Below are 144,179 nucleotides of genomic sequence, written 5' to 3'. Positions count from 1 at the left end.
TAAATCTCCGCCTACGGCACCAGCCATCCCATATGGGCACCAGTTCTAGTCCCAGTTGCTCCTCTTCCAGTCCAGCTCTCTGCTGTGGCCCGGGAAAGCAGTGGAGGATGGCCCAAGTGCTTGGGCCCTGCACCCGCATGGGAGACCAGGAGGAAGCACTTCAGGTCGGCACAGTGCCAGCTGTAGCGGCCATTTAGGGAGTGAACCAACGGAAGGAAGACCTTTCTCTCTGTCTCTCTCACTGTCTATAACTCTGTCTGTCAAAATAAATAAATAAATAAATAAATAAATAAATAAATAAAGCAGGTGCTGCACTCAGCTCAGAGCAGTGGAAAAGCCAATCCACTTGGAAGCCACGTTAAGCTCTTTCCTGCTGGAGACCCTGGTGGGTGACCATGATGACCTGAAGACACCACATAGGCAGGAGTTGCAAGACACCCCCTATCCACTCGGGGAACTTTGTGTTCACAGTCTCTGGGGGGAAACACGTCCAGTGCCTGGGAGACTCCTACAGAGCGAGGGTCAAGGAGCTGACCAAAGCAAGCTCAGCTGGTTAAGAATCAAATCTGTGGGCTCAGACCCGCACCCACTGAAGTACAAGGGTGCACAGCATTCGTGGGAGAGGGAATTAAGAGATAAGTTGGTTTTGATGCAAAATTTTTGAACTCCACTTATATGAAGGGCCTTCTGAATGCTCATGGCAAATGTGTACCATTTTAACAAGCTAAGCATGGATTTTTATTTTTGTACCAAGACAAACTTATCTTTTAATTTCATTTTCCATGCCTTTTTTTTTAAATACTCTCATATAAAGATATAATGGCAAAGGAGGGAGAAAGTTCCCAGGATTGTCACTGTACCCAGTAATGAGGTGATGAGGAAATAAGAGTTGTCACCTCCCTAGGGCCACTCTGCCACCTTCCAGCGACTATAGTTCACCTCCAGAGACAGAGGGGCCTGCATGGGGTTGGTGCTACCTTACTTGTGGCAACTAAACCCCTCTGTTCTCCACTTGGAATTTATTCTTACTTAGAAATACTTTTAAAGTGCATTTGCACTTTAATAATGAATTTGGTAATTTTGCACTCTTTCATTCAGTGCTTAGAGAAAAGTTAATTGTTTTTAATGCTTTGTGTGTAACTACAGATGAATCTCCAATTCTCAAAAAACCTACAAGGAAATAAAAGGATATACATAGGGGCTGGTGCCATGGCACACTAGGTTAATCCTCCGCCTGCAGCTCCGGCATCCCATATGGGCACCGGGTTCTAGTCCCGGTTGCTCCTCTTCCAGTCCAGCTCTCTGCTGTGGCCTGGGAGTGCAGTGGAGGATGGCCCATGTGTTTGGGCCCTGCACCCACATGGGAGACTAGGAAGAAGCACCTGGCTTCTGGCTTTGGATCGGTGCAGCACCGGCCGTAGTGGCCATTTGGGGAGTGAACCAAGGGAAGGAAGGCCTTTCTCTCTGTCTCTCTCTCTCACTGTCTTTAATTCTACCTGTTAAATAAATAAAATCTTTTTTTTTAAAGGATCTACATCAAACACATTGGAATGGTTATTGGCAGGGGAGAATTGGGAAAAGGTCTAAATAAAACCAGAGATGACCTTGTGCAGACCAATGATTTCAGCACATCCTGAGAAGAAGATGATTCCCTTAACTCTACAATGGTTTTAAAAATTATCGGGATTGGCATTGTGAAATAGCATGGAAAGCTGCTGCCTGTGATGCCGGCATCCCATATGGGCACAAGTTCGAGTCCTGGCTGCTCTACTTCTGATCCAGCTCCCTGCTAATGGCCTGGGAAAAGCAGCAGAGGATGGCCCAAGTGCTTGGTCCCCTGTTACCCATGTGGGAGACTCAGAAGAAACTCCAGGCTCCTTGCTTCTTCCTGGCTGTTGCGGCTATCTGGGGAATGAACCAGATGATGGAAGATCTCTCCCTCTCTGTAACTCTGGCTTCCACATAAATAAATAAATAAATCTTTAAAACCAAACAAGTGCAAGTAACAGAAAACTGTTCAAACTAGCCTAAATTGTCAGAAAATTCATAATTTTTTAAAAGATTTATTTATTTATTTTAGAGGCAAAATTACAGAGAGAGAGAGAGAGAGAGAGAGAGAGAGAATCTTCTACCTGCTGGTTCATTCCCCCAGATGGCTACAATGGCCAGGACTAGGCCAGATCAAATCCAGGAGCCAGGAGCTTCATTTGGTGGGAAACCTATCTTGAGTTCCTGCCTCCAACCTTGTCCTTGTGGGCTTTTTGTGTGTGACCCAGTAGATGGGTGCTCTCCTCTCCACCTGTCTGTCTCTTTGCTCTCAAGAAAAAGCTCTGGTCATTCTTCCAGCCCTAGCTCAAATGTCTCTTACTTTGTGGAGGTTTTTCCAGTCAAGCCAAATTTTAATTTATTTGATACTATTTTATTGTTTGTCAAGTTTAATTGTTTACATGACTTTCTCCTCTCTAAATGGTAAGGAAAAGCAAAGACTATATTATATTAATTTTTACCCCCATTTAACACCTTGGATATGTTGGTATTTAGCAAGTATTTTTTTTATTAGACAGGCAGAGTTAGACAGTGAGAGAGAGAGATAGATAGAGAGAAAGGTCTTCCTTCCATTGGTTCACCCCCCAAATGGCCACTACAGCCGGCGCGGTGCACTGATCTGAAGCCAGGAGACAGGTGCTTCTCCTGGTCTCCCATGCAGGTGCAGGGCCTAAGCACTTGGGCCATCCTCTACTGCACTCCCGGGCCACAGCAGAGAGCTGGACTGGAAGAGGAGCAGCCAGGACTTAGAACCCGGCTCCCAGTATTTAGCAAGTATTTATCCAGTTAAATCTATTGTCATCTCTTTGCATAAAGGCACGGTGATGGAATCTGTGCGAGAATTTGCTTAACATTTCAAAATTATTTAGAAATGAGGAACAAAGAAAGAACTTGCAGTTCATCCATGAGATCTAGTCTCATTAGATAGTGAACGCCGGCCTGATGTTGCTAAACTGCAGGATGTGGGAATGAGTGTGAGCAGACGGGACCAACAGCAGACTTGCAATGGGGATTGAACGATGCATCTGGCCGAAGAGTTCCAAGCCACAATTTCCAACATGGGGACATGATTCAGGAACCCATTTGGATTATTTACTGAAGGTTTTTAAAAAAATATGTTTATTTATTTGAAAGGCAGTTACAGGGGCTGGCACTGTGGCATAGTAGGTTAAGCCTCCTCCTGTGGCACTGGCATCCCATATTGGGCACTGGTTTAAGTCCTGACTCCTCCACTTCTGATCCAGCTCTCTGCTATGGCCTGGGAAAGCAGTAGAAGATGGCCCAAGTGCTTGGGCCCCTGCACCCACGTGGGAGACCTGGAAGAAGCTCCTGGCTCCTGGCTTCAGATTGGCCCAGCTCCGGCTGTTGTGGCCATCTGGGGAGTGAACCAGTGGATGGAAGACCTCTCTCTCTGTCTCTCCCTCTCTGTAATTCTGCCTCTAAAATAAATAAATAACTCCTTTTGTAAAATAAAAAGAGATTAGAGCTGGGCCAATCCAAAGCCTGCTTTCCCAGGCCATAGCGGAGAGCTGGATGGGAAGTGGAGCAGCTGGGACTCAAACTGGCACCCATATGGGATGCCGGCATGCAGACCAGGCTTCATCCCTCTGTACTACAGCACTGGTCCCAATAAATAAATCTTAAAAAAAGAAAGGCAGAGAGGCGGGGGCGGGGGGAACCATCCATCTGTGGGACTTGAATCAGCACTCTGATATGTGATGCTGGTGTTGCAAGTGGTAAAATTAATTTGCTCCCAGAAATATATTTCATTTAATCCAATATACCCAAAGTATTATAATTTCAGCATTTATTTAATATAAACAATTATTGAGTTATTTTAATTTTTTCTTTAGTACTAAAGTCTACCAAATCTAGTGTTGCTTCATTTTATTATTTCTATTATCTTTTATTTATTTGAGAGGCAGAGAGACAGAGAGAACTTCAGTCTGCTGGTTCACTCCCCAGATTTCCTCAAATGCTGGACCTGGGAAGCCAGGAGCTAGGAATTCCATCCTGGTCTCCCACATGGAAGGCAGGAACGCAATCAGCTGAGCCATCATGGCTACCTCTCCTGGCCTACATGAGTGGGATGTTAGAGTCATGAGTTAGAGCCAGTGATTGAACCCAGGTGCTCTGATCTGGGATGTGGGTATCTGAATCTCTGGCCAAATACTCAATTCCTAGTATATATTTTATTTTATTTATTTTTAAAATATTTATTTATTTATTTGAAAGAAAGAGTTAAACGGGGGGGGGGTGTGTCTTCCATCTGCTGGTTCACTCCCCGAATGGCTGCCAACAACTGGATCCGAAGCCAGGAGCTTCCTCTGGGTCTCCCACGCGGGTTCAGGGGCTCAAGGACTTGGGCCATCTTCTATTGCTTTCCCAGGCCATAGCAGAGAGCTGGATCAGAAGAGGAGCAGCTGGGACTTGAACCAATGCCCATATGGGATGCCGGCACTGCAGGTGGCGTCTTCATCCATGAGCTCATATGAGATGCCACTGACACAAGTGATGGCTTAACCTGCTGCACCACAATGTTGGCCCCCTCCTTTTGGCACATTGATGAACATATTTGTGATTTTTTTCTTATGAATTTGAGTGTGCTTCTCATTTCAGTATAATAAAATTCCATTGTCCCTAGGAAGTGGGAAAATGTAGTGTAATGGGACTGGTGCTGTGGCGTAGCAGGTTAAGTGGCAGTCCGCAGTGCCAGCATCCCATATGGGCGCCCATTTGAGTCCTGGCTGCTCTAATTCCGATCCAGCTCCCTGCTAATGTGCCTGGGAAAGCAGTGGAAGATGGCCCACATGCTTGGGCCCCTACACCTACATGGGAGACTAGGAAGAAGCTCCAGGCTCCCAACTTCGGCCTGATCCAGCCCAGGCAGTAGTGTTCATCTGGGGAGTGAATCAGTGGATGAAAGATTCATTCTCTCTCTCTCTCTCTCTCTCCCCCACCCTCTGGAATTCTGCCTTTCAAATAAATAAAAACACATATTTTAAAAATATGTAGTGTGGGAGAATTTCCTGGCATTTCCCCCAATAGCAGTTATGAAAAAAAAAAAAGAATAAAAAAACCACTGTGGTAGATGGGCCATTGGTCTGACCCAGACTGTTTGCTTATTATTTTTATTTTTATAATAAGTAAGACACAGTTGTGAGACATAAGAAAGGGACTTCCATGACCATGAAATGTAGGGCTGTTCCGCTTTACATAAATCCGTTATGCTGAACGATCTGCTCTCTCCTGAGCTTGCTATACCAGTGTGGTTTGGAAGTGTTTCTGAAAGGGGTCTTTTCCCCTAACGTTAGTCTAATCCCAGTGTTACAGAGAAGTGGTTATTTTTAAACAAAGTGAAAAAGAGCTTCAGCACTTATAATGGCCATATTCCTTCAAGATGGAAAAAAAAAACCAATGATTTTAGGTTATCTCCTGTATGTTTCATTGTACATATGTTTGTTGTCTCCCAGTTCCAAGGATAAGTGGATAAATGTGATGGTTTGCATTTGCCCTATAACTAGCTAGAATTGGCTCTGCAAAGCAAACACTTCCATCCTTTGCCTTAGCGTTACCAAATGATCTGAACCGAAGCAATCTTTTAAAATGGTTCTGATGCACTCAGTGTTTTCGAAAGCAAAGCATTGTAACCATTTAGATCTTTCTTCATTATCAGCACACAGGGGCTCTTCTTGTAGAATTAATGCATGGAGCTTCCATTAGGGGTCTCAGAATCCTCTCATAAATAGGACAATCTATTGTCTGCTCTAAGTGTTCATGTATAAGACTTTAGAAATATTCAGAAACATCACCAGTCAGGGAGGAAACCCCACCCATCAGCTTGGATGAGAGAGACATTCTGAAGTGGGTTCTTAGGAGCTTGGGGAGTGGCCTACAGGGGGATAGAATAGACTATTAGGAAACACAGCCAGGGGGTTGGAGACCTGATTGTAGCACTCCCAAACCCCCAAATGGTTGACCATTTAGAAAATCTAGTTGGGGCGGGGCAGAGGGGAGAACAGCGCTTTGGCATAGTGGGCTAAGCAGCAGTCTTAGACGCTGGGATCCCACATGGGCACCAGTTCGAAACCTGGTTGCTCCAGTTCCCGTGCAGCTGCCGGCTAATGCACCTGGGAAAGCAGCAGAGGGTGGCCCAAGTGCCTGGGTCCCTGCCACTCCCATGGGAGACCCGGATGAAGCTCTTGGCTCCTTGCATGGTCATGTTGGAGTCCCACCCTTGAAGGGTGTGACCTCCCCATACCGGCCCAAGCTGTCCAGTTCTCCAGTCATCTTTGCAGGTGTTCAGGACAGGTACAGCACAGGCAGTGACACTGTGCGCTCTCCCTACACCACCCCACGCACGTGCCTCCACTCAGACCTAGAGGGGCTTCCTCTAGGAAAGAACATAGACCATATTGGGATCTAAAGAAGAAATCCGTTTATGCATTTGCCTAGAGAATAATGCAAATAACTAGAAATGTAGATTTATTTTAAAAAGTCAGAGTTTTCTATGCTAAAAAATTATTAGAGAGTAAGGGGGCTGGCACTGCATTATGGTGCATCAGGTTGAGCCACCACCTACAACACCAGCATCCCATTTGAGTGCCTGTTCAAGTCCCAGGTGCTCTGCTTCTGATCGGGCTCCCTGCTAATACACCTGGGAAAGTGGAAGATGGCTCAAGTATTTGGGACTCTGCCACCCACGTGGGAGACCCGGATGGAGTTTCAGGCTCCTGGCTTTGGCCTGGCCCAGCCCCAGCTGTTGTGGCCATTTGGGGAGTGAACCAACAGTTGGAAAATCTCTCTCTCTCTCTCTCTCTCTCTCTCTCTCTCTCTCTCTGTAGCTCTGCCTTTCAAATAAATAAGTTAAAAAAAAAATTGTGGGGCCAGCACCGTGGCTCACTTGGTTAATCCTCTGCCTGCGGCGCTGGCATCCCATATGGGCACCGGGTTCTAGTCCCGGTTGCTCCTCTTCCAGTCCAGCTCTCTGCTGTGGCCCGGGAAGGCAGTGGGGGATGGCCCAGGTGCTTGGGCCCCTGCACCTGCATGGGAGACCAGGAAGAAGCACCTGGCTCCTGGCTTCAGATCGGCACAGCACCGGCAGTGGCGGCCATTTGGGGAGTGAACCAAAGGAAGGAAGACCTTTCTGTCTCTCTCACTCTCACTGTCTATAACTCTACCTGTCAAATTAAAAAAGCCAGCACTGTGGCACAGCAGGTTAAAGCCCCAGCCTGCAGTGCCGGTTCAAGTACCGGCTGCTCCACTTCCGATCCAGTTCTCTGCTATGGCTTGGTAAAGCAGTAGAAGATGGCCCAAGTCCTTGGGCCCCTGCAACCACATGGGAAACCCAGAAGAAGCTCCTGGCTTCGGATTGTTGTACCTGAGCGAGTGTAAACAAAGGAGCACCACACATTGATAAAATTTGATGGTCCCTTATTGCTGGCGGTGGAGAGTGGGCTCATGCCCTTAAGAACTCTTGACCCTGAGGCCCAAAGCCATGGGGTTTATAAAGGCAAAAACTGCAAAATCAGAAGGGGAATACATGGTTGCTAGGATCGGGGAGGGCATACATGGTTACTGGGGTTAAGCTGACCCAAAACCTATGCGAAACTAGTATCTTTTTTTTTTTTTTTGACAGGCAGAGTGGACAGTGAGAGAGAGAGAGACAGAGAGAAAGGTCTTCCTTTTCCGTTGGTTCACCCCCCAATGGCCGCTGTGGCCAGCGCATCGCGCTGATCCGAAGCCAGGAGCCAGGTGCTTCTCCTGGTCTCCCATGGGGTGCAGGGCCCAAGCACTTGGGCCATCCTCCACTGCCCTCCTGGGCCACAGCAGAGAGTTGGACTGGAAGAGGAGCAACCGGGACAGAATCCGGCGCCCTGACCGGGACTAGAACCCTAGGGTGCTGGCGCCGCAGGCAGAGGATTAGCCTATTGAGCCACAGCGCCGGCTTCTACAATCTTAATCATTTTAATTATAATGTTGACATTAATCCAGGTATTGGTTTTAATCATATGTAGGACATAGACAAATTACATTTTTATCATTAACCCAGGTGCAGCCTATCCACTTCCAAGCTTGAGCAATCATGCTAGGGAGTTTCTATGCTCTGCCAAGTGTGGTGTAGTGGACTGCTATTGTCCAACTGTTTTAGATCATAGTTTCAGACCAGAGTCTCACGGTGTAGGGGGGTACCTTCCCAGAATGGAGTCTCAGGTTCTCCAAAATGGAGTCCTTACTGTCAAGGTGCTACTTCAGGATCAGCTCAGCTCTGGCTGTTGCAGTCATTTGAGGAGTGAACCAGCAGATGAAAGACGCCCCCCCACCCCCTCTGGCTCTACTTCTACTGTAACTCTTTCAAATAAATAAAATAAATCTTTAGAAAAATAAAAATTAAAATTTATAGAGCAAGGGTCTATTCTAACATATAGAAAAGCAGAAGGACTTTAAACTTCAAGGGTGCCTGTTTCTCCTCTCGCTCTGCCTTCAACTGTCTGCCATTGCTCTTCCTGCACGCCTTTCTCCCCAGTCAGTACCTGGGGGCGGCCAAGCAAATTCCCTTGGGAAGCATTTGGGGTTTGCTCTGAGATGGGGAGTGTTCCCCACCCTCTCAAGTTCTAATTCCACAGGAAGAGCCATCAGGAATAGTCTTGAGGCCACATTTCTCTTGAGAGAGAAAATGCCCGTGGGCCTTCCATTTCCTTGGGACGACTGCTAACCCCCTATGGGAGGGGGAGAGCCGAGGGCAAGAGGGGTTACAGAAGTCTGAGAAGTGATCCAAAGGCAACTGCATGCGATGCCTTGGGATGAAAGCCAAGGTTAAGAAACAGCACCTTTTAAAGGACTCTCACAAGCACTGATTACTCAATGCCACATTAACAAGAAGATGCAAATTAAAAAACAGTGACTCCTGGTGACTCAGCTAAGACCATTTGGTCTTAAGATGGGATGAGCTTTGTTGTCTTCGGTAGTTGATTTTGTGGTAGGGTCACGGGGAAGGTGGGAGAGGGGAAACCAGTTTCATATTTTCCATTTAGATGAATTCAAATGATGTGAAATCACCTTTCTTGGTTTTTGCAGTTTGATTTTACAGGTGAATAAGCAAGCATGGAAACAATCACTTTCACCTGGAAGCACAAACATGCTCCTCCCTGCCCAGAAGAATGTAATGTTTGGCTTCAGAAGAGGTGGTAATATATTCTCTTTATTTATTTATTTTATTTGAAAGGCAGAGTAACAGAGAGGCAGAGGGAGAGAGAGAGAGAGAAAGTCTTCCATCCACTGGTTCAGTCCCCAGATGGAGCAATGGCCGGAGCTGTGCCGATCGGAAGCCAGGATCCAGGAGCTTCTTCCAGGTCTCCCACATGGGTGCAGGGGCCCAAGGTCTTAGTCCATCTTCTATGGCTTTCCCAGGCCACAGCAGAGAGCTGGATGAGAAGTGGAGCAGCCAGGACTCAAATCGGCACCCATGTGGGATGCCAGCACTGCAGGCAGTAGCTTTACTCACTACACCATAGTGCTGGCCCCAATATATTCTTTATTTTAAAAAGCAATTTGTATTTGATTATTTGAAGGGCAATGAGAGAGGGAGAGAGAGAGAGAGAGAATCTTCCATCTGCAGGTTCACTTGCCAAATGTCTGCAATTACTGGGGTTGGGCCAAGATGAAGCCAGGATTCAGCAACTCAATCAGGTCACCCACTTGCGTGGCAGGAACCCAATTTCTTTAGCCATCACAGCTGTCTCCAAGGGTCAGCACTGGTGGGAGATGGAGCTGGGACTGGAATGCAATCTTTCCACTGTTGGATGGGGTGTCTTAATCGCTAGGCTAAAGGCCTGCTCCCTCATTTATTTGGTTGTGTTTCTTTAGTTCCCTTCAATCTGTGATAGTCTTTGGTCTTTGCTTGTCTTTTATTTATTTATTTATTTATTTTTTATTTTTTTTTTTATTTTTGACAGGCAGAGTGGACAGTGAGAGAGAGACAGAGAGAAAGGTCCTCCTTTTGCCGTTGGTTCACCCTCCAATGGCCGCCGCGGTAGCGCGCTGCGGCCGGCGCACCGCGCTGTTCCGATGGCAGGAGCCAGGTGCTTCTCCTGGTCTCCCATGGGGTGCAGGACCCAAACACTTGGGCCATCCTCCACTGCACTCCCTGGCCACAGCAGAGAGCTGGCCTGGAAGAGGGGCAACCGGGACAGGATCGGTGCCCTGACCGGGACTAGAACCCGGTGTGCCGGCGCCGCAAGGCGGAGGATTAGCCTGTTGAGCCACGGCGCCGGCCTTTGCTTGTCTTTTGTACCTTAACACTTTGAGAGAATGCTGGTTAGTTTGCAGAATGTCTCTCGGTTTGGGTTTGTCTAGTGTTTTCCCTTGATGGGATTGTGCAATGTTGGCCTGAGTACTGTGAAGTCATCTGGTGTTCTTCTCAGAACATCACAGATATACGGGGATATACGAGGTCCTATGTCCTGATAAATGCTGATGGCAACCTTGGGTACTGGGTTAAGTCGGTTGTTCTGGGTTTCTTCACTGTAAAGTTACAGTTTTCCCCTTTGTAATTGATAACCATCTTGGGATACTTTGAGAGAATGCTAATATCCTGTATTTTCTCAGACTTTTGCCCACTGGTTTTTGCATCATCTACAGGATCTTGCTTGCAACAACTCAATTCTGTAGAATTTGCCTAATGTTGTTATTCTTCTCTCTGTATTCTCTCCACATATCATGTAGAATTATTTTATAGAAAAATGCTACCTTCTCTTTTCCATTTACTGATTTATTCTACCTATATTCATACGGACTCATGAATATTTCTTTTATTTTATGGTTGTAATCCAATAATGATGTAATTTAGTTGCTAAATTATTCCAAATCTGGCCATGGGGGCCCCCTTCGGTTGGTTCCTGTGTCCTTTTGTCTGGCTCTCATCCTCTCTGAGGATCTTGTACTGCAAACTTAGCCAGGTGCAGGTGGCTCCAGCCCTGGAATAAACTGCTTCTCTAAAGAGCCCTAATTTTTAAAACTGGTTTTGCCCTGAAGTCTTGTTCTGCTGTCTGCCCCAGTGGGCAGCCTTCTGAGTGTAATGTGTTTCTATACTTGGCTTCTTTCTCTGACTTTGAACTTGGAAGGACAACCTCCCTCCCACAAACCACTCTTTTAGCTTTCTAAAAAAAGATTTATTTATTTATGTTTTTGAGGGAGGGGGGAGGAAGGAGGAGAGAGAGAGAGAGAGAGAGAGAGATCTTCCATCCACTGGTCCCCTCTCCCAAATGGTCACAACAGCCAGGGCTGGGCCAGGAACTCCATCCTTGTCCCTGACATGGATGGTGGAACCCAAGTACTCAGACTATCGCCTACTGCCTTCCCAATCAGAAGCAAAGTAGCTAGGGCTTTTGAACTGGCACTTTGATAGGGGATGCCGGCATCACACGTGGCAGCTTAACCCTGTGCACCACAGTGTAGACCTCACAAACTTCGCTGAGCAATAGCTAACGCACTTCTAGTGCCATGCTGTGCCTACAAGTTTCCTCTAAACTATGAATCATTTTCCTTTGACATTTGTTGTCCCCTAGACACAGTTTGCTACTCTCCTATCTGATTTAGGGCACTTGGATCCCACTATTAAAAGCTTCTCTTTTGTTTACTGTGCCAACTGATCCCACAGCTTCAGGCTCAGTCTCTGCCCAGCCCAAACCTCCCCTAGGTGGCATCATGGAATATCACGGAGGAATAAACTTAACAGTTAACTTTAACTGTGCTGATAAGACCTCAAGTCAGTTATACTTCTCTCCCTCTCCCTCTCCCTCTCTCTGCCTTAGTGTAAGGCTGCCACAAAACACACCAAACATTGAGGGGCCACTTTGATTAATTATTAAGCTTATACATGGGCCATACCTGATTACAAGGAAAGACAAGCTCTGGATCCAATTTGAGAGGGACCATATTACTTAGAAGACAACAGAGAGGAGAATCCGACAACCAAGGGGAGAAGCTCCCATGGCGACCTGTAGAGTACCATCGGTGGATATCAGGCGTCGGCGAGATCACGGTCGTCCAATGGGATGATATGGGAACAGAGGGCGGGGGCCGTCACCCATGCACCCACTGGAGCCCAGGGTTTAGCCCATAGAAGGGAAACAGGGGGTTGAGTCATCACCCACACCCACTGCTGCCCGGAGACAGAGTCCGTAGTGGTGCTTGGTACCAGGACTTGGAGGTGAAGCCGAGGGGAGCCACAACCCGTAGTGGCAGTCGCCCTGAGAATTTCCCATCCCACATCTTACCTCAGCATTGAAAGGCCGGTGTGTGGATGGAGACCACGGAGCATTCAGTGGTGTAGAAGGGGTTCCGTGGAAGGAATTCTGGGCCTGTGTTTTGTGACTGGCAGAAATCTGGGACCCCAGGACAGCTCAGAGATCCCCGAGGGGAGAGCAAAGTCACTGGGGGAGCCTGGATCCGAGTCCCGGCACCAATGTGAGGCACCACAAAACACACCGCACACTGGAGTTAGAGGAGAGGTTTATTGTAGGGTGGGGGAAGCCCGATGGGACGGGGAGAGGGGGAGAGGGTGAGAGAGAGGATTGCATAAGAGAGAACACACGTGTTCCTGTTTAACGGAACGGCTCCTGTTAAACCTTTGCTGGGCGGGCAGCAAAGTAGGAGCAGCGATTCCCATTAGGGTGGGGGTGGAGCTGACACCCGTGGTTGGGCTGTGGGGCTTAGGACCCAAACCCGAGGGCCAAGGCCTACGGTGGCGAGTGAGGCCAGATGGTGCCACATAGACTGTGCCATTTTACTAGCACTCAGGGAGAGTTTGGTGGAGCTGTCCGAGCACCCCCAGTGACTGATGGTCTTGGGAGGTAGAACCAGGCCAGGAGCCCCCTGCAAAGGTCCCTGTGCAAGAGCCTGTTTTGTGCACTCTCCTAGGCATCACATTTAGTAGCAACTGGATTACCTGTTTGATATTTCCTTTCTGTGACCTTTTAACCTTAAGTCAATTCCACTTCTGATTCAGCTCCCTGCTGACATTCCTGGGAAAGCAGCAGAAGGGGCTGGTGCTGTGGTGTGGGGGGTAAGGCTGCCACCTGCAGTGCCAGCATCCCATATGCAGGGAGAGAGAGAGAGAGAGAGACAGACAGACAGACAGGGAGGGAGAGAGGGAAGGAGAGAGAGAGAGAGAGGTCTACACTGGTTCACTCCCCAGTTGGCCGCAATGGCCGGAGCTGTGCCAATCTGAAGCCAGGAGCCAGGAGCCTCTTCTGGGTCTTCCACACGGGTGCAGGGGCCCAAGGACTTGAGTCATCTTCCACTGCTTTCCCAGGCCACAGCAGAGAGCTGGATCAGAAGTGGAGCAGCTGGTTCTCAAACCAGCGCCGAGATGGGATGCCGGCACTGCAGGCAGCAGCTTTGCCCACTGTGCCACAGCGCCAGCCCCTGACTTTATATTCTTGCTGCTCTCACACAAGAGTGCAGAAAGAACTGCTCCCCTGCATATAAATCTGACATTTCTGGAGAGGACTGGCTCCATCTGATGTCTACACCCCACTGTGGGTCGGGAGTCTAAGTACGCTGTTTGGCAGCCACACCGGAAACACACCACACACCGTGTCGGGGAGGAGCATTTCCCTAAGGGTATTGTGACCAGGCACAGGTAGGAGAGAATGCAGGACAGACACAAACCTTGGAGGTGCCTTTACACCTGCACCGTGAGCCAAGGCACAAAGGCAGCACATCGCAGGCCGTGTTCTCACTCACTCACCGGTCAGTAGACAGTGTGGAAGAGACTAAGGCAAGCAAGACAGCTAGGGTGCAGCATTTCAGGAGGCACACACTGCCAGATGCCAAGCCTGAATTTGCAAGACCTCGAGAATGAGTGTCTCCTTAAATGTTGTACCTCAGGCCCCAAGCTTCCCTCAACCTCATTTGGCCCGGTTTAGAAAGACGGGATGCTCCACAGGGTGGAAGGTCAACAGGTTGAGTGGTTTGTACAGGAACTCTGGAAGGAAGGGCTTCAGGGGCAAGCTGCCAGTCAAAGCCTTTGCACACGGTTAAGGTAACTACAGAGAAGAAATGGAGGCAGAAGATGCACGCCACTTGCTCGTGAGACTTGGTGTGAAGGGAATGGTAGAGAAGGAATCGCATCGTGAGAGCAAAACTTGAGGGGCCCAACAGGTTTTTTGCTTTTAGTTTTCATACTGATGGTATCTGACCCAGAAAGCACCCATTTACTTCACTGGAATGACTTGACGGGTATTTGGCTCCTCTCCAACCAAAAATAATTTCCTGAGAGGCTGCTAGTGATGTCTGAACTGCCACCATTAGTGATTTGGGGTTATTGAATTAAAGGATTATCTCCTAGCAGTTAGTAAGTTTCCTGGAAGCCCCATCTGTAGGTAATTCATTAAGCTTTTAGCAGCTATTTGTATGTTGATGTGAATTGGTTTATCTGTTTTTTTAATGACAACTGAGACTACACTTTGATAAAGTGAGGGTAAAGAACAAGAAAGGGCCTTTGATGGTTTGGGAAGGGGCACCAAAAGGACCCAAGGTGAAGAGGACCTCTAAAGAAATTGTAACCGGATGCCAGGAATAACCTGCCCATCTCACAGTCCTACCCAGGGCACCTCTCCATTTGCCAGCTTGAACTCTGCCTCCCTACATCAATGGATCATTAAAAAACAAACAAAACAAAACAAAACAAAACAAAACAAAAAAACAGCTGGTCAGTAGAACCTTGTCAAAACTCTCTGGGAAGATATTTTGTGCCTCAGGTAACAGAAACAAGTGATGGACTTGAAGCCCCAAAACCTATTCTTTTATGTGTGTGTTTTTTTTTAATATTTATTTGAAAGTCCATTACAGAGAGGGTGGGACAGTTATAGAGAGATCTTCCATCCGTTGGTTCATTCCACAGACGGTCACGACAGCTGGGACTGGGCCAGGCTGAAGCCAGGAGCTTTGCCTGCCACAGCACCAGCTCCCTGAATTACCTTTCTGAGGTACCATAAAATTCTTGCCACATAAAGAAGCAATCAATAAACATTCAGCAAAAAAGTGGGGAAAAATTATTCTAGTGGTAAGACAGTTAATAAAATGACTTTGTCTGAATTTTGTAATTTGATGTATTCCTCATGTTTGAAAACACTTGTAATTGTGAATTTCTTTTTCTTTCTTTCTTCTTCTTCTTTTTTTTTTTGACAGGCAGAGTGGACAGTGAGAGACAGAGACAGAGAGAAAGGTCTTCCTTTGCCATGGCCAGCACGCTGAGGCTAGCACACCGCGCTGATCCGAAGCCAGGAGCCAGGTGCTTCTCCTGGTCTCCCATGCGGGTGCAGGGCCCAAGCACTTGGGCCATCCTCCACTGCAAGTGAATTTCTTTTCTCATGCCAAATTTCATACTGATAATTTTCCATCTGTTTTCACAAAGGGTACCCTCTCCCTCCAAACTGTATAAGCTTCCAGGCCTCTAAAGTCTGCATCCTTCTCTGGCCTGTGACTTTAAGTCACGTGAGCTCCAGTTTCCCCATCTGAAAGGCGGGAAGCACTCTATTTGCCAACTTCCCCCACAGGGATCTTGTGAGGGTGTGAAGGGTGCAGGTGAAAGGATTTTATTATTAGCAGTAAAGAGCCATGCAGGGGTCGGCGCTGTGGCACAGCGGGTAAAGCCACGGCCTGCAGTTCCAGCATCCCATAGGGGTGCCAGTTCTAGTCCCGGCTGCTCCGCTTCCAATCCTGCTCTCTGCTATGGCCTGGGAAGGCAGTAGAAGATGGCCCAGGTCCTTGGGCCCCTGCACCTGCATGAAAGACCCAGAAGAAAACTCTTGACTCCTGGCTTCGGATTGGCGCAGCTCTGGCTGTTGCAGCCATCTGAGGAGTGAACCAACAGATGGAAAACCTCTCTCTCTCTCTGCTTCTCCTTCTTTCTCTGTGTAGCTCTGACCTTCAAATAAATAAATAAATCTTTTTAAAAAAAGACATCCTGTAAAAAAAAAACATACAAATGTAAGTAAAATGGGATCACTGCTTTCCCCTCAAAGAAATGAACCTTGTATTTCCCCCCAAGAGGTTATATTACCTTCTCAGAGTGCTATGGGAAAGCTTTGTGTTGATGACAAACAGCCCAGGCAGAGTAAAGAGACTGGGGAAGACGACAGGCTGTCAGCACAAGTCCGCCCACGGCTTCTCCTTACTGGGAGTGTCGAGCAGACATTGCTTCTGATACTAAGGACAGCATTTACAATTTAAACAGTTTTCAAAGGGATTTGTTTATTTCTTTGTCTCAGCATTTAACCAGGAAAATGGGGAAAAGGAAGACCCGTTCATTCAACCCCTATTATATATGATGGTCTGTGATAGGTGCATACATGCCTTATTCCAATGATACTCCTAATAGGCCTAAATATTGTCACCCCCACCTTACAGAAGCAGAAATCTAAGGCTCGGAGAGTCGAGTGGCCCAAATTCACGGGGATTAGGAATTTCCAGCCAGGTTTGTTTGATCCCGCCCTGTCAGAGGCCAGTCCCTTGCAACAGGCTCTGTACAACACAGTTTCCTTCTTCCAATTTTCTTTTCTATTTTAAATTGATGAACCCAACTCATATAGTCTCAATTACCTGCAAAAGTAGTTTTGTAGATAAGGTGTCTAGGATATGCCACAGATTTTTTTAGTTCAAATACGTTATTTACCATGATTTATAGAAACTCAGGAGTATATTCAATGCAATGAAATACGCCTTAAATGGTGCTTAACTTAAATGTACAGATCTTCAAAAGGAACCATCAATATCTAAAAATGTTCAAAATGCATAATAAATTCTCACTAGACTATTCGTGCACCAAATTCTGAGTTCATGATAGAACTCATGAACTCATGATAGTTCATGATAGAAAACCTAAGTCTAATCTTTCCAGCAAGAAAAAAAAATAGCAAATCAGTATTCTTAAGCTGCAGGCTGACAGCACCAGGCTAAAAGGACTATCTAGGAGGCAGCCTTATATATATTTTATCAGAATTTGAAATTATACACAGTTCACTTGCTTCTGCACATTAAATTTTAAAACTGATGATGAGTTAGGTATACAGTAGATTTTTACAGGGCTTTCATGATTCAAGATTTTAATGAATACAACTTTCCCCCAATAGGTTGGCCTGAACACGGGGCTATGATGCCAACCCAAAGTGGACACCTGATCTGAGCTTGGGATACTTTGTTGTAGTATACCTTTTTTTTTTTTTTTTTTTTTTTTTGTAGGTCGAGAGGGAATAGGAGAGTGGGATATGGAGGAGAGAGAGAGGGAAAGGGAGAAACAGACAGGAAGGATTATCGTCAGTCTGTTCCTGTTGTTATAACAGAAATACCTTAGGCTGGGTAATAGAAAAATAATGGAAATGTGTTTCTCACAGTCCTGTAAGTTGTGAAGTCCGAGATCAAGGCACTGGCAGGCTCTGTGGGAAGTTCTGGGAGCTTCTAAGAGGGTACCTGCTTGGGGCCAGCACTGTGGCCTCTGCTTGGGGCATCGCCATCCCATGTGGATGCCGGTTCATGTCCCAGCTGTTCCTCTTCTGATTCAGCTCTCTGCCACGGCCTGGGAAAGTAGCAGAAGATGGCCCAAGTGCTTGGTCCCCAGCACCTACGTGGGAGACCTGGAAGAAGCTCCTGACTCCTGGCTTCAGATCAGCCCAGCTCTGACCGTTGCAGCCATTTGGGGAGTGAACCTGCAGATGGAAGACCTGTCTCTCCCTCTCTCTCTGTAACTCTGCCTCTCAGAGAAATAAATCTTTGAAAAAAAAAAAAAGAGGATGCCTTCTTGCTGTATCCTCACATGACAGAAGGGCTCGGTGTCCTGTTCTCACATGGCAGAAAGACAGAAGGGCAAAAGGGACCCAGACTCCCTCCACCCTTTTATAAGAGCACGGGTCCCACTGACTAAGGCAGAGCCCCAAGTGTCACCACCTCCTAAAGGCCCCACGCCCCAGTGCTACTGCTGGGTTAAGTTGCACCATGAGTTTGGAGGGTCACATTCAAACTCTAGCAGTCGGCTTGGAAGTGGAAACCTCCCTCACTCAGGTAGTAGTACTAGGAATTCTATTTTACAGTGTTCAGAGGAAAACCGGATGAACTTCGGAGACTCATCCCGGAGAACCTGACAAGCAAGAGCCAGTCAATTTCAGCCAATCACTAGTCATCTTTGCCGATCAAATAAATTCAAAACTAGCAGAAGTCCCCCGACTAAGATGGGAGCAGACAGCCTTCAAGGAAGAGCCATTCATTCATTCGGTTTTGAAATATTTATTGAGTACTACTAGTTAGGCTAGGTACTGGGAATACAACGGTGGGCAGGGCTCCACCTGTGCCCCTGAACAGCTTACACGCTAGCGAAGGGAGTCAAACAAGGAAGCAAATACACGAATGTGGTACAGGGAGAAAACTGGCTTAGTCTACACAAAGGGCAGTGAGGGCATTCCCAAGGAAATGGAAGATTCTCGGGGGGCAGCCCACGGGCTCCAGAGAGGCTCCCGCAGGTGCGGAAGGCTGGTGGGTCGCCCGCCGGCAGCCAGGCAGGGGACGGCTTCGGGACACAGTAAAACCCCAGCGCGGGCAGAAACGGCGCGAGCTGGGGCCCGGGGCTGCCAGTTCTGCCTCGCGGCCGCCCTCACGCCCCTTTGTCTGCAGACAAGGAGGTGCGCCAGGGAAGAAAGCCGGCTCCTTCCCTCGCGGGAGGCTGTGTCTTGTTTAAAATTTGGGAATAGGAATGCTACCAAACAGGGCTGCCACAGGACCTAGCCTGAGGAGATTTGTAAGCGCTTAGGTGGGAAGTGGGGGTGGTGGGGGGAGGGCACCAGGTCCCCAAAGAAAGGGACCCGGGGGGGCCGCCGGGCTCGGAGATGCTGTCGCGCACACTGGGTCCGCGAAGAGCCGGGCTGCCGCTGCCCTCCCCTCGGCTGCTGGGTCTGGACCCTCCCGGCTCGGCCACCCGCTGGCCGTGGCCGGGGGTCGGCGCTGCTCCGCGGGCGGGCCCCAGGCCCACGCTCGGCGGCCCGCGTGCCCTGGCTCCGAGGCCCCAGGGCGAGCGCGCACTCGCAGGTGCACCCGCCCGCCTAGGTTTGGTGCAGGCCCCAAGGCTTTGGGCAGGCGTCTCCCGGAGCTCCTGGAATCTGGGCCGTTTAACCAGAGGAGCGGCTCGAGGCCTGCGCGTCGGCGACTCTCTCGGGGCCGCAGAGGTGCGGGCGCCGCGGCGGCTCCCCTCAGGGTCCGGGCCTCTCCTGGGGCCGCGAGTTCGGGCCCGACCGCCTCGCCCCGCGCCGCCGCCCCAGCGCCCGCCGCTCCAGCGCCGCAGCCCCGCAGGCCTCCAGGAGGCCTCCCCGCCCGGGCTTCGCTCAGGACGCGCCTCGGCGCCCCGGGCCAGCGCGCGGACAATGACCCTTTCTCCCCTCGCCGCCGCCGCCCCCTCGCAGTCCGCAGGCAAGACCTATTAGCCATTCAGGCCGGCAGAACCCCGCGGCCCCGCGCATTGTCCCGCCGAGCGCCGGGCCGCCGTCATTAGCCCTGATTACGCTGAGCCGCCTGACAGCGCCGCGGGCCGCCCGGCGGACCCCCCGCTCGCCGCCGCCCCCGGCCCGGCCTCACAATGGGAGCGGAAGCCGCCCGCGCTCCCGCGGCCCCGCCGCACCGAGCGCACCGAGCGCCGAGCGCGGCCCGTCGCCTCCCGCCCCGTGCGCGTCCTCTGTGGACACACTATTTTTTCCCCTTTTTGTTAAAATTAGGGAGAGAGAACGAGGTCAAGGAAGACTTCGCTGGAGCTCTTTGCCTGTCATTTGTTGAACATAAACAAAGACAAGTCTCTCCCCCCGACCGCAGCCCCAGCCTCTCGTCCCCTCCCGCCCAGATTTTATAAATAAACTGGGGAAGGGGCTGGGGTAGGGGCTGGGAGAGCGGCGGGCGGAGGCCAGAGGGAAGCCGGGGCCGTGGCTCTTTCGGTGGAATCCGAGGCTGATTGAAGTATGTATGGGCTGTCAGAGAACCTGTGCTGCGGCGAGAGGTACTATCCTCACCTCCGCCAATTCCATCGAATTGCAAAAAAATACTGCTTTCTACTCTGCTGCTGGAACTGCTTTTGGGAAATCGTGACAGAATTACAGAAAAAGAAGCCCATCATATTGAGAATTCAGCCTTTCTACTACCTCGATTAAACAAACAAACCAAGAAGCCAACAAAAATCATCAAACAACACCCTCTCTAGGTCAGCGTAAAACTGAGATAATTTTAAAAAAAAACCAAAAAAACAAACAAACAAACAAAAAAAAACAAAAAACTCTACAATACATGTCCATGGGAACATTAGGATAAATTAGAATAAAATAAATCTCAGTGCGAAGAAATTCAGGTTAATTTCCACATGGGGTCCGTGGCTAAAGAACTGATTATTCACAAGGCAGTAAGGGGCAATCAGATTTTAGATAAACATTACAAAAATATTTTAAATGACATATTGCCCCCTTAAGATTGTAAAGTGAAACTAGAGAAATCAATCCCCAGATTGATGAAACAGAATAGCTACTTTACAACATAATCCAGAGGCAGCATGTTAATTTAAGGGTAGATTTAAAGACTTTCACCAAAGCAGGAAGAAAAATTCTTCCCTGTTTGGCGCTCTCCCTCCCCCACCCCTACCCCCCAAGCAATTAAGTGTCATTTCAAAGTTATTTTGCAAAGAGAGTGCTTTGTTCCTAGCAGTGCTACCCCTGCTTTCGTGAGATAGCAGAGGGACAGTCTCCACTGCTTTTAGGTGTGGTTTGCACTGCGAGGGGGTGTGATTTTTAGAATATCAAATTCCTCCCTGCCATTCCACTCCCTAGTCTTTTCTCTTCCCTCTTGGATCTGGAATCATCGATGTAAGAGATAAAATTTGCCCACAAACTTTTCCAAATGCTGCTGGACAACTGCTTAGCTGGCGAAGAATCCAGGGACTACCTGGTTTTTTGTTGGAGGGCAATAGTGCCCGGGCTGGGGTGACGCGGGAGGCCCCAGGGATGCAGCATGTGAGAAGGCACTCCGTCCCAGTCTTGTACTTGCTGCACGGGCACAGCCTGGAGAATGCGTGCCTCCTTCAATGTGATCTTCTCCCTTCCTTGAGCCCTGACCTGCTGCTCGGCTTCTAAGAACTAGTGGGGGCTCTAGGAAAACTCTATAGCTCAATAGTCCTAGCTTTTCAGGACCCACAGAAGTGTATTTGCTTGCTTTCGGGAAGAACACCAGATTGGTTACGAAGATTTCCCCTGCCCTTCCATCCACAGATCTTGTGCAAAAAAAGAGAGTTTTGATTTTCAGGTATTCTTTGCATAAAAGCCATGGCACAAAATGACAGTCATTTATAAAAGTGACTGAGAAACCAAAATCATACCCGTGCCCTGGGCTTCCACTATGTATCTTGCCATCTGACTGCTTTTTTGTCGTCCACGATTTCGCTTATTTTTATTTGGTTTGCACTTCAGCACTTCTGTCTGAAGAAGTTAGTAGGCTTCTGACTCAAAGAACATCTTCTAATGACAGAGGCAAAGCGAAAGGACACTGATGGGGTGCGGGGTGGGAGGATGGGGGGGGGGGGTCCAGCTCCAGGGATTTAAAGATCAGTGTCAAATTTTATAATATGCAATCCGTTCCACTAGGAAGAAAGCTTAGACTCTGGGTAGCATTTACTTTTCTTGGTACAAGAATGATAGGTGGTTTTTGTGGTATATGTGTATGTAGCTTGCAAACAAAACAAAAGAATTAAATACTAAGAATATTTTAAAGGTTTGAGGCCATTACCAGAATGGTGAGACTCTTGACTTATTTCAAGTTTACTATAGAGATTAAGACTTTTAGAATAGCAATCATTTCTCTGTAGCCTGTTTCATCCTCAGTATGTGACACATTTACTCCCATTCCCCTTTTTGTTGAAAACCACACATTTGATTAAAACTGGCTTCAGCAGCAAGAAAAAGCTCATCTAGTTATTTACAGGCTCTCCTATATCTTTTGCCTTGTCTAACCGGGCTCACTACTTGAGTCCTAGAGTGTGGCTTCCTAAATATACAACTGTGAGAGCTGCGAACATTTCACAAAAACAAGTGTCAGGTGCACAGCCCACAGGTCCCTGTGCTGGCGAGGCGGAGAGCTGCCTTCCGGGGCAATGTTCATGTTGCCAATTGCTAGGTCTAAGCATATCATAATGCATGCGAGGTGGCTATGGGCCTGCCGAAGACTGTTTTAAAATTATACTAGATGATCTCAGAGAAGGCAAAAAAAATGTAGAGCAGGCCTTCGGTGAGACCATTTGCACAGGGGTCCCTGCCTGGTGCAGGGGATGTTGGGGGGTTCTGTTTTGTAGGAATCTGAGAGCAGCGCCCATGATTAAGAAAGGTTGCCCACCAAGTTGTTTTATTGTTTGGCTTCTCCACACAGAACACACCAGCCTGCGAGTTTTGGAAACAGCAAGTTCCCCAAGCAACAGAGAAACCTACCACGGCAGTCTCTTAAATAACAATTAAACAGCATATATATGTTTTGTTTTCTTAAAAAAAAAAAAGCTTTAAAGCAAAAGTTATACACATATGACAGCGTCCTTTCGGCATGAAATACCCACGGGAGACTCAGGGCAGGCGCTCGGCGTGCAGCTCGCGTTTCGAAGGCTTCTTTGCAGCAAAACCCTCCGGAAGAAACAAGGCTAGGAGAACGTGGCGCTGGGTCAGGCCTCACCGCGGGCCCCGGTGGTTGTGGCTGTGGGGCGCCGGTGAGGCCAGGCCGGTCGCAGGGCGGACACGGCAGCCTGCGCCCGCGGATCCCTGGCCACCTGGCTCCTCCGGCGCCGGATTTGCTGGTCTCATCCTCTCTCCTTCCTTCATTGTGTTTATCTCGCTGTTAGATTTTTTTTTTTTTTTAACACTGGATTCTGTTTCTGTGCGTGCGGGGCGGGCAGCTCAGATGTCGCACTCGCTGTCGCTGGACGTGATGGAGATGGCCGAAGTGGCTGCCTTGCTGGATAGACTGGCGGCTGGGCTGGCGGCGACGCCCAGCACCTCGGGCACGCCTTCGCCCTCGGCTCGAAGCGCCCGCCCGGAGCCCTGCGACAGAACCTGCTGCTGGAGTCTACCGGGGAAGGAAGGGGACAGGGGTCACAATGCGTTAGCATAGCCGCCCGTCGTCCCCTCCCTCGGTGGCAGCCGAGGGCTCTCCCCAGACCCTGGCACCCACGGCCGCTCTCCTCTAGCCCTTTCTCGGCCCCAGCTTCCCAGTCTTTGAGATTCTGGGCGCTCAGGGTTTTGCCCATCCTCCAGGACTGTTGGGGGACAATCAGAGGTGTGGATGACAAGAACTGGTCAGGCTGCGGGACCTGAGGCTCCCCTCCCGGTGGGACTCTGCCTGGGGCGCACGCCTGAATTTGCGAAGTCAGGGCTCCGTCCGCTAGAGGCAAAAAGGGCTGCCTCTGGGTTGCACAGAGAGTTCGGGTCTGGGGACCGAGGCTGGGCTCTGGGCCAAAGTGTTTGACTGATAGAGATCCACACTCTGGCAATGGAAAGCTTCGGCGACCAGTTTGCAGTTTGGAGGCCAGTCTGGCCGTACTTGGGAAGAGAAGATTGGACTTCCCACTTCTTAGAAACAGGAATCCAACGAAAACTGTTTTTTGGAAAGCAGTAGGGAGCAATGCACGTGGCCTTTAAAGACATAGATAATTAGCACGAAACCAACACACTGCTAATAAGCCAGACTGCACTTACTTCGCAGCCTGGGCCCAGACTGACAATTTGCTGTGGGCCTTGGGCTCCCTAATTTATGGGATTTTAAATTTTACTTCTATGCGTTAACTCTCCCCATCCTGCCCCAATGAAGACTTGGTTTGGTGTCCGGGCGCAGCTAGTTCCAGCGACCCCATCCGAGGCCTCAAGAACCAGAGAGGAGGTAGGAAACCAGGATCCTGAAAGAGAGGCCCCTACCCAGGATCCCAGAACGCAGCGGCTTATAACCGAAAACTGACTGCGCCCCCAACTCTTGCTGTCTCGGAATCGCCAGGCACCAGGTAGGGGCACCCCTGGTACCTACCTCCCGCCCCCTCCCCGGTGCGCGCAAAGCGCGGAGGCCTCCAGGTACCAACCTGTTCTTGGCTGCAGCCGCCCGGTCCCTTTGTCGGCGATTTTTGAACCAGTTGCCCACCTGCGTGGGGGTCAGTCCTGTTGCCTGGGCGAGCTCACGCTTTTTGCTGGGGTTGGGGTATGGGTCCTGCAGGTACCACTCCCGTAGCAGGTGCCGCGTGCGCTCCTTGAAGCAGTGTGTCTTCTGTTCGCCGTCCCAAATGGTGCGCGGCAGCGGGAACTTCTTCCGGACGCGGTACTTGTCCACCGGCCCTAGGGGCCGGCCGCGCAGCTTCTCTGCCTCCTGGTAGTGCGCCTCCAGCCACAGCGCCTGCAGCTTGGCGTGCGACTCCTTGGTGAACTTGTGGTTTTCCAGGATGTGGTAGAGCTCGCGGTAGTTGCCTCCGTGAAAGGCCACGATGGCTCGCGCGCGGAGCACCGACTCATTTTTGTTGAGGGCCTCGCAGGCCGCAGGGGCCACGGGCAGCGACCAGAGGAAGCGACCCAATCGCTCCACGTCGCCGCTCTCCTCCAGGGTCTCGCATACCCCGGCCACTTGCTGGGGGCTGAAATTCAAGATGGGCAGCTGGAACATCGAGGCAGTGCCGGCGGCGGCGGCTGCAAAGACACGGAGCCTGGAGGCGGACGCGCGCGCAGCGGATGCCGGAGGGCCCGGCCCGGTGCGCCAGGCTCTTTTCGGCGAGACGGCGTGGGGCAGCGGGGACACACGGCCCCGGGCGGCGGCGGTGGCGATGCAAACGAGCGGGAGCGAGCGATCCCGGCTGCAGGAGGTGCGGGTTTCGCGGCTCGGGTTCGGCTCGGCTCCGCTCCGGCACGCAGGCAGGCGAGCCGCCGCAGCTATTGGGGTGGGCGGATTGGTCGCGCGGGCGCCATGGAGACCCCCTGTCAGTCACCGGCCGGCTCTGCCAATCAAGGCTGCGACCAGCGCGCCTGGGCTATTTCAGCACCTCCCCGCGCTCGACAGCGCCAGCCGTTCGCTCGTGGACTTCCTCTCAGTAGCCTGCAGAACCTGGAGGATGAGGAGACATGCGAGTGGCTGGGGGAAAGACAGAGGCGAGAGCGAGGGCGTTTCGCTGCCCCAGCGCTCCCTCCGCCCCCAGCCCTCCTCGTCTCCCCACCCAAGAGCCCGTGATGCTGCGGGGAATTCACTTCGGGGCGATGCGCGGCCTCGGGCGACAAGTCTGCAGAGGACAAAGAGGACCGGGCCGAGTCGAAATCCCCCGAGAATTCCCACGTTTAGTTGTAAGGAAACAGCAAATCTTTCGGGGAGCGCAGGAAAGGGAGAGGGCGGGGTGGGGTGGGGGTGCTGTCTGCCAGCCGCCCCTGCTCCTTCTCCAGCTGCCAAAGCAAACCCGGAGCGGAAAGAGCAGGACCCGGGATTGGTCGAGGGCGCCTCCCCCACTCCTGTGCAGCGATTTTACTGGGGAGCAAGGACAGGCTGGCGCCCGCTAACGCAGGTGTGCTGACCGTGAAGCCGAATGCTTGGGGGGAAAGGGGGCCGTTGGGGGGTCCACCCCTCGCCCCCGGTGCAGTGGATTTGAACAAACGTGCAACACAGTCGCGTCTAGAGTGCGAAGTCACGCGTAGGTCAGGACAGCAACTTAAAAGCTTATTTCCAAGATCGTTCTACAAATATCGATCTGCTCGGCTTCTGGCAGGCGAGATGTTGCGCCCGGCCGAACGTAAAACTCTTGAGCCAAGGATGGAAACTCTAACCTTGGCGTGTTAGCCCAAGAACGAGCCAGCAAAAGTCAAACGGAGAAGGGCGATCGACAGCAAGGTCGCGAGCCTGGAAAGCGCCCCGCGAGCCGCTGGGCCCCGGCCCTCGGTGCAGAGAGAAAGAGCGCTCTTGGCTCAGTAGATTGAATTGGCAACTTTTATTGATTATCAATTGACATCCGCATCATACAGGTTTCGGAGGCCTCCGTCCAAGAAAGCATGGGCTCATCTGGGCCTCAGACAGGGATTTGTTTCGTTCGGAGGAAACAATTGGGGGTGGGGGTGGAGGGGTGGGCAGGGCAGGGGGTCTGTGCCAGGACAGCTCCAGGGATCCGCTCAGCAGGAGCTCCGGAGGGGCGTGCTCCCCTCGGAACTGGACTGGGTCTGGCGCTCTTTTCCTTAGTATCAAGTACAGTTTGTGCGCGGCGCGCACAGATCCGGTGAATCAGAAGGCAGATAGATAGCACAGATGGTTGGAGGTGTCGGGTCAGATCACGCCACGCCTGAGTGCAGGGCCAAGCTCGTTCTGACGGAAAACCCTGATATTATTTTCACAGATCTTCACAGTTCACTCGAAAAAAATAGCAGAGCGGAAGGAAAAAAAAAAAGCCCTGCAGCCATTTACCTCGTTTCTGCGAGATTGCCAGCCGCCTCCACGGAGGGGCTTTCTTCTGCACGAGCTCATTTTTTTCTGGAAATGAGACAGGGCAGGGGCAAAATAAAAGGGCGGTGAGGATAATGACCAAGCATAAATCTTAGCTGGGGGGGGGGGTGGGGTTTGAGTCGGAGGAACGACTTGCGGTGACCAGCAGTGCGTGCGGGGCCCGAGACGTGCAGGCCGTGGAGAACCCGCTGCGCCCCAAACCCCGTGGGCCTCGGCGCGCGGGGAGCGGCAGGGATGAGGCCGGACCCAGGCAGACCTGGGCTCCCCAAACTCGGGCCCCTTGCTGCAGGTCGCGGATGCCTGGCTGTTTTGTCCCCGGAGGTGGCTCGCCCGCCGGCTTCTCCCAAGGTCGCCGAGTCCCTTTGCGCTCACCCCGCACTCCCAGAGGCGGCCGCGGGCCCGCCGGGACCGTCCCGCCCGCTGCGCAAAGCGGACCCGGGTCTCCGCGCTTGACCGCTGGCGGCGGGGAAGGCCGTCGGTGCCCGGCCTGAACCGGCGTCACGCTCTAGCCCCTGTGAGCAGCCTGTGATCCTGCTGTCTAGGCGTCCCATCCAGGAAATGGGAGTATTTCTCCTAGGGCCGGTTTCTTGGACAAAAGTTCTGGCAGGAGCTCTGGCGTCCGCGGCCGGCTAGGGCCGCCCCTATGGCTCGCAGGCTGCGGGGCGCAAGGTCCTGGGGTCCCGGTCGCCTCTATGCGGGGCGCGAGAAGGGCTTGGAGGTTGGGGTCTACCAGGAGACTCTATCTTCGTCATCGAAAGGCACTCGACTTGATTTTATTAACTCAGAGGAAATAAACAGCCCACGGCCGGCCCCTTGGAATCATTCGTTTACCAGCCACAAGGACGCGGGAGGAAACGTGGGGGCCGAGCCCTCGTTTGGGGAACAGAGGCGCTTCGCAGGGTCCTGCAGGGTCCTTTGGAAATAACCCGACTGGGCGGGAGACAGGGACCCCCACCCCCGCCGCCTTTCCTTGCGCTTCTCCCGGGATTGCCACGCCAAAGCTGCACGTTCGCTTTGCTTTCTCAGTGTTACAGAATCATGGAGTTTTTAAAAGCCCGTCATCTGGGGGGCTTTGTGTCAGCACCGCGGGCAACCCGCCACGCCTCAGCCCACACTTGCTTCTTCTTGCGCCCTTGACCCGCGGATGGAGACGGGGCCTGTCTGGGTCGCAGCGGCCGCAGGGGCTCTGGCGGCTTTCTAGGGCGGTTTGCAGCTGGCGACGTGGGGGCTCGGGCGAACGCTGGACTCGAGCAGGGAGCCCGCGGACGTCCGATTCTGCTCTCTCCAAAGTCAGGGAAAAGCGTGCAGAAGACAATGCCCGCGGGCCGCTGCTGGGGGCTGGACTTAGGCAAAGTGCCCCCCGGTTCACGACGGAAACCTTGCGTGTCCCACGCACGTGGGGACCTCACCCCTCGTTCTGCCCCTGCTTTTTTTTCCTCTCTAGAGCAGAGGGACCCTGGTTACCATAGTGTCCTGTCTTTGACCTCCCCCAAGTCACATGCCTGGAGAATGGTGTTGCGTTTTTATTTCCTCTCCCACGCAACTGCCCATGGTCAGGGGTTTCAAGAACGTGGCAACCGAATCTGCCCGAGTTCGCGGAGACAGACATATGTGCTCTCACTGAGGGTCGCAGACTGGCAGACACGGAGGCCGCGTCTTTTGTGCGCGCGCGTTTGGATGGGGCGGAGGGGGGGGGGAGGAGTTTTTCCTTCCCCCTTTCTGTGCCCCAAGCCACTGTCGCTGGTGAGCGCTGGCTTTGATTATTATTTTTAACTCGAATTTATTTCTGAGTGCTGGGAAACGTTAACAAAGGCATTTTACAGTCTTTGAAATGACAGCATTTTGAATTTCACACTCTGAATAATCTGACTTTCAGACGGTATCATACTCCGTAGAGGGATGTTAGTTTATGTGTTTGGCAATCCAGATACTCAGATTACTTAGTGAATTAAATGTCCTACTTAAAAGGCAATCCTAATAAATTCCCAAGGTATATTGCTGGATTTCATGCTCTTCTTCTGCCAGTATGCACCTCTGACAAAGAGCAAGAACGCCGCTTTCTTGGGACTCCTGGTTCCTGGGAACCAGCTCCACTTGACAAATGGTTGGTAGATTTCCTACCACTGTAAAATTAACTGGGAAAAAGGCTTACAGTGAAAATAGTGATCTAATTTTAAGAGATTAGGATATTTTATTGTTATTTTGTGATTATTCACCAGTTATTTTCTAAATGACTTTTGAAAATGATGTCAAATTGCTTATGTTGTTAAGCAGAGGAATTTTAATAAATTTAAATGTGGAAAAAGCCACTATTTGAAAGTAATGATTAATTAGCAGTAGTTTTTTTTTTTTTAATGTTGAGCTGTCTGTACAGCTCTATGGTTAATCCAAGACATTGGAATGACAATTTACCTTTAAGCCAAAGAGCATATTACAAGCTATCCTCTTTACAATATGAACTGTGGTCTTAAAAGCATTTTTCTCTCTCCTGCTCCTTAAGAACTAGACTAACTGTGTACAGGGCTGACTACACTTCAACCTTGTTTGTCTAAAGGATTAATGTTTTAAAATGTAACCAGCCTTTGACTTGTAAATACTAACATCAGTAGCGAAACACTAATTGAACGACTGAAAGAATAATTAGTTCATACTTCTCTACTGGAGAATTACTATTTTCCATCAGGTTATTGTTATTTATTTATTTATTTTTACCACTTTTAAATCCAAGGTCAAAATATCCTTCTAAAATACACATAGAAATCTTAAAATTCAGTGAAGTGGCAAAATGTAAGTTTGCTTAGTATCCTCTTGGATGTGCAAAAGATTATTTCACAATAAATTGTGCCATATATCAGTATTAAATTCCAATTCCAAGTACTGGAAAGTCAAATAGAGGCTCTAATCTTCAGTAAGAACATTCAATTCTCTGAATTGATACAGTTGATTAGCAAAAAGTACTTTTAAAAATTGCATTATAAAACATATACTTACATAACATCTTACCCTTCGAATCAGCAATTCTCCACTGAGACCTCTCTACTTCCTAGGAACATCTGTCATTATCTGGAGACAATTCTGGGTTTCACAACTAGTATCTAGTAGGTGCAGGCCAAAGATGCTGCTAAACCTTTTAAAATGAACAAGACAGCCCTCTATAACAAATGTCAATAACATCACTGTTGGAAAAACCCTGCTTCAGAGGCTCTCAAAACAGATACACAAAACCTGCAGATTCTGTTTCTTCTGGAGTCGAATCAGTGCACTTTGGATTTCAAACTGCACCTGGGCCGTGCCCATCACATTTGTTCCTAAGAACCTACTGTAATATTTTTTTTTTCCAAAAATGACTGTAAATGATACTTACACTGACTGAACACTTATAAATATATAAATATCTGTGGGGAGATGGGGGTTTTGTTTCTGTCATGTTGGGATCTATATTCTTTGAGGAGTTGGGACAGACAATGGCTGAACATTATTGTTCCATTTCTCTTCTTTCTACAAATATACAACATATGAAAACCAAAGAGATGAAATGATTACCCGTATCACACCACTGATTTGTAGCGGAGATAGGTTTTAAACACAGATTCAAACATCTGTCCATTTGCTTTCCGTATCTAGAGAACTCCGTTTGAGTTTGAGGGTGGAAGATTTGAACCACGCACACATAGTGACTGACGCCTGTCTCATGTAAGGTCCTGTGCTGTTTCAGCTTGGTGCATTTTAGCTCAAGGATCTCAGCGAGATGAACTATTCTGGGTCTTGTCAATTGGTGTAACCCTTGCAACTCCTAAAATGCCCCTTCACACAAAATGTGGTTCTGAGACCTCCACTGTCTTCTTTAGGAGTGGAAACTGTTGGAGTCCAGGCTGTTGGTCACCCTGCCCTGACTCAGCACCTGGTACCCTACCAGCAAAGATGTGAGCGAAGGCAGCTCTGAGGGAGAAGAGATTAGACTGGAGGTGTTGGAAGGCTTGGTTTAAGTAAAAAAGAAACAAAAACAACAAACCTCTGACTCTGAACTCTTTTGTCAGGTCTTTCAAAAGAGTACCAGTGACGCTCACCAGCATTTCTATAATTAACAAGCTGTCAACATTTCTATTACGACCACAGAAGTCTATTACAGACCACAGAATTGTGGTGAATGTTTCTTTAGGTCTGAAATGTTAGCCTTCATCTTCTTTTCAGCCCAAGGGCAATTTTTGAAACCAATTTTGTTTCAATCATTTTGGATCAGTTGTGCGGTAATTTTGGAAGTGCAGATGCTCTAGGCCCACCTATTGAAATAAAGATTTTTAAATGGAAACACAGAGAGGAGGCTGCGTAAGCCCCAGTGGAGACCAGCTGCAAAGCTCTGGCAGGGAATTACATAGACAGACACTATGTACACTGTTGTCTCAGATCCTCCGAACGATGAAATTGTACTCCCTTCTTTTTTTCTCTTTGAGTAAAGGTTATCTGCTTTCTCTGTTGTGCTAGGTTTTGGTGAAATTAATGTAAGAGAATTTGTCATGACGGCTATTAATGGGGTTATTATTAGTGGGGTTTAACTGATTTTTTGAAATTTTAATATTTAATATTTACCCATCATTTAGTTAAAATTTCTTTCTGCCTCTCCCATCTCCTTTCTGCCTGTTCACCTCTGTATCCTTAACAGTCCTCTTCTGTGGTCTCTGAGTATAACCTAGTCTCAACGATTGCGTTCAGAATTTGTAAACTGAATGATTTACGCTACGTTCTCTCTTTTCTCTTTGTTCTGACTCCATGACTTTTTCTTTCTGCTTCTGTTGGCCATTGTCCATACCTTCTTCCCAGACAAAGCCTTGTTAAATCTGTGAGGTCGACAGGGGTAGAATGCTCACCCTGAAAGCAGACAGAAGCACCGGGGGTGGGTGTCAGAAGAGAGAGTGTTGTGTCACTGCAGTGCTATTTAGGGCACAGGTGCTTCTCCAGCTATGCTCTACGGAAACAGATAAAGTAGCAGAAACAACAGGATGTTATATATTTTAAGTGTAAATCATTGTATTAAGTATATGATTTTAGGCCAGTTTCCTCATCTGATATGGAGTTATGTTTGTCCTCTTCAGTAATTACAGGCATTATATGAGATTACAAATGACTATTTCTTGCATAGTGCCCAATACATGTAAATTCTCGTGTAGGCAGCCATCTACTTATTCTATCAGTTAGGCTCCTCATGTTGTCTTAGTGTTGTTGCACCTGTCACCTTGTCCTTGGGCTCATAATCCTTTGGTGTTCTGTTTAGGTCTCTTGAAACTTTCTAAGCAATGGATTATTTTGAAGTAGCTCTTCCTATTCTGTGGATCACTTTTTTTTTTTTTAAGATTTATTTATTTGGAAGGCAGAGTTACAGAGAGAGGGAGAGGGAGAGACAGAGAGAGAGGTCTTCCATCTGCTGGTTCACTCTTGGAATGGCCACAACAGCCAGGGCTGGGCCAGGCTGAAGCCAGGAGCCAGGAGCTTCTTCTGGGACTCCCACATGGGTGCAGGGTCCCATGCACTTGGGCCATCTTCCTCTGCTTTTCATTAGCAGAGAGCTGGATTGGAAGTGGAGCAGCTGGGACTTGAATCTATGCCCGTATGGGATGCCCACATTGCAAGCAGAGGCTTAATCTGCTATGCCACAATGCTGGTTCCTGGAAGACTGTTACAGTACATTAGGCTAGGGGCAGGCACTGGGTGCAACAGCCCCTCTTGGTGGGCCGGAGCTGTGGTGTAGCAGGTAAAGATGCTGCTTGTGACATCACTATTCCATATGGGCACAGATTTGAGTCCCGGATGCTCCACTTACCATCCAGGTTCCTGCTAATGCACCTGGCAAAAGCAGAAGATGGTTCAAGTACTTGGGCCCTTGCCACGCACATGGGAGACCCTGAAGAAACTCCTGGTTCCTGGCTTCTGCCTGGCTCAGCCCTGGCCATTGCAGCCACCTGGAGAGTGACCCAGCGAATGCAAGATTCTCTCTCTCTCTCTCTCTCTGTAATTCTGACTTTCAAATAAATAAATAAACCTTAAGAAAAAGAAAGAAAAGAAAACCCACCTCTTGGGACACCTACATTCTATTTTGGAGTGTCTGAGTTCAAGTCCTGGCTCTGCTCCCATCCTACCTACTGATAATGTGCACCCTGGGAGGCAGCAGGTACTGGCTCAAACAGTTGGGTGCCTGACTGCAGGGTCTTAGTCCACCCGTACAAGGATGGACTGGGTCAGAGGAAAGGTAAGTGCGCCACTCTCCCGTTCCCTAGCCTCCTGATCCCGGAGACAATCAGACACAGCGGGGAGTCAAGTCTAGCAAGAACTCGTTTATTTCGTGCGTAACAGAGCCTTTTATAGCACAAAACTGCAGAGTCATTGGGGCAGGGCTAAGGACCAACCAATCACTTAAACGGTCATTTTACGGGGCGATTTTTACAGGACTAGCCATATGTCTATACACTTGTTACTAGTTTTGTTACCTCCCCTGATGTTGTATGACCTATTAGCTTTAGTGGTAAACAACTTTGGATTTCACCCACCTTACTTCCTCTGGGCACCATCTTTGAATTGCTTCTTGTAACTAATTTCCCCACACCTGATGCCTATATGGGAGACCTGGATTGAGTTCCCAGTTCCTAGCTTTGATCCAGCCCAGTCCTGGCTGCTGTGGACATTTGGAAGTGAACCAGCAGAAATATACTCTGTCTCTTAAATAAATAAATAAAATTAAAAGAAAATAAATTAGTCTAAAAGGAGTCAACAAATAGGTTATAGGGGCCAGTGCTGTAGCACAGTGGGTGAAGCCATGGTCTGTGACACCAGCATATCCAGCTTCCTGCTAATGGCCTGGGAAAAGTGTCGGAAGATAGCCCAAGTATTTGGGCCACTGGCACCTACGTGGGAGACCCTGATGAAGTTTCCAGGCTCCTGGGTTCAGCCGGGCCCAGTGCTGCTGGTTGTAGCCAACTGGGGAATGAACCAGCAAGCAGATGGAAGATCTCTTTCTGTCTCTCTCTCCTCCGCCTTCTCTGCCTTTCAAATAAATAAATATATATATATACATATATATGTATATATATATTGACAGGCAGAGTTAGACAGTGAGAGAGAGAGAGAGAGACAGAGAGAAAGGTCTTCCTTCCGTTGGTTCACTCCCCAAATGGCTGCTTCGGCCAGAGCTACACCTATCTGAAGCCAGGAGCCAGGCGCTTCCTCCTGGTCTCCCATGCGGGTGCAGGGCCCAAGCACTTGGGCCATCCTCCACTGCACTCCCGGGCCACAGCAGAGAGCTGGCCTGGAAGAGGAGCAACCGGGCAGAATCCGGTGCCCCAACTGGGACTAGAACCTGGGGTGCTGGAGAATTAGCCAAGTGAGCTGCGGCGCCAGCCAATAAATAAATATTTTAAAAATATAGATAGGGGCTGGTGCTGCGGCTCAACAGGCTAATCCTCCGCCTTGCGGTGCCGGCACACCGGGTTCTAGTCCTGGTCGGGGCACCGGATTCTGTCCCGGTTGCCCCTCTTCCAGGCCAGCTCTCTACTGTGGCCCGGGAGTGCAGTGGAGGATGGCCCAAATGCTTGGGCCCTGCACCCGCATGGGAGACCAGGAGAAGCACCTGGCTCCTGGCTTCGGATCAGTGTGGTGCGCCGGCTGCAGCACACCAGCCGCGGCGGCCATTGGAGGGTGAACCAACGGCAAAAGGAAGACCTTTCTCTCTGTCTCTCTCACTGTCCACTCTGCCTGTAAAAAATATATATATATAGGTTGTATTAAATTACCCACCCACACGGCAGACCCGGAAGAAGGTTTTGGCTTCAGATCGGCCCAGTTCAAGCTGTTGCAGCCATTTGGGGAGTGAGCCAGCGCATGGAAGACCTTTCTCTCTCTCTCTGCCTCTCTGTAATTCTGCCTTTCAAATAAATAAATAAATAAATCTTTAAGAATTTTCTTAAAATCTTTAAAAATCTTCTACTGCTTTCCCAGGCCATAGCAGAGAGTTGGATGGAAGTGGAGCAGCCAGATCTCAAACCAGCACCCATATGGGATGCCAGCACTACAGCCGGTGGCTTTACTGGCTATGCCACAGCGTCGGCCCCATAAATCTTTTTTTTTTTTTTTTAAGACAAAGGGGTCAGAAGAATTTTATGAAAATAATGATTTTACATAAGTGATTTAGTTCAATGTGATATATATGGCAATGAGTTATTTGGATTTAGTACAAATTTTTATCAGTCAAGATTTGATCCTATTACTATTTCTTTCTTACATTTTGTATATTTTTTAATTTATTCCAGATACGGTCTGTAATTATCACTTTTTTGCCCACACTTTGTGTTTTTTTTTTTTTTTTTTTTTTTGTTTTTTTTTTTTCTGATACCACTGCAAGGAGCCCTCAGCTGGGCTCAAACAGGAAGCTGGGAATGAAGATTCCTTACCCCTGCCACCTGTGGAGGGAGTCTACTCTTAGAAAAAAATCAAAAGGTTATTGCATGGGTCTGGATGAATTCCACTCTCAGATTTCCACAGTCCTGGCCGCCTCATTTAACCTCATCACCCCCCACTTTCTTTTTGGCAGGGAGAACCCAGAAGCCGTAGCTCCCCAATTCTCTTCCTTCACCTTGTTAAACCAAGGGGCGAACACCCAGCTGGCTGTACCCCTTGTTTACCCCTGGTTACAACCCTTTGCAGGTTAGGCAGGTGGGAGTTGATGTTTTTTCTCATCTCACTGTTTTAAAGCATCATTATGGGCCGGTGCCATGGCTCAACAGGCTAATCCTCCGCCTTGTGGCACCGGCACCCTGGGTTCTAGTCCCAGTTGGGGCACTGGATTCTGTCCCGGTTGCCCCTCTTCCAGGCCAGCTCTCTGCTATGGCCCAGGAGTGCAGTGGAGGATGGCCCAAGTGCTTGGGCCCTGCACCTGCATGGGAGACCAGGAGAAGCACCTGGCTCCTGCCTTCAGATCAGCGCTGTGCGCCGGCCGCAGCACGCCAACCACGGCGGCCATTGGAGGGTGAACCAACGGCAAAAAGGAAGACCTTTCTCTCTGTCTCTCTCTCTCACTGTCCACTCTGCCTGTCAAAAAAAAAAAAGTATCATTATGAAGTTGGGTGTCTAGCAATAAGAAGACCTTTTATATATATGTCTCATATCTATCAAATATCTAGAAACTGTAAACAAGAGGTAAAAACAATATTTGGTAGGTGGGGAGAGACAGAGATCTTGCTCTTGTTTTTTCCTGTCCTCTCACTTGTGACACCTGACCTTACTCTTGGTTGTAACCCAGATATTCAATATTTCGCAGTTCCCTACTGTGACACGTCTACTTCGCCCATTCTTCTCCCTATCAAACAGGATCATACTGTAAAATATTTTTACTTCACTTTCCTTCTTTTCTGTTACTCCATCTTTAAGGATTTTTGGGATGACATAGACTCTCAACTTTTCCTTCTCCAGTTTCCCTTCTGCCTCTTAACTAAATAAAAGAACACTTGTTTATCAGTCATGTTAGAGCAGGCATTAGAGACGGTGGTATGCCACCATCTGGGACACCTGCATCCCACATCAGAGTGCCTGGTCGAGCCCTGGCTCTGCTTCCAATTCAGCTTCCTGCTAATGTGCACCTTTGGAAGGCAGCAGATGATGGCTCAAGTGCTTGGTCCCTTCCACCCACGTGGGAGACCCAGATTGAGTTCCTGGCTCCTGGCTTTGGCCTGGCCCAGACCTGGTTGTTGCAGATAGAAGTGCTCTCTCTCTTTCTCATTCTCTCTCTCCGCCTTTTGAATAAAATGAAAATAGAGATTTAAAAATAGAAGGTTAACATTAAAGAAAAACCAAAACCAATTATGTTACATGTTTCTAGACAGTCTATTCTTTTTTCTATTTTTACTTTTAATTTACACATAGTAATTGTAAATATTTATGGGGTATAGTGTGATGTTTCTATACATGTATACAGTTTGAATAATTGCCATATCTATCACCTTACACATTATATCATTTCTTTGTGTTGGGAACATTAAAAAATCCTACTAGTATTTTGCAATATTTAATTATTGCCAACCATAGTTATTCTACTGTGCTACAGAAATGTTAGAACCTCCTATCCAATTATACCCCACGCTTTTCCAAGGTTCTGGTAACCTCTATTCTGCTCTATACTTCTATGAGGTCAACTTTGTGTTTTACAATTTTTTTAAAGTTATTTTATTTATTTGAAGGGCAGAGTGACACAGAGAGAGGGATAGACAGAGGGAAAGAGAGCTCTTCATCTGCTGGTTCACTTTCCAAGCGGCCACAATGGCCAGGGCTGGGCCAGGCTGGAGCCAGGTATGCCAGGACCCCGGACCTCAATCAGGTCTCCCCATATGGGCAGCAGGGACCCAAGGACTTGGGCCATCTTCTGCTGCTTTCCAAGGTGCATTAGCAGGGAGCTGGATGGCAAATGGAACAGCTGGGACTAGAAGCAGCACTCATATGGGATGCTAGAGCCGGTTTTTTGTTTTTTTTAAAGGGAGGTGGGTGGAGGAGAGAGAGACAGAGACAGAGAGAGATACTTCCCATCAAATACCTGAGACAGTCAGAGCTGGGCCAGGCCAGGCCAAAGTCAGGAACCTGGAAGTCCAGGAGGGTCTCCCATGGGAGTGGTAAGGTAAAAGTACTTGAGCCATCATCTGCTGTCTCCCAGGGGGTGGGACTTGAATTCAGGCACTCTAATGTGGTATGTGGCAACTCAAGTGGTGGTCTCACTGCTGTACCACAAGGCCTGCCACCGAGATAAACTTTTTAGCGTCCACATATGTTGAATGAGATCATGCAGCATTTGTCTTTCTGTGCCTGACTTATTTCACTTAATATGCTGTCCTCCTCTTTTGTCCACATGACGGTTTACATTCTCTAAAAAGATTTTATTTATTTATTTGAGAGATAGAGTTACAGACAGAGGGAGGGAGAGACAGAGAGGTCTTCCATCTGCTGGTTCACTCCCCAAATGGCACAGCAGCTGGAGCTGCGCTGATCCAAAGCCGAGAGCCAGGAGCATCTTCTAGGTCTCCTGTGTGAGTGCAGAGATCCAAGCACTTGGGCGATTTTCCAGTGCTTTCCCAGGCCTCAGCAGAGAGCTGGATTGAAAGAGGAGTATTCAGGACTAGAACCAGCACCCATATGGGATGCTGGCACTGCAGGCAGAGGCTTAGCTCACTACACTACAGCACCAGCCCCTATCTAATAGCATTTTAGAAGTAACTACATATATTTGAGGACAGCTTGTACCAAAACCAGAATCAATGGCACATGAACCATAAAGCAATGTATGCATTATTAATATTAAGGGGCCCAGTGCTGTGGCATAGTGGGTAAAGCTGCTACCTGCAGTGATGGCATCCCATTTGGGCACAGGTTTGAGTCCTGCCTGCTCCACTTCTGATCTAGCTCTCTGCTATGGCCTGGGAAAGCAGTAGAAGATGACCCAAGTTCTTGGGATCCTACACCCATGTGGGAGACCTGGAGGAAGCTCCTGGCTCCTGGCTTAGGATTGGCGCAGCTCCGGCCATTGCTCCATCTGGGGACTGAACCAGTGGATGGAAGACCTCTCTCTCTCTCTCTCTCTCTCTCTCTCTCTCTCTCTGCCTCTCCTTCTCTCTCTGTGTAACTCTGAGTTTCAAATAAACAAATAAATCTTTAAAAAAAGATTAATATTAAATGAAGTCAAAAGTCTGGTTTATGCAGTTGTCTAATATAGCTTGTATGTGCTCAGGACACCGCCAACTTTGGAGTATTGTCAAGAAAAGAAGGCAGAGTGGTCAAATGATCGCATTTGTCTTATTGACAAGGCAATTCAAGGAGGTACCGAAGGTATAAACCTGATCTGGCCAAGAAAGTCAGCCCCCACTGATCCAGACACAGGGGATCAAGTGAGGAAACAAAGAGGAAGGGGCTTTTGTTTTCCTATTCAAATGTAAACTCAATCATGCATATTTGAAAATCCAGGCACACTGTTAGCCTGTTGTGTTTCCCATTGGCCTAACAGCCATTCATGTAAATTGATTGGTCTTAGCAGTCACATGGCTGTACTTCTTCCTCTTTGACTATTTTCCCTATAATCACTGTTCCGAGGCAGAATGAAGTGGCATTTATTCCCTGGGAAGTGCTTGTGAATTGAATTGGAATTATAGCCATTATGACAAACTACTGCTATAACCTATTTGCTTCTGACTGCCAAGCGGTGTGTGTGTGTGTGTGCGTGTGTGCATGTGTGAGTGCGTGCGTGGGTGTGCGTAGGCAGGATTGGGCTTGTTCTCAGCGAGCCTACAGTATGGTGGATGAGATAGATATTCATATAATGGAGAATTATAAATGCATTAATGGTTATGAAGGATCCACGAACCTTGAGAGTTTGTAATCGATATTGCCAAAGCTGTGATACTGGAGAGTTGAAGAATGAGTAGCAAGTTATGAAATGAAGAAGGTGGAGCACTCCAGACTGAGGATACCAGCGACAGTGTGTACCTCTGACGCACAGGACAGGTGAGGAACTGAAAGTGAGACAGGATTGCAAAGGGGAAGGTAGCATTGGTATAATACGAAGATGCAGAGATAGATGGGGACAGGATCACAACATCCCTGTAGGCCATGATAAGGATTTTGTCCTTTATTCTTTTTTTTGTTTAAGATTTATTTATTTATTTGAAAGTCAGAGTTACACAGAGAGCAGAGAGAGAGAGAGAGAAAGAGAGAGGTCTTCCATCCACTGGTTCACTCCCCAAATTGGCCGCAACGGCCTGAGCTATGTCGATCCGAAGCCAGGAGCCAGGAGCTTCTTCCGGGTCTCCCACATGGGTGCAGGGACCCAAGGACTTGGGCCATCTTCTACTGCTTTCCCAGGCCATAGCAGAGAGCTGGATCAGAAGTGGAGCAGCGGGGTCTTGAACCATCACCCATATGGGATGCTTCAGGCCAGGGAGTTAACCCACTGCGCTACAGTGCCCGCCCCTGTGTTTTATTCTTAGAACAATAGAATGCTATTGATGTTTTTTAAGGTGAGAGTAAGACACACAGAGAAAGAAAGAAAATTAAATTTGCATTTACACAGCAAAACTAGTTTGCAAGCTATTACAGAGAATGATGGTGATTTGGACTAAGGCGGTGGCAACTGAAATGGAGAGATGTGAATGGAACTGAAAGCTATTAAGAGGTAATAGTAGGGGGGGCAGTGCTGTGGCTGTGCTGGGTTAAGTCTCCGTCTGCAGCACTAGCATCCCATATGGTCACCGGTTCGAGTCCTGGCTTCTCCTCTTCCAATCCAGCTCCCTGCTAATGTGCCTGGGGAAGAAGCAGCAGAGGATGGCCTAAGTCCTTGGGCCCCTGCACCCACGTGGGAGACCAGGAAGAAGCTCCTGGTTTCCAATCGGCACAGCTCACACCATTGCAGCCATTTGGGGAGTGAATCAGTGGATGGAAGACCTTTCCTTCTGTCTTTCCCTCTTACTATCTGTAACTCTACCTCTCAAATAAATAAATAAATAAATACATATTAAAAAAGAAAAAGAGGTGGGGCCGGCACCATGGCTCACTTGGTTAATCCTCCGCCTGCGGCGCCGGCATCCCATATGGGTGCCGGGTTCTAGTCCGGGTTGCTCCTCTTCCAGTCCAGCTCTCTGCTGTGGCCCGGGAAGGCAGTGGAGGATGGCCCAAGTGCTTGGGCTCCTGCACCTGCATGGGTGACCAGGAGGAGGAACCTGGCTCCTGGTTTCAGATCACTGTAGCTCCGGCTATAGCTGCCATTTTGGGGGTGAACCAACGGAAGGAAGACCTTTCTCTCTCTGTCTCGCTCTCTCTCACTGTCTATAACTCTACCTGTCAAATAAATAAATAAATAAATAAATAAATAAGAAAAAGAGGTAAAAGTGGGGGCCAGTGCTGTGGCACAGCAGATTAAAGTCCCGGCCTGCACTGGCATCCCATATGGGCACGGTTCGAGCCCTGGCTGCTCCTCTTCCAATGCAGCTCCCTGCTAGTGTGCCTGGGAAAGCAGCCTAAGTCCTTGGACCCCTGCACCCACATAGGACACCAGGAAGAAACTCCTGGCTTCGGATTGGCTCAGCTCCAACCATTGTGACCATTTGGGGAGCGAACCAGTGGATGGAAGACCTCTCTCTCTGTCTCTCCCTTTCTCTGTAATTCAAGTAAATAAAATAAATCTTTAGAAAAAAAAGAAAAAGAAAAAAAAGGTAGAAGTAGTAGGATTTATGACGGATTGCATATGGATGATGACAGAAGACGTTGCCAAAGGTGACACCTAGATTTCAGGAGTGTGCACGTGTAAAGAAAAGAGAATATTAAAAGAGGCTCAGTATTAGTGTGTGTGTGTGTGTGGGGGGGGAGAATGTGAGCTGTTTGGCTTGTACTATGATTTGAATTTGTGTCTCTTCAGATTCATATTGAAACATAATCCCTAATGCAATAATGAATTGGAAGTGGAGCAGCTAGGACTCGAACCTGCACCCCTATGGGATGCCAACACTGCAGACTGCAGCTTAACCTGCTATGCCACAGTGCTGGCTGTTTTGTGTTTTAAGAAGGATGTGTGATGACGCTATTGAATGCTGCAGAGAGGTCAGCTCAGGTAAGCATGAAACATGTTCATTAGAATTAACGACAAGAACAAATTTTATGGCATACTGGGATTGGTAAGCAGATTTGAGTAAACTGAAAAATGAGCCAGGCGGGAGGCAGTATGAGTTTAGACAACTGTTTAGAAAATTGATTCTAAGAGAAACATAATATTGACTGTTAGGACCCTTAGTGTCTAGAGAAGATCCACCTATCCATTCTTTCTCCATCATTCCTTCCCTCCCCTTCCTTCCTCCTCCCTCCCTCCTTCCTCTCTCTCTCCTTCCCTCCTCTTCCTCTTTCTCTCCCCTCCTCTCTCCCCTCCTTCCCTTGTCCATCTGGCCTCCCCCCTCCCTTTTTCCTGGTAGAGGCTTGACCACATTTAAGGCTTTGCAGGGATACAATTGAATGGAAGAGATTTGATTCACACGGAGAAAAGGACACTTGGTATTTTCACATTCCCGAGAAGGCACTGAAGACACAGCGAAGGAACTGACTTTCAGTTAAGAGGAGAGCTAGCTCTGTTGTTACAGGAGAGGACAGAAAGATGAAGAAGTCAATAGGATATGTCTGGTAGCTGGAATTTCAGGAAGTTGTATCTGATGGCTTCTATATTTCCTTTACACTGTATGTTGGGCATTATATTAGAGGTTTTTTTTTTTAAAGATTTATTTATTTATTTGAAAGGCAGAGTTACAGAGAGGCAGAGGCAGAGAGAGAGAGAGAGAGAGAGAGAGAGGTCTTCCATCTGATGGAAGATGGCCGCAACGGCTGGAGCTGCGCCAATCCGAAGCCAGGAGCCAGGAGTTTCTTCCTGGTCTCCCATGTGAGTGCAGGGGCCCAAGGACTTGGGCCATCTTCTACTGCTTTCCCAGGCCATAGCAGAGAGTGGATTGAAAGTGGAGTAGCTAGGACTCAAACCGGAGTCCACATGGGATGCCAGCACTGCAGGTGGAGGCTTTACCTGCTACATCACAGTACCAGCCTCTTCTTTTTTTTTTTAAAAAAAAAAAAACATTTTAAACTTAATCTTTACAACTATTCTGTAATGTTGGGATTGTTAATATGATCACTTTATATTTGAGGAAACTGAAGCTTATGTTGAAAACCTGACCACAGTTTTGACTTAACAAACAATAGAACCAGAAGTTCAATCTGTATCTATCTACAAAGATTATTATAGAGTTGATTGGACACATCCAAAGTATATAGCAAAAAAAAAAAAAAGATTCAATAAGACTCTGTGAATAATTACTTATGAGAAATTATAGGAATCATTTAAGATGTCAAGTTTTCATGTGTTGATTTTTGGGACAATTACTGTGCTACGGAGAGGCAGAGAAAATTTTGGATTTGGACCAGGTTAAACATGAACTGATGGACAAACATGTAAGTTAAGTATCTGGATAACTCTTAGATAGTAGGATAGGGCTGGAAATATAGATTTGGGAGACATAAACACAAAAGTGATATTGAAGCCATTATGGATGAATGACCAAAAAAAAAAAAAAGAGTGTAGGGAGGGGCAGAATTAAAGAAAAGAAAAACCTTCATAAGAGCAATGGTGTTGGTGAGAGGAAAAGAAGTAGAAGAACTGTGGAGCAGCTGGTGGTAGGAGGGGAGTGGGACAGACGTGCAAGAACTGTAAGAGAGTAAGGTAAGACTGAAAAGACCATTAGATTTGGAATACAAATATTCTTTGACCACGGAGAGAGTGGTTGAATTGAAAGGGTTGACTAGGAGAGAAATGGAGAGAAACTGTAGGTAGAAGAAGGCTTTATGATACATTTAGCAGTAAAAGGAAGAAAAGGAATACTGTGCAATTAGAATGGGCAGCAGGTTCAAATAGGGCATTTCTTCAGATTCTGATTGCATATATCGAGTCAAAGGCAAATGTTAGGAGAGGTTTTTTTTTTTTTTCTTTTGTCTTACAGGAATACTTTCCCAGAAAATAGTTTGTTAGGATAAATGTTAATCTGAGTCAAAGTTCTATAATTTTTCAAAGGGCGCTCTGTATTTCATGAGGAGGAGGATAAAGTTTATTTAAGTCTCCAGTAGATGGAGCATCTTCATTGTTTTTCCAGAAGATTTTCTTGGAATAGGATAAGTGGTAGAGGTGTTGGTGGAACTCAGGTATATTACTATTAGAATAATTAATATACATATTGACGTGAGTTGAAATACAAGTAAATGGGTTTTCAGATCTCAGTAAGGTGATGCTTCTACATGTCTGCAAATATTCTGCAAAAAATCTAGTGTTAAGTTAAAGCGGACCAACTCTTGACCATAACATTTTCTGGAGAGTCACAGTAATACAGTGCCAGCCAGAATAAATAACTCTGCCCTTATATTTATTTTCTTATGCTTTCCTAAAGAGGAGTAGTTCATAAATATATTATAAACAAATTTGATAAGAATTAAATTCAGGCCGGCACCGCGGCTCAATAGGCTAATCCTCCGCCTTGCGGCGCCGGCACACCGGGTTCTAGTCCCGGTTGGGGCACCGATCCTGTCCCGGTTGCCCCTCTTCCAGGCCAGCTCTCTGCTGTGGCCAGGGAATGCAGTGGAGGATGGCCCAAGTGCTTGGGCCCTGCACCTCATGGGAGACCAGGAGAAGCACCTGGCTCCTGCCATCGGATCAGCGCGGTGCGCCAGCCGCAGCGGCCATTGGAGGGTGAACCAACGGCAAAAAGGAAGACCTTTCTCTCTGTCTCTCTCTCTCACTGTCACTCTGCCTGTCAAAAAAAAAAAAGAATTAAATTCAGTGAATGTCTAAAACATATATGGAACTCAGACAACTCAGTAGCAAGAAAAGGAATAAGCCGATTTAAAAGGTGAAGAATCTGAATAGATTTTTCTCAAAAGAAAACATACAAATGGCCAACAGGTATATTAAAAATGTTCAACATGGCTTATCATCAGGGAAATGCAAACCCAAACCACAATGAGATATCACATCATGCCTGTTAGAATGGCTGTTCTCGAAAAGGCAAAAGATAAGTTAATGAACATGTAGAGAATAGGGAAAGTTGGACCCTGTTGGTGGAAACGTCACTGGTGTAACCATTACAGAAAACAGCATGGAGGCTCCTCAAAAAGTTACAATTAGAACTACCACATGACTCAGCAGCCCTACATCTGAGTATATATCCAAGAGGTATGAAGTTAGTATGTCAGAGGTATCTGCATTCTCTTGTTTATTACAGCATCCTTCACAGTAGCCAAGACAGGGAAGTAAACCTTAGAGGAATGGATGAAGGACATCTGAAACACACCCACACACACAATGGAATATTATTCAGCTTTAAAAAATAAGGAAATCCTGGGGCTGGCGCTGTGGCATAGCTGGTAAAGCCGATGCTTGCAGTTCTGGCATCCCATAGAGGCGCTGGTTCAAGACCTGGTTGCTCCACTTCTGATCCGGCTCTCTGCTATGGCCTGGGAAAACAGTAGAAGATGGCCCAAGTCCTTGGGCCCCTGCACCCACGTGGGAGACCCAGAAGAAGCTCCTGGCTCCTGGCTTCGGATCAGCTCAGCTCTGGCCATTGCAGCCAATTGGGAAGTGAACCATGGGATGGAAGACCTCTCTCTCTCTCTCTCATTTTCTCTCTCTCTCTGCTTCTCCTTCTCTGTGTAACTCTGACTTTCCAGTAAATAAATAAATAAATAAATAAAAGATCTGAATGCAGAATTAAGTTTTGATTACCGATTCGAGTGTTTACCGTCATGTGATACAGTTACTTCCAATTTTACTGCTGTTCTCCAAATTACTTTTCAGAAACCGCGACTCCATGACGTCACCAGCACCCACCTGCCCCCTGCGAGCCCCTGCCCAGATCAGCTCCGCGAGGCCAGGGGCGGGGCTCGAGCGCGCGGCCGGCCCCGCCCACCACGTGCTCGGCGCGTGCTCCGGGGGCGGCGCCAGGGGGCGGGGCGAGGCCGGGCGGGCGGGCGTCGGCATCTGGCGTCGAGGCCCGGGCGCTGGGGGCCGCAGTGGAACGGGGCGTCCCCGCGACAGAGGCCGGGTTGGGTCAGGAGAGTCTGCGTCGGTGGGCGGGCGGGCGATCTGCGTGTGGCGGTGGCTTCCTGAGCCGGCGGTTCTGAGGGAGAGAGCGAGAGAGATGGAGCCGGAGTGTGAGAGGGAGAGCGAGCGCGCGTGCGGGCGGGCGGGCCGGAGGTGCGGGCGCCCCTGCCCACAGATCCTCCCGGGGTGGCGTTCGCTGAGCCGCCGGCGCGTCGCCTCATCCCGCCTCCCGGCCGCGAGCTGGGCTGAGGCGGCGTGGGGCGGCCGTGGCGCGCGGGCGTGAGGGAGGCGGTGCGGCAGCGCGGCCGGGGTCGCCTCAGGGCGGCGCGCGCAGCCGGAGACGCGGGCCCGCCGCCAGGCGTGCGGGGGAGGCGAGCCGGCCGGCCCGCGCGGTCTAGCCTGGCTGCGGGCTGGGGAAGGGCTGGCGCTGGCCAACGCGGGAGCCAGCCCAGGGCCTTGTCTACGCAGCAAAGCCTTCTGAGAAACCCGGGTGTCTGCGGACCCCAAAGGTTTCCGACTCCGAGCAAAAGCTTCTGGAAGGCGCCGCCTCCGGTTGAGCGCCGAGCGGGGCTGTGGGCTGAGGCCCGGATGCCCCGCGCGTCGCTGCTGACCGGCGCGTGGTCCGTGGCCAATGCTCTGCTAAGCAGGTGGATGGCGCGGGGGGCGAAACTGTCGCGCGTGGGACTTAGGGAACGCTCTCCTTACGCATGTTTCCCTTCCACTCAGTATCCAGGATGAATGACAACCTGTTTGTCAGTTTGGACAGACTTCTGCTAGAATTTGGTAGGTATAAAGTGAAAACATAGAACAAAGGGTTTGTATTGCCACTGGACGTTTTAACAAGTCACAGAATAATTATTTTTCTTAGTTTTCCAGTATGAGCAAGACCTAAGTACCAAAGAAGATGTGATTCAAAGAATTAATAGTAAGTAGTCCTGCATAATAAAGATATCTTAGTCTTAATTTTTTTGTGGCATATAAGATAATATACAATTAGCAGTAGACGTGACAACTTTTATGGCCGTTCACTGTAATGACTACACCTAGGAAAAATAGTTGTGACTTGAGTTTATCAGTAATAAATTTCTGCATTCAGCATTTAATTATTTTGTGAAGGATTTTAAGTGCAAGACAACCTCTTGAAATATATGTTATTTTTTGTCAAATAATAAGTTTTTTCAAATATTTGAAAATTTTTTTGTCTTATAGAAATCCACAGAAATCAGAGGCTCAGATTAATAGATGCCACATTTTCTGGGATAACAGTTGTGAAAAATATTAGTGAAATAGCGAAATTAAATAAATACAATATTTCAAGACCATACACATATACTATCAAAAATAGAACTATTGATTTCTTAATAGTTTTAAAAGGTAGAGTGGTTATCTTCTTTGTAATAAAGAGTGCAGAATATTACAGTCTCTTCAAGAAATATAATTTTATGTAACTACCAGTAACAAGTGAGTTGACGGTGCATTTAATAATAAATTGATGTGGAATTGATGAATAGAATTTCATATTTGTTAGAAATAGTCTAATTCTAGTATTATAAGTAAGTGTTTACATGAATTCACATTATAAGCTATAATTGACCTTATATGTCCCTTAGTCTAGCTCTCTAATGTTAAAAATGAGGAACAAGTCACATTTCTTGTAAATCCCAAACACAAACCCTTTTACCTTCCGATACTAGGATCAAGCCTAGTCCTGGTTCTCTGTTTTTTAAGCCTTTCCCATGTCAAGCCTCAATTCTCCGTTCTCTAGTTCTCCTTTTAGGTGACTTATCATACTTCTTTCCTAGTGTGTTTATTTGGAATTTATGATTTCCACCCTAAAAAGTAAACATTTCCTCTTTCCAGAATGTGTTGAAGATATTAAAGAAAACAGAGCAATTATTTGTAAGATACATGAAACCATAAATACAACAGATGAAGAAATTGACTATTACTGTAAACATAGTAAGGAGATCAAAAACAACTGTAGTGAGTGAGTATTGGAAAGAAATGAACTTTCAGTAATTAGATTTGTTTATCCAAGATTTCTGTGTTTATAGATGAAGATGCTGTTGCTTTAAAATAGTATTCTATATTAGCAAAATAATGAATTAAGTCTTAAATTGTCTTGTTATGTGCCACTGTAGAAAGAGTTCACAGGAGGTTCAAAAAAATGAAATAAGGGCCATAGGATCTCACTAATTCAGGTCCAGTTGGTGTAAATAAGCTCAGTATATAAAATTCCTGTGACAAAATTTAAAGTAATTTTCAGGATTTTTGTTTGTTTAAGAGAAGCCTCAAATTTTTCAGAATGTTTCAATCCTCTGCCCATTTTCAAATTGGATTATTTTCTTGTTTTTGAGTTGTTTGGGTTCTATATCAACCTTTTTTGTATGATAGGAGAACATTCAAAGTAACCAGTGTTCAACATGAAGGAATTGGTTAAGTGAATTTTGGTTTAGCTATATGAATGAACACTAGGTAGCCAATAAAATTATGATATAGATATATATTAACATGGGAAGATACAAATAGTATATTAAAATCAAACAAACCAGATTATAGATCAATATTCATAGGATGCACCTAATTAGTAATTTTTTAAAGATTTATTTATGTATTTGAAAGTCAGACTTCCGGGGGTAGGGAAGAGGGAGGGACAGAGAGAGAGATCTGTCAGTGGTTCACTTCCCAGATGGCTGCAACAGCCAGGGGTGGGCTAGGCTGAAGCCAGGAACCAGGAGCTTTCCCCAGGCCATTACCAGGAAACTGGATTGGAAGTGGAGCAGCCAGGGCATGAACCAGAGCCTATGCTTGCGTTGCAGGTGGAGGCTGTACCGGCTATGCCACAAAGCTGGCCCCCCTAATTATAACTGCATGTTTATATATAAATTAGGAAAAGTCTAGAAGGATATACATCAAAATACTTATATAGAATATCTTCTTAGTGAACATACTTCTTAGTGAACATATTTCTTATTGCGTTTTTGTGTATAACCTTGAATCTTTTATTTTCATTTGGAGAATGTTTTCTAAGGAAATGATCAGAAATTCTGGCAAATATTTGAGCATAAGTTCTGTTCAGTAGCTAGTAAGGGAAGAATTTTGTATAAAAAGAAAGATGATAGTTATTTTCTTATATATAATTTTCTGTGCTTCCAAAGTAGAAATATACTTTTTTTTTTAAATTAGGAAAAAGAATTATTTGATCAATACTTGGAGTGGAAGCTGACATGGCACACACTAATTATAGATTTTTCTTATTGGTAATTTTTTCAAGTTACATAGTAAAAAATTTATAAATGAATATTCAGTTTAATATATCAGATTTTGAAATTCATTTTAGTTTTGTTTCTTTTTTCCCTCAAGGTGTATTACCATGTCCTTTAAAAGTTTCAAAGAAAAAAAAAGTCTCTCTTTAGCTCTTATCCCAGCTCTTTGAAAGATCTTGGAAACATGATAAAAGAAAGGCTGAGCTTAGATAATGAGTAAAAGTAGAAATGTCAAAATGATACAAACTATGGCCATGCCACTTTTGCTCCTTTCCTGGTTTTGGCTCAAAAGCAGGGATTTTGTAAAAATTAATGATTATTAATATTTTAGCATAGGGATAATGAATGGTGATAGTGGTAGTGATAGAAGATGGGTAGGCTTTTTTTTTTTTTTTTTTTTTTTGACAGGCAGAGTGGATAGTGAGAGAGAGAGACAGAGAGAAAGGTCTTCCTTTTTGCCATTGGTTCACCCTCCAATGGCTGCTGTGACCGGCGCATCGCGCTGATCCGAAGCGAGGAGCCAGGTGCTTCTCCTGGTCTCCCATGTGGGTGCAGGGCCCAAGCACTTGGGCCATCCTCCACTGCCTTCCTGGGCCATAGCAGAGAGCTGGCCTGGAAGAGGGGCAACCGGGATAGAATCCAGCACCCCAACCGGGACTAGAACCTGGTGTGCTGGCGCCGCAAGGCGGAGGATTAGCCTGTTGAGCCACGGCGCCGGCCTGGGTAGTTTTTTTTTTTTTTTTTAAGATTTATTTATTTATTTGAAAGTCAGAGTTTACTTATTTATTTGAAAGTCAGGGGTGGTGGGGGGAGAAAGGAAGATAACAATCTTCCATCTCTGATTCACTTCCCAAGTGCCTGAAAACGCCAGAGTGGAGCCAACTGAAGCCAGAAGCTTCTTCTGGTTCCTCCATGTGGGTGCAGGGCCCGAACACTTGGGCCATCTTCTGCTGCTTTCCCAGGCACATTAGCAGGGAGCTGGATTGGAAGTGGAGAAGCCAGGACACTAACCGGCGCCCATATGGGAAGCTGGTTTTGCTGGTGGTGGTTTTATCTGCTGCAGGAATAGTTTTCTTGATGTAAGCTTGTCTTTTCTTTAAATGATTACATTCATTTTTTATTATGTCGATTTGTTTATCATTCTTAGATGCTGATTATGAATACCATGTTTTTTTCATAGCTGGAAGCCAACATGTGATGTTTTTCATAAGCATGAAGATTACATGCAGGACCAATTTACTGTCTGTCAAGAAACTGTTGAGAAAGACAAGTACAGTACAAATATTAATTTAAGCTTATCCATTCTAAACGTTAGTATTAGTAGTATGTCTTGTAAAAATGTTAATTAAAGTGTGGAAGGTTTGTACACTGTGGGAGATTATTTTCTTTTTTAAACTGCATATATTTTGGGCTCTTACCTTTGGAGGTTTACCTATATGTTGTAAAGCTCTCTATATACATTTTTCTTATGACAAATCTCAGTGTAAGCCATTACTATAAAACATCAATGTTAAAAATAATTCTGTGAGAGGCTAAACCAAACCAATCAAACGTGTACCTCTCTGATAGTGTTTATTGTTAATTACTTATCTGAGCTGCAGTCAAAATAGCTAACTTCAGTTAGTTTAGTTCCTTTCTAAACAAGCCACATGGGTTAATTTAATTGATTACTCAGTACCAAGAATTTACACAAGAAAATGAATACATTTGTGGGTATGATATCAGCTGCTTGTTTCTTCTAATCTCTGGTGTTGCTGGCAACGTACAAGATAATAATGGCTCTTCTTGAACCATGACTTATACCTGGCTCTGCCAAAGTTCCTCTATAGATTATGTTAGAAGAATGGGTATAAATATGCAATATAAACAGAATGCATAAAGCATGCTCATCTTATTTGAAACTGATGACCCAAGCTTTGTTTTCTTTTGGTGTTTTTCTGCTTCCTGCTTTGCTTCTCCAAGTATTTGAACTTCTCCAAGCAATTGAACATTTGAAGACTAGAAGCTTGTTTTTGGATCAACTGCTTTATGTTGTTAAATTGGGCAGAGTTTAGTAGTATTAAGAAATTAAAACATTCTTAAGATTCACATACTAGCCATTAAAAGGCTGTGATCCTTATTTTCCCTCTCATTATACGAGCTGTTTGTTTATACTTGTTCTTTTTTCATCTGATAAGTTGAGATAATTATTACAGTATCTTTTAAGAAATTCTTCCATGTAGTATAGCTTGATACAAGAAATAAGAAATATGAGAAATACAAAGTTTACATATTTTCAGAAAATTATTAAGAATATTTTTTTTGAAACTAAGTATTTGATAAAAATTGGGTAAAAAGAAGAGCTAAGAATTTATTTTCTATACAGAGCTGGATTGAAAAACTTCAGTGTTTTTTTATCAGAGTTGACAAACTATTTTTTGTAAAGAACTAGATAGTAAATATTTTAGGCTTTGTGAGCCATACAGTTTCTATTTTAACTACTACACTTTGCTGTTGTGACACAAAGAAACTTTAGACAACATGTAAATAGATGCGCTATCTAATATTGACACTGAAATTTGAATTTTATATAATTTAAATGTTTCATGAACTATGTTTCTTCTGATTTTTTCTAATTACCTAAAAATGTAAAATCCATTCTTTGTTCACAGATCATACAAAAACAGGTGGCAGATCAAATTGGGCTCATATACCAAAATAATTGTCTCTTGTAGATCAAGCACAAGTTGAATAGGAAAGAAGAGTTAATATCCTTTTGCAAGAATTAACTGTCCCACTCAAGACTTGTGCCTTAATTGATGAACAACCATTAATATTTGGGTTGGAGGAGTTCCTCCAGATTGTTTTCTTCATATAATAGTTGTGGGGTGTACATGAGTGGTGTGGAACCCAAAGTTGCAACACATAGAATGTGATTTCATGTGATAGGTTTAGCTAAAGAAAATGGAAGGGTTTTTTTTAAAAAAAAAACAAAAGAAAACAAAACTCATTGCTATAGAAGTAGCTGACCTGAGAAGAGGTGAGACTTAGAACCCAGGCAGAGTAGAGATTCAAGAAGGAGTAAGTAATTGAAACAACCAGATCCTGCAGTGTTAATTAGAATGAGCAGCAACAAGAGATTATTCAGTTGGATAAACTAGATTATTGGTGACCTTGGAGAGAATAGTGCCATTAAGATGGTTGTAATGGAAGTTAAAGAGGAGTAAAGAGTGAGTAGCTTAGTTAGCAAAGAGTAGATTTGAGAAGTATGGTAAGATTTAGGAAAGTTTGAAACAGACAATATTGAGAGAAATAGATAATGAGATTTTGATTTGCCTTGTATGCTTAATTTAGGAGACTTTAACGAGTGATTTTACAAAGCTTTTAGATTACTCGATATATGGACATCATTTCTTTTCATTTTAATAGAGAAATGTATCATGGTTATATATGTCAGTATAAAGATGTTTTGAAGCAATACGAACTAAAATATTCAGAAGCTCCCTATTCACATGAATATTATGAGAAGAAAAGAGAACATGAAGAAATTAAAAGCAGAGTGTTGGCATGTTCTGAACAACTAAAAATCAATGAAAATATTCTCATGGAATTTCTAGGTATTAACATTTTGTGATATATTATTTTAATTTGGTATTTTCATAATAAAAATATAATAAATCAGTCTAAACTATGATTTTGTTTTTCAGTGCCTGCTCCCTTTCCATCACTTAATAAATGGACATTACACATGTATCCACAATAGCATTTCTACTTACATCTTTTACTAGATAAATATTATTTCTGTATTTTAATTGTTACTGTGCTTCCCTTGTAAGAAAAACATGAATTTGGTTTTGTGAGTAATTCATATTTTAGAAGTCACTCTAAAGGTTATTTGGTACTAGTTTCATATACATTCAAGTGATCAGAAGCAAGTAGTTTTAGAGTAAAATGATACATATGGCCAGCATTGTGGCACAGCAGGTTATGCCTCTCTCTGCAGTGCCAACATCCCATATGGCCACAAGTTGGAGTCCCAGCTGCTCCACTTCTAATCCTGCTGTGTGCTAATGGGCTTGGGAAAGAAGCAAAAGATGGCCTAAGTGTTTGGGGCCCTGCCACCCACATGTGAGACCAAGATGGAGTTCTGGCTCCTCTCTTTGGCCTGACCCCAGACCTGGTCGACCTGGTCATTGCCGCCATTTGAGGAGTAAACCAGCAGATGAAAGATCTGTGTGTGTGTGTGTGTCTATGTGTGTTTATGTTTCCTCTGTCTCTGTAACTCTGCCTTTCAAATTAATAAAATCTTTTTAAAAATGATATATGTATCTGGCTTTAAAGTACATACTTTTAGCAACCAGATCAATGAAGATGTCATTTTGCTCTGTTTTATCAAAGAAAGTTCTAGTTAAAACAAGTGATTATTTCTTGTTAGAATGGAAATTGATAAAGTGAGTTATAATTATTCATCTATAAAAATTCATTCAGTACCTAACCCTGTGTCAGGCAGTACTGAAGAAGATATCTGTATCTTTCTTAAAAGAAGCTTATGGCTTGGTAGAAGAGACAGTTATGTAAAGAAATAATTCTAATGCAGTACTACTGTAATAGGTGCTTAAGTCATTGTTAATTCACCTAAGTCTCACCTGTTTGTCAGATCTTCCCTGCTGATGAACTTGAAACTTTAATCCTCTTTCAACCTCCACAATCCTTCATATGCTTTCCTATCAGATTACAACTCCAATGTTTGTACTAAGTCTTCTTTATCCCTCCATTCTAACCTTGCTTTCTGTCTGCTTCATCCTAAACCATCCTTTTAACTCCTCTGTGGCTTGCTCCCTCTGTGTTTTGGTTTTAGCCTATTCTAGTTTTTATTGTTGTTTGCTGCCCATCTGTATGTGAACTTCTCAGTGGGAAAGGGGAAAGAGTGGTAGATCCTGAAGATACTGCAAGAGTAAAGGGAGTTGGATGTGGAATGGAATGAGATTTAACAGTGCATGAAAACATGATGAAACAGGTGGATGTTTGGTGCAGTAGTTAAGACATCACTTGGGGCTGGCGCCGTGGCTCAACAGGCTAATCCTCCACCTAGCGGCGCTGGCACACCGGGTTCTAGTCCCGGTCGGGGCGCCAGATTCTGTCCCGGTTGCCCCTCTTCCAGGCCAGCTCTCTGCTATGGCCCAGGAGTGCAGTGGAGGATGGCCCAAGTGCTTGGGCCCTGCACCCCATGGGAGACCAGGAGAAGCACCTGGCTCCTGCCTTTGGATCAGCGCGCCAGCCGCGGCGGCCATTGGAGGGTGAACCAACGGCAAAGGAAGACCTTTCTCTCTCTCTCTCTCTCTCTCTCTCTCTCACTGTCCACTCTGCCTGTCAAAAATAAAAAATAAATAAATAAATAAAAAAGACATCACTTGGGACATCTGCATCCCATTATCAAGTGTTTGGATTCCAGTGAGAGATGGCAGATGACTCGAGTAATTGGATTCCTGCCACCTACACTGGAGACCCAGTTGGAGTTTCAGGTTTCTGGCTTCAGATTGGCCCTCCCCTGGTGGATGTGGGCATTTGTAGAGCTAACCAGTGGATGGAAGATTTTTTCTGCCTCTGTCTCTCTGCCTTTCAGATAAAATGAAAAGAAAGAAAAAAATGGAGGTATGATGAATTTGAAGATTATGAGTGAAATATATGTGCAAAATATTAAATTGATATTTTGATAGCTATAGCTTTATAAATCATACAAGCATTCACCTAAACTTTTGTATTCTAATATATAAATTGTCTGATTTTGAGGCAGAATAGGAAGATCTGATAAATGTTTTAAGTTTTTTTGAAAGATAGAGTGAGCAGTCCCATCCCATGGTTCATTTCCCAAATGCCCACACATATGAGACTGGGCCATTCAGCAGCCAGAAACCAAAATTCAATCCAAGTGACCAGGATGGGTGTCAGGGACCCAGGTCTTTGCACCACCATGTAGTGCCTTTCAGAGTGCACATTAGTGATGGAAGTTGGAATTGAGGTCAAGGCTGGGACTTCAACTCAAGCACTCCAATAGATGCAGGCATCCAAGTGGCATCTTGGCCAATTGCTTGTCTTTTCTTTGGAGTTCTTATTCACTGTCACTATTCAATTCATTTTTAATTCTCTTTAATAGGTTTTAGAGTAATTTATGAAATTGTTTCAGCTAATAATCATGAGGGATGTTTATTAATAGCTGAAATACTATTTGAAACTGATACAAGTCCAATTCAAGGAGAAAGTACAGATGGAAGATCTACCTGCACAGTTCTGCACTGATGAACATTATAGAGCAAAAAAAAAATTGGGTAGTTTTTTTTCAAGATTTATTTATTTATTTGAAAGTCAGAATTACACGGAGAGAGGAGAGGCAGAGAGAGAGAGGTCTTCCATCTGATGGCTTACTCCCCAATTGGTTGCAACAGACGGAGCTGCGCCAATCCGAAGTTAGGAACCAGGAGCTTCTTCCTGGTCTCCCATGCCTGTGCAGGAGCCCAAGGACTTGGGCCATCCTCCACTGCTTTCCCAGGCCGCATCAGAGAGCTGGATTGGAAGAACTGGTGCCCATATGGGATGCTGGCGCTTCAGGCCAGGATGTTAACCCACTGGGCCCAGGGTATATTTTTAATATTGGCTTTGAAACAAATAGATAATGGACACATGAAGTTAAATTTGGACCTGAATTAATTATGTTTTATTAGTCATGCCAAATGACACAGCTTGGCTAAGAAAAACTGGGGGAAAAAACTACCCTGTGAAAATATTAAACTGAAAGAAAAAATGCTAACAAAATAATTTGGATCAAATATGTTTTAAGTTCAGTATATAACATAAACAATAAATTATCTTTGTTAGTCTGATGAATTATTATTATTATTTTTTTTGACAGGCAGAGTGGATAGAGAGAGAGACAGAGAGAAAGGTCTTCCTTTTTGCCATTAGTTCACCCTCCAATGGCTGCTGCAGCTGGCACATTGCGCTGATCCGAAGCCAGGAGCCAGGTGCTTCTCCTGGTCTCCCATGCGGGTGCAGGGCCCAAGGACTTGGGCCATCCTCCACTGCCTTCCCGGGCCATAGCAGAGAGCTGGCCTGGAAGAGGGGCAACCGGGATAGAATCCAGCTCCCCAACCGGGACTAGAACCCGGTGTGCCGGCGCCGCAAGCAGAGGATTAGCCTGTTAAGCCATGGCACCGGCCGTCTGATGAATTATTAGTCTTACCTCTGTTTTCAGATATTTGTATTGCTCCTATGGAATATACATATAAATAATGTTATATAATATTAACTTTGATATAGTATATATATCATAAATATAAAATTTATGTATATGACATAGTTCCTTAACATAAAAAGAGTTAATTTGAGATGTAAAACACAAGAAATTCTTAAACATGCCAACAGTTTTACCAGAAGTTCATCTGAATTGAAGAAAGAAGCAGAAAAAATGGAAATAGAAATCAATTACTTAAATCAGGTATATATTTTGTCATATGTTTCTAATATATTAATAGGTATAATGGTATGTTGGCTGATAGTCTTACTAGAGATATGCTTGAGAGTCTGAGTATGAGGAAGGGCTTACAATAATTTATTTGCCTCGGATTTTCCTTGAAGCCAATATGATTTCATATACTGAATATATTCGACTATGAATTTTGGGAAATAGTTTAGCCTTCTTTGAAGTTTGAGGAAAGAAGAGGAGAGAACAAGATGTAACTTAGTAACAGAATTGAATTGCGTTAAAATAGCTACAAAGGTATTTTCCGAAGAAAAAAAAGGAACAAAACAGTAAGAATTTAATCTTGAAATTTTTATGAGTGTAGTTTATAATCTTTAGAAATTTAAGCTAGAACTTATAATCTTTGGACATCTAGGCTAGAACTAGATCCAGCCTTTAAGATTTTCTTGAAAATATCTTTAGTGTCATCCACTGAGTTGTAACTTTCAGTCACGTAGATGAGAACCCATCAAAGTCACTTTCTAATTTTGAGAAAAAATTGAATATAACACCTACTTTTTAATTTTTTTTGAAATTCTGTTGAAGGGGATGTATTTATCATCTTTACTTATGAAGTACCAAGTGACAGTAATATAATTTTAGTAATGAGAAGGGACTTTTTTTTTTAAAAGAAGGTATTTCAAAGGAAAATGGTATTAAAAGATTTATTTTGGTGCCCCAAATTTTGAAATCCATGCATATTTTTCCATACTTGTGTTTCATTTTTTTTTTGAAGACCCTTCATAAGCATGAATTTCAAGCATTATCAGCAACAAAATTGTATTTTTTAAAAGATTTATTTATTTGAAAGGCAGAGTTGCAGAGAGGCAGAGAGAGAGAGTGAGAGAGAGGTGTTTTCCATCTGCTGGTTCACTCCCCAAATGGTCACAATGACTGGAGCTGAGCCAATCGGGAGCCAGGAACCAGGAGCTTCTTTCAGGTCTCCCACGTGGGTGCGGGGGCCCAAGGACTTGGGCCATTTTCCACTGCTTTCCCAGATCATAGCAGAGAGCTGGATTGGAAGTGGAATAGCTGGGACTTGAACCAGCACCCACATGTGAAGCCAGCACTGCAGGCAGTGGCTTCACCCTCTGTGCCACAGCACTAGCCCCAATAAATATATCTTTTAATTCCATTTTTTATGAACTGTTTAAAATGGCCGAGTATATGGTAACTATATACTATTTACTATTCAAGGAAGCATCTCTACTTTGCTTTTGACTTCTTTTTAAAAAAATAAACATTTGCTGGTGGAGTTACAAAAAAAAGCTAAAGGGATGTGATTTATTGTTAATTTTGACCCTGTTTTAGCAATTTTTGATAAATATAAATCTTGGGATTATATAGGGAAAATCATACTCATTAGTTAACACATACACTCACTACTGTTTTGCAGGTAGTTGTTTTGCTTACCCATTTTTCTGTTTGCTAGATTGCGAGACTCTATGAAACTAAGAATCTTTCAGAAACTCTGGAAGAAAAGAACAAAAGTACTGAAAAGAGAAAGGAGTTGAAAGAAAGGTATGGTTAAACTTTAACATTGGATTTTATGTGGACAAGTTTTCTGTGTTCAAAAGTTTGAGTATGTTCTAATCTAAGCCACTAATAATTTCACAGTTTCCACATATTTTTTGGTACAGGCTACTTTTTTTTTTTTTTCTTTTTGACAGGCAGAGTGGATAGAGAGAGAGACAGAGAGAAGGGTCTTCCTTTTTGCCGTTGGTTCACCCTCCAATGGCCGCTGCGGCTGGCGCATCGCGCTGATCCGAAGCCAGGAGCCAGGTGCTTCTCCTGGTCTCCCATGCGGGTGCAGGGCCCAAGGACTTGGGTCATCCTCCACTGCCTTCTCGGGCCATACAGAGAGCTGGCCTGGAAGAGGGGCAACCGGGATAGAATCCGGCGCCCCAACCGGGACTAGAACCTGGTGTGCCGGAGGATTAGCCTGTTAAGCCACGGCGCCAGCCTACTTTCTTTTTTTTAAAAAAAAGATTTATTTATTTACTTGGAAGAGTTACAGAGAGAGAGAGAGGAAGAGAGAGAGAGAGAGAGAGAGAGAGAGGTCTTCCATCTGCTGGTTCACTCCCCATATGGCCACAATGGCTGGAGCTGTGCCCATCCAAAGCCAGGAGCCAGGAGCCTCTTCCAGGTCTTCCACGTGAGTGCAGGGGCCAAAGGACTTGGGTCATCTTTTACTGCTTTCCCAAGCCACAGCAGAGAGTTGGATCGGAAGTGGAGCAGCTGAGACTCAAATGGGCGCCCTTGTGGGATGCTGGCACTGCAGGTGATGGCTTTACCCATCACGCCACAGCGCCAGTCCCAATTTCTTATAAAAATAACAAACTTTATGAACTAATACTTCTAATTGTTAGTAAAGCAAGAATAATTTGTAGAGGGAAAGATGACAGCAGAACTTCTGCTATTCTCTGTATAATCTGTTGTTTTGTTGTGATGAGTTAGCAATAGAAGTAAAACAGGGGAAACTAATGGGAACAGCGATGCATTTTCCTTTGTATCGCCCCAGTCACAAGATTGACCAGTTCTTCCTTTGCTACAAAGGGTGAAGATGAGCCACGTATGCTACTAAATTTGTGGCTTGCACAGTTTTTTGGTATTAGTGGTAATGGCATTAGTGGTATAGGCATTACAGATAAAGATTGATTTTTGTCTGTAATTATGTGACAAAAGTACTATTTTTGTTTCTGATTGATTTTTACTTTTTCTTTCTTTTTCATCCTCTTAAATTCCTTTCCTTAGTCTCCATTCATCCTCATCCTGATTTTTCAGCATGCTCCTCTCCCAAGTTAATGTCCCATATCCCATTTCCTTAGATCTGTTTATTTGATTTTCCCACTCCCATGCAGCATATCTTTAATTCCATAATGAAATTGACTGAAAAAAGGTACTGTAAATGTACAGAATTTTGCTTTATGTGTGACATTTTAATTTAAAATTTTGTTTACTTAAAGGAACTTACATAATTATTTAATAATTTTAAAAAGAGACTTATTTGAAAGGCAGAGCAATAGACTGGGAGGGGGAAAGAGAAAAAGTGAGAGAGAGATCTTCCATCTGCTGGTGCATTCCCTCAATAGCACAGTAGCCATGTCTGGGCTAGTCCAAAGCTAGGAACCAGGAACTCCATCTTGGTCTCTCACATGGGTTTCTCAGTTTTACTCAGTGTATAGACTAGTACTGCTTATCCATGATTTTGCTTTCCATAATTTTTGTTTACCGGTGGTCAACTACAGTCCAAAAATATTAAGTGGAAAATTCCAGGAATGAACAATTTTAAAATTTTAAATTGTCAGCTAATCTTAATAGCTTGGTAAACTCTTTCATTGTCCCACTTCTTCCTGCTCAGGATGTGATTCATCACTTTGTCCAGTGTATTCAGGTTGCATTTGGTGCCTGTATACTGCCCCTTCATTCCCATATCCTTCCCCCGTGTTAGTCATATCACAACCTTCTTGGTTATCAGATCAACTGTCACTGTAACACAGTGTTTGTGTTCAGTTAACCCTTATTTTACTTTCTAATGATCCTAAAGTGCAACTTGGCCCCAAGGTGGATATGCCAAAGAAAAGCTGTAAAGTGCTCCCTTTAAGTGAAGAAGGTAAAAGTTATTGACTTAATAAGGAAAGAAAAAAAAAACTATGCTGAGATTGTTAATTTCTATGGCAAGAACAAATCTGTGTGAAATCATGAAGAAAGAAAAAGAAATTCATGCTGATTTTGCTGTTATATCTCAAACTGCAAAAGTTACAGCCATAACACATAAAAACTTAGTTAATATGGAAAAGGGATTAAATTTGTGTATGTGTGTACAGGAAAAAACATGGGATATATATATTTCATTATATATGTATATATATATGTATGTATATATGAAGCTATCCAAGGTTTTAGGCATTCACTGAATCTTGGAACATATCCACCATTGATAAGGGAGTGAAGAGTTAATCTATTTTGCTATTTATTTATTCTATTTCTCTGAATTAGAAAAAATTCAGTGAAATTGTTCTTTAACCAAGAAACTTAAAAGACACATTTATGATTATAATATTTTTTATTGGTTTCTGTATTCACCCTAGTTGATTTGTTTCTGTATAAATCTTTTTCAACGTCCAAGTACTCTGAAATATAAAGTGTGGTTAAAGTTTTGGCTTAAATGATCTTAATGTGTTTGAAAAATCTTCTTAAATGATTTTTCTAAAAAAATTTGTTCATTCTATTTGGAAGGGAGAAAGAGAGAGAGAGAGAGGGGCACATCAAAGATCTCCCCTTTCCTTTGGTTCAACTGGTTCCCACAGTTGCCAGGATTGGGCAGAGTCGAATCCAGGTCTAGGTCTCTCATGGAGTCTAATTTCTTGAGCCATCACTTATTATCTCCCAGGGTACACATTAGTAGGAAGCTGGAATTGAGAGTATACCTGGAACTCAAACCCAGATTTTGATGGGATGCAGGTATTCCAGGTGGGGTCTTAACCACTATGCCAAATGCCTGCCCCCGGTTATGTTTTAAAAATAAGAATGTGGTATACCAGGTCAGGCATTTGGTGCAGAAGTTAAGGAACCACTTGGGGTTGGGGTGCATGAATTCAAGTCTTGATTGTCCCAACTCCAACTTTCTGCTAATGTACACTGTGGGAGGTTGCAGGTGATCAATCAAGTACTTGGATACTTTTCACCCCGTAGGGAAGACCAGGAGCTAGTTCTGAGCTTCTTCCTTTGGCTTGGTCCAGCTCTGGCTGTGTTGGGAATTTGAGGACTGAACCAGCAAATGTAAAGTCTTATTTCTGTCTCTCTGCCTTCAAAATAAATACATAATTTAAAAATAAATAAGTGTGTGTGTGTGTGTGTTTAAAGGGTATAGTATACTGAGAAGAGCAGTGGACTTAATAAGGAGAAAGTTGCTTTGGCTCTGACCATACTAACAAGTAATTTAATGATATTGGGCAAATCTTTAAATTCTGTGGATCTCAGTTTTGATATATCTGCAAAATGAGAGATTTTTAACTACACAGTATTTATTTTTTAGTTTTAAAATACTTAACTAATATTTAATTTAATCCATTCTTCTCTTTAGAATTTTTGAAAAAGATGAGCATGTGCTTGTATTGAATAAAACCCCTCAAAGTACTAAATTATTTCTTCCTTATGAATCTCAGAACTTAGTAAGACCAATAAAGATACATTCTTCAGAACCAAGAGTTACAGGTACAGTATGCTTACTATTCAAAAACTTCATTTTCTTTGCAAACACACAGAAGAAGAAATAGAAAGAAGCAATTTTAGTTATCACTTGGTGTATAAGAACTTATATAGTCAGAAATTGCTGTTTTAAATCTTTCTGAGAGAAAATAAGAAATGTCCTTTTTTTCTCTTTGAGAAAGAAATCACTCACATGTTATATTTTAAAAAAATACTCTGATCGGGTTGCACAGCTATCAGAGGAAAATGAATAGCTTTATCTTTTTCATTTGAGGAATTGTATGTGAACAGTATGTGAGATTTGAGTGAGTAGCAGACTTGATTGAGGTTTTATAAAATGGATCTACAGATTAGATTAACTACATTGGCTGTTTTCCCCCTAGCATTAATATCACCACTCTACCTTTAGTTACCCATTATAAAATGTAGTTTTGTCAGTTGGACATTTTGCCATTACACATTCTGATTGTAGTAACTGTTGCATGGTGAGAAATTAAGAGTTTGTCTATAATTTGATAGTTCTTTATTTTAATTTAAATTAAGTATACATGCAGATTTGATTTTTAAATTACAAGGTTAGGTTAAATGTTGGGGATAGTATTTGATTCTGTCTCCAGAATTGATTTGAGGTAATACTACTTAATAATCTAGATAAAAAAGAAGAAAGTTCTGTGAAGTGGTCAAAGCTTGCCAATATTGACTTCAGACAAAAAGAAAATGATACACAGGTAGGTATTTACTTTTTAATAGTACAAATTAAATATTTATTTGCATTAAATAAGATAATGAATGTACTATACTTATGATATGGAGGGATGTGTGTTTATGTGTGGTAAATATATTAAATCAGCCACTAAACTCAGGGTTAAAAAAATTAAAATTTTCAATATGGTATTCTGAACATAATTTTCTCCCTTACCCCTAAAAATAATACAAAATATATTAAAATACAAAGCTCTGTACTTAGTAGACCAAAACTATGAGAAACCTCTGAAAGAGGAAAATAGGATTAGATTGAGAGAGAAGTTGTAGCCTGGGACATGCATGAGACAATATTGTTCCATTAGATAGAAGTCTGGAGATAATGAATAGGGCAATTGGTTGGGTTATCTTAGTAGGGGTTAGTTTAGTTAACCTCTGTTCATCCCATATTCACTCTGCCTTTGATCAGGATCAGCAATATGAGGACTGCCTCCAGATGAAAGCAGTGACTGTGAGAGGTTGGGTGAGGGGGACAGATGGGTACCCTGGGTGGTTCTTGATGCTAATAAATAATAAGGAGCACACCACCTACAAAGCTATTGGTGTTACCCAGTTTTGTTTCCCCCATCCTCCTGAAAATAGTCTAGAGGAAAATTCTCACTGAAAGATACAACTATTTTTCCATGAATTCATAAATAAAGGGTAACGGTGACCAGTGTATTTAGTGAAACTTAAGCTTAAATGTATGGTAATTATAAAAAAATTTAAAATCTGCTATTAAAATTCCAGATGCTATCAATGTGGAATGAAAGTGGAAAGATAAATGAGAAAAAAAATTACTAAAATTCTTTTGGGAGGGGGTGATGGAGGTAGGTAGAAAAGTGTAAATTTATACATGTAGGTTAAACATTTAAGGGTAACCATCAGAATAGAAATAGAATGTGTAAGTTTTAAGACAATAGGGGCTGGCGCTGTGATGTAGTGGGTAAAGCTGCTGCCTGCGGTGCCAGCATCCCGAATATGGGTGCCAGTTCAAGACCTGGCTGCTCCACTTCCAATCCAGCTCTCTGCTATGGCCTGGGAAAGCAGTAGAAGATGGCCCAAGTGCTTGGGCCCCTGCAACCACGTGGGAGACCCGGAGGAAGCTCCTGGCTCCTGGCTTCAGATTGGCGGAGCTCCAGCCATTGCCGCCAATTGGGGAGTGAACCAGCAGATGGAAGACATCCCCACCTCTCTCTCTCTCTCTCTCTCTCTCTTTTCTCTCTCTCTTTTTTCTCTCTCTCTGCCTCTTCTTCTCTCTGTGTAACTCTTTTAAATAAACAAATGTATCTTTAAAAATTTTTAAGACAATAGAAGAAAAAAGGTAAAGCAAGGAAAACGTAAGCCAACAATAGCAGGAGTAGGAGGGGCATAGAAAAAAATAGCTAGAAAGCATTCTAAGTACAAAACAAATAAGACGCAAGAAATAGTTCTGAGCAAACCAAAACAATGATCATAAAAATGAGACTGGGTTAAATACTCATTGAAAGACAGAGGCACATCTATGCTATATATAAACAAAATATACCTATGTACTCATACTGTTAAAGCACAACACCTGAAACAACTTGACAAGGGGTAAATATAAAAGGGTAGAAAATACATGTCAAGCAAATGCAAAACAAAACAAAGATGATATATAACAAATATCATGCAAATAGAGTTTAAGGTGAAAAACATTAATGGCGTAAATGTAGTTCATACTTCTAAAAGAATAATTCACTAAGAAATCATAAATACCACATTGGATTAAATTATAAAGTTTCAGATTATACAAGTTTAAAACAAATATTGATGGAATGCCAAAGAAATCCACAGTTAGCACAAGAGGCTTGAATATAGCTCTTTCAGAAGTACGGATTTTGAGTTCAGGGTTTAAGTTTGGCTACATGTGAGACAATAGAAAATCAAACCAACAAAATTATAGCCTATTAAACAAAGTGAACATTTGTTTTTCACTGACCTGCCATGAAATTCTAATGTAGGTGATTCAGATTTCAGGCTAAGGGCACCATCCCATTATTTCTCAGGCTTTTATTGTACTACCCTGTGTTTTCTGCTGTCCTTCATGCTCAGCTTTCACTTCCCTATCACCTCATGTAGTCAGACGTTATCTTTTCCCAGACAGGAATGGAAAAGGTAGAAAGGCTGCCTAAGTCCCATTTTTAGGGATCTTTCCTGGAAGTTCCTTAAATGGGTGGTGATGTCATTTTATTGGCAGAACTTAAATGGCTAGCTCTCTCTTCAGGAGAGATTGGAAAATACAGATTGTTGTCACTTAAAGCAGAACACAAGGAAAAAATACACTTTGGGTAGGATAGGCAACTGACAGTTTCTGCCACAGGGAAATCAAATAGATGAAAAATAAGATATAGGGGATATGAATAACGATCAGTGATTAGCAAACTTTGTGCCCAACATACACGGAATGCAATTAAATTTTTGTTTGCAATATTCACCAAAATTTGCCATTTACGAAAATATAAAAGATATCTTGACAATTCTAAAGAATTGCTATCTTCACATCCCATAATATAAAAGATGTCAAACAGAAAGATAATCTCTCCCCCAAGGAACTAGTTTGGAGCTAGCACTGTTTCATAGCAGGTTAAAGCTCCAGTCTGCAGCACCAGTGTCCCATATGGGTGCTGGTTCAAGTCTTCGCTGCTCCACTTCTGATCCAGCTCCCTTCTGAAACCAAGATGGCTCAATTGCTTGGGCCCTTGCACCTACATAGGAGATCTGGAAGAAGCTCCAGGATCCTGGCTTCGGACTGGTACAGCTCGTCATTGCAGCCATTTGGGAAGTGAACCAGCAGATAGAAGACCTCTCTCTCTCTCTGTCTCTGCCTCTCTCTAACTCTGCCTTTCAAATAACTAAATCTTTAAAAACAACAACAACAACAAATTATTTTAGTCTAGACTAGTCTAGCTGTAGCCTGTATGTTTTAAGCTTGAACAGTCATGCTCAGGATTTTCTGTATTCAGCCAAGGAGAATGTAGTGTGTTGCTGTTGTCTTAGTTTTAGACCCATGATCTCACAGTGAGGGATGCTTTTTCAAGATGGAGTCTCATCTGTAAAATGGAGTCCCTGCTATCAGGATGTCACTTCAACTATATTAATAGGTTAGCCAGTATTTTAAATAAGTTAAAATAGAAAATTTTAAATAGAATGATTAAGTTGGGGAGATCTGTACTTCCAGGGGTGAGCTTTGTGGCACAGCAGGTTAAGCTGCTGCTTGGGACACTCATGTCCCATATAAGAGTGCCTGGAATCAAAACTCAAAATGCCAGTAATATCTATGGTTGGTCTAGGCTAAAGCTAGCCACAGTGTTCACCACTAGAAGTCTTCTTAAACGTCCTAAGAGAATATTGTATAAGATTTCATACCAATAAATAAAAAAATTTAAGTGAGATGGACAGTTTTCTAGACAACATAAATTGCTAAATAGGCTGGAAAAAATAAAATATGAATAAATTAACAGTAAAAACTAAATTTTAAGTAAATATTTCTTTTTTCTTTTTTACTCCCCCTTCTATATTTTAGAATTGTTTGTTTAAAAGATTATTTAATCCAGTGATTCTCAACTAGGGGTACTTTAACTTCTCAGGGGAAATCTGACAATGTCTAAAAATGTTTTTATTGTCACAGTGTAGAGGTGAGATGCTACTAGACTATGATGGGTCTAAAGACAAGCCTTAACTAATGATTATCTAGTCAAATCTCAATAGTGTCAAGTTTGGGAAATTCTCATCTAATCCTTAAAAATTAGGTGGAATTCACCTGAAAAACTGAGTCTGGTATCTTTTGAAGAGTGTAGGAGGGTGGGTGAGAGAGACGAAAGGAGGAAGTACTTCTAGATAATAAGGGTTCATTAATTTTATTTGTCTTAAAGATTAATTATTTGAGAAAGGGGATAGAGCATGAAGAAAGAGAAAGAGAAGCATATACTACACACAGAGCTTCCATATAACGGTTCACTCTCCCAATGCCTCCAACAGAGAGAGAAACACACACACACATACACACACATACACATACACATACACATACACACATACATACCCCTACCTCCATACAGTGGTTCACTGTCCAAATGCCTCCAGCAGCTGGGGCTGGGCTAGACTGAAGCTGGGAGCTGAGAACTCAGTCCTGTCTCCCACAGTGGCAGGGATCCAACCACTTAAGCCATCACCTACTGTTTCCTATGGTCTGCATTAGCAGGTAACTGAAATCAGTGGGGCCAGGACTCAAACCCAGGCTAGATGGGATGTAAGTTTCCAAAGTGGCATCTTAACTGCTAGGCCAAACATCTTCTGTCCATTTCTCTTTTACCTAAAAAAAAGTGTGTCATTAAGGTGTAATTCACATACTGTTAAACCCACCATTTAAAAGTATAAATTTAGTGATTTTTAGTACATTCACAAGATTGTGCAATCATGGATGCTATCTAGTTCTATAACATTTTTTATCCCCGCATTTAAAAAATGGCATCAAAACATGGTAATTATAACATTGTTGTGCAGAAAAAAGACAAATTGATGAATGACTACTTCAAAATTTTAAAAATTATATATGGCAACAGATACTTGTTAAAAAGATAACAGAATGGGCAAAGGATTGGTATCTAAAATGTATAATATATTTAAAAATGCCTAGTAACTCTTACAAATTAATGAAAAGACAGTAAAAATGGGCAAAAGATAAGAAGGCAGTTCACATAAGAGACAAGGGACCACTAAACATAATAAGATGCCTGACCCCAGGAGTACAAGGAAATGCAAATGTGTTTTCACCTATCAAATTAACATTCATTAAAATGTTTCATATTATCTAGTAAGGTCAAGAATACTAGTGGTATAATTTTGTACAGTCATTTGGAGGAGTAGATCACAGTACTTATAAAATTAAAAATCCATATGCTCAGCAGTTTTGCTTCTTGGCATCTACTCAAAACAAATACTCAAAATATATGGGTAGTTGAATGTGGAGCCATGTACAGACATTTACCTTGTCTCAAATATACATCAAATAGTCATATCATTTGTTCTTTAAGGGAGATTAACATATTTTTATAATCTAAAAGTAAAATAAAATGACAGAATTGACTTATTTTAATAAATGAGAAACTCCTGTTAAAGATATTTTAATTTGGGTTCAAATAACAAAATTCAGGGATTTTTCAAAAGAGCAGCAACATAGGGAGAATGAAAGGCTTGAAATAAACATTAATAAGGCAATGGTTTAGATACTAATATTTAAATCTTTTATTTAAAGTAAGAAATGAAATATTATTTTCCAAATATATTTTTAAAAAGTTCAGGGCCAGTATCCAATATGAGCAGTTGTTCAAGTCCTGGCTGCTCCACTTCTGATCCAGTTCCCTGCTAATGTGTCTAGGGAAGCAGTGGAAGATGGCGCAAGTGCTTGGGCCCCTGTACCCACATGGGAGACCTGGATGGAGTTCCAGGCTCTGGGCTTCAGCCTAGACCAAATCTGGCTTTTGCAGCCATTTGGGAAATGAACCAGCAGATGGAAGATCTATCTCTGTATCTCTCTCCCTCTGTCTCTGTATCTCTGCCTTTTAAATAAATAAAATCTTTTTTTAAAGGTCAAGCTATAATCTTTTAATCTGTTTTCCTTTCCTATGTGCAATCTGAGAGGTTATAGAGGATAGAGGGACACAAAAATTAGGTAATCAATTGAGAAAATGGTAAGATTCATTTGATTGGGTATAAATATGAATAGAATAATATTTTAAAAGCTTTAACATAAAATGTAGAAGTACTATCACAAATAGTTATTATACTTTTCAAAAACATCAGATTCCTTGAGGAAAAATTCTCTTGTGTTTGGCTTCATGTTTTGTATGTATATGTTCAGTTAACATTTGTAGTTGCTGATATTGATAATGATGGTGGTGATGAAGAAGTTCATGAAATGCGAGAGCCCTGAGTAGTTATGGCAAATGAAAAATTTTTGTTTTGTGTAGCCAGTTCTGATGCTTAATTTCTTTCTTTCAGATACTTAATGACTCTGGTATAAATAACCATTCAAAAAGTTCACAAAATCTAATGCAATTCAGGTAATTTTTTAAAATAAAAAAGTGCCTTAATTTCCAAAAGAATTTCTGAATATCAACTTAGGAAATAATATAAAAATGTATTTATTGCATTCTAGGTTGTTAACTCCACAGAAACAATCAAATTGTAATCAGTGGTTTGAAAAAGGACATACAGGTATTCTGTTCATATTTTTCCCAAGTAGGAGTAACAAATAATATTAGGTTTTTATTCTTTTCAAATAAATTATTTGGATTGTTTATAATCTCTCGTTAACTTACCATACAAGCTTGGCTTTAAAATAAGGTTTTTTTTCCCTAAATATAAAACAAATACGTTTATTGTAGAAAAATCTGAAAACAAAAATGTAAAGGAAACAAAAATATCCCCAGACTTCAGTGACGCCATATGTACTTATACTGATTCTTTTGGGCTTTTTTTTTCTATTAGTATATATGCTTTTTCTTTTCTCCTCCCCAAATTTGAATCAAACTGTGTGTATAATTTTGTATCCTTTTTTTTCACTTGATATACTATTGATGAATTTCCCCATATCATTAAATAGATTTCATTAGTAATTTTCTATTATGTAGAAATGCCATAATTTATCTGGCTGTTCTCTTACATTGAGTATTTTATTATCTCTAGTTTTTTAACAAATAATTTTACAATATTCTTTACACTAATGTTTTACTATCTTGGACTGCATTTTTGAATAAAATCACAGAAGGGTTACATAAGATATGGATGAGTTTATCTTCCAATATCAACTAGTAGTTGGAACTTGTGATACATCCTTGAATACACTAACATATTCTCCATATATACACATATATGTATACAACATGCATTATATTTAAATACGTGTATGTTTACGGACGTATGTTTATATACAGCATACATATATGTTGTATACATGCATGCATAAATATAAAAACGTGTGTGAGTATATTTGTATGTGTAATGTTATGTACACACATATTTTGGTAACCCATAGTACATAACAGGTATTGCATTAATTAAACTATATAAAGTTTTCATCTCTTCTTGTCTGATTACTACTGACTTTTAATTTGAAGATGGAATAAATGCCTCATTCTGGTAGCATGAAAATTCTGTAAATATATGTATATTAGGAGTGATCATATAATATACTGTGAATCTGTTTCTCTCACTTTTAGTGTGCCCCCTCAAAACAATATGCTTATTTTATACAGATTTAAAATTCCCTTTTCTGTCTTCTTGGAGAAAAACTTGAATTTTACCTGTCCAGCTGATCTGTTCCACCTGTTTATAATCCTTAAAATGTGCCAGGCTGACAGAGTGCTAGACAAAGAAGAATAGCTAATTTCTAGGAACTTCTGATATAAAGAAACGTGTATAACTGGCATAGTTCTACCTGTTGTTAAGCATACATATACATGCCAAGAATGTATATAATTATTTTGGAAGAACACAGGATTCCTTAAAATTTTTTAAATTTGATTTTATTTGAAAGGCAAGGGTGGGGGAAAGGGTGAGGAATAGGTAGAGAGGGTGAGATAGAGAGAGAGACATCAATCTGTACACTAGCTCACTCCCCACATGCCTGCAATAGTCAGGGTTTGACCAGGCAGAAGCCAGGAGCCAGGAACTCAATCCTGGTCTCCTCTGTGGGTAATAAGATCCCAACTCCTTGAGCTACCACCTGTTGACTTCCAGAGTTGCATTAGCAGGAAACTAAAATTGGGATCCAAACTGGGATTCAAGCCCAGGCAGAGTTGTGGGGGTCCTAAGCAACGTATTAATCACTATGCCAAACACCCATCTCAGGACCTTTTAAAATGAACTGCAGATTCATGCTTTGATGAAATTACTATGCAGTGAAAAGTAATAGATAGGACTTAGATGGAAGAAGCAAAAAATGATAAAGCTTTCAGAGATTCACATTGAAAAACATCTTCATGACTTTAAGATAGGAAAGGATATTCTTTTTTTTCTTTCTTCTTTCTTCTTTTTATTACTGGAGGGGCACAGAGACAGACAGACACACATAAAAATATAGTTAGATACATGCGGCAGGTTTCGGGGGAGAGCACTCCCATCCTCTGGTGTGTTCCTCAGATGCCTGCAGTAGCCAGGGCTTAGCTGGGCTGAAGCTGGGATCCAGAAACTCAGTCTAGATCTCCCATGTGGGTGACTCAAATATTTGAACCATCACCTGCTGCCTTTCAGGATTTGCAGTGGTAGGAAGCTGGAATTAGTAGCTGGAGCTGGGATATGAGCATCTTAACCAGGGCTTTACTGTTAGGCCAAATGCTTTCCCTGTGAAGGATTTCTTAAAGAATTATAAAACACAATCATAAAAGAAAAACTGATAAATTTGGCTATACTAAAATTAAGATATCATGGAAAGAGCAGAAGGCAGACCACTGGGCAGGATGTATTTGCAGTACATGAAACTGTCAGAAGAATAGTTTCCAAAATAGGTAAAAAAAAAATCCTATCAATAAAGAAGAAAGACAACGCATCAGAAATATGTTTAAAATATGCAAATAAGCACTTCAGATAAATAAAACTATTGTGACAGAAAAGATGAAAAGATGCTCAATGGGTAGGGTGTTTGATATAGTGGTTAAGACACCACTTGAGAGGACGGCATGCCATATTGAAATGCCTGAGTTCTCAGTCCCAGCTCCAGCTCCGCTCCCAATTCTAGCTTCCTACCACTAATGCAGATTTTGGGAATCAGTCGGGAATGGCTCAGGTAGCTGGGTTGCTGCCACCTGGGAGACATGAATTGAGTTTCTGGTTCCTAGCGTCAGCTGGCCTCAACCCAACCCAGCCCAGCCCCGCCCCAACTATTGGGAGCATTTGGAGAGTGAACCAGCAGAGGAGAGCTTACTCTTGTCTCTCTTTCTCTCCTTCTGCCTCTCAAATAAAATTAAATAAATAAATTTTTAAAAGAAAAATGTTTAGCAAAACACAGAACTGCAAAATAAAACCACAGTCAGATATCATTACACACCAACCAGATGAGAGCAAAATTCAGAAAGCCTTCAATACTAAGTATTAATGAGAATATAGGACAAAAGAAGTTGTTAGTAAATTACTATGTAATGTAATCAAAGCTAAATTATAACTGGGAGGTAGCGCTGTGGCACAGCTGTTAAAGCCACCACTTGCAGAGCTGGCATCCCGTATGGGTGCTGGATCAAGGCTTGGCTGGTCCACTTTGGATCCAGCTCCCTGCTAATGCATCTGGGAAAGCAGTGGAGGATGGTCCAAGTACTTGGGCCCCTGTACCCATGTGGGAGACCTAGAAGAAGCTCCCAGCTCCTGACTTCAGATTGCCCAGCACCAGTTGTTGCAGCCATTTGGGGAGTGAACCAGAAGATGGAAGATTTCTCTCTGTCTCTCCCTCTCCTCCCACCCCCCTAACTCTACTTTTTGAATAAGTAAATGAATTTTTAAAAAATTAAAACTGGAACTGATAATTTTATACACGAAGACTAGATGATTTTCTGAGGATAGTTGAGGGCTGCTTGTCACAACAGAAGTTGTTAGCTACTTTGGAAAGTTTTAGCATCTGTCAAATGAGTAATAAACATACTCTAAACTTCATAATTCCACTCCTAGGTGTATGCCTAGAGAAGTCCATGCACATACATACAAAGATATGTGTCAAACAATGTTCATAGCATCATTGTTGGTAATAGCTTCAAAGCAGAAACACCCCAGATGCCAATCTGCAGCAAAATGGATAGACATATTGTGTTGTGTTTTACAATGGAATATTTTATATCAGTAAGAATAAGAAATCTATGTGTGGAATAATATGGATGAATCTCAGATGTATATGCTAAATAAAAATCAGGACATAATAGCATGTATATATTATTTTATTATACAACATAAAATAGGAAAAAATTGTTTTATTTAAGTGATAAAACTATACAAAGCAAATTAAAATGACTGTCACAAAAGTCAGGCTAGTTAGTGATTATCTCTGAAGTGGAAGTCATGGAGAAGTGGAATCTTTTAGATTGCTCATGATACTTTTTCTTTAACTGGCTGGTGGTTTCATGAGTTCTGTTTATAATTACATTAACTGTTCATATTATGTTTTATTTTCTTATCTCTGTGTTGGGTGGAACCATTAAAATTGCCATTTTTGTGAGTTAAAACAGTTAAATATTGGCAATTTCATATGGCTCAACTAACATTTTATTACAATGAGTTACAAAACAAATTTCATATAACAAACAGATGCTGAGTGTGGAGATAAAGGGACAGTGAGACCTTTAAGAGAATCAAAATGTACTTCACAGGTAAGTAAAATGTTCAGTTTCTAATTTCTAAGCAAAACATTCCAATATAAAACCTGTGTTCATTTTAATTTTAGATTTAGTACAATGAAGGTTGATTATCTGACCTGTATTTAGTTTCATAATTAGGAAGTTACAGGGAGTTACAGAATCCATTTTTCATATTAAAAAATTAAACCACAAAAGGGAAATATATAAAAAGATGTTATTGATAAGTGACAATATATATCAAGACCACCACTGAATTGTGATTGAGGAAAACAGATTGAATGATTTACCATAGGAATTACAGACCAGTGATTCCTGTAAAAACATCTTTAAAGTATTTTTAAAAGATTTTATTTAGTGACTTACTTGAGAGGCTGAGTGACAGGGAGAAGAAAAGAGAGTGAGAGCGAGTGAGGCTGGCATTGTGGTGTAGTGGGTTAAGCTACTGCTAGTGATGCTGGCATGGAATTTGGTATAAGTGGAGAAAGTGGAACATTGATAATAAGGACAGAAATGTGCAAAAATATAATAAGCCAAAGACAGCAGGATTGCTTAGAATTTGAATTACTTTTCCCTTTTAAGGAGATAGCATGTATAATCCTTTTAAAAAATTTTTATTTAAGTTATACAAGTTTCATGTATTTCATATACAGATTTAGGAACATAGTGATACTTCCTATTCTACCCACCCTCCCGCCCATGCTCCAACCTTTCTTCCTTCTCCTCCTTCTCCTATTCCAATTTTCAATTTTTACAAAGATCTATTTTTAGTTTATTTAATGTTCATAAGGTTAACCCTACACTAATAAAGAGTTCAACAAGTAGTATGAAGATAAAAAACACTGTTACTCAACAGAAGAGGTTAGGGCAGTAAACAGTCATAAAATCTCAAAAATGTCCATTTCACTCCAGTATATTACATTTTAGGTACTCTGTTAGTTACCTAAGATCAGGGAAAACTTATGATGTCTGTCTTTTCAGGACTGGTTTATTTCACTAAGTATGATGGTTTCTAGTTGCATCCATTTTGTTGTAAAAGACAGGACTTCATTTTTTCTTCTACAGCTGAGTAGTACTCCATAGTATATATTTTTTTTATCCAGTCCACCCATATTATATATTTCTTTATCCAATCCAGTGAACATCTGGATTGACTCCATATCTTAGCTATTGTGAATTGAGCTGCAGTGAACCTGGGGGTAAAGATAACTCTTTCATATGCTGGTTTCTTTCCGTTTGGGTGAATTCCCAGGAGTGGAATGGCTGGGTCATTTGGTAGATTTATTTTCAGATTTCTGAGGAATCTTAATACTGTCTTCCATAATGATTGAACTAGTTTACACTCCTACTAACAGTGGATTAGGGTATATTTGCCCCACATCCATGCCAGCATTTGTTGTTTGTTGATTTCTGTATGAAAGGTATTCTAACTAGGGTGAGGTGAAACATCATTGTGTTTTGGATTTGGATTTCCCTGATGGCTAGTGATCCTGAGCATTTTTTCCAGTGTCTATTGGCCGTTTGAGTTTCCTCTCTTGAAAAATGCCTGTTCAAGTCCTTTGCCCATTTCTTTACTGGATTATTTGTTTTATTGTTGAATGTCTTAAACTCTTTATAAATTCTGGGTGTTAACCCTTTATCAGTTTCATAGTTTCAGATATATTCTTCCATTCTGTCAGTTGGCTATTCACTTTGCTGAGTGTTTCTTTTTCAGGGCAGAGGTTACTCAGCTTGATGTAATCCAATTTGTCAATTTTGGCTTTGATTACCTGTGCTTCTATAGTCTTTTCCAAGAAGTCTTTGTCTATGCCAAAGTCTTTCAGAGCTTCCCTAATGTTCTCTAGTAATTTGATGGTATCAGGTCATAAATTTAGGTCTTTAATCCATTTTGAGTGGATTTTTGTGTAATATGTAGCATAGTGGTTTTGCTTCATACTTCTGCACATGGAGATCCAGTTTTCCCAGCACTTTTATTGAAGAGACTGTCCTTGCTCCAGGGATTGAATTTAGCTCCTTTGTCAAAGATAAGTTGATTGTAGATGTGTGGATTGACTTCTGGAGTTTCTATTATGTTTCATTGGTCTACACATCTGTTTTTGTGCCAGTACCAGGCTGTTTTGATTATAACTCTCCTGTAGTATGTCTTGAAACCTGGTATTGTGGTGCTTCTGATTTTGTTTTTCTTATGTAAGATTGTTTTAGCTATTCAGGGTCTCTCGTGTTTCCATATGAATTTTAGCATCATTTTTTCTAGATCTGAAAAGAATATCATTGGTATTTTGAATGGGATCCTATTTAATCTGTAAATTGCTTTTGTTAGTATGGACATTTTGATGATATTGATTCTAATCCATTCAAATGGAAGATTTTTCCATTTTTTATGTCATCTTCTATATCTTTTTTAATTTAATTTAATTTAATTTTTATTTTTTTTATTTTTGACAGGCAGAGTGGACAGTGAGAGAGAGACAGAGAGAAAGGTTTTCCTTTTGCCATTGGTTCACCCTCCAATGGCCGCTGCGGTAGGTGCGCTGCGGCTGGCGCACCGCGCTGATCCGATGGCAGGAGCCAGGTGCTTATCCTGGTCTCCCATGCGGGTGCAGGGCCCAAGCACTTGGGCCATCCTCCACTGCACTCCCGGGCCACAGCAGAGAGCTGGCCTGGAAGAGGGGCAACTGGGACAGGATCGGTGCCCCGACTGGGACTAGAACCCGGTGTGCCAGTGCCGCAAGGTGGAGGATTAGCCTAGTGAGCTGCGGTGCCGGCCTCGTCTTCTATATCTTAATGTTTTATAATTATCATTGTAGAGATCTTTGACATCCAAGGTATTTAATTCTTTTTGTAGCTATTGTGAATGGGATTGACCTTAAAAGTTCTTTTTTAGCCATGGCATTGTTTATGTATACAAAGGCTATTGATTTTTGTGTGTTAATTTTATATTCTGCCACTTTACCAAACTCTTTTATGAATTCCAATAGTCTCTCAGTGGAGTCTTTTGGATTCCCTATATATAGAATCATGTCATCTGCAAATGGGGATAATTTGACTTCCCCCTTTCCAATTTATATCCCTTTGATTTCTTTTTCTTGCCTGATGGCTCTGGATAAGTCTTCAAGGGCTATTATTAAATAGCAATAGTGAGAGGGGGCAGCCTTGTCTTATTCCAGATCTTAGTAGGAATGCTTACAGCTTTTCCCTATTCAATAGGATGCTGGCCATGGGTTTGTCATAAATTGCCTTGAATGTGTTGAAGAATGTTCCTCTATACCCAATTTGCCTAAGGTTTCCATCATGAAAGGGTGTATATTATCAAATGCTATCTGAATTTCTTAAGTAATCACATGGATTTTGTTCTTCAGTTTGTTAATGTGATGTATCACATTGATTGATTTGTGAATGTTGAACCATCCCTGCATTCCAGGGATAAATCCTATTTGGTCTGGGTGAAGATCTTTCTGATATATTGTTGGATTCAATTGGCTAGTATTTTGTTGAGGATCTTTGCATCTGTGTTCATCAGGAAAGTTGGTCTGTAGTTCTCTTTTTCTGTTGTATCTTTTTGAGGTTTAGGAATTAAGGTGATGCTGGCTTTATAGAAGGAGTTGTGGAGATTTCTCTTTCAGTTATTTTGAATAGCTTGAAAAGAATTGCAAATAGTTTTTCTTTAAATATTTAGTAGAATTCATCAGTGAAGTTATCTGGTCTGAGCTTTTGTTTGTTGGGAAGGCCTTTATTACTGCTTCAACCTCAGTCTTGGATATTGGTCTGTTTAGGTTTTCCATGTCCTAATGACTCAATGTTGGTAGTTTGTATATTTCCTGGAATTTATCCATTTCTTCTGGTTTCCTGATTTGTTGGCATACAGCTCTTTGTAGTAATCCCTAATGATTCTTTTTATTTCTGTGGTATCAGTTGTCACATTTCCTTTATCCTCTTCGATTAATTGATTTGGGTTTTCTCTCTCTTTTTTTGGTTAGTTGGGCCAATAGTGTATCAGTTTTGTTTATTTTTTCAAAAAACCAGCTCTTCATTTCACTGATTTTTTTGTTTCAGTTTTGTTTATTTCTTGTCTAATCTTAATTATTTCCTTTCTCCTTTTAAGGTTTTCCACTGCATTTTTATTTGATCTATTAAATTCTTCATTTCTAATATTTCATTTTGATTTCTATTCAGAATCTCAATTTCATGGGAAAAACTTTCATTCATGTCATATATGGATTGCTTTAATTTGAGGATTTGCTTCTGGTTGCTTTTGAGTAATCCTATGATTAATTTTTTGAATTCCATTTCTGACATTTCATCAATATTTTCATCTTCACATTCTAATACTGAAATATTGTTATGTTTCCTTGGGGTGGCATCATGTTGTCTGCCTTATTCTTGTTTCTTGAATTTCTATGTTTATTTTTAAGCATTTTTGGAGATATTTGGTTTTTTTCCTCTGATGGCTTTTATATTTGAACTGCACCTCTGTGGCTTAGTGGAATGTCTGCACTTTCAGTGAATACCAAGAAGTGTGTGCTGGGTGTGACCAGGGCTCTCTGGTCAGTGCTCCAGGGTGGGGCGAGTGTCCAGGGTGACACTCAAGTTTGGTGTGGTAGATCTTTTGTTAACAGATGGGGGGAGTTGTTTACTTCTGTTGTTATAATCACACCTTTACCTCCTCTCCTCCAAGGTGATCATGCTTGGATGTTAGCCCTCAGTGGATGCAATACTCATCCGCACCACTGTATTAACTGTACAAATGATCTGTGCAGTCTTCATTCTGAGTATGCATCCCCCTACAGTGATCTGCCCACGGCAACCTGGGAGCTCCAAGCATGTGGAGCTGCACCCTGTACCCTATCATGCAGTACAGTCACAGAGTCCCGTCTCAGAGGGTCAGCCCCGCCATTTAGTCAGGTCCACAGAGAGGCAGATGTTCCCTGAACCTGCTGTCTGTGGGTGCTCTGCCTACACAACTTGAGCCCCAAGGGCTGTGGTATGTTGGGAGGCTGGCGGCACCTCACAGTCTTATGTCAAATCCTGCCAATCCTCCCACTCAGGTTCCAAGTCAGAGGGGACCATCGATTTTTCCCTCTGCTAGAATCCCTGTGTCACACCCATACACAAGAGCCACTGACCAAATGTTGCTCTTTTCCTGCCACTGCTGAGATGATGTCCTGTCTCAGCCAGTTTCTGCTGTGCGTATACATGAGGGGTTCCACAGCTGTCACGTACACTCGAAATGGTGTCCTACCTCTCTCAGCTAGGTGCCGTGCGCCATTGGGGAGGTTGCAGTGAGAAACATGCCCCTTTTACATCCACTGGGTCTGCAGGTACCCTCAAGCCCCTAGGGCTCCAGGCTGGACTCCCGCCTCACTCTCCCTCAGCTGTGTCACCGCAGCTTGCTGCATTCTGACTTCCCTCCGTCTCCAAGCTAGTACCCTCTGCATCTCTTGCCTGCTGGAGTCATGTATTGTGTCTGTGTTCGTGCTGTGCATCTGCGCCTTCCACACAGGTCCACGGCATTCCTCTTTTTTCCGTAGAATTTCCACTGCGGTTTTCTCTCTAATTCTCCCTTCAAGGGTGCACTTCTTACACTTTTTTTTTTCGCTATTTATCACAAGCCTAGCACAGTACATTGCTCCCTATTACACTATCTTGGAATCTTAAAATCTGTACAGTTCTTTGACCAGAGTATAATGTGATAATTGTAAAAGAAAAATCACTCCTAACCATTTTTCTCCAACAATTACATTTTTGGAACTAGGATAGAAAACAGAACTTAGATAATTAAAAATAATTATTATTTCTATTAGATATATTAGTATCACTTTCACCAATTGTTCTTATTTTACTTCATGAAATAACATCATAGATTAGTGTTTTTCTACCATACACATTTTTATATATGATTTATGCAATAGTATTTATTTTTATAGTTTTCTGTTTGAATTTTCAGGCTATCTACGCAGAACATTTCGGAAAGACAATAGAAAATAATAGTGATGAAGTAGAAGAAAGAACTGAGAATTTTCCACAAACTCCTGAAATTTCTGTATTTTTAAGAACTCCTGAAGCTGTAAAAACACCTGAATCTTTGGAGAAAATGCAGTTTCCTAAAACCCCATCATTTGAAATGTGAGATTTTTATTAATAATCACAACAAAATTATCTATATTGGGTTATATAAATAACTGATAGGAATAGGAAGATGCCTACATCTATAACATTAGCAAGTTTTTACTATGGAGTATTTCAGACACACATATACTTACAGACAGTGTAATTAACTTCCATGTACCCATCACCCTCTGAACAATTACTAACATTTCACAGACCCTCCTCTCACTTTTCCTGAAACATTTAGCTGAAGATGGTATAGTTTCTGAGTACCTATCCATAGTAACAGCATATGGATTTAAGATTTATCAAGGGATCAAAATTATGGAAAAATTTAAAATATGAAGTTAAAAAGCTACTGTCATATATAGTAGATTATGGGTCATTAAACAGTGTTCACAGTAGTCATTTTTTTCCCCTTATGTTGCAAAAATTGCCATTCTGTTAAGTAACCTCTTTAGGATAAATACCACTAACATGAAACATGTAACTTTGGAAAAAAGTGCTACATTTAACCTTTTTATTTTATTTATTTTTAAAAGATTTATTTATTTGAAAGGCAGAATTACAGAGAGGCAGAGAGAGAGAGAGAGTCTTCCGTCTGCTGGTTCACTCCCTAGATGGCCGCAATGGCTGGAGCTGTGCCAGTCTGAAACCAGGAGCCAGGAGCTCCCTCCAGGTCTCCCATACAGCTGCAGGGGCCCAAGGACTTGGGCCATCTTCTACTGCTTTCCCAGGCCATAGCAGAGAGTTGGATTGGAATTGGAGCTGCCAGGTCTTGAACTGGAACCCATATGGAATGCTGGACTGCAGGCAGCGGCTTTACTTGCTATGCCACAGCCCTGGTCCCTAGCTTTTTTATTTCAATGATGAACTGTGAGGTTCTTCCAGCATGTCGAACAGTTCACTTCATCAGGGGTCTATCACTTGTGTTTAACTTCAGTATTTGGAATTACTAGTAAGGGTTGTATATATGAATGTCATGTTGACTCAAGCACATCATGTTCAAAGTGGAGCTTAGCAAATCTGAGAATTGTAAAAGAATGTGAGATCCTATTCTAAACCTTTCTCCAAGGATAAGGAAACTATGATCTAAAATTAAGTTACTCATTAATGGTCTTAGAGGCACTTATAGCAATATTGTCAGACTTCTGTCATGTTTAATAAACATACATGCAGCATGATGTGCTGATGTGCAAGCCATTGTTAAAGGAATTTTATAAATATTGCTCATTTATTACAATAACCGTTTGAGGTATAAATACATTGCTGTTTTATAGATGAAGAAACAGAGTCACAGGCAATACAGCGGGTCAGTGTTACAGTTGATGTTTTAAACTCAGGCAATTCTGGGCCTGCAAAACATGTTTTTAACTGTTGTATCCTGTTTTGTCTAATTGTATTTTCTAGATTCTTTTAAAGTTTATTTTACATAGCACTCTGTGATGGTTGGCTTTTCATGAAGCCTAAAATACTGTTGGCTTTAAAGATCTTGAAGACAGTAGTGTCAAAGTTAAGAGCTTAGATTTTAAATTTAGATCATTGCATTGAAATCCCAACTTTGGCACTTACATTATTCTTTTGAGCAAATGATTTAAACTCTATAGGCTTCAAAATCCTCTAAAGTAAAATGAGGATGATAGAAATAGTGCCTACTTATTTTTAAAAATATTTTTTAATCTATTTTGTTTAAAGAGTTACAGAGAGATGGAGAGATAGCACTGGGCCAGGCCAAAGCCAGGAGCTAGGAGCTTTATTTGAGTCTCCCATGTAGGTAGCAGGGGCCCAAACACTTGGGCCGTCATCTGCTGTTTTTCCCAGGCCGTTAGCAGGGTTAGTTACTTAAGTAACTACTTTCTACATTTCTCTACTAAGCTAATTCTCATCTCTATACTAGTATTTAAGGTACTCATCAGCCTGTAGGGTTAATAATAGATTTTTAACAGTTTGATGATTTCTTTTTTCTCTGTAACAGAAATAGAAATGCAATACCTGAAGGTCAAACAGAAAAGGGATCTCCTGGATTTTCTTTTCTTATGAGTTATACTTCTAGATCACCTGGATTGAATTTATTTGATTCTTCTATATTTGATTCAGAAATCTCATCAGATCAGGTAACAGGAAAAGCTGAAGTTTTATTTCTAAAAATTGTATACGTAACTTGAGTAATTTTAGTTGTTTAGTACCAAACTGTCTTGGGACAGAGTACCAAAAAGACAATTTTTTAGAAATTCTGAGTATTGATAGTTTAGCAAATGATACCCCAGGTTGACATTTATTCAATACAAGAAGAATCCCTGGGTAGGGATGACTTCAGTTGCAGTTAAAGGCAGTTTCAGGAGAAGTACTTGGCTCCTGCCTTCAGATCACGTGGTGCGCCGGCCGCAGCGCGCCGGCCACGGCAGCCATTGGAGGGTGAACCAACGGCAAAAGAAGACCTTTCTCTCTGTCTCTCTCTCTCTCACTGTCCACTCTGCCTGTCAAAAAAAATGAATCTGGCTTTAATGTATCTGACTTCTAAACATATTTTTAATCAACTTAAAAGAGCCTCACGTTATAAATTGGTCTTTTCAATTATGTGTGTAACATAGCAGTGTTATCATTACTTAATTTTAGAAGACCTAAAATATTTTCTTCTAATATTGATTTCTACTGTTTAGTGATACTAATAATCCTAAAATGACTGTTTCTATATTTAGTGGTTAAAACCAGAAATTAAGATATATTTTTAGGAGCAGGCATTTGCTTTATTGGTTTAGATGCATATCAAGACACCCTCACCCCATATTGGAGTTTCCAGGTACAAATCCCAGCTCTGGGTCCTGATTCCGACTCCTTGCTAATGCAGAACCTGAGCGGCAGCAAGTGACAACTCAAACAATTAATTTCCTGATGTTGATATGGGAGAAATGCATTGAGTTATCAGTTTTTGCCTTCGGCATGACCTAGCCCTGGCCATTGCAGACATTTAGGGAGTGAATGGGAAAGGAGCACTTGCTGTCACTCTCTGTCTTGCTCTATTTCACTCTCATGGAAAAGAAAAGGGAAAGTGTTTGGTACAGTAGTTAAGGTGCTGCTTGGGGGCCAGCACTATGGTGTAGTAGGCTAAGCCTCCATCTGTGGTGCTAGTATCTCGTATTGGTGCAGGTTTGTGTCCCAGTTGCTCCTTTTCCAATTCAGCTCTCTGCCTATGGCCTGGGAAAACAATGGAAGATGGCTCAAGTGTTTGGGCCCCTGCACCCAGGTGGGAAACCCAGAAGAAGCTGCTGGCTCCTGGCTTCAGATTGACCCAGCTTCAGCCATTGCAGCTATTTGGGAATTGAACCAGCAGATGGAAGACCTTTTTCTCTGTCTTCTCCCTCTCTCTCTCTCTCTCTGTAACTCTTTCCCTCAAATAAATAAAAGTCCTTTTTTAAAAAAGAAACATTTATTTATTTATTTGAAAGGCAGAGTTAGAGAGAGAGGGAGAGACAGAGAGAGACAGAGAGATACCTTCCATCCACTGTTTCATTCCCCAAATAGCTGCAATGGCCGGGGCTGGGCCAGGCTGAAGCCAGGAGCCAGGAGCTTCCCCTGAGTCTCCCACCTGCGTGCAGAGGCACAAGGACATGGGCCATCTTCTGCTTCTCTCCCAGGCCATTATCATGGAGCTAGATTGGAAGTGGAGCAGCTGGGACATGAACCAGTGCCCATGTGGAATGTTGGCACTGCAGACTATATCTTCACCTGCTGCACCACAGCAGCGGCCCCATATATTTTTTTTTTAAAGATTGCTGCTTGGGATATCCACATAGGAGTATGGGGTTTTACCCCATGACTCTGCTTTCCATCCAGTTTCTTGCTGACATGCACCCTGGGAGGCAGCAAATGATGGCTGAAGTAGTTGGGTCTATGCCACCCATATGGAAGGCCAGGATTGAGTTTCAGGCTCCTGACTTTGGCTTGGCCTGGCCCCAGCTATTGTAGGCATTTGGAGATTAAACCAGAGGATGAAAGATATCTCTCTCTCTTTGCCTTCCAAATAAAGTGAAAATAAATACATTAAAACTTTTTATTAATATAAAGAGAAAGATTTCATGTGAAAATAAATATATTTTATTTGTTTTTAAAGATTTATTTATTTATTTGAAAGTCAGGGTTACACAGAGAGGAGGAGAGGCAGAGAGAGAGAGAGAGGGAGAGGTCTTCCATCTACTGGTTCACTCCCCAATTTGCTGCAACTGCCAGAGCTGCGCTGATCTGGAGCTAGGAGCCAAGAGCTTCTTCCAGGTCTCCCACGCAGGTGCAGGGTCCTAAACATTTGGGCCATCTTCTACTGCTTTCCCAGGCCATTGCAGAGAGCTGGATCGGAAGTGGAGCAGTCGGGACTTGAACTGGCGCCCATATGGCATGCCAGCACTGTAGGTGGCAGCTTTACCCACTACGCCACAACGCCAGCCCACTAAATACATTTTAAAAATGAATACTTTGCTTGAAAAATGGAGAAAATACTGTGAAGTGGTTAAAACTAGAATTTAAAGTCAGATTGCTTGGTTATGTACTGTATGTGGGATTTTGGGAATGGAACTCTGATTCCTTATGTGTAAAATGGAAATAATATTTACTTAATTTTCTTTTAGAATAATATGAATGCAAAATACATTTATATATCCTTTTTTAAAAAGGATACATAATCTTTTTAAAACAAGATCTATTCATTTATTTGAAAGTCAGGGCCAGCGCTGCAGCTCAATAGGCTAATCCTCTGCCTGCGGCGCTGGCACACTGGGTTCTAGTCCCGGTCAGGGTGCCGGATTCTGTCCTGGTCACTTCTCTTCCTGTCCAGTTCTCTGATGTGGCCCAGGAGTGCAGTGGAGGATGGCCCAAGTGCTTGGGCCCTGCACCTACGTGGGAGACCGGGAGGAAGCACCTGGCTCCTGGCTTTGGATCAGTGCGGTGCACTGGCCACAGCGCGCTGGCCGCAGCAGCCATTGGAGGGTGAACCAACGGTAAAGGAAGACCTTTCTCTCTGTCTCTCTGTCACTGTCCACTCTGCCTGTCAAAAAAAAGAAAGAAAAAAGAAAAAAGAAAGTCAGGGTTAGAGGGAGACATGGAGATCTTCTGCCTGTGGGTTCACTTCCCAAATGGCTGCAGCAGCCAAAGTTGGGCCTGGCCGAAGCCAGGAGACAAGAGCTTCATCCTTGGACTTGCACCATGATCTATTACTTTCCCAGGCACATTAGCAGGGAGCTGGATTGAAAGTGGAACAGTTGGGACTCAAACTGGCGCCCTTATGGGTTGCTGACATTTCAGCACCAGCCCCATATGTATAACCTTAACAGGATATATGTGCATTTTGGGTAGAGAAAAACTACAAATCTACTGAAAATTTGTTTGACTGCTTGGATATATGAAGTACTTGTGTACTCAGAAAATATTTTCTTCTCAAGATAATTTATAAATATAATCAAATTCTAATCTAATTTTAATCCTGGCAAGATTATTTATCTTTATTTATTTGGGGAAAGAGATTGGTCAAATAATCAGTAAGTTTCCTAGGGAGAAAGTGGTCAAGAATAATCAAGAAAATGTTTCAAAATAAGATTAGTAATAAATTAAAATGAAATGCTACAAAATTTAACTTAAAGGCAGAAAAGAGTGAAAGTAACAATACAAAGGGAAGAAAAAGAAAATAGTAAAACAGTCTAAATTATAAACTTTTGTAGAATTACCTTAATATGAATGGTATAAACTCTACATAAAAGGTAGACTGTAGAAATTGATGAAAAAGTAAGACTAAGTTATCTATGAGAGACACAATTAAGATATAAAGACAAAGACAGGTTGAAAATAAATGAATGGAAAATGATATATCTGAAAAGTGCGAGCAATAAATAGGTTGCCATGGCTATGTTAATATCATTTTTGTAATCTTTAAGATAATATTACTAGAGATAAGAGGAATACTTCATACATATAAAAGGTTCATTGATAAGGAAGATGTAATAATCACAAATCTTCCCAATAACTGCTTCAAAACTCATGAAATAAAAATTGTCAGAACTAAAGAGAGAAATAGACAAAAACATAAACATAATTGGAAATATCCCTCTCTCAGCAATTGATAGAATTACACAATATAGCTAATAAAGATCTTCTGTAAGTTCTAAATAATACCATCTGTCCCTCTGACTGAATTGACTTTTATGGAACACCATGTCCAACAATTACAACATATATAGACTTAAATCTTGGGCCATAAAATGATTCTTAATGAATGTAAAATGATTAAAATCAGAGTTACGTTCTGTGATCACAATAGAAATAAATTAGAATTCAAGAAAAATAAGTTATCTTTGAAAATCCTAAATATGTAGGTCTTGAATCAAAGAATAAATCATGAGATAAATCAGAAAAGATATCTAGCCAAATTATTATGAAAATTCAGTTCTTTAAAAACTGTGGGGAAAGGAGACAAGTATTTGGCACAGTGGTTAAAGATTCTGCTTGGGACACCTGCATGCCATATTGGAATGTCTGGTTTGAGTCACAGATCTTCTGCTTCCAATCCAACTGCCCCCTACTGTACACTCTTGGAGGTGGCAGATACTGGTTCAAGTACTTGGGTTTCATGCCACCCATGTTGGAGATCCAGATTGGGTTCTGGATGCCAGGCTTTGCCCTGGCCTAGCCCTGGCTAATTGTAGGCATTTGAAGAGTACAACTGTGGATGGAAGATTTCTCTTTGTCTCTCTGCCTATCAAATAAAATGAAAATAAATAAAGTTAAAAAAATTCAAAGCCTGTGGGCTGTTGCTAAGAGCAGAACAAAATGTTAGCTTTAAATAGTTTAATTAATGATTTAAATAATTAACAGAAAAGAAGAAGGGTCTAAAATTAGTGACCTAAAGTTCTGTCTTGAGATGCCAGAAAAGGAATAACAAAGCAAATACAAAGTAAATAGAATAAGGAAATAAAAATGACAAGGACAGATAGAATGAAATGGAAAACAAGCATGAAAGAAAATCAACAAAGTCAAAGTTCTTTGAAACTAATTGACAAAATTGATGAACTCTTAGCTAGATTAGCAAATAAAAAGTGGTAGTTATTCTAAATATTATGAAATATATTGATGAGAGAAAATTTTCTTTGTATGTATTAAAACATCTTGTAAAACTAAAGAATTAGAATGGTGTGGTAATTAAATAAGGATTGATAGAGTGATCAGCAGTATGGACTTTTGTCTCGCAATGTAAGAATTTATTTTTAAAACATTTTATTAAAATATAATATACACACCAAGAAATGCACATAAGTTTACAGATCAATTAATTTTTTTTGTCATTTGATCACAATCATAACCAACTCCCAAATGAAGAAAAACAAAGCTTTACTAGTACCCCAAGAGTCCTCACTATTCCCCCCTCTCCATTTTTCTTTTTTTTTGTTTTTTTTTTTTTTTGTTTTTTTTTTTTTTTTTTTTTTTTATTAAACTTTTATTTAATGAATATAAATTTCCAAAGTATAGTTTATGGGTTACAATGGCTTCCCCCCTCGCATAACTTCCCTCCCGCCCGCAACCCTCCCCCCTCCCGCTCCCCCTCTCCCTCCATTCGTGTAAGGATTCATTTTCAATTCTCTTTATATACAGAAGATCAGTTTAGTATACATTAGGTAAAGATTTCAACATTTTGCCCACATAGCAACATCAAGTGAAAAAACTACCATTGGATTACTAATTATAGCATTAAATCGCAATGTACAGCACATTAAAGACAGAGATCCTACAAAAATTTTTTTCAAATTAATTAATTTTCTATGGCCATTTTTCTTTTTTTAACATTTGAAATAAGAGTATATTGTCATTTACATGGTATGATTCAGTGAAGTAATATTTATAACTATACCAAATGATCTGACATCCACATACTTTTTTTAAAAAGATTTATTTATTTATTTGAAATACAGAGTTACAGAGAGAGGGAGAGACAGAGAGAGAGGTCTTCTATCCGCTAGTTCATTCCCTAAATGGCCACAATGGCTGGGGCTGGGCCAGGCCGAAACCAAGAGCCGGGAGCTTCTTACAGTTCTCCTACATGGGTGTACTTGAGCCATCTTCCACTGTTCCAGGCCATTAGCATAGAGCTGGATTGGAAGAGGAGCAGCCGGGACTAGAATCGGCACTCATATGGGATGCCAGCACTGTAGACAGAGACTTAACCTGTTATACTACAGCACTAGCCCATCCACACACTTTTTAAAACTCTCTATAATACTGCAAATCAGAGAAATCATGATATTTTTCTTTTTTGGGTCTGGCTTATTTCACTTAATGTTCTCCAGTTGCTTCCATTTTGTTGCGAATTTCAGGATTTCATTCTTTTTTATGACTGAGCAACATTTCATTGTGTGTGTATGCTGTATTTTCTTAATCCAGTCATTAATTGATGGATATATATGTTGATTCTGCATCTTAGCTATTATGAATTGATCTACTATAAACATGGGAATACAGGTAACTCTTTCACATGCTGATTTCATTTCCTTTGTATATATTCCCAGGAGTGAGATAGCTGGGTTATATAGTAGTTCTATTTTTACTTTTCTAAGGAATCTCCATATGTATTACATAATGGCTATACCAGTTTCATTCCTACCAACAGTTTATTAGTATACCTTTTTCTCCTCATCCTCTCCAGCATTTGTTATTTGCTTGACATTTGGCTGAAAGTCATTCTAACTGGGGTGATGTGATACCTCATTGTGGTTTTAATTTGCATTTTGCTTTTGATAGTGATCCCAACATTTTTTATTTGTCCACTGGCCATTTGTCTTTCATCCTTTGAAAAATGCCTGTTCATATCTTTTGCCCATTTGTTAACTGGATTGTTTGTTTTGTTGTTGTGGAGTTTATTGAGCTCTTGATGTATTCTGGTTATTAATCCCTTTTTGGATACATAATTTGCAAGTATTTTCTATCATTCTGTCCGCTGCCTTTTCACTTTGTTAATTATTATTTCCCTTGGTATGCAGAAGCTTCTTAGTTTGATGTAATCCTATTTGTCTATATTTTCTTTTATTGCCTTGCTTCTGGGGTTTACTCAAGAAGTCTTTGCCTATGTGGGTATCTTGCAGCTTTTCCCGTATATTTTCCTCTAGTAATTTGACAGTTTCCAGTCTCAGGTTTAGATCAGTTAATACATTCTGAGTTAATTTTTGAATAGGGTGTAATTCTCCCAGTACCATTTGTTGCAGAGACTGCCCTTTCTCCAGAGATTGATTTTAGCTTGTTTGTCAAAGAGTGCTTGGTTGTAAATGCATGGATTAATGTCTGGGATCTCTGTTCTGTTCTGATGGTCTGTATGTCTATTTTTGTGCCATTACCAGGCTCTTTTGATTATAACAACCCTGTATTATGTCCTAAAATCTGGTTTTGAGATGCCTCTGACTTTGTTTCATTGTTTAAGATTGCTTTGGCTATTTGGAGTCTTTTGTGTTTCCATAATAATTTTATGGTTGGTTTTTCTAAATCTCTGAAGAATCTCCTTGGCATTTTGATTGGGATCACATTGAATCTTTAAATTTTTGGAGGGTAGTATGAACATTTTAATTAGATGAATGCTTTTAATCCACAAACATGAAAGATTTTTCCATTTTTGTGTGTTTCTTTTTCATTAATGTATAATTTTCTTTATAGAGATTTTTTACATTCTTGGTTAAATTTATCCCAAGGTATTTAAATTTTTTGTAGCTATTGTGAATGGGACTAATCTTGCAAATTCTTTCTGAACCAGAGCATTGTTGATATGTAAGAATACTATTGATTTTTGTGTGTTTATTTTTTTCTGCAACTTCTCTGAATTCTCTTATGAGTTTCAATATTCCCTTAGTGAATATTGATTCTCCTGTATAAAGGATCATGTCATCTTCAAACAAAGATAATTTGACCTCCCCTTTCCAATTTGTATTTCTTTGATTTCTTTTTCTTCCTAACGTCTATGGCTGCCAGAACTATATAGGATAATAGTGGTGAGAATGGACATCTTCATCTGGTTCCAGATCTTAGTAGAAATGCTTCCAACTTTCTCCCATTCAATATGATACTGGCTGTAGGATTGTTGTATATTGCCTTGATGGTGTAGAGGAATGTTCCTTATATACCCAATTTGCTTAAGGTCTTCATCATGAAAAAATGTTGTTAAAGCATGTTGTTCAGTCTTCATGTATCTGTATATTTTCTAGGTATTCTTGAGTTCTTAATTTCCAGCATCATTCCATTGTGGTCAGAACAGTTACATGGTATGATTTCAGTTTTTATGAATTTGCTGAGACTTGCTTTATGTCCTTGGCATATGGTCTATCCTAGAGAAAGTTCCATGTAATGATGAAAAGAATGTGCATTCTGCATATGTGCTATGAAATGTTCTGTAGGTCTATTTCATCCATAGTGTAAATTATCTCTGTTGTTTCTTTGTTGTTTTTTGACTAGTTTATGTGTTCATTGATGAAAGTGGAGTGTTAAAGTCCCCCCATTATTATTGTATTGGAGCCTATGTCTCCCTTTAGCTCTACTAGTATTTGTTTTAAATAGCTAGGTGCCTCTGGCCTCAGAATCAGCCCTTATGGCATTCGGATATGGCTGAAGAGCCCATGAGAGTATTTTAGGCATGGAAAGCCAAGTCACTCTGGAAAAAAAAAAAGAAGACCTAAATGAAAGATCTCTGCGAGTGAGATCCCAGTGAAAAGAACAGGCCCATCAAAGAAGGAGGTACCTTTCTCTGAAGGGAGGAAAGAACTTCCACTTTGACTATGACCCTGTCGGAATAAGATTGAAGTCGGCGAACTCAAAAGGCTTCCATAGCCTTGGCAACTCATGACTAGAGCCTAGGGAGATTACTGACGCCATAAACAAGAGTGTCAAATTGTTAAGTCAACAACAGGAGTCACTGTGTACTTACTTCTCATGTGGAATTTGTCCTTAGTGTTTTGTCCAATGTGAAGTAATGCTGTAACTAGTACTGAAACAGTATTTTACACTTTGTATTTCTGTGTGGGTGCAAACTGATGAAATCTTTACTTAATATATACTAAATCAATCTTCTGTATATAAAGATAATTGAAAATGAATCTTGATGTGAATGGAATGGGAGAGGGAGTGGGAGATGGGAGGGGTAAGAGTGGGAGGGAAATTATGGGGGGGGGAAGCCATTGTAATCCATAAGCTATACTTTGGAAATTTATACTTACTAAATAAAAAAAATAAAAAAATAGCTAGGTGCCCTGGCATTGGGTGCATATACATTTACTATTGTCATATCTTCCTATTGAACTGATCCCTTAATCATTACATGATGCCCTTCTCTGTATCTTTTAACATTTTTTGTATTAAAGTCTATTTTGTTTGATATTAGGATGGCTACACCTCCTTGTTTTTGCTATTAGCTTGGAATATCTTTTACCATCCTTTTACTTTCAGTCTGTATGTATATTTGTTGATGAAATGTTTCTTGTAGGCAGCAAATAGATCTTGTTTTTTAATTCATTCAACCTGTCTGTATCTTTTAATGGGTGAATTTAGGCCATTTACATTCAAAGTTATTATTGATAAGTAAGAACCTGGTTCTGCCATTTTCTCAAATATTCCTGATATTTGCTTTTAAATTCCTTTGTACTTTTTCTAGATTTTCAGCCTTTACATTCTTTCATAATAATGCCTGTTGTTCTCTGTGACTGTTTGGAGTACTTCCCAAGAATTATTTGTAAGGCTGGATGAGTTGTGACAAATTATTTCAATTTCTGTTCATTTTGCTTCATTTTACCTTCATTTATTAATGAGAGCTTGTTGAGTACAATATTCTGGGTTGACAGTTTCTTTTAGAACTTGGACTATATCTCTCTTAGCCTATGAAGTTTCTGATGAGAAATTAGCTGTTAGTCTAATCATGGATCCTCTGAAGGTAATCAGGCATTCTCTTGTGCACATTTTAGAATATTTTCTTTGGGTTTACTGTTGAAAGTTTGGCTATAATGTATTGTGGTAAAGATCTTTTCTGATAATGTCTATTAGAAGTTCTGTGTGCTTCCTGTACTTGAATGTCCCTATCTTTCTCCAAATTAGGGAAGTTTTCTGCTATTATTTCTTCGAATAGGCCTTCTAATCCTTTCTCTTTCTATGCTTTCAGAAACTCCTAAATCACATATGTTTGGTCATTTGACAGTATCTCATAAATCGCTAATGCTATTTTCAGCTTTTCTGATTTTTTTCTTCTTTTTTTTTTTCTGACTTATTTCCAAAGATTTGTCTTCTAGCTCAGATATTCTTTTTTCTGCATCACCAAGTCTGTAAAGCTTTCCACCACTGTATTTTATATATTTGACATACTAAATTCCTCATTTCTAATATTTCAGTTAGATTTTTCTTCACTGTACCAGCAAAATTGTTCACCTGTGTCATATATGATTTCTTTATCTCATGTATTTCTTTCTCTGTGTTTTTGAGTAATCTTATCATTTTTTTCCGGAATTTCATCAGTCTCTTCATCTTCATTTTCTAATATTGAAGTGTTATTGTGTTCCTTTTGGGGAGTCATATAGTCTTCCTTGTTCATGTTTCTTGTATTTCTGCATTTACTTTTAGATATTTGTAGAAACAGTTGTTGGTTTTCTCCTCTGATGGCTTTTATTTCTGAACTGTGCCTCTGGCTTGGTGTAGTGTCTGCTCCTTCATTGGCTATCCAGAGGCATGTGCTGGGTAAGGCCAGGGTGCTCTCGTCAGTGCCCAGTGGTGGGGCAAGAGTCTAGGATGACACCCAAGTTGGGCATGGCAAATCTGTTCAATTGTCAGCAGGGAGGAAGATATGATCACATTGGCTGGTGTAATCATAGCCTCACCTCCTCTCTGCCAAGGTGATTAATGCCCAGGCTTAACCCATAGTGGCTATGAGCACCACCCGTGCAGTTGCCTGAACAGCACAATGGATCTGTCCAATGTGAGCATGAATGCCTCTGCAATGATCACCCCAGTCACTTAAGAAACTCTGAACTTCTGAAGCCAGACACAGTGATTGCCCAGAGACCCAGCTATGCCCACACCATATTGTGCAGTTACAGAATTCCCACAGTCATAGCACACAAGGCTCGCATATTCACCCAGTGCAGGGGATCCACTCAACCCCTCAATCTTGCTCCATCCACAGAGAGAGCAGATGCATTCCCAGAGCCAGCTGCCTGTTTGTGATCCACCTTGGCAGTTTGATTGTGGGCACTTGTGGTAGAGCAGGGGGAGGGTAGCACCTCACAGTCCTAAGTTGGTGCCCAGCCCCCTGCCAACCTCGTAGGCCAGACTCATAGTCAATGGGGATGATCAACTTCTCCCTCTGAACCGCCACAGCCTCTACTAGCGTTACTGAGATGGCACTTTCTCCCAGGTAGTCACCAGAAGCCCTCATTGGGGTACACGGAGAAAGAAATGTGCTCTTCTTTCATGGGGTTTGGTGGGCACCATGCCCCCTGCTAGCACTCAAGACTGGACTCAAAGTCAGTGTGGTCTGCAAGGTTCTCCCCCAGACAACATCACCAGTGACATAGGCTGTGGCAGTTTCCTCTCACCTCGCTCCCAGAAGATGGCATCTTCTCCAGCCCCCAGCTGTGAGAGTCACTGTGGTGTCCCCACTCTTATTTTTAACTTTTACAATGACATACTTTCATTTTCGTTATAATCACAAGATTAACCCTCCACTTAGTAAAGAATTCAATAAGTAGTAAGTAGAAAAATCACTGTTCCTCAAGAGTACAGACAAGGGCTATAAATAATAATCAAATCTCAAAATGTCAATTTTGCTTATATAAATTACATCTTTTGTACTTTGTGTATTAGTTATCACAAATCAGTGAAAACGTGGCGTTTGTCTTTTGGGGACTGGCTTATTTCACTAAGCATAATAATCTCCAGTTTCATCCATTTTTTTTGCAAAAGACAGGATATCCTGCTTTTTATAGCTGAGTAGTATTCTATCATTTATGTATACCATAATTTATTTATCCAGTCATCAGTTGACAGGACATCTGAGTTGATTCCATATCTTAGCTATTGTTAGTTGAGCTGCTATATACATAAGGGTAAAATATCTCTGTCTCTTTGCGGAGTTTCTTGTCCCTGTCATGTATGGATTTCCTTATTTCATTTAATTGTGTCTCTGTGTACTCGAGTAACCTTACAATCATTCTTTTGAATTCCTTTTCAGACATTTTGTCAATCTCCCCTTCTTCACAGTCCAATATTAATGTATTATTGTGTTCCTTATGAACAAGCCTTCCTTGTTCATATATTTTGTGTTTCTACATTGAATTTTATGCCTGTAGAGTATCACTCTTATCTCCTCTGGGGGATACTCTTAAAACAAATTTTATTGAAGGCTTTATTCTTATAAATGTGCCTCTTGGCTCAGTTGAGTGCCTGAAGCTTGCATTGGATTTCTAGGAGTGTGTGTGTTCTTGGTGGGTCCAGGGAGCTCTGACCACCATTTGGGGGTGGGACAAGGTTCCAGGGCGACACCCAAGTTGGACATGCTATAGCTACTCTGGCTAGTCAGTAGTAGGAGATGTTGGAGCTGGCTGGTATGTTCATAGTTTCTGCCCTTCTCTGTGCCAAGGTGAACCAATTGATTCATGGTCCAGAGAAAACTCATGGTGCCTGCACATCCTACCTACTCAGGCACAAGCACCATACAGAGCACTCACCCACTCTGTAATGTGTACCCAGCACATAGTGAACTCCGAGTTTCCACAGACTGCATGGGGTGTATGGAACCCAGCCACAGTCCTCATACCTCTCAGCTCTGTGGTCTGTGTCCAGAGCTCTCCCAAAGGGTACAGGGGCTCTGCTTTCTGCCATGTGAGCTGCCTCATCCCTGTGAAAGCTGCCTGCCATTCCTTGAGTCAGAACAGAGATCTGCTACAACTGCACCTCCACAAATTGCCTTGGTGGTTTGGTGGTGGAGGAGAGGGATGCAGTATGGCTTCCTTTCATGGATCAAAGCTGCCAGTGGCAGGTACCGTGGAAGCCTCCTCTTATGTTGTCTGGGAAGATGGTGCTTCCCAGCTGGGTGCCAACTGTGTATATGCAGGAGTCGCTGGAGGTGTGTGGTTGGCGGCTGAGTATCTGTCCTCCCTTTTCATTGATTTTTGGAGTCTCTTTCCTGCTCTATTCTGTCCACCTCCACTGAAAATTCCTCTTAATCAGTAACCTGGGAACATGGTCCTTCCTTCGCTTTTCTGATATCTTTCTTTGGCAGAGGTTAGTGTGGCTTCTCACTATTCAGCCATCTTGGATTTCTCAAAGGGAAAGAATTTAGAAAGTGTTAAAGTTGGGAACCTCAAATTGGTCAGGATGCATTAGACACTCATCTTACAGTATACACCAATAAATGTTACACATATATTAAATTAAATTTAAAAAAATTAACCATAAAGTACTTCAAAGGAAATATAAGTGAATATTTACTAAGTGTAAATTTAGTATAACAAAAAAGGAAAAATATGTTTTATATAATAAAAATTAAGCTCCTATATGTTAAACGTATTTTAAAAGAAAAATGATCAAATTTTTTAAATATTTGCAATCATATGACAAAGAATTAACATTTTTAATATTTAAAGAAAAAAATCTCAGTAGAGAAATGAGCAAATTCCATTTGGTGAATAATTCACTGAATAAGAAATTCAAATGACTTCTATGAGGGGAAACATCTTATTAATTGTAAAATAATTGTAATGTGCATAACAGTGTTTATTCAAATGTGATTTTTAAAAAGATTTTATTTATTTATTTAAAAGGCAGAGGCAGAAAGAGAAAGAGAGAGGCAGAAAGAGAAAGAGAGAGACAGAGAGACAGAGGAAGAGGTCTTCCATCCTCTGGTTCACTCCCCAAATGGCTACAATGGCTGGAGCTGGGCCATTCTGAAGCCAAGAGCCAGAAGCTTCCTCCAGGTCTCCCATATGGGTGCAGGGGCCCAAGGATTTGGGCCACCTTCTATTGCTTTCCCAGGCCATAGCAGAGAGCTGGATCAGAAGTAGAGCAGCTGGGACTCAAACCGGTGCCTATATGAGATGTTGGCAATGCAGGCAGTGGCTTTACCCATTATGTCATAGCACCGGCCCCTCAAATGAGATTTTTATACTAGGAAAAGTTGAAAAAAACCTAAGTATTCAAAGTAAAAGAATTGTTGAAAGTGGTATGTCTATTTGAAGGTATATTATATTGCCACAAAGAGTTAGGTTTTAGAAGAATAGTGAAATGAGAAAATGTCAATAATGCAATATCAAGAATAAAAAGAATACCAAAATCCATGCTGTCATGATTCCATTTTTTAAGTTTTAATTTTTATTAATTTTCATTTTATCTCCCATTTGTTGGTTCACTACCCAAATGTCCTCAATGGCCAGGATTGAGCCAGGAGCTGAGAACTCTTGGTCTCCCACATGGGTGCAAGTTTGGAATTCAGAGTTACAGAAAAAGAGAGAGAGATTTTCCATCTGCTGATGTACTCCTCAAATAGCCAGAATTGCTATAGCTGGGCCAGGCTGAAGCTGGGAGCCCAGAGTTCCCACCTGGGATTCAGGGGCCCAAGTATTTGGGACATCCTCTGCTGGGAGCTGGATCACAAGTAGAGAAGCCATGACTCTAGTCAGTGCTCCTATGGGATGTAGGCATTGCAGGTGGCAGCTGAAGCCACTCTGCTATAATGCCAGTCCCCCTGTTGCTTTTATAGGGAAGAGTGTAATACCAAGAACCTGATTTGTTAAAGGCTTTTAGAAGAAAGCAAAAAGATGAATGGATTGGGCCAGGGCTGTGGAATAGCAGGTAAAGCTGGGGCCTACAGTGCCAGCATCCCATATGGCCAATGGTTCAAGTCCTGGCTGCTCCAAATCCAATCAAGCACTCTTCTGTGGCCTGGGAAAGCAGTAGAAGATGGCCTGAGTCCTTGGGCCCCTGCACTCACGTGGGAGACCCGGAAGAAGCTCCTGGCTCCTGGCTCCTGGCTCCTGGCTTCATATTGGCACAGCTCCGGCCATTGGGGCCTTCTGGGGAGTTAACCAGCGAATGGAAGACCTCTTTTTCTCTCTCTGCCTTTGCTTCTCTGTAACTCTGCCTTTCAAATAAATAAATAAATAAATCTTTTTTTTAAAAAAATGAATGGAATCTTAGGTTAAGATTCAAAAGTAGGGGACCGGGGTTGGAACTGCAGCTCAGTAGGTTAATCCTCTGCCTGCTGTGCCAGCATCCCATATGGGTGCTGGTTCTAGTCCCAGCTGCTTGTCTTCCAATCCAGCTCTCTGCTGTGGCCTGGGAAAGCAGTGGAAGATGACCCAAGTCCTTGGGCCCCTGCACCTGCATGGGAGACCAGGAAGAAGCACCTGGCTCCTGACTTTGGATCAGCACAGCTCTGGCAGTTGCGGCCATTTGGGGATTGAACCAACGGAAGGAAGACCTTTCTCTCTGTCTCTCCCTCTCACTGTCTGTAACTCTACCTCTCAAATAAATAAATAAAATCTTTTAAGAAAAAAAAGTAGGGGACCAGTATTGCTGTGTAGCAGATAAAGCTGCCTCCTGTGATGCCTGCATCCCATCTGGGCACCAGTTTGAGTCCACGCTATTCCACTTCCAATACAGCTCCCTGCTTATGTGCCTGGGAAAACATTGGAAGATGGCCCAAGTGCTTGAACCCCTGCATCCACATGAGAGACTTTGACAAAGTGCCTGGCTCCTGGCTTCTGTCTGGGACCACCCTAGCTATTGTGGCCATTTGGAGAGTGAACATAAATCTTCTTTTAAAAAAAAAGATTCAAAAATAGAAACTAACCTTCATACAATATATGTCACTGTTAATATTTTCTCTATTACCAGAATCAAGTCAGCGGGCCTGTGTTGGTATAAGTAAATGATAGATTTTGAAGATAGATCTATTTTAAGTAGATAATGTGCTAAATAGAAAGTTGGTATTATGTTAACTCAAATTCTGTACATTAGAAGAACCAAGCTTTAGATTGAATGCTATTCACACACACAGTTGTCCTGATTTCATGTATAATATTTTATGGTATTTATTTTCCAGTTTAATGAACATTATTCTGCAGGAAATCTAAATCCTGTTTCATCACAACAAGAAATTGGTAAGTGATTTGAAATTTACTGCATATGAAAGCATATCAGTTTTCCTCCTTAGTATTAGTTTATCTCAGATATTAAGAGTTCTGTTTATTCTTTAAAAATTATTGCTCTGTACTATTTATTGTTCATTTTTAAAAATTTAAGAAAATTTAGCTGCTTCTGTTACTTCTCAACCAAAACTTATTTTCCCAAAGATTTCTAATGATTTTCCAATTTATAAAACATTCAAGGCATTGTTCTTTTACCATCATACTCAGTCTCTGTGGCATTTGATATGATTGACTATTACCATCTTCTTTCTAGATATTTTGGATTTCCTTCTGTCTCTTTGGTGCTTTTTATTAGATTTTATTTCTTCTTTCATCTCTTCATTGATTAATTCAATAGCATAAATGTGTATATATATATATGTATATATATATAGTTTTATATCAGGTATTGCTTTTGGCTTTGGAGATAGAACAGTGAGTATAGTTCTCATTGGATGTACAGTCTAGTGGAAAAGACTGAAAATGAACAAATAGATTAATGTATAGTATGTTAGGTAGTGTACAAAACAGTTGTCATGGGTTTGAATTGACAGCCAGGATCACATGTTGCAATTTTTATTCTAATGTTAAATTTGCTTAACTTTGTAAGAAAGCACAGGATAATAGATAAGATAATGTCAGTAAAAAGCATCTCAGTCTCATCAAATACCCATTGACTATTAAGTTTTCTTTCACTACTTCATCACATGAAACATGCTGGGCTATTGTGGACAAGAGGCATGTAGGTCACCTTAACATATAAAAGTTGCAAATTCAGTTTTCTACCGCTCTTTTATACCATTCTGTTAATGAGGCCCAAGACCTATATGCTAACTTATAACTCTTCTACTTTAGGTGCAGTCTCTCACAGCAGGCTAGGCAGACAAAACATTCTACCTTTATTTTAATTCTGTATTTTCTAAGAAAACAGTGTGGTGAAAAGTCAGACTGCAAAGTGGTTCTTCAAAGTGGGCCTGAATCACTCCAGGATTGATGTTAATTCTTTACCTTCTGGTTGTGATGATAGTTTAACAAAATGTAAAGCAGAGTGATGGGAATAGGAAGTTCTTGGATTGGGAAAGCAGTTGCTGTATTACAAGGACATCAGGGAAGGCATCATTAAAAGCTAACATTTGCGTAGAGATCTGAAGGAGGTCCAGGTCCAAGCTTCTGGGGAAAAAAGTTCCATGCAGAGAGTGAAAAGATCTTGAGATGGGAACATGCTCAATATAGTTATTGAACAGCAGGTAAGTTGCTGTGATTGGAATGGAATTAGGAAGGAGAAAGTGGTAGGAAATTAAATCAGAGAAGTTGGACAGGGAATGATTCATGTGGGACCTATAGACCCTAAAGTTCTTGGGGTTCTGAATGAGTTGGGATGCCACTAGAGTTTTAAGTTAAGGAATTAAATGATGTGACAGGCTTTTAAAGGATTAAGCTGGCTGTTATATGAAGAGCAGACTATATGGAACAAGGATAATAGTAGGGGGATAGATTAGGAAGCTGTCAAAATAATACAAATGGGAATGACGACTAGGATGGTGACAGTAGAAATGGTAAAGATATCTGATTTTGGCTATAAAGCTAAAACTGAAAGAATTTGCTAAAGGATTGGATGTAAGGCTTGAGGGAAAGAAACAAAGATGGTGCCAAAGTTTTGACATAAAAAAATTGAGAACAATGTTGCAATTTATTAAAATATGAATGACTGTAAGAGAAGTTAATTTCAGGCTGGGAAGAACTTGCATTTTAGTTTTGAAAGAGGTATAATTTAAAAGCATATTTATTAGCTATTTATAGGAAAGTAAAGTAGAAAATTATATATATGTATATATATATATATAAATCTGGGTTGAACATAATAGAGACATAGATTGTGGAATATTTACAAATGATAAGTAATGCTATGAGACCAATATGAAGTTCCAGCTATAGATATCTACTAAATATCTAACACCTAAAATTTTAAATACACATTCTCTTTGCTATAGTCATCCATTTGACATGTATTCTCTTCAGTGCTTTCATAGTAATATAGATGCCGACCAAATTCATATCTCCTTGTTTGACTTCTTCTAAACTCTAGGGCCTTATTTCTGATAGTATAATTGAAATATCTTTGTATCTAAGAGTTCTTCTGACATTAAAAATGGATGATATATGAAATCAAACTTGTTCTCTGATGTCCCTAATGATGTCCCATTATTCTGGTTGCCAACATTCAGAATATCAGTGACAATTTTTTAAAAGATTTATTTATTTATTTGAAAGTCAGAGTTACACAGAGAGAGGAGAGGTAAAGAGAGAGAGAGAGAGAGAGAGAGAGGTCTCCCATCCGCTGGTTCCATTCCCCAAATGGCAGCAATGGCTGGAGCTGCGCCAATCTCAAGCCAGGAGCCGGGAGCTTCTTCTGGGTCTCCCATATGGGTACAGGGGCCCAAGGACTTGGGCCATCTTCTACTGCTTTCCCAGGCCACAGCAAAGAGCTGGATTGGAAGTGGAGCAGCCAGGACTCTAACCGGCACCCATATGGGATGCTGACACTTCAGGCCAGGGCGTTAACACACTGCGCCACGGCGCCGGCCCCATCAGTGATAGTTTTAACTTTCAGCTAGCCTTCACTATTTCATTATTTCAGCTATCCTTCACTATTTCAATATTTTTTCTGAAATATTAATTATTTTCCTTTTCTGTTTTTGTTAAAATTATTGTATCTTGAACTCTTTTTTTTTTTTTTAAGAAAAGATTTATTTATTTATTTGAGAGGAAGAGTTAGAAAGAGGAGACAGAGAGACAGGTCTTCCATCCTCTGGTTCATTCCCCAAATGACTACAACACCCAGAGTGGGGCCAGTCTGAAGCCAGGCACCAGGAGCTTATTCTGAGTCTCCCACATGGGTACAGGGGCCCAAGCACTTGAGCCATCCTCCACTGCTTTCCCAGGCCATTAACAGGGAACTAGACTGGAAATGGAGCAGCCAGGACTTGAACCAGTACCTGTATGGGATGCTGGTGCCACAGGCAGAGGCTTAACCTACTACAACACAGTTCCAGCCCCGTATTTCAAACTCTTTTTTTAAAATTTTATTTAAGTTATGCAAGTTTCATGCATTTCATGTATACAGATTTAGGAACATAGTGATACTTCCCATCTCCCTCCCGCCCATGCTTCTTCCTCCCTCTTCAATTCTCTCTCTTAATTTTACAAAGTCGATATTTTCAATTTAGTTAATGATTGTAAAGTTAACCCTACACTAAGTAAAAGAGTACAACAAATAGTACAAAAATAAAAAAACACTGTTCCTCAAAGGAAGAGACAAGGGCTGTAAACAATCATCAAATCTCAAAATGTCCTACATTACATTTTAGGTACTCTATTAGTTACCTCAGATCAGGGAAAACATATGATGGCTGCCTTTTTGGGACTGGCTTATTTCATTAAGCATAATGGTTTCCAGTTGCATCCGTTTTATTACAAAAGACAGGATTTTTTTAAATGCAGTGTAGTATTCCACAGTATATATATACCATCATTTCTTTATCCAGTCTTTAGTTAATGAACATCTGAGTTGATTCCATATCTTAGCTATTATGAATTGAACTGCAGTAAACATGGAGATACAGATAACTCTTTCATATGTTGATTTCATTTCCCTTGGGTAAATTCCCAGGAGTGGGGTGGCTCAGTCATATGATATATCTGTATTGAGATTTCTGAGATATCTCCATACTGTCTTCCACAGTGGCTGGACCAGTTTACATTCCCACCAAGTGGATTAGGATACCTTTTCTCCCACATCTCTGCCAGCATCTGTTGTTTGTTAATTTTTGTATGTGAGCCATAATAACTAGGATGAAGTGAAACCTCATTGTGGTTTTGATTTGCATTTCCCTGATGGCGAGTGATCCGACCATTTTTTTCAGGTGTCTTTTGGCCATTTGAATTTCCTCTCTTTGCCCATTTCTTAACTGGATTGTTTGTTTTGTTGTTGAATTTTTTGAGCTCTTTATTGATTCTGGACATATTTTAAACTCTTAATACCATTCACTTGGGCTATTGGTCTTTTCACTCTCACTTACCTCTAAATCCAGTTTAATTAATCATTCTGGGGCTGATCCTGTGGTGTAACAGGTAATGCTGTTGCCTGCAGTGCCAGCATCCCATATGGACACTGGTTCGAGTCCCGGGCTGCTCCACTTCTGATCCAGCTCTCTACTATGGCCTCGGAAAGCAGTAGAAGATGGCCCATGTCATTGGGCTCCTACACCCACATGGGAGACCCGGGAGAGGCTCCTGGCTCCTGGCTTTGGATCGACTCAGCTCTGGCTGTTGTAGCCATTTGGGAAGAGAACCTGTGGATAGAAGACCTTGCTCTCTCTCTCTTTGCCTCTGCCTCACCATAACTCTGCCTTTCAAATAAATAAATAAATGAATCTTTTTAAAAAAATTAATCATTCTTATGCATAATGTTGACAGTGTCACTGCTGTAATCAAAAACCTTCAATTGTTCTTATTGACTATCAAATTATTATCTTACTTTTCTAACCTAGTTCCAACATAGCTTTTAAGTCCTTTCTTTTAAAAGAATAATCTGTGCTTTAGTTAGACTGAAGAACTCAGTGTATCTCAGGTAGGCTTACATTTTCTTACCCACTTTCTTCTTAGACTCTCCAGCTTATATCTCTTTCTCTTTCAAGACCAAGTTCTTTCCTATAAAATTTATTTACTTCCTCAATTTTCCATTCCAAATATTTATTTCCCTAGCTTTTCTGAATATCTATTTTTTATATTTTTAAATATTCTACATTCTATGATTATTTATGAATATATGTAAAATATTATAGATCACATGTTCTTTGAGGGCATGGACTCTGTTTTATTTTAGATTTATTCATTTATTTGAAAGTCAGAGTTACACAAAGAGAGAGAAGGAGAGACAGAGAGAGAGAGAGAAAAGTCTTCCATCCACTGGTTCACTCCCCAAATGGCCGCAATGGCCAGAGCTGCACCGATCTGAAGCCAGGAGCCAGGAGCTTCTTCTGGGTCTCTCACACAGGTGCAGGGGCCCAAGGACGTGGGCCATCTTCTACTGCTTTCCCAGGCCATAGCAGAGAGCTGGATTGGAAGTGGAGCAGCCGGGACACAAACTGGCGCCCATATGGGATGCAGGCACTGCAGGCTATGGCTTTACCCACTATGCCACAGCGCTGGCCCCATGGCTGTTTGCTTTTGTTAAGTCTTGTGGATGGCTACTGAGGTCATTGTAAATGTAAAATGAGAGAGGGAGAGAAAAGGAACTTCAGCATCTCCATTTTACTGCTGTTTGACCCTGCTCTATTTAGGGTGAAATAAGTGGGATTATTTAGAAATATATGAAAATTTCAAAGTGGCATAAAGTAATTTCTTTTGCTTAATCTAATGTGATTTGATTAGTTCTCTGAGAAAAATATAGGTGCTTTAAAAGACTTTTTTTCAAATAAGTCATTCATTTACTATAGGTTTTTAATTGTTTAATAACAATTAATTAAAAATATCATTAAGATTTTGAAACATTATGTAATATATTTTAAAGATTTATTTATTTTATTTGAAATGCAGAGATACGAGAGAGAGAGAGAGAGAGAGAGAGAGATCGATCTTCCATCTACTGGTTTACTCCCCAGATGGCCACAACACCAGGGCTAGTCCAGGCCGTAGCCAGGAACCAGGAGCTTTTTCTGGGTTTCCCACATGGGTGCAGGGGCCAAAGTACTTGGGCCATCCTCTACTTTTCCAGGCACATTAGCAGGGAGCTGGATCAGAAATGGAGCACCCAGGACTTGAACTTGGCACCCATTTGGGATGCCGACACTGCAGATAGAAGCTTAACCTTCTGAGCCACAGCTCCAGCCCAAAAATATTTTATATTTATAGTTTTGGATAATATAATGAATGAAAAACAACATTTTTCCTTAATGTCAATTCTAAGAGTAATCACCTAAATAATTTTGTATGAAGAGTTAATTTTTAAAATTCCTTTTAAAACTGTGAAACTCTTAACTATTTTATCCATTTTGTTAACTATCCCATGTATAAGGGTACTTCAAAAGTTCATGTAAAAATGGGTAAGTTTAGAGGTAGACATTTGGCTCAACAGTTAAGACACTGCTTGAGATGCTTACATCCTACATCACCTATCTGAGTGCCTGGGCTCAAGTCACTGCTCCACTTCTGATCCAGTTTCCTACTAATGCACAACCTGGGAGGTAGCAGGTAGATAGCTCATCTACTTGGATCCTTGTCTCCCATGTGGGAGAGCCAGGTGGAGTCCTGGGCTCTTGGCTTCATCCTGGACCATCCTTGGCTGTCGCAGGCATTTGGTGAGTGAACCAGTAGAAGGAAGACCTCTCTTTCTCTGTCTCTCTCTCTCTCTCTGTCTTTCTCTTTCAGTTGTTCTGCCTTTCAAATAAACCAAACTATTTTGTTAATTTTGAAATCCATGCATAGGTTTTGTACAGCTTTTCCATGAACATTTTTTTTTTTTGGACAGGCAGAGTGGACAGTAGAGAGAGAGATAGAGAGAAAGGTCTTCCTTCTTGCCGTTGGTTCACCCTCTAATGGCTGCCGCGGTAGGCGCGCTGCAGCCGGCGCACCGCGCCGATCCAATGGCAGGAGCCAGGTGCTTCTCCTGGTCTCCCATGGGGTGCAGGGCCCAAGCATTTGGGCCATCCTCCACTGCACTCCCTGGCCACAGCAGAGAGCTGGCCTGGAAGAGGGGCAACCGGGAGAGGATCGGTGCCCCGACCGGGACTAGAACCAGGTGTGCCGGCGCCGCAAGGCGGAGGATTAACCTGTTGAGCCGTGGCGCCGGCCATCCATGAACATTTTGAAAATTCATTATACGCATGTATTTCAGAATTTTTGCACCAGAATAAATATCTTAATTTCCCATGAACTTTTAAAAGTACCGTTTTCATAGTTGAGTGAACGAGTTTGACTTAGGCAGACCTCAAATCCATTATTTTTTTCTCTCTATTCCGATTGCCATGATTTTAGGTAAGGTCAGTCTTTCATCATCTTTTTGCAGTACAATAGACATTTTTTTTTCCTTTTGGTTATTACCACTTTTAGACTTTCTACAGGTCCTTTATTGAGTGATCCTTATAAAGCAGTTCAAATCATATTGTATATCTGCTTGAAAAACTTTAATGATTTCGTATTATTTACTAAAATCCAAAATCTAAAGAGGAACATTCATTAAGTTTTCCAAGCTCCTTCTCTTTAATTCTCATTTATTACAGTTTATTTTTTCTCAGTGCTCTTGCCAAATTTGGAATGGCTTCTGTTGCTCTAATACTTCCTATGTGTGCCTAATTCTGTCTCTTATAGTCTGTTCATTTAAGGTCTTTAATGCATTTACTGCCTTGTACTAGTATACTAGTTTTTTATATACTTGAGTTCAGATTACTTGAAATGATTTGTTTGTTTTAACATTTCATAATTGTAAAGTCAATACCTTACACAGAAGAGGAATACAATTAAATATATGTTAAAGGAATAAATGATTCAATATTACTCTATTTATTGTATGTAATATATATTAAGTATATAAGTAAATATATATTCAGTAGATAGGTAAATTTTGTATTACATAAATAGCATGATATTGTAATATTTTTCTTCCCCAGGAAACTTATTTAGGAAGCCAGAAGTAGAAGATGCCTTTACATTTTCTTTTCCGTCCGACACTTCAACTCATACATTTGGAGCTAGGAAAGATGATTTTAATTTTCCATTTTCATTTGAACAGGATCAAAACTCAATACCTTCTTCTTCCTCTCAAAATACAGGACAGTTTACTTTTTTTTTGAACTAGTTAGTAATTTCTTGAGTTATTCTACTCTGAAGTCATCTAGGGCATAAATTTGTTATTGAAATATGAAGTCTATTTTCTTTTGTTAAAGCAATAATGAGTATGGTAGTTAATTATTTTATTGTGTTAATTTAAATAGTTAAGTATTGAACATTTTATTTGTGGCAACAGCTGATGATTAATTTTGATTTTGAAAGTCATATTTGGACAGAATTTTTGTTAATCTTAATAGAATTTGTTATTTTTTTCTATTATGTTTTATTATAAATATTAAACCTGCTTCGCTGTGGAACCCAAGTTTCATTATGAGAGTATTTCAGATGGTTTAATAAGAACAAGAATTCCTTCAGACCCACAGAGGACTTTTTAGTGGTAACTGCAGAATTAGTGCTGAGGTGTACTTTAACAACCAAACCATTCTCTTAAAATTACTGGATTTCACTTAAGCTGCACTGCGACAGGATAAAGAGTGATACTCTAATAATGATTTCAAAGAATTTATATTATCAATAGTGAATAAAGCCTGTGTTGTTTTCTTCTAATACAACAAATGGTAAAATTCTATTTTTTTCAGCTGTGCTAGTATCTTTAATGTAAGAAAATTGAATATGAAAGACTAATTTCTGAAAATTGAATTGTGAGTGATCCTGTTGGTGTCTTCTTTTGCTTAAACCTTTTTTGAAAAACATTCAAATTTTATTTCTTGAACAAAAAAATTCATTTTCATGTTTTATATTTGTCAGCTATCTTAAATGAAAACATTTAACATATGATAAAATTATGTAAACATATTGCCCAGTACCTTTGTAATTGTTTAAAACATTTAGTTGTATTGAGTTATCAAGTAATAAAGAATATGACTCTGAATTTTGATATGTGCTGACAGATTTTAAACCTCACTTCACTTTTTTTTCCTTCTCTCCCACATCTGGTCAAACTGATAAGAAAGTCTAGTTGCTCCTTTTGGTTCCAGCAGAAAGTTCAAACCATGTATGGGAACTGTCCCTCCCCCACCATGCCACCCCATCATAAAAACCCAAAGCTGCCTCCTTTTTCTGCTTTCTCAAGCCCTTTTTACCTAGCCTGGGATACACAGTGCGCTCCCCAGAAAGACTTGGTATGTGAGTAGAATATCTTTTTCACACCTTATCTGAGATATTTGCAGCATTATTAGCCTTTATATGTAAACCAAATTTCACCTGAGGACCAATACTGCCTCTTAAGAGGGCCTACAACATATCACAATTGTATAAAATTAAGTTTTTCCAAAGAAAACTTTAGACTCTGTTTTTTTTTTAAGATTTATTTTATTTATTTGAAAGTCAGAGTTACACACAGAGAGAAGGAGAGGCAGGCAGAGAGAGAGAGACAGAGAGAGAGAACTTCCATCTGTTGATTCACTCCCCAGTTGGCTGCAACGGAGCTGTGCCGGTACTAAGCCAGGAGCCAGGAGCAGAATTCTTCCTGGTCTCCCACACGGGTACAGGGGGCCAAGGATTTGGGCCATCTTCTACTGCTTTCCCAGGCCACAGCAAAGAACAGGATTGGAAGTGAAGCAGCTGGTACTTGAACCGGCGTCCATAGGGATGCTGGCATTGCAGGTGGTGGCTTTACCCTCTATGCCACAGTGCCAGCCCCAGACTCTGAAAAAAACTCAAATCTTCAATAACTGGTTGAAAGATGAAATTTTCAGATAAAAAGGTGTGTTTTCATAAAAGGTATTTATTGACTATGATTGAATTAATTGATATATTTTTAAAATTATTTATTTATTTATTTGAAAGTCAGTTACACAGAGAGAGAAGGAGAGGTAAAGAGAGAGAGAGATTGATTGATTGATTGATTTTCCATCCTCTGGTTCATTCCCCAATGGCTGCCAATGGATGGAGCAGGCTAATCCAAAGCCAGGAAGCAGGAGCTTCTTCCCCGTCTCCCACGCGGGGGCAGGAGCCCAAGGACTTGGGCCATCTTCCACTGCTTTCCCAGGCCATAGCAGAGAGCTGGATCGGAAGAGGAGCAGCTGGGACACAAACCAGCACCCATATAGGATGCAGGCACTGCAGGTGGAGGCTTAGTCCACTATGCCACAGAGCAGCCACAGTAGGATTTTTTTAAATGCTGTTGAACAACAGAAGTGAACTGAATTGGTGAAAGAGACAGGGAGAGAGTGAGGAGAATATCTGAGTAAAAGAAAAACACAATCACAGATTTACCATGTGAGTTTGAAATTAAAGAATAGTCCTGATTGGAATGGAGAATAATAGTAGGAAATTCAGTTTGATAGGTAGGTTGATAACTAGATAAAGACTAATTTATAAATGATCCTGGACTATTTCCATTTGATTTCTGAGGCCAATAAGTAGTTTATATCTTAAATTCCAGCATTGGAAGAGAAAAGGAATGAGTAAGGAAGATTAAACTAACAATACAGTCAGAGTTTGAAGAAATTAGGTAGACCAGTTAGGAGGTAATTCAATAGTCCAGGCGTGTGGTGGTTTGTTCTAGGTAACAACTGTCATGTAGTTTGATACTGCCAACACTTAAAGTTGGAAAATATGGTATTCAACCAAATAAAGTTATTTATTTTAAACAAGAGTTGTCTGGTTGGTCATCCAATTAGAGATATTGAATGTTTTCTAATACAAATTGCAAAAATAACTGTAATCAAATATCCTTCTAAAGATAATTTTTAAAGATACGTATTCTAAAGTCAGCTATCATCTTCGGGACAAGAATTTGTCCCTACCTCATTTAATAAGATTTCAGAAATATGGGGTCCAGTCCTAGAGCCTTCTGTTACATTAAGAAGAAAAATCAATATTATACATCTAATTATGTTTATAAAAATAAACCTATTTTAATATGGCTTGACTAAATTGTTCTCTACAGTTAGGAAAGGTATTCAAAGAATATAAGAGTAATACTCCAAAATCCATGTGGTTTTCATGTATTCTTAAAGTTTATGTCTAAGACAACAGCTCCTCAGTGGGCAAAACTATATATACTAATCTGTATATACACGTGACTGCCTATCCAATTATCTAAAACAAAATGAAACATGAGTTTATATCACTAACTCCAGCACCATGAGGCTCATTCTACCATTCCCTTTTTGTTCATTTGTAACTACTTTATCTGACAGTAAGAAACCTGGCTATTATTATCTACACTATGTAAATACTTTCTTATTCAATCCTAGTGTACGTTAAAGCCATTTCAGAATTGCTACCCAAGGCCTATGAGAGACAAATTTATCTACCAGGGTATATTTGTTTCCTGTGGCTGCTGTAGCAAATTACTACAACCTTTTGGACTGAAACAACAGAAATTTATTCTCACAATTCTAGGGAAAAGAAGTCCAAAATTGGTTGTACTGGACTGAAACAAGTTGTCAGGAAGGCCCGGCTTTCCAAGGCTCTCATGGAGAATCTGTTCCTTGCCGCTTTGAGCCTCTAATGACAGCTGGCATTTCTTGGTTTGTGGAAACATTACTTCAGTTTCCAAAGCCAGTGTGTTACTTAGAGTTCTCTGGAGAAATAGAATCTACAGCATGTATCTATACTTTGTGTATTATCTAAGATCTGTTATGTCTAGGCATCCATCTATATGGATTTATTTTAAGGAACTGTCAGGATTGTGGAGCTGGCAAGTCTGAAATCTAGGACAAGCTGATAGGCTGAAAACTCAGGTAAAAATTAATTCTACTTTCAAGTCCAAAATCCATAGGACAAGCAGCCTGGAAACTCTGGCCAGGTTTCTGTGTTGCAGTATTAAGATTGAATTTCCTCTTCTGTACATTTCTGTCTTTGCTCATAAGGCCGTCAGCTCAGTAAATGAGGCTCAACCACATTATGGAGGGTAATTTACTTTACACAAAGTCTTCTAATTTAAATGTTGATAGAGCTAAAAAATAACTTCATAGGAACATCTAGAATGGTATTTGACCAAACAACTGGGAAGCATATCAAGTTGACATAAAATTAACCATCATTGCCAGCCTCTTAATACTGCTTTTGATGTATTCCACAAGTTTTGGTATGTTGAGTTTTCATTTTCATTTATTTCAAGAAAGTCTTTTATTTCCTTTTTAATTTCTTCAGTGACCCATTGATCATTCAATAGCATGTTGTTTGATTTCCAAGTATTTATGAATATTCTATGTTCTTCTTGTTGGTTCCTAGTTTTATTTCTTTATGAGAAAATACATGATATGATTTCAAAATTTTAAAATTTGCTGAAGCTTGATTTGTGGCCTAATATGTTTGGGTCTAGCCTAGAAAAAGTTCCATGTGCTGATGAGGAGAAGGTTCATTCTGTAGCCACTGGGTGAAATGTCCTATAGTGTCTGCTAGGTCCATTGGCTTAAAGTATATTTCAACTCCAATGTATCTTTATTTCAATTCCGATGTATCTTTATTGAGTCTCTGATCTGCCCACTGATGTGAATGGAGTGTTGAAGTCACCCACTATTATATTGGAGTCTATCTCTCCCTTTAGGTCTAATAGTATTTGCTGTATATATCTGGATGGTCTTGTGTTGGGTGCATATATGTTTATATTGTTAAATCTTCTTGATGAATAGAATGTTTTATCAAAATATAATGTCCTTCCTTATCTCTTTTTACAGTTCTTGATTTAAAGTCTGTTTTGTTTGTTATCAGGACAGCTATGCCGGCTTGCTTTTGGTTTCCATTTGCCTGTTACGTCTTTTTCCAACCCTTCGCTTTCAGTCTGTGTATCTTTGTTTGTGAAGTGAGTTTCTTGTAGGCAGCATATGAGGGGGTGGGGGATAGTTTTTTATCCCTTCAGCCAACCTAAGTCTTTTGGTTGGTGAATTTAATCTGTTTGCATTCAATGTTAGTGTTGATAGATAAGAACTAAGATCTGTAATTTTGTTGATTGGATAATGATTCTACCTGCTCTGTCAATGAATGTGCTGGTGACATGTGTTTCATGTTTACTTCTTTTTTTTTGTTGTTGTTTTTTTGTTTTTGTTTTTGTTTTTTTTTGACAGGCAGAGTGGACAGTGAGAGAGAGACAGAGAGAAAGGTCTTCCTTTTTGCCATTGGTTCACCCTCCAATGGCCGCCGCGGTAGGCGCGCTGCAGCCGGCACACCGTGCCGATCCGATGGCAGGAGCCAGGTGCTTCTCCTGGTCTCCCATGAGGTGCAGGGCCCAAGCACTTGGGCCATCCTCCACTGCCTTCCCGGGCCACAGCAGAGAGCTGGCCTGGAAGAGGGGCAACCGGGACAGAATCCGGTGCCCCGACCGGGACTAGAACCCGGTGTGCCGGCGCCGCAAGGCGGAGGATTAGCCTAGTGAGCCGCGGCGCCAGCCACCATGTTTACTTCTAATGCAGGACAACTTCAGAAGAATTTCTTGTAAGGCTGGTCTGGTAATGGTGAATTCTTTCAGTTTTTGCTTATCTGGAAAAATACTTTCTCCTTCACTTTTAAGGGATAAGTTCACTGGATATAAGATCCTTAGTTGGAAGTTTTTTCTTTTAAGACCTTGAATGTATCACCCCATTCTCTTCTGGACTGTAGAGTTTCCACTGAGAAGTCTGATGTTAATTTAATTGATTTCCCTTTATATATAATTTGACGCTTTTCTGTTATTTTCTTTAGGATTCTCTCCTTGTCTTTAACTCTTGACAATTTGATAACAATATGCCTTGTGAGAGTACCTTTTTTGGTTGAGTCTGCTTGAGGTTCTTTGAGCTTCTTGTATCTGGAAGTCCATGTCTCTTTCAAGACCTGGGAAATTTTCAATTATTACTTCATTTAGCAGTTTCTCAATGACTTTTTTTCTTTTCTTCTCCTCAGGAATACCTAAAATATGAATATTTGGCCATTTAATTGTATCCCATATTTTATGTAGACTTTTCTTCATTCTTTTCATCTTTTTTCTCTTTGTTTTGCCTGATTGGGTTATTTCAAAGTTCTTGCCCTCGAGGTCAGAAATTCTTTCTTCCACTTGGTCTATTCTGCTGTTAAAGCTCTCATATTTTTTATTTCACTGATTGAACATTTCATCTCTAAAATTTCTATTTGGTTCTACTTAATTAGTTCTGTCTCCTTAGTAACATTTTCATTCATGTCACTCATTGATAACCTCATTTCTTTAATCAATAATATTCTCTCCTTACATCTTGTTCAGTTTCCTTACAGTCATTTCATAGATTTCCTTCAGTTCATAAAGGAAATAAATATTGTGTTCTTTTGGAGGCATCATGCTACCTTGCTTCTTCATGTCTTCTGGATCCCTATGTTGATGTCTGCCCATCTCGTGTACTTATCCCCTTCTCTCCTTTTTTTTTTTTAACTTTTATTTAATAAATATAAATTTCCAAAGTACAGCTTTTGGATTACAGTGGCTCCCCCCCCCCCATAACTTCCCTCCCACCTGCAACCCTCCCATCTCCCACTCCCTCTCCCATCCCTTTCACATCAAGATTCATTTTCACTGGTGCCATGGCTCAATAGGCTAATCCTCCGCCTGTGGCGCTGGCACCCCAGATTCTAGTCCGGGTTGGAGCGCCGGATCCTGTCCCTGTTGCTCCTCTTCCAGGCAAGCTCTCTGCTGTGGCCCGGGAGTGCAGTGGAGGATGGCCCAAGTGCTTGGGCCCTGCACCCGCATGGGAGACCAGGAGAAGCACCTGGCTCCTGGCTTCGGATCAGCGTGGTGCGCCAGCTGCAGCAGCCACTGGGGGGTGAACCAATTGAAAAGGAAGACCTTGCTCTCTGTCTCTCTCTCTCACTGTCCACTCTGCCTGTCAAAAAAAAAAAAAAAAGATTCGTTTTCAATCATCTTTATATACAGAAGATTTAGTATATATTAAGTAAAGATTTCAACAGTTTGCACCCACACAGAGACACAAAGTGTAAAGTACTGTTTGATTACTAGTTATACCATTGATTCACATAGTACAACACATTAAGGACAGAGATCCCACATGGGGAGTAAGTGCACAGTGACTTCTGTTGTTGATTTAACAATTGACACTCTTGTTTATGATGTCAGTAATCACCCTAGGCTCTTGTCATGAGTTGCCAAGGCTATGGAAGCCTTTTGAGTTTGCCAACTCTGATCTTATTTAGACAAGGTCATAGTCAAAGTGGAAGTTCTCTCCTCCCTTCAGAGGCCTTCTTTGATGGCCCGTTCTTTCCACTGGGATCTCACAGAGATCTTTAATTTAGGGTTTTGTTTTGTTTTGTTTTGTTTTTAATTTTTTTTTTTACCACAGTGTCTTGGCTTTCCATGCCTGAAATACTTTCATGGGGTTTTTAGCCGGATCCAAATGCCTTAAGGGCTGATTCTGAGGCCAGAGTGCTGTTTAGGACATCTGCCATTCTATGAGTCTGCTGTGTATCCCACTTCCCATGTTGGATCGTTCTTTCCTTTTTAATTATATCAGTTAGTATTAGTGTTATGCCCAGATTGCTAGATCCCTGCAGAGACCCCCAGAGAGTTGATCACACCGAAATGCAAAAGCAAGTTTTATTCAGGAGTACAAGCTGTGACAGGGACCCCATCCAACCAACCAGCGCAGTGGAAGAAGTAGGGAGGTCCCAGTCTTAGGGAAAATTTTAAAGGAAAAAACCACAGGGTTACATCAGCAGGGGCTTACAGTATGGGGGCTTTTGGTGATTGGACGGGGCTGTTTCAGGTTGCTCTTAGTCAAACGGGGTGGTCTCCAATTGGCTTGGGTTCAAGAAGTTACTTTATTTAGCAATCTCTACTGAGCTGTCCTTGGTCTACTGAGCTAGCTTTTCTTTGTAAGCTTTGATATCTCCAGAATGCCTGAATGCCTGCTTTTTTTATTTATTTATTTATTTTATTTATTTTTTTTTTTTGACAGGCAGAGTGGATAGTGAGAGAGAGAGACAGAGAGAAAGGTCTTCCTTTTTGCCGTTGGTTCACTCTCCAATGGCCGCTGCGGCCGGCGCATCACACTGATCCAAAGCCAGGAGCCAGGTGTTTATCCTGGTCTCCTATGGGGTGCAGGGCCCAAGCACCTGGGCCATCCTCCACTGCACTCCCTGGCCACAGCAGAGAGCTGGCCTGGAAGAGGGGCAACCGGGATAGAACCCGGTGCCCCGACTGGGACTAGAACCCCGTGTGCCAGCGCCGCAAGGCAGAGGATTAGCCTGTTAAGCCACGGTGCCACTGAATGCCTGCTTTTACAAGGACTTGGGTCTGCTACCGGAAACAGAGGCTGCTTTTTTTATTGTTTTAAAATGGAGTCACTTTGGCTCTTCATTAGTAGACACTAGTCTTGTTTATGTGATCCCTTTAACTCTTAATCCTACCATTATGATCAATTATGAACTGAAACTGATCACTTTGACTAGTGAGATGGCGTTGGTACATGCCACCTTGAAGGGATTGAATTGGAATCCCCAGGCTTCTAACTCTACTGTTTGGGGCAAGTCCAATTGAGCATGTACCAAACTGTATATCTCCTCCCTCTTTTATTCCCACTCTTATATACCTTCTCTTTATGGAGTACATTTTATTGGAAGAGTTTATGGTTTACCCGGAACAGAGTATCACTTGGCTTGTTGCTTTGGCTTTGGTTCTAAATGAGCCCAGGCATTGTAGTTTCTGAGTGGTTTGTTTTGTCTTAATCAGTGTCAGCTGTGTCTGTAAGTGACACAATGAACTACTCTGCTGCAGTTTATAGGGATAGGAGTGTGGCTTTGAGATGAATAAGGGTTTCCTTGGGTGTGTCTCTTTTGCCCACAGAGTCCGATGTCAGTCGCTCTGGTGAATGTGATAGCAAGGGCCTTGTTCTTGGTGCTGAGGGAGACACGGGTGGATGCCCCCTTGTCCTACTGGCAAGCCTGAGTGATTCTGGTGCTTGTGGAACCAACTTCTGTGGCCCTAGGACTGTGTGATACAGATGGACCATTCCTCAGGTCCTGCTAGGAAGTTCAACTAGTGCTGTGGCTTGTAATACCAACAGCCCTAGTCTGAGGGCTACAGGATGTTAACTGGACCCTATTCCAGTCCTACAGGGTGACTACTAGGTATACAGGAGATTTTACTCTGGAGGATATGAGTCCAGAGAGATGGAATGTAAGTAGGTTCTTCTTTATGTCCATCAAGTAGACTCCTGTGGCACTGAGCAATTTAGAATGAATTGTTACAGCCATGGTTTTTCAGAGTGTAGTGGAGTCATTACCCAGAGCTCCCAGGGTGGGAGTGGAATGTTTTATGAGCTGCTCTTGGTGTTAGGCCCTAGGCAGCTTACATGAATCCCCCAGCTCATGTAGAGTGGGTGAGCGTAGCTCTGGGGCTAATGTCCAAAAACTCCCACGGTCTCAGGATTCAGAGGATCTGTCCTTTGTCCCGCACGCTGCCCCTGACTTTGACTGTGATGCTGGTAGAACAGAGGCTCTCTGCATGGCTTTTTGGGGCTGAGTATGGTGCTCTGTGCAGGAGGAGAGGAAAGGAAGGAGCGTCCCTGCTCAAGCCTGGCAGTTGCTCAGATCCCAGTCAGCTCCCAGGCTGAAGTAAAAGTCTGGGTGCCTGGAGTTTTGTCTCAGCTAAAACTGAGCGGTGCTGCGTGCAGCAGTCCCTTCCTACTTTAGGGAGGTTGCAGTGGTCTCTCTCCTCTCCTGTTGTCCTACAGAGTCTTCGTTGTTTTGTTTTGTATTTTTTTTTTCACTTTGCTGAAAATTTCTGTCAGACCACTGGAAATATCCTTACTTTGTTCTTTTCCTATCTCAGAGCAGCTGAAGTTGGTGTGACTGTACCCTATTCAGCCATCTTGGCTACCCCAATACATTTTCTTGTTGTTGTTCATTTTTATAGCTGTGATGTAGCCTTGTATAGAGACTTTTTTTAAACCCAGAACCCTTTTATTTAAGGTATAAAAACTTCATGCATTTCATAAATACAAATTTAGGCACATAGTGATTCTTCCCGTCCTCCCCTCTATTCCACCTGCACTCCCACCCTTCTTCCTCTTCCCTCTCATTCCCATTCTTATTTTTTACTAAGATCTATTTTCAGTTGACTTTATACACATAAGATCAATCCCACATTAAGTAAAGAGTTCAACAAATAGTGTGGGGAAAAAAAAAACTGTTCCTCAACAGTCAAGACAAGAGCTGTTCAAAATCATCACATCTCAAGGTTAAATTCACGTCTAAGATTACCTTTTAGGTACTCTATTAGTTATCACAAATCAGGGAGAATATATTATATTTGTCTTTTTGGGACTGGCTTATTTCACTAAGTATAGCGATTTCCAGTTGCATCCATTTTGTTGCAAATGACAGGATTTCTTTTTTTTTTTTTTAACCACTGGGTGGTATGCCATGGTGTACTTATCCTGTAAGCTCTTTATCCAGTCTTCAGTTAATGGATCTGGGTTGATTCTATATCTTAGCTGTTGTGAATTGAGCTACACTGAAGAAGATCCTGGCTCCTGGCTTTGGATGAGCCCAGCTGTGGCCCTTATGTCCCTTTGGGGAGTGAACCAGCAGATGGAAGATCTCTGTCTGTCTGCCTATGCCTCTCTGTAACTGTCTTTCAAATAAATAAATAAATATTTTTAAAAACATATGTATTTTAAGTTTTTTCAACTTTACTAAAGTAACATTGACAAAAATTATATTTTATGTGTACAACATAATTTTTAAAGATTTATTTATTTGAAAATTAGAGCATCAGAGAGGGAATAGAAAGAAAGAGAAGAGGGAGATAGAGATCTTCCACCTGCTGGTTTACTCCCCAGATGACTGCAATAACCAGGAAGTTCTTACATGCCACAAGATGTATGAACCTGTAGGAAATCATGCTAAATGAAATGTCACAAAAAGATAAATACATACTATATGATATGAGGTATTTACAGTAGTTAAAATCAGAGGCATAAAGTAAAATGATATTGCCAGACACTGGGGAATTATTGCTTTATAGGTGTAGGGTTTCGGTTTTACAAAATGAAGAGTTATTATGGAGAATGATGGTGGTGATGGTTGTATAACATTATAGATGTATTTAGTATCACCAAACTGTACACTTAAAATGCAGTAATCCCCCCTGATTTTGTAGAGGGTATATTCCTAGCCCTAGTGTATGTCTGAAATTATGGGTCATACCAAATCATATATATGTACTATGTTTTTTTCTTATACACATACATAATAATAATTTACTTTATAAATTAGGCACAGTATGAGGTTAACAAAGTTAATTGGTAATAAAACAGGAATATTGTAACAATACACAATGAGAAAAGTGATGTGAGTATAGTCTTTCTAAGATGGCTAATAAGTGATCAATGGGAAGGTAATGTCTACAGCATGGATATCCTGGACAAAAAAATAATTCATGACCTAGGTAGGCAGAGCAGGACTTCCATAAGTTACCCAGAAGAGGAGTGGGGTAGGGAGCACATAGCCTCAGGCTTATATGTTGTTTCTGAAGTTTTTCATGTAATATTTTTGGATTGAATTAACCATGAGTAACTGAAAATGTGGAAAGTAAAACCACAGATAAGTGGGGATTACTGTGGTTAAGATGGTAAATTTTTATTTTATGTATATTTTACCACAGTAGAAAAAATTGATTTAACCAGTGGGTGAGAGCTCTCTGTTTATGTCTCCCTGTCTTTCAGATAAAATGAATAAATAAATAATTATTTTATCTTATTAAATAATTTTATTTATTTGTTTATTTATTTATTTATTTAAAATGCAGAATTACAGAGCAGGAGATAAAGAGAGTGATCTTCCATCCTCTGGCTTACTCTCCAAATGGCCACAATAGCCAAGGTTGGGGCAGGCTAGAGCCAGGAGCCTTATCCAGGTCTCCCACATGGGTGTCAAGGGCCCAAGCACTTGGGTCATCCTTCTCTGTTTTCCCAGGCACATCAGCAGGGAGCTGGATCAGAAGTGGAACAGCCAGCACTTGAAGCAGCACCCATATGGGATGCTGGCACAGCAAGCAGCAGCTTAACTGCTGCACCACAGCTCCGGCCTCCAATAAATAAATATTTAAAAAATAACAAAAAGTTGCAAATATTAATTTCTAGTAAGAACATTATTCTATGTAAGCAAAATACCATTATCACACTTAACAATTCTAATGCTGATATAAGAATATTATTTAATATGTAGTTTATATTGGAAAAATTAAAAGTAAGCATCAAAAGAGTAACATTGCACAGAATAAACTGTTAACATTTTGGTATTTCATTGCAATGTATGTATATATTTACATAGTTGAACACAAATTGTATGTAGTAGTGCTTCAGTTTTTTGATTTTTTTCAACCAGCAGAGTATAATACAGATTCTAAGATGGCATTAAACATGCTTTATAAAAATAAAAAGTGATGTGTCTAGAAGCAGAACTGCTGAGCTGCAAACAACCTGGGTGTGAGTCAGAGAATATTAGGACAAGCCTGTCCACCAGGAATATAGATTTGATTGCATGTGACTTGTGTCAACTTTGGAGAAATCAAGAGCAAAATGTAAAGCAAGGCAAAGGAAATGCTTTTAAATGAGCCATTCAGCCTCTAAGGCAAGTTACACGGCAGCACTTGAAATTCAAAGGGAAAGCATCAACATGCCAGGTTTAACCATCTTTAAATCACACATCACTTATTCACTCATTCCTTCACAAGATCAGAAGTTTTATTTCTAAAATTTTAATAACAGCAATTATTAGCACTATCTGGGCATTTAGCAGTTACAGAAGCTCTACTCAGTTACCTCTTCGGGCCCCTGAAATTCTAATACTCATTCAGAGGCCACAAAATATTAATCTTTATATTTTCCATTCACCAAAAAGGATTTAAAAACTGAATCAGCATGGTAGGAGATAGCTTTCTACTTTTATAATGTAAATCTGTACATTCCAATCTGCTCTAAACAGTAGCATTTATGTCTTGTTTTCCTACTACACTTTAGTGCATTAATGCTATAATACACAAATAGAGAGGTTTCATTCCTTGGGCTTTAAAGTTAATATAAATATCACAGTTGAAAATCTAATAGAACACTGAAAAAAAGTAAAGCCAGTTAAATGGTGAATTGCCTTAATACCTACATTGAGTCAATCTTTTAATTATAACCAAGACAAGTGATTTCTGGTGGTATGGTTCAGAACTGTTAAGAAAGCCGGTCCTGGGGCCAGCGCTGTGGCACAGCTGGTTAAAGCCCCTGCCTGAAGTACTGGCATCCCATACCGGTGCCAGTTCAAGTCCCAGCTGCTCCACTTCCCATCCAGCCCTCTGCTGTGGCTGTGGCCTGGGAGGGTGATGGAGGGTGGCCAGAGTCCTTGGGCCCCTGCACTCATGTGGGAGACCCAGAAGAAGCTCTTGGCTCCTGACTTCAGATTGGCGCAGCTCCGGCCATTGCAGCCAATTGGGGAGTGAACCAGCGGATGGAAGACCTCTCTGTCTCTACCTCTCTCTGTAACTCTTTCAAATAAATAAGTAAATCTTTAAAAAAAAAAAAAAAAGAAAGAAAGAAAGAAAGCCAGTCCTGTTTAAATAAACATCCTTAAGTCTCAGAGTTCAAAAAGCTGCCTGTATTTCACTGGCAAATATTTCCAGCGAGATGGTAGAATAGGAGCTTCCAGTGCCTGCCCCTTGTGGAATCATCAATTTGAACAACTGTCCACATGAGAAAACAGCTGCACAGGAGTTCAAGGATCCAGATGAGCGAATGCAGCACCTGAATGGGGCACAGAAATAAGAAAAGAGGCACTGAAGGGGGCAGAACAACAGTCTCCCCTCACCCAAGCCTCAGCTCTGTAGCACAGACATCTCTGCACAGAAGGAGGGTGAGGCCTTAGCTTTGCTACAGCGAAGCACCAGGCCCACCTCAGTCAATCCTGGTGCCACGATTGCCGGGCAGCTCCAGCTCCAGGCCTACCCCAGCACCAGGCTAACATAACCTCAGGTTCCAGGCTAGCTAGGCCTGCCCCAGGATGGCTGTTAGAAAAAGACAAAAGATTTATTTGAAAGACTGAGTTACAGAAAGAGAAACACACATAGAGAGATATCTTCCATCCACTGATTCACTCCCCAAATGGTCACAATGTCTAGAGCTGGGCCAAATCAAAGCCAGAGCCAGGAGCTTCATCTGGATCTCCTACAATGGTACAAGAACTTGGGCCATCCTCTGCAACTTTTCCAGGCACATTAGCAGGGAGCTGGATCAGAAGTGGAGCAGCTGTAAACTTGAACCAGTGCCCATATGGGATGCAGGCTTGTAGGTGGTGGCTTAACCTGTTGCACCACAGCACCAGCCCCATATGGAATTTTTTTTTAAGATTTATTTATTTTGCTTGAAAGTCAGAGTTATACAGAGAGAGAAGGAGAGGCAGAGAGAGAGAGGTCTTCCATCTGCTGGTTCACTCCCCAAATGGCTGCAAAGGCTGGAGCTGTGCAGAAACGAAGCCAGGGGCTAGGAGCCTGTTCCAGGTCTCCCACACAGGTGCAGGGGCCCAAGGACTTGGGCCATCTCCTACTGCTGTCGCAGGCCACAGCAGAGAGCTGGATAGGAAGTGGAGCAGCTGGGTCTCGAACTGGCGCCCATATGGGATGCCGGCACTGCAGGCTGGGTTTTAACCCACTGCACCACAGCACCAGCCCTGCCCCATATGGAATTTTTAAAAAATTTTTTGGATTCTTCATTAGTGGTGTATAGAAATGAAACTTACTTTTGTATGTTGACTTTGCATCCTGCTGCTTTGCTAAAGTTATTTATTAGTCCTAGCAGAATATTTTTGTGTGTAGAACTTTTAGGATTTTCTGTGTATAAAATCATATCATATGCAAACATATAATTTTACTGCTTCCTTTCCAATTTGGAGGCCTTTTCTTCTTTTTTGTTTTCTCCCCAATTGCTCTGGCTAGAACTTCCAGTATTGTGTTGAACAAAAGTAAGAAAAACAAGAATCCTTGCCTTCTTCCTAATGTTGGAGGAAAGCTATCAGTCTTTTCACCTTTGGCTATGATGTTCCCTATAGACTTCTCTTATATTCTTTTTATTACGTTGAGGTACTTTTGTTCTATTCTTAGTTTGCTGTTTGTTAAATCATGAAATGGTATTGAATTTTGTCTAAAACTTTTTCTGCATTGAGATGATCGTGTGATTTTTGTCTTTCAATCTGTGTGGTTTGTTTCATCAGTCATAGGTTGAGCCATCCTTGCATTCCAAGAATGAGTCCTATTTGGTCATGGAGTATAATCTTTTTAATATGGCACTGAATTTGTTTGCTAGTATTTCATTTACACTTTTGCATCAGTGTTCATAAGGGATATTGGTCTTTAGTTTTCTTTTCTTGCAATGTCTTTGGCTTTATTGCCAAGGTAATGCTTACCTCACTAAGTTAAACTCGGGAGTTTTCCCTTCTCTTCACCCTTTTGGACAAGTTTTAGAAAGACAGGTGTTCTTTAAATGCTTGGTATGACTCACTTGTAAAGTCGTCAGGTCTGAGGCTCTTATTTGTGAGGAGATTTTTGATTGCTGATTCAATCTCTGTACTAGTTACAAGTCTTCAGATTTTCTGTTTCTTCATGATTTAATGTTGATAGGTTTTGTGTTTCTAGAAATTTGTCCCTTTCATCTAGGTTACATGATTTGTTGGTGTATAGTTTTTCATAATGCTGTATTTTAATGTTTTTACTTCTGTAGAATTAATACTAATGCTTCCACTTCCATCTGTGATGTTAGTAATTCAGGACTTCTGTCTCTTTTTCTTAGTTTATCTAGCTACAGTTTGTCAATTTGAACCAATTTCTGATTTAAATGACTTTCTAAAATGTTTTCCTCTTCTCCATTTCATGTATATATGCTCTAATATTTAACATTTCCTTCTTTATAGTAGCTTTGGGTTCTGTTTCTTTTTCTAGTTACCTAAGTTGTAAATTAGATTATTGATCTAAGATCTTCCTTGTTTTCTTTTATCAACATAGCCTGTTTATACACATTTATGGGGTACAGGATAATTTGATGCATCTATGCAATATGTAATAATCAAATTAGCATAATTCAAATTTTTATCTTCTCAAACATTAATCATTTAATTGGGAACCTTCATACTCTTGTAATTATTTTGAAGTATTTAACAGATTATTGTAGACCATAGTTGCCCTTCTAGGCTATAGAACATCAGAATATTGTGCATTTTTTAAAAAGAACTTATTTATTTGAGAAGCTGAAAGATAGGCAAACAGATACAGGGAATCCCCATATACTAGTTCACTCCACCAGATGCCTGCAATGGCCCATACTAGACTTGGTTAAAGTTGGGAGCTGGGAACATATTCCAGGACTTCCAGATAAATGTCAAGAACCCAATTACTTGAGCCATCACTGTTTCCTCTGAGGGTCTACATTAGCTGGAAGCTGGAGTCAGGAGCTGGAGAGAGGTATTGAACTCAGGTACTCTGATGTGGAATGCAGGCATCTTAACCAGCATCTTAATCTTAAGTTTTTTTTATTGGAAAGGCAGTTACAAAGAGAGAGGGGGAAAGACAGAAAGAGATTTTCCATCCTCTGGTTCATTCCCTGCAGATGGCTGCAACGGCCAAAGCTGCGCTGGTCCGAAGCCAGGCCGATCCAAAGCCAAGAGCCAAGAGCTTCTTCTGGGTCTCCCACGTGGATGCAGGGGACCAAACACTTGAATCTTTTGCTGCTTTCTCAGGCACATTACAAAGGATCAGACATGGAACAGTCAAACTCGAACCCAGAGCCCATATGGGATGCCCAGAACCCATATGGGATGCCAAGGCTGCAGAAGTGGCTTAACCTGCTGCACCACCATGCCGACCTCTACCCCATGTTTTTTAATGCAAGCATCTTTACCTATAAATTTTCTCCTCATACTGGGGCTAGCATTTTGGCATAGAGAATTAAGCTACCACTTACAATGCCAGCATCCAATTTGGGTGCCAGTTTGAGTCCTGACTGCTCTACTTCTTGCTGATCCAGCTCTCTGCTAATGGCCTGGGAATGCAGTAGAAGATGGCCTAAGTGCTTGGGCCCCTGCACCCATGTGGGAGACCCAGGTGAAATTCCTGGCTCCTGGTTTCAGCCTGGTCCAATCTTGGCTGTTGTGGCCATTTGGTGAGTGAACCAGCTGATGAAAGATCTCTCTCTCTCTCCCTCTCTCCCTCTCTCCCTTTCTCTCTCTCTCTCTCTGTAACTCTGCCTTTCAAATAAGTATATAAATCATTTTTAAAGATTTATTTATTTATTTGAAAGTCAGAGTTACACAGAGAAAGGAGAGGCAGAGAGAGAGAGGTCTTCCATCCGATGGTTCACTCCCCAATTGGCCACAACAGCTGGAGCTGCACTGATCCGAAGCCAGGAGCCAGGAGCTTCTTCTGGGATTCCCTTGCAAGGACTTGGGCCATCTTCTGCTGCTTTCCCAGGCCATAGCAGAGAGCTGGATTGGAAGTGTAACAGCCGAGTCTCGAACCTGTGCCCATATGCAATGCAGGTGCTTCAGGCCAGGACATTAACCCACTGCACTACAGTGCTGACCCCTAAATAAGTATATAAATCTTAAAAAAAAAACTGTTGAGATTTAATTTGTAAACTAATATGTGGTCTTTCTGAGAAAACGTCTCGTGTACTTGAGAAGAATGGGTATGCTATTGTTATTGTACATGTTTTGTATAGGTCTGTTGTATCTAGTTGGTTTGTTCTGTTATTTAAGTCCTCAATTTCCTTCCTTATTTTCTGTCTTGTTCTAGCCATTATTAAGAGTGAAGTATTGGCCGGCGCTGCGGCTCACTAGGCTAATCTTCTGCCTGCGGCGCCGGCACACCGGGTTCTAGTCCCAGTCAGGGCCCTGGATTCTGTCCCAGTTGCTCCTCTTCCAGTCCAGCTCTCTGCTATGGCCCGGGAAGGCAGTGGAGGATGGCCCAAGTCCTTGGGCCCTGTACCCGCATGGGAGACCAGGAGAAGCACCTGGCTCCTGGCTTCAGATCAGCGTGGTGTGCCGGCTGCAGTGGCCATTGGGGGATGAACCAACGGAAAAGGAAGACCTTTCTCTGTCTCTCTCTCTCACTGTCCACTCTGCCTGTCAAAAAAAAAAAAAAAAAAAGAGTGAAGTATTGAGTCTCTGTGAATAGAACTCTGTGATTCTTCCTTTAGTTCTGTCATTTTTGCTGCATTTTTTATGGTTTGAATTTAGAGGTATAAATGGTTATTATTGGTATATCTTATTGCTATATTGAACCTTTAATTAATAAAATAATATATTATTATATGATGTCCTTTGTCTCTTGTAATCTTTTTATTTTTTTAAAAAAGATTTATTTATTTTACTTGAAAGTCACAGTCACACAGAGAGGGGAGAGGCAGAGAGAGAGACAGAGAGAGAGAGATGTCTTCCATCCGATGGCTCACTCCCAGATGGCTGCAATAGCCGGAGCTAAGCCAATCCGAAGCCAGGAGCCAGGAGTTCTTCTGGGTCTCCCACATGGATGCAGGGGCCCAAGGACTTGGACCATCTTCTACTACACTCCCAGGCCATAGCAGAGAGCGGGATCACAAGTGGAGCAGCCGGGTCTCAAACCGGCGCCCATATGGGATGCTGGCACTGCAGGTAGCAGCTTTACCCGTATACCACAGTGCTGGCCCCCTTGTAATCTTTTTTGATACAAAGTTTGCATTATCTGATATTGGCACAGCCATCTTTCCTCTCTCTTGCTCACTCTTTTCAGTAGATTATCTATTTCTATTCTTAACTTTCAATTTGTGTCTTTGGATCTAAAATGAGTCTCATGGGGCCAGCATTGTGGTTTGAGTCCCTGCTGCTCTACTTCCAATCCAGCTCCTACTGATGCACCTGAGAAAGTAGTGGAAGATGGTTTAAGTGCTTGGGCCACTGCACCCACGTGGCAGACCCAGATGAAGCTCCTGGCTTCAGTCTACGCCAGTCTTGGTGTTGCAGCCATTTGGGGAATAAGCCAGTGGATGGAAGATCTGTCTTCTCTCTATCTGTCTCTCCCTCTCTCTCTAACTCTGCCTTTCAAATAAATAAATCTTTTAAAAAAAATGAGTCTCATGTAAACCACATATAGTTGGAAAACTTTTTTTTTTAATTTTTTTTTTTTGACAGGCAGAGTGGACAGTGAGAGAGACAGAGAAAAAGGTCTTCCTTTTTCCATTGGTTCACCCCCCAGTGGCCGCTGTGGCCGGCGCACTGCGCTGATCTGAAGCCAGGAGCCAGGTGCTTCTCCTGGTCTCCCATGGGGTGCAGGGCCAAGGACTTGGGCCATCCTCCACTGCCTTCCCGGGCCACAGCAGAGAGCTGGAATGGAAGAGGGGCAACCGGGATAGAATCCGGCGCCCCAACTGGGACTAGAACCCGGGGTGCTGACGCCACAGGCAGAGGATTCGCCTATTGAGCCGCGGCGCCGGCCTTTTTTGCCATCTTGCTCTTTGTTTTCTTTAGACCTTAAGCCCCTTGTCCCTCATTTCCTATATTACTGTCTTCTTTAGTATTTAGCTGACATTCTGTAGTGAAGCTTTTACATTTCCTTCTCATTTCCTTTTGTGTATGTGCTGCAGCTGTTTTCTTCGTGATTACTATGGGTAATTTACATCCTAAAGTTGTGAAACTCTAATTTGCATTTTTACTAGCATAATTTCAATGGCATGCAGAACAATCTGCTTCATGGTAAAATATATATTATTTATTTAATTTATTTGTCAGGGAGGGAGGCAGAGAGAGAGAATGCTGTCATTCTTTGCTTTATTCTCCAAATGCCTGGAAGCTGGGAACTCGATCAGGGTCTCCCACATGGATGCAAGGAACCTGCTACTTGAACCATCACCTGTTACCTACCAGGGTGTGTATTAGCAGGAAGCTAGAATCACAGAGGAGTTCAGACTCAAACCTAGGTACTCTGATGTTGGATGCAGGCATCTTAACCATGTCTTAACTGCTAGGACAAATGTCCACCCCAAAACTCTGCTCCTTTAACAGTACCATCACTGCCCCCTTCAGTTGTTGTCATAAAATTACATCTTTTATATTTTATGCCCCCAAACAGAAACTAACAGTTATTTGAAATGTATTAATCTCTTAAATTATGTAGAAAGCAAATGTAGAGGGACGGCCAGCTGGACAGACTAACAGAGGCTCGTGGCAGGGGTGGTGCTGGCACAGTGCTGGAAGCACACGTCCTGGGTCTACTACCAGTACCTGCTCATCACGCTGCAGCCCTGGGAGCACACTGTGTTCAGTGCCATGCTCGTTTCCATTGTGGGGATGGTGCTGACATGGGATACGTCTGTACGTCTCAGCACATCAAGGGGATGTTGCACTACTTTGAAATTGTACAGTGACCTAGATGTGACCAGGACGGAGAGGTTCCTTGCAGAAGACCCACCTTACGAAGTTGGAATGAGACTGTCCAGATGTCAAAGGAAGCTCTACTAGGTCGCAGATGTCAGCATAACCAACCTTATAAAGACGAAAATTCGTGAGTAGAACAGGAAAATTATCTTAACTTGTATGTTGTGTTCTTATTTTTAATTTAAAAAGAGGCTCCTATATAAGCTTTTGTCTGTTTTAACATTGCAGTGTAATATCAGTACTTTCTTAACCTTTGTATTTTTCAATATTACCCCCCATGAAAGCTTTTTTAAATGTAACTTTGAGTATGTTTTAATTGCCTGCTATTTTAAAGCCCAAAGTCATTATTTTTATTTTAAAACCCAAAGTCATTCATTTTCCTTGCTTTTGTGTGCCATTACATCTGTCTTGGTATATTTCCACTCTTGACAAAGTTCTGCAAGAAACTATACAAGATTTGGAGCAGGCGGATGGGGAGGAGAGGATATTTAATTGAAAACCAGTTACAAAAGACTTATCTGTAAGCTGGAGCTCAGGAGTACATTTAAGATATCTGTACTCTGCAGCTGTTGCTTTAAAACTGTTAAAGAGTCTCTTAACAATGAAAAAGAAAAGACCTTGCTAAAGTTAAAACAAAGAACATTTCACCTTTTAAGTATTTAATTCCTATGTGGAATTTTTCCAGAAAATAAGGGATAATTCTTGTGTCAGAGGTGGTCACGCAGCACTCTTACGTAATGGTTATGTAACGTGGAGTTTCTAGCAGAAGATGAATCAGCTTCCTCTGGGGCCACTGTGAACACTGTACTTCCTGCAGTTTAGCTTCTTGACTGTAGTGGGTTCTACAAATGCATCTGCACATTGCAATAACATAGGAGGAGGTCGTTTGTTAACAACTATAGCAAAAAGAAGTAAACTTGGTTCATGTCTTTTTACCTTTTGTATTGTTTTTAAGATTTTCTTCCTTAAACAAAAAACAACTATTTTTTAATGTAAAGTCATGAAATTCAAAGGGAGAAAAAAAGATTTTCAAGTTATAAACCAGTTACAGTAATACTAGCTTTTAGAGTATTTTTTAAAAATATGTTAGTGTCTTTAACCATCGTGGTTACAATCCACTATAAAAATAATAATGGCTTTGGAAATGCCCATGTATTTACCCTTATTTCTCCATAGGGATTCAAGTTACCATCTAGTGTCCTTTTATTTCATCCTACAAGATTCCCTTGAAAATGTCTTGCAGGGCAAGAATAGTAGTTAACTTGCAGGTCTAATGATAATGAGCTCCCTCAGCTTTTGTGTATCTGGGAATGTTTTAATTCAGCCCTCAGGGTTTTTTTAAAAGGCAGAGAGAGCAAGAGAGAAACAAAGACAGTCCATGCCCACACCCCAGCAGCACCTTAACTGCTACACCAAATGCCCAACCCAAAGTACTTGGTTCTTTCTTCCTTTTAAATTTATTTATTTATTATTTATTTATTTATTTGAAAACCAGAGAGACAGAGACATTTTCCATTTGCTGGTTCAATCCCCAAGAGCCTGGAACAGCCAGAGCTGGACCAAGCTGAAGCCAGAGACTGGGACCCAATCTGGATCTCCCATGTGGGTGGCAGAGACCCAAGTACTTCAACCACCATCAGCTGCCTCTGATGAAATAAGAGCTGGAGCTGGGACTTGAACCAGGCACTGTGATACGAGATGTTGGCAGCAGCACTTGAACCTTTGTACCAAATGTCCACTCCTCGTTCCTCAGTTTTGAAGGACAGTTTTTTTTTTTTAATTTTTTTTTTATTTTTTATTTTTTTATTTTTATTTTTTTGACAGGCAGAGTGGACAGTGAGAGAGAGACAGAGAGAAAGGTCTTCCTTTTGCCGTTGGTTCACCCTCCAATGGCCGCCGCGGTAGGTGCGCTGCGGCCCGCGCACCGCGCTATTCCGATGGCAGGAGCCAGGTGCCTATCCTGGTCTCCCATGGGGTGCAGAGCCCAAACACTTGGGCCATCCTCCACTGCACTCCCTGGCCACAGCAGAGAGCTGGCCTGGAAGAGGGGCAACCGGGAGAGGATCGGTGCCCCGACCGGGACTAGAACCCGGTGTGCCGGCGCCGCAAGGCGAAGGATTAGCCTGTTGAGCCACGGCGCCGGCCTGAAGGACAGTTTTATTGGATATGTGAGGTGCTACAAAACATACATGGAAAAACGAAATTAAAAACATGAGTTTATTTTGGTGCATGAAAATTTGGAGGGCACAATTTTTTTTCATAATACATGGCAATTACTTCAAGTGTTCTCTCTGCTCTTCTCTGTCCTCATTCTAACACCCCAGCAATGCATTTATTGGTCCTGCTGGATGGTGCTCCGTGGGCCCCTTAGGCTTTATTCTGTTTTAGTTCAGTCTTTTTATTTTTGTACCTCATACTCAGTAATTTTTATGCTCACTTATTCTTTCTTCTCAGGGCTCATGTTTGCCTTTGAATCTCCCTAGTGAATTCTAAACTTTATTATTGTATTTTTCTGCTCCAGAATGTCTTTTGTTTATTTTTATGTTTTTCTATTTCTATATTGAAATTTCTACTTTGATCCTATATAATTTTTGCCTTTTTCTTTTTATTTTCTTCATTTTTTCTTTTAGTTCCCTGAGCATCTGTGAGATCCTTGTTTTAGAGGATCTACATAGGAGATCTGTCATAAAGTCCTTTTTTTATTTGTTTTTTAAAGATTTACTTATTTTATTTGACAAAGTTACACAGAGAGAGAAGGAGAGGCAGATAGAGAGGAGTCTTTCATCCTCTGGTTCACTCCTCAGTTGAACACAACGGCCAGAGCTGCACCGATCCGAAGCTGATCTGAAGCCAGGAGCCAGGAGCCAGGAGCTTCTTCAGGTTCTCCCATGTGGGTGCAGGAGCCCAAGGACTTGGACCCCACTTCCACTGCTTTCCCAGGCCATAGCAGAGAGCTGGATTGGAAGTGGAGCAGCCGGGACTCCATCTGATGCCCATAGAGGATGCCAGCACTGCAGGTGGTGGCTTTACCCACTACGCCACAGCGCTGGCCCCTGTCATAAGGTCTTAATCTGGGAAAGTTTCTGTTTGTTTTTTTCCTCTGAAGAGGCCTTACTTTCTTGCCTTTTAGCGTACCTTGCCATTTTTTTGTGGCTGAAAATTGGATAGTCAAAACAAAAAATGTGGTAATTCTAGAAATCATATCCCACCCACCTCCCATTTCACCAGGATTTGCTGAGGGTTTTTTGTTTCTATTTACTAGCTATTATTATTATTGTTATTGTTGTTGTTGTTATTACTATTGATTGCATGCCAGAGACCAGCTTGAGGTGTAGTTTAAGGTTTTCTTGGATCTTTTCTGAGCCTGTGGCTTTCTCTGGATATGTGTGATCACATACTAATTTTCCCTGTGGATGCACTTATTTTGATTATTTTAGTCTTTAATATCTGACTCCCAAAGGAGAAAAAGCAAAAAATGATTGTGATTTCTAGTTTCAGTTCATTGTCTCTAGAACAGAGGAAGAGAGGGAGGGGGAGGGGAAAGTGCAATTTCAATCTTCTTAAATTTATTAAGGCTTCCTTTGTAATCCAATCCATGATCTATACTGCAGAAAGTTCTCTATACTCTTGAGACAAATTCTATTCTGTTGCCTTGGTGTTGACTGTTTTTATATGTCTATCAGGTTCATTTATTCTATAGGAGTTATTCACATACTTCTGTGTCCTTGCTAATTTTCTCTCTGGATTTTCTATTTGGTACTGAATGTGAGGCAACTAAGTTCCTTCCTATTATTATATAATAATGTATTTACCCTTTGATTCTGTCAATATGTGCTTTAGATATTAAGGTATTCTGATGTGGATGAATGTATAATTGTTATAGCTTTCTTATGGACTGGCTCTTTTATCATTATATAATGTCTTAATCTCTTGTAATGTTTGATTTACAGTCTATTTTGCTTGATATTAGTATAGTTGCCTTTGATTTTTTTGCTTACCATTTGCATGGAACAACTTTTTTGCATCCTTCCACTTTCAGTCTGTGTCATTGGATCTAGAGTGAGACTCTTGTTGACAGCATGTAATTGGATCATACTTATAAATTTATTTGGGGGGTTTAACCCTAATCTTCATTTAAAGTAATTATTACCAGTTTGTTGTTTTCTGTCAGTGTTATTGTTCTTTGGCCTGTCTCTTCCCCTCTCTCTTCCTTTAGTTTTTGTTGACTTTTTTTTTTGTAGAGGATGAGGGTATATATGATACTGATTTTCTTTTTTTCTTTTATTTAGTACTGGGTTGTGGTTTTGGTTTTGTTTGTTTGTTTGTTGTTTTTTTTTGGTGATGGTGGTGGTTACTTGGGGTTTACATAAAATAACTTAGAGTTATAACCATCTGTTTCAAGTTAATGACAACTTAAATTCAATCGCACGTAAAAATTATATGCTTAACTTCTCTCAGTCCCCCTGCTTTATGTTTTTATTATTATAATTTAATCTATTCATGTTATAGATCTTTAAGCATATTTTAGCTGTAGTTACTTTTAATACTTGTTTTAAAAGATTTATTTATTTATTTGAAAGGCACAGTTACACAATGAGAAGGGAGAAGGGGAGACAGAGACAGAGAAAGAGAGAGATCTTCCATCTACTAATTCACTTCTCAAATGGCTGCAATGGCCAGGGCTGGGCCAGGCCAAAGCCAGGAGCCTGGAACTCCATCCAGGTCTCTCATGGAGGTGGCAGGGACCTAAGTACTTACCCCATCTTCTGTTTTGCCAGGCACATCAGCAGGGAGCTGGATCAGAAGTAGAGCAGCAAGTCCTCAAACCTGCACTCATACGGGATGTCAGCACGTGGGCAGTGATTGAACCCCCTGTGCCAGAGCATTGGCCCAAGTCCCTTTCTCTTTTAACTTTTATTCTAGAATTGAAGTGATTTGCTCACCACAATCACAGTGAGACAGTATTCAGCATGTTTCTATGTATTGCACGTTAGCAACGAGCTCCACACTTGCCTAAGCTATTTTACTGCTCGTTAGTGTTCCTTAGTTTCAACTTGAAGAGGCCCTCGGGCATTTATTGTAAGGCAAGTCCAAGGGTAACGAAGTCCTTCAGTTTTTGTTGGAGAAGTCGATCTCTTTCAAACACAGGTGCTGTGTTGCTGGTGGGCAGCCTCTTTCCGCCGCACTTGGGATCTACATTTCGTTCCCTCCTGGCTTGCAGTGTTTCTGCTGGAAAGTTCCCTGCTGTCCTTACAGGGCTGCCGCTGTGTGCGGTAACTTGCTCTATTCTGGGTGCTTTCAGAGTTCTCCCTGACTTTGGGCAATCTGGTAAGAGTGTGTCTGCTGTGGGTTTGTGTAGTGTAATCGTACTCGTTCTGTACTGGTCTTCCTGGACTGGACGTGTGTCCCATTCCCCAGATTTGGCAAGTTTTCAGTTACTGTTTCCTTTAAGTGCTTTTCTGCTCATTTCTTTGCCTCTCTTTCTTCTAGAATTCTCCTGAGTCTGTTGGTCTGCTCGATGACGTCTCCTAGGCGATTAGGACTTCTTCACTCTTCCTCTCCTACTTTCTTTTGGCTCTTCGGACTGAATCATTCCTGTCTGTCCTCCGGATTGCCGATTCCTTTTTCTGCTTGATCTTGTCTACTGTTGAACCCCTCGAGTGATTTTTTTTTTAAATTCAGTTATATTCTGCAGCTCCATAATTTGATACTTTAAAAAAAAATTGGTAGGGTCTTTTAAAAATGTTTTATTTGTTAATTTTCATCTACTTGAAAGGCACAGCAACACACACACACACACACACACGGGGGACAGAGAGAAAGGTGATCTTTCATCCATCGGTTCATTTCCCATACGCCTGCAGGAGCCAGGACTGGGCAGACTGAAGCCGGAAGCTAGGAACTCCATCTGGGTCTAGCATGTGGGTGGGCAAGGGCCCTGCAATTTGAGTCACCATTCACTGCCCTCCCCCCACCCCAGGATGCATTAGCATGAAGCTGGAGTGGAAACAGGTGTGTGTGTGTGTGTGTGTAGGGCTCCAGTGGAGTCCTGCAGTATGGGAAGCAGGCATCCCAAGTGGCAGCCTATCCCGCTGTGCCACAATGCCTACCCCTGTTTGGTACTTTTTCATATATTCTTTCTCTTTGTTGAAATTTTAGTTTTGACCTCAGCATCTTTGTGACAGTTATTTTGATTCTCCATCAGGTAAATCATATAGCTTCATTTCATTTGAGTGAATATCTGGTGTTTTATCTTGTTCCTTTGTTTGAAACATCTTAGCTTGATTTTTTTTCTTCTTACTTGACTCTCCTCATGTTGTTGTCTGCTCATTGGGAAATGCAGGCACCTTTCCTGGTGTTCACTGACTGGTTTCATACAGGAGTTTCTGAGGGCCTCTACCAACTCTCCAGGGAGAGTCAGGCAGCTGTATTTGTCTGCTATCTCTGTGCAGAGCAGGGGGAGCATCTTCAGACTGGTTCATGCCAGGCTACAACCACCATTTATGTCATCCGCCTGGCAGTAAACTGTACCAGACCTCCAAGACTGGCCAGACAGAAGCCAGTTCTCCAGGGACATCCCCCTCAGAAAAGTTGAGTTGGAAAAGCAAACCAACTCCTTTCCTCTCCTGGGAGCAGCTGGAATCTAGGGGAATTATTCCTGATTCTACAGCGCCATGCCAGGGGTAGGAATTTCAGCAAGATGGTGTCCTACATCTTTCTGTTGGCTTTGACGCTTCTCATTTTGCATTCACCCAGGGTGAACTTGCCTGTCAATTGTTTCTCACAAGTTTGCCAACTGTTGCTAAGTCAGCATTTTTGTTGGGTGGAGAAGAGTTCAGGGCTTCCTACTTTGCCATCTTGCTGATGTTACTGCCTAGTTGTATCACTTTGTGTTCTAATATTAACGCATTTTGCAGAGAATCTACCTCTCACACATTTTTTTAAAGATTTATTTATTTGAAAGTCAGATTTATACACAGAGAGGAGAGGCAGAGAGAGAGAGAGAGAGAGAGAGAGAGAGAGAGAGAGAGATCTTCTATTCACTGGTTCACTCCCCAGTTGGCTGCAATGGCCAGAGCTGCACCAATCCAAGGCCAGCAGCCAGGAGCTTCTTCCAGGTCTCCCACGCGGGTGCAGGGGCCCAAGAACTTGGGCCATCTTCCACTGCTTTCCCAGGTCATAGCAGAGCTGGATCAGAAATGAAGCAACCGGGGCTGGCGCTGCGGCTCACTAGGCTAATCCTCCGCCTGCGGCGCCGGCACACCGAGTTCTAGTCCCGGTCGGGATGCCGGATTCTGTCCCAGTTGCCCCTCTTCCAGGCCAGCTCTCTGCTGTGGCCCAGGAGTGCAGTGGAGGATGGCCCAGGTGCTTGGGCCCTGCACCCCATGGGAGACCAGGAGAAGCACCTGGCTCTTGCCTTTGGATCAGCGCGGTGCGCCGGCCGCAGCAGCCATTGGAGGGTGAACCAATGGCAAAGGAAGACCTTTCTCTCTGTCTCTCTCTCTCACTGTCCACTCTGCCTATCACAAAAAAAAAAAAAAAAAAAAAAAAAAAAAAAAAAAGAAAAGAAAAAAGAAATGAAGCAACTGGGACTCAAACCAGTGCCCATATAGGATGCTGTTACTGCAGGTGGCAGCTTTACCAGCTACAGCACACATTATATACCGGCCCCTCACACATTATTATTATTATTATTATTATTATTATTATTATTATTATTTTGACAGGCAGAGTGGACAGGGAGAGAGAGAGACAGAGAGAAAGGTCTTCCTTTTTGCCAATGGTTCACCCTCCAATGGCCGCCGCAGCCGGCGCACTGCGCTGATCCGAAGGCAAGAGCCAGGTGCTTCTCCTGGTCTCCCATGGGGTGCAGGGCCTAAGCACTTGGGCCATCCTCCACTGCCTTCCCGGGCCATAGCAGAGAGCTGGCCTGGAAGAGGGGCAACCGGGGCAGAATCCGGCACCCCGACCGGGACTAGAACCCGGTGTGCCGGCACCGCTAGGCGGAGGATTAGCCTGTTGAGCCACGGCGCTGGCCTATCACACATTATTTTTTTAAAGATACCTTTTATTTTTATATGAACATGATACTTTTAAAACCTTTATAACCAGTCTATTTTATTTTTCTCTTAAAAAAACATTTTTTCTATATACTTGAAAGCCAGAATGACATAAAAAGGAGGCAGGGGAGGAGGGAGAGATCTTCCATCTGCTGGTTCACTCCCCAAATGTCTGCAACAGCCAGGGCTGGTAAGAGCCAAGAGCCAGAATCTATCAGAGTCTCCCGCAACTACGTGAGCCATAATCTGCTCCTTCCCTGGATGTACTAGCAGGAAGCTGGACAGGAAGTTTGGTAGCCAGGACTCGAAATGGCCTTTCAATGTAAGATGCAGGCGATTCAAGCAGCAATTTTACCTGCTGTGTCATAATGCCTCAACCCAATAACCATTCTATTTTTAAAGGACAGATTTCCCAAAGTAACATCCCGTGTGTGTGTGTGTTTTAGGGAGTGTCTTTTCATGAAGTGTTTGTAGCTCCAGATGGATGAATCCTAGGGGAATATAACAGAGAGATGAGTAGTGGCCAGGAGTGTGAACCTTGGAGTTGCTGAAGTAGTCATGTGACCCTGGCTAATTATTTATTCTCTTTGCATTAGTTTCCTCCTTTTAAAAATGAGGTTGATGACCCTTCCTTTCATGGAAGACTGTTGTGGGTATTAAGTGTATTTTACATTGTGTCAAACACTTTACATACGATCAGTGCTTAATGAATTGTGATCACATTTGTTCCAGAGAGAGATGACAAAATATAATAGTATAATTTGATATCCAGATTTTATATAACCTTTGCTATGAAATATTAGTCTCTTATTCAATGATAGTGGTGAAGATTTTTTTTAAAGATTAATTGATTAATTTATTTATTTGAAAGAGTTACAGAGAGGCAGAGGCAAAGAGAGAGAGAACGGTTTCCATCCACTGGTTCACTTCCCAAATAGCTGCAACGGTCGAAGTGGGGCTGATCCAAAGCCAGGGGCCAGGAGCTTCTTCCGGGTCTCCCATAAGGATGGAGGGGCCCAGACCATTGGGCCATCTCCCACTGCCTTCCCAGGCCACAGCATGGATTGGAAGTGGAGCATCCAAGTCTCGAAACAGCACCCAATGGAATGCAGGTACTGCAGGTGGAGGCCCTACCTGCTATACCACAGCACTGACTCCTGGTGAAGATATTTTAAAGTAACTTATAGAATCTGATCAATGATAAAACAAATGTTTAACAAGAAAGCATTTTCTGTTAATTCATTTATACCATGTCCAAAATGCATCTGAAATATAGCTAACTGCAGAAGTTATGCATAGTTTTTCTAGTCAAGCAAGTAATAATAATGTCTTCCAACACATCATAAAATAGTAACATTAAAGCATTTATCCCTGTTTTGTCCTTTCACCCTTCAAAAACAACTGATACTTTCTGATAATAAAAAATATTTTAATTGTGAATGATGAGGGGTTTTTAATAACTGATAATAGGCCAGCGCTGCGGCTCAATAGGCTAATCCTCCGCCTGTGGCGCCGGCACACCGGGTTCTAGTCCTGGTCGGATTCTGTCCCAGTTGCCCCTCTTCCAGGCCAGCTCTCTGCTGTGGCCCAGGAGTGCAGTGGAGGATGGCCCAAGTGCTTGGGCCCTGCACCCCATGGGAGACCAGGAGAAGCACCTGGCTCTTGCCTTCGGATCAGCGCAGCGTGCCAGCCGCAGCGGCCATTGGAAGGTGAAACAACAGCAAAAAGGAAGACCTTTCTCTCTGTCTCTCTCTCTCACTGTCCACTCTGCCTGTCAAAAACAAAAACAAAAACAAAAACAAAAACTGATAATAGTCTCTTTCAGTTAAGTTAGTCTCTCTTCCTTATTGTCTGTTCTTGGTAAGTAGTAAAATAAAGGAATTGCAAAAGTAAAAATATGGCTAACTTAACAATAAATAATTCAAGAAACATCTGTTAAGGCCTACCAAATGGGAAAGATAGGTAGTATACAAGATTTAAATAAATGTTAAATTATTTAGGTCACAGACATAATATGAGCAAAGTTTCTGAGACAGAGGCGGTTGGGGGTGGGGGAGAGGCTGGCGCTGTGGCACAGTAGGTTAAAGCCTTGGCCTGAAGCAACAGCCTCACATAAGAACGCCAGTTCAAGTCCCGGTTGCTCCTCTTCCGATCCAGTTCTCTGCTATAGTCTGGGATGGCCCACATCCCTGGGCCCCTGCACCCACTTGGGAGACCTGGAAGAAGCTCCTGGCTCCTGGCTTCAGATCAGTACAGCTCCCGCTGTTGGACTATCTGGGGGAGTGAACCAGCGAATGAAAGACCTCTCCCTCTGTCTCTACCTCTCTGTAACTCTGTCCTTCAAATAAATAAAATAAATCTTAAAAAAAAAAAAAAGAGAGAGAGAGAGAAAGAAACAGGTCTTCCATCCACTGGTTCACTCCCCAGATATCCACAACGGCTGGGGCTACACTGACCTGAAGCCAGGAGCCGAGAGCTTCTTCCGGGTCTCCCATGCAGGTGCAGGAGCCCAAGGACCTGGGCCATCTTCTACTGCTTTCCCAGGCCATAGCAGAGAGCTGGATCAGAAGTGGAGCAGCCCAAATGGGATGCCAGCACTGCAGGCAGTGGCCTTACCTGCTATGCCACAGCACCGGCCCCAGAACTCTGTATTTCTAGGAGCTAGAAGTTAAAGTGGCCACAGCACAGCAAACAAAGAGAAGAAAAGGGAGATATCATAGTATATCTCATCTGAGATAAATAAAAATTAATCCTCCATAACAATAATAACACATCTATAAGAACTTGAATTTATTCACACATAAAATCAACCTGGTCTGAAAAAACACAAATGAGAGAGTGATAACAAAATTTTTTATCTCTACATCTCAATGTAACTCAACAAGAATGGCTTATTATGAGTGTATTTCCAATAGATAGCTGAAATTAAACAAAAATGTAATTAACACATTACATACCTGCAAAAGCAAATCAGGGGCCAGCGCCATGGCGCAGTAGGTTAATCCTCTGCCTGCAGCACAGGCATCCCATATGGGTGTCAGTTCGAGTCCCGGCTGCTCCACTTCTGATCCAGCTCTCTGCTATAGCCTGGGGAAGCAGTGGAGGATGGCCCAAGTTCTTGGGCCCCTGCACCCATGTGGGAGACCAGGAAGATGCACCTGGCTCCTGGATTTGGATCGGCCCAGCTCCAGCCTTTGTAGCTTTCTGGGGAGTGAACCAACAGAAGGAAGACCTCTCTGTCTCTCCCTCTCATTGTCTGTAACTCTACCTCTCAAATAAAATAAATAAAATCTTTTAAAAAATTTTTAAAAAGCAAATCAATACAACACCATTGTATATCTTTTTCTTTGGTAATTAATGAATTATGGAGGGAATAAGTTTCTTGTCCGCTTCTATTGATTAAAATAGCATCTATACATGTTGACTCCTCCTTACCCTTTGAAATTCAACTCAAACACAGATATGCAGTGCCTTCTGTAATCACTAAGCACATTCTAGCATTTCTTATAGCTCCAAAAATACTTTGCTCATGCTTGTTATCATAGATTTTAAAACATCCTCTCAGGGCTGGCATTGTGGCATAGCTGGTTAAGCCACTGGCAGCCATGCTGGCATCTCCACTTCTGAACCAGCTCCCTGCTACTGTGCCTGGGAAGGCAGCAGAAAATGGCCCAAGTGCTTGGGCCCCTGCACCCACATGGGGGAAGGAGACCCAGATGCAGCTCCTGGCTCCTGGCTTCGACCTGGCTTAGCCCTGGCCATTGCAGCCATTTGGGGAGTGAGCCAGCAGATGCAAAATCAATCAATCAATCAATCAATATCTCTCTGTCTCTCTCTATCTCTTTCTCTCTGTAACTCTTTCAAATAAATAAATTAATCTTTAAAAAAAAGTGCTCTTCTTTTATATTCTTGAAATGACTTTGATATTCTTGAAAATATTTGCAATTAAAATATTTTTGCCTTAGTAGATTACCAGCTTGACCTAAAGTATACGGTTTCTTTTTCTATTTACATTTTTAAAAAAGATTTATTTACTTATTTGAAAGCCAGGGTAACAGCAAGAGAGGAGGAGACAGGGAGGAGACGGATCTTCAATCTGCTGGTTCACTCCCCAAATGGCTGCAATGACTAGGGCTGGGCCAGGCCAAAGCCAGGAGCCCAGAGTTTCATGAGGGTCTCCCACATTGGTGCAGAGGCCCAAGAACCAGAGCCATCCTCTGCTGCTTTCCCAGGTGCATTAGCAGGGAGCTGAACTGGAAGTGGAACAGCCAGGACTCCAACCAGTGCCCACATAGGATACTGGCACTGCAGACAGTGGCTTAACCTACTACATCACAGCACTGGCCCCTATTTGTTTGTATTTCTTTAAAGATTTATTTGTTTATTTGAAAGGCAAAGTTACACAGAGAAGGAGAGACAGAGAGAGAGAGAGAGAGAGAGAGAGAGAGAGAGAGAGAAAGGTCTTCCATCTGCTGGTTCACTCCCCAGATATCTGCAATGGCCGGAGCTGTGCCCATCCAAAGCCAGGAGCCAGGAGCTTCTTCCAGGTCTACCATATGGGTGCAGGGGCCCAAGGACTTGAGCCATCTTCTACTGCTTTCCCAGGCCATAGCAGAGAGCTGGATCAGAAGTGGAGCAGCCAGGACTCAAAACTCAAACTGGCGCACATAGGGGATGCTGGCACTGCAGGTGGTGGATTTACCTGCTATGCCACAGCACTGGCCCCTTGTTTGTATTTTAAGCATAAAAATTTATAGCTGTAGCATTAGTCCTCATTGAATGATTATATTTTCTTTGGGGAATGATCTTGAGAAAAATTAACTGAGAAAAATGAATTGTAATTTGAAATGAACTTCACAAAGGAAGCTAACCATAATGACAATGTATTTAAAATGTTTTTAAACAAAAATAAGTTTACATCTTATTTGACATGAAATGGTGTATTAGTAATGATTTGCAGGTGCAAGAAAAATTACTCAACTGAGTTGAGAGCAGCTTCAGTATAGAAATTTGACTCGTGTCACTTCCTCAAAGAGGCCCTTCCTCCGTCCCATAGATTCCAAGGATACCTATTCTATATATTCAGAATGCCCTGTGTACTTCCTTAATATCACATAACAGAATTATAATTATATAAAGAAGTAGCAAGGCCAGTGTTGTAGCATAACTGGCAAAGCTGCAGCCTGCAGTGCCAGCATCCCATATGGGCACCTTTTTGGTCCTGGCTGCTCCACTTCCGATGCAGCTTCCTGCTATGGCCTGAGAAAGCACCAGAAAATGGCCCAAGTCCTTGGGCCCCTGCACCCACATGGGAGACCCAGATGAAGTTCCAGGCTCCTGCCTTAAGCCTGGCCCAGTGCTGGCTGTTGCAGCCATTTGGAGAATGAACCAGGAGATGGGAGGTCTCTGTTTCTCTTTCTGTCTCTTCCTCTCTCTGTGTAATTCTGCCTTTCAAATATATAAATAAATAAATCTAGAAAAAAGAATTATGTACTTAATTGTTTCAAGTTTACATCTGCCATAGACTGTACATTCCAGGATGTGAGGGACTAACTGTGTCTTGTTCACTGCTATCTATAAAACACCAGCATCAGATTTTTCACATCATAATGATCCATAGATATTTGATGAATGAAGAATTACAATTCTTTTTGAAAATGACTCAAATTTACAGGAAGTAAAAACTAGGGAGGAGTGCCTGAGAAACTGCCATTAAGTGTCTGGCTGCATAATGAAGCAAACTCCTCTATTTCACACAAAAAGGAAAGTGTGACTATGCGGCAAGATTTCCTTTGTGTTAGCAGGATTGCTCCTTTGTGGAAGGTACGGGTGACTCACACAGACAAGGATGAGAGAAAGCGCACCGATGTGCTAGCTCTCTGGACATTGTCCTTCTTAATTTTCACCTATCAATAAACACACTTGAGTGTGCTCTGGGCAGCAAGGGAGAACACACACACACACATGCACACACACAAGCCTCTTTATACAAGAATTCTTTCATTTACACAATTTAACTTTTTCATGATCTCTTTCTTCCTGTTTGTAAAACTAGGACTAGTCTAAAACAGCTATTTGGGATATTTTTCTTTAGTTCCTAAACGACATGACACTTTAAAAGTCAGACAATCATATGCTTAACACAGAGATCAGTTTTAAGTACTGACATCATGTAAAACAACTATTCAGATTTCTGGTTTTTGTCATTTATTGCTATTTGTTAGTCACAATGATTACTTTGACAAGGGAATGCTAAAGGCTTAGCAATTTTTTCCAGGATTTCAAATATAGTTACCTTTTCTCTGGGCTATCAATATATGAGAGATGACATTTGATGGTCAATGCTTTTACCACATCTTTGTACATTAAGAAATGAAATTGGATCCAAAAGCATGTACATTTATATGTTAATAAGCACGTGTATAAAAACCTCTAGGAAGAATCCTTTTGTGAATTGTGAGGACTCCAAATCCAATATTATAAATGCATAAATAAAAATAAAATTTGTCCAGATTTCGTCTTTTTTTTTCTTAAGATTTATTTATTAACTTGAGAGGCATAGTTACAGAGAGAGAAAGATCTTCCATCTACTGGTTCACTCCCCATATGGCCGAATGGCCAGAGCTTTGCTGATCCAAAACCAGGACTCAGGAGCTTCTTCTAGGTCCCCAGCATGGGTGCAGGGACCCAAACACTTGGGCCACCCTCCACTGCTTTCTCAGGCCATCAGCAGGGAGCTGGATCAGAAGTTGAACAGCTGAGACTCAAACGAGCACCTATATGGGATGCCAGCACTTGGATGTTTAAACCCTACTACCACAGCGCCAGTCCCCAGACTTAGTCTTACAAGTGAGTAGTTAACTAAGTGCGTTACTAATCAATTATGAGAAATGCTATAGGGTAGTATATTTTAGAAAATACTGGGTCAGCTATTTTATAAATGTTACTCTAGTGATTTAAAAAATTCTTTGTTACTACTTTCCAAAATGAAATACCCACTTGAAATTTTTTCTTAAAAAGGTAGTCAGTATGTACCCTTTGCTGTATTTTTATTACTATAATATTAAGATATACATATAGTTGTTAAAGTTAATATATGTAACTATCATAATATACACACTGTATGAGGATATGAAGCCGGCTCTGTGGCATAGTGGGTAAGGCCGCCATCTACAGTGCCAACATCCCATGTGGGCGCCGGTTCGAGTCCCGGCTGCTCCACTTCCCATCCAGCTCTCTGCTGTGGCCTGGGAAAGCAGTAGAAGATGGCCCAAGTCCTTGGGCCCCTGCACCTGCATGGGAGACCTGGAGGTGGCTCCTGGCTCCTGGCTTCAGATCAGCGCAGCTCTGGCCGTTGTGGCCAATAGGGGAGTGAATCAGTGGATGGAGGACCTCTCTCTCTCTCTCTCTCTCTGCCTCTTCTTCTCTCTGTGTAACTCTGACTTTCAAATAAATAGATAAATCTTTAAAAATATATATACACACTGTATAAGTGTGCTGATATATTGTTTGTAACATATTAGTAGAAATAATGTAATAATATTATTGACATTTTGATTTTCTATCATTATTTCTAGCCCTTGTCTATACTCTTGAGGAACAGTTTTTCTACTTACTACTTGTTGAATTCTTTATTTAGTGGAGGGTTAAGCTTGTGATCATAATTGAAAGTATGTCATTGTAAAAATTGAAAGAAAAATAAGAAAAGAAGAAGGAAAGGCAGGGAGGGAAGATAAGGTGAGAAGTATCATTATACTGTTAAAGCTATCTATATGAAAGACATGAAATTTTTTTTAAAGTTAAAAAAATGTAGATGTGTGAATGTTAAATTAGCAGTAATATTATAAAGGGAATTAGCTTATATATGGAAGAAGGGAGAGCTTGACTTTTATATATCACACATTTCCTCTTTGTTAATTTCCATTCATTTGGGAAAGAAAATCTAGAAATAGCCTTTACATTACACTTTTACATATATATATGTGTGTGTGTGTGTGTGTATATATATATATATATATCTTAGATTTCTTTGTTCACAAGTAATAGGAACTGATTCTGACTAAATTAAGACAAACCAAAGTAGAGAAAAGTGAAGAATGGGAATAGCTTGTGAAATGGAAGGAAAGCTGAACAAGTTAAGGAATAGGGACCTGGAAAGCTCCAGGGTTCCAGGTCTATTCATGGAATGACTGAGGTCAGCTGCTTTTCATCTTCTATCACTCTGTTCAAGGTTCAGAATTCTATGGCCACCTGACTGGCTGAACCTGGATTATGTGCTCTCTTCAGCACCTTGATTGACTGCCTAGAGTGGGGAAAAGTGGTCTCCAAAGAGAAAGCTGTTTTGCTGTTGTCAAAGAGCGGAATCTAGATGAAAGGGAAGCTGAAGTATCACACGTCCATAACAATACAGCACACATACTTTCTTACTGGTAGAAACTTCTTCCAAGTGGACAGCACCTTTTCCTTGTCAGAATTTATTCATGTATTCAACAAGTATTCAACGTGTACTATATGCTAGGCCATGTAAGGTATAAGGATACCAGACTAAGCAAATAAACATTGGTTTCTATATGATGCAGTAAGCGCAAAAAATACCTATCTCGCAAATTAAAGAAAGAAGAAAAGGAACGCACTCCCCCCTCTGCTCGCCAGTTCCCTGTCACCCCACGTGCAGTTTTCAGACAGCTGTTCTCAGTGATTCACGAGACGTAAACTTCAGCCACGCCCTCCTGGTCCAGAATAGCAACCTGGAGCATTTTGTCATTTTCAAGATACTGACCCTGTACATGTTACATTTATACCTAAGTATTTACTGTTCTTGTTTAGTCACTCTGTTTGGTTTCCTTATCAGGTGATAGTAGAGTTAGAATTAATGTTGGAATAAATAGCATTGTGCTTTTAATTTTCATTTCTACAAGTTCCTTGTTAGGACACAGAATATATATATATATATATATATATATATTCAACTAATTTTTATGTACAGAATATAAATATCTTCAAAAAGATACATTCCTTTATTTAATCAATGGTAAAAAGCCTTATTAAACAGGAACAAAGCCTAAATACAGATCAATAAAAGTGTATGAACATAGATCACAAAATGTAATTTTTACTTAAGTAGTTACATGCATGAGGCTGTTTTTAAGTTTCTTCACGGACAACCCCATTTTAACCATTGAACAAACTGTACTTAACAGTAGTAAAAATGTAAAAATTCAAATTTAAACATGAAAATATGAAATATGGACTGGCGCTATGGCTCACTTGGTTAATCCTCCACCTGTGGCGCTGGCATCCCATATGGGCACCGGGTTCTAGTCCCGGTTGCTTCTCTTCCAGTCCAGCTCTCTGCTGTGGCCCGGGAGGGCAGTGAAGGATGGCCCAAGTGCTTGGGCCCCTGCACCCACATGGGAGACCAGGAAGAAGCACCTGGCTCCTAGCTTCGGATCGGCACAGCACCAGCCGTAGCAGCCATTTGGGGAGTGAACCAACGGAAGGAAGACCTTTCTCTCTGTCTCTCTCTCTCTCTCTCACTGTCTATAACTCTACCTGACAAATAAAAATTAATAAATAAAATAAAAAAATATGGAATAATAAAAAGGAACAGGAAGTATCTTCATTACCAAACAGATTAACAGATTTCCAGACACTCAGATACTTTCTGAGACATATCAGAACACCTGCATCAGAGGCTGCATTCATTTGAGAGGTGTTAATACATGTTCAGCGCTGAGACTGTTTGCAGCACTCATAGTGTATGCAAAGCAGCTTTAGACAACCATGGTTCACATCTGAGAAACAGAGTTAAGCTTTATGCTACAACTTGCCAATTTAACATCATAGCTAACGTACTGACAATTACTCATTTCATATTTTTTCTTCTGAAACAATAAGCAAGTTATCATTTTTTAGGTATAATGGTACAACAGTTTGTTTTGTTTTGTTTTGTTTTTTTGACAGGCAGAGTGGACAGTGAGAGAGAGAGAGACAGAGAGAAAGGTCTTCCTTTTTGCCGTTGGTTCACCCCCCAATGGCCGCCGCAGCCGGTGCACGGCACTGATTCGAAGGCAGGAGCCAGGTGCTTCTCCTGGTCTCCCATGCGGGTGCAGGGCCCAAGCACTTGGGCCATCCTCCACTGCACTTCCGGGCCTGGAAGAGGGGCAACCAGGACAGAATCCGGTGCCCCGACTGAGACTAGAACCCGGTGTGCTGGCGCCACAAGGTGGAGGATTAGTCTAGTGAGCCACGGCTCCAGCCGGTACAATAGTTTTAATACAACTACCTATCTTCACAAAATAACTTTAATACTTTGTGCCTAGGCTAGCAACATCCTGCACCGTGACATTACTAGACACACACAAGCATTTTTTCCAAGTACAAATATTAAAAGCAGAGTAACATAAGCAATTGCCTATACAAAGGTAAATAGACATTGTAGGTTATTTTCTTCTTGAATCATTTTTGCTCCATAGTAAATTTAAGCACGTGGAATAATGCTACATTTTCTTCTTTATAATATTAAATTTTAAAATCCAAATACTTTGTATAATGGAAACTTTACCTGGCTGTACAAAGGCTCCCAAAGACATTATAGTCCTAAAGTTTCTTCTTTGTAGATTCCACTAATGTATAGTTATTTTAGTACAGATAAATGCAGGACACTATTCCAGATTCTTGGGCAACAAAAATGTCAGTGTGTCACTACCTATTTTTAAGTACAAGCACACCACAACCACAACTATGGCAAGTAAACGCCCTCACATGTCGTCCACTGCTTGCAGGGTTCCTTTCCCTGTCAAAGGAGCTAGTTCAATGGATTCTGTCTGATCTTGACCTATCTTTGAATGTTCCTTTATTAAAATTTTTGAAATTTAACTAATGGAACATCTACAGTCTCCATAAGCTGGGTTTTTTTCTTACTCTTCACTAACTAGTTCAAATATAGTATATATAGTTTAAAATTTTTATGGACACCTTATTAAAATGATTAGAGATACTTAAAATACCATTAGTGGGTAAAATATTAACCGAAAAAAGACACTAAGAGTATTTTTGAGACTATTGTTTTCCTAACGAGAAAGGCCATGGGATTGATAATGAGCACAGATATAATAACGCTCGAACCGTGCTGTTTTACAACATCAGTAATAAAAGTCAATGCCTGAAGCACAGGAAGGACGAGCAGGGTTTCCGGAGGAAGATCTAGTGGACACTGGACTCTTGGGAGCCCCCAACACAAAAGGGTTCACAGTGCTCATAAGCGCTGTCATTATTGTCTTCCTTTAAGTAGTTCTAATCTTTATTTCATGTCTAATTTTAGCCAGAAATAAAAACCTAATTCATTACATAATGTACCTTAGCAATTTCAGTCTTCAAGTATTCA

The 144,179-nt window shown here is 42.0% G+C and overlaps 2 protein-coding genes and 1 pseudogene across 2 annotated transcripts; 2 read left to right on the top strand and 1 right to left on the bottom strand.

Moving 5' to 3' along the window:
- Window positions 1–23,000: 23,000 nt before the first annotated feature.
- On the bottom strand, window positions 23,001–24,907 carry SIX6 (SIX homeobox 6). The gene is made up of 2 exons (XM_062181689.1): window positions 24,173–24,907; window positions 23,001–23,169 (listed from the first exon to the last, which is right to left on the bottom strand). Exons 1-2 carry the CDS (start codon window positions 24,742–24,744, stop codon window positions 23,001–23,003), a joined length of 741 nt encoding a protein of 246 aa, XP_062037673.1. The 5' UTR covers window positions 24,745–24,907.
- A 20,225-nt stretch (window positions 24,908–45,132) lies between these two features.
- C22H14orf39 (chromosome 22 C14orf39 homolog) lies at window positions 45,133–113,288 on the top strand. Its single transcript, XM_062181492.1, has 20 exons — window positions 45,133–45,190; window positions 45,911–45,967; window positions 46,053–46,109; window positions 47,045–47,171; window positions 49,631–49,720; window positions 51,859–52,046; window positions 52,137–52,179; window positions 55,801–55,921; window positions 57,378–57,466; window positions 61,032–61,162; window positions 61,808–61,884; window positions 67,922–67,983; window positions 68,079–68,137; window positions 72,209–72,270; window positions 78,200–78,378; window positions 80,330–80,474; window positions 96,452–96,509; window positions 104,204–104,390; window positions 105,471–105,505; window positions 113,137–113,288. The coding sequence occupies exons 2-20, from the start codon at window positions 45,919–45,921 to the stop codon at window positions 113,286–113,288; spliced, it is 1,911 nt and encodes a 636-aa protein (XP_062037476.1). The 5' UTR covers window positions 45,133–45,190; window positions 45,911–45,918.
- A 528-nt stretch (window positions 113,289–113,816) lies between these two features.
- On the top strand, window positions 113,817–124,723 carry LOC133751448 (serine palmitoyltransferase small subunit A-like; annotated as a pseudogene).
- The last annotated feature ends 19,456 nt before the right edge of the window (window positions 124,724–144,179 follow it).

This window comes from Lepus europaeus, chromosome 22 (genome assembly GCF_033115175.1).
Source record: "Lepus europaeus isolate LE1 chromosome 22, mLepTim1.pri, whole genome shotgun sequence".
Taxonomy (NCBI): domain Eukaryota; kingdom Metazoa; phylum Chordata; class Mammalia; order Lagomorpha; family Leporidae; genus Lepus; species Lepus europaeus.
This window is presented reverse-complemented; position numbering and strand designations above follow the sequence as displayed.

Bases quoted from the DNA above. Each gene is read 5' to 3' on its own strand.
- C22H14orf39 (XM_062181492.1), top strand. From the start codon at position 45,919: ATGAATGACAACCTGTTTGTCAGTTTGGACAGACTTCTGCTAGAATTT. The intron at 61,163-61,807 runs GTACAGTATGCT...TTAATAATCTAG, and splicing joins TTCAGAACCAAGAGTTACAG to ATAAAAAAGAAGAAAGTTCT. The intron at 68,138-72,208 runs GTATTCTGTTCA...TATAACAAACAG, and splicing joins GTTTGAAAAAGGACATACAG to ATGCTGAGTGTGGAGATAAA.
- SIX6 (XM_062181689.1), bottom strand. From the start codon at position 24,744: ATGTTCCAGCTGCCCATCTTGAATTTCAGCCCCCAGCAAGTGGCCGGG. The intron at 23,170-24,172 runs GTTGGTACCTGG...CTTCCCCGGTAG, and splicing joins GCGGCTGCAGCCAAGAACAG to ACTCCAGCAGCAGGTTCTGT.